The sequence below is a fragment of the Fistularia commersonii genome, chromosome 3 (genome assembly GCF_037954325.1).
Source record: "Fistularia commersonii isolate RoL2024-O1a breed Wild chromosome 3, RoL_Fcom_v1.0, whole genome shotgun sequence".
Classification (NCBI taxonomy): Eukaryota; Metazoa; Chordata; class Actinopteri; order Syngnathiformes; family Fistulariidae; genus Fistularia; species Fistularia commersonii.
In genome coordinates, this window is record NC_141286.1 from 17,721,597 (window position 1) to 17,845,373 (window position 123,777).

Genomic DNA, 123,777 nt, shown 5'->3' on the forward strand with positions numbered 1-123,777 from the left:
GTGTATTGAATTTAGAAAAGATTTCAAATTATTTTTACGTGATTTCCCCAGCTTGCACATCCACAAATAGTGAAGTAAAAAAAGAAATAAAGAAATAACTAATTCCACATGCAAACAGTTTCAGTTGAAATATTACATCAGATTTCACAAGTGAAGGATTTGAGCCAAGTGTCTTTAACACTGGCTGTTTGTGGTTGAGAGCTGCCAGAACACATCCCACTGTCTGCCAGGATTCACCTTCTAGGAACCAAGTCTCAAACAACAGGTTAAATAAGAGGAGAGTTCAGACAGTCGGCTAAGCCTGACAAAGCCAGGGAGTGAAAAGCAGCTTCTAGAAACCCATCCACTGTGGGATTATTAGTGCATTATTAGACTAAACAGAGGGCAACAATAGCAGCAAAGAAGCTCAAGGGGACGCTTGGCATTTAGCATGATCATATAACTTCTCTTTTATATAAAGGTTACAAAGTGTTGGAAGTCAAACATAGCATGGAGAGGAAAAAGCAGAGAAACATTACAAGAAATAAAGTTGAGCGATGGAGAATTACAGGATCAGAGGTTCATGGGAGGACTGGGGTCAAGTAAAGCTATTGCCCTCTAGGTATCTGAGCATTTATTCCTTGCAATAATTTCTTGATACATCTATGAATGTCATATATTTATTGATCCACAATTAATTTCATTAGAGGCTCATTTTTCACTGTTGTTTAAATAATATATTATCCTATTGGTGGTACAGTGGTTTCTTGCTTGGCAACAGCATTTCCCACCAATGATAAGAATGAGGACAATTTGTAACAAAATTACTTAATAGAAAAAATACCCAAGGAGTAATGATTGGAGTTCTCTAATTTCTCTGCAAATTGAGCAACTGTAACATTTCTTACCAACTCCATTCTCATTTTCCAATTATTGTTCAACAATATCATCACCACACGTATTAGTTGGTGAACAAAAAATAAACAAGTAAAGAACTATTCATGAAACTGGTATTACCTAACAAAGAAAACACAATTGCAGATATTTAGCTAATAAAACAGCATGAAGGATCTGATATTTGCATTGATTTTTCTTTAAATTCTGTAAATCAACCTAATGTCTTCTTAAATATTTTAGACATATGGGTTCCTGTTGCTTGTTGAGGGTCAGGCTGATGTAAAACAGACCCCTGCTCTGCCTGTTGGTGACATCTCAGTCCATGATGCTGTAAAGCAGCTTGTCCCTGCAATAAACACATGTTGCTCTGAATGATCCAATCCACTGCGGGCCAGCATTCCTGGGGGCCCCCTTTCTCTTTGACATAATTGCTGTTGCCTTGTGGGAGAGGAGCAAGTGCCAGGCTCGGCAAACAAAAGCAAATTAGTGGATGCACATCGCAGCTTGAGTGAACTATGGTTCAATCTATGGTTTCAATAGGCTTGAACAATAACCACTGGCTTGAAACCAGGCCTTATTATGAAAAAGGCCAGAAAATAAACCTTCATGAGTCATCTGTCTGTTTTTCTGTAAAACTGAGGCCCAAGGGCCTCCGACTATATTTTGACAGTGTTTTGGCTTGTTGCAAACCATTCACATACAGTCACTGCAGGTGATGAACAGTGGCTTTCCAATGAAAGACAATGGAGCCTTTCATTAAAGGGTGACATAACTGTGAGCACAGGAAGTAGAGTAGTGCCAAAAGTTCCAGAGTCTAGAAACAGCTCACCTAAATGCAGACATTTCCTGAAATTGACTGGGTCCATAGATACACTAAGACTGTGTGTGTGTGTGTGGGTGGGGGGGGGGGAGGAGGAGGCATGTGTGCATTTAAGTGTAAATATGTTTACAATGTGTACCATTTGAATGTACACGGTAAGTACTGGGGGGCTTATCAATATTAGAAATTGTGGATTATTCTAACATCAGATGTTAGGAATCATAATTTCATCTTTTCTCTGTACTCTGTACTTTTCTCTGTTAAATTCCGTATTCTTTCTCATTTTGTAGGAATAGTAAGGGAAGCTGATACCTCATAGTTTTAACTAGAATGTAATTGAGTTTGAAAAGCTACAGGAGAAAACATTTATTTGTGTATTCTCGTACTCCTGTCTGCCGTGATATCTGCCTAAAAATTATGAATAGACAATTTTAGAAGCAGAAAATTTGTTGGGCTGACTAAAATAGGATTTGGTTACTTGACTAAAAACATTACTAAAAATATACATTAAGGTATAGTATGACTGGAATTCTGTCATCAAAGTTTTAGAGGTAAACTTTTCTTCTTTTATAAAAAATAATGACATGATGGTTTTATATCAGAGCAGTTGAGAAGGAAACATTCACTTCTTAAACAAAATTTTGAAGACAATCAGTGTGACTGTTTTATCAGTTTTATCTCACATAAAGAGAAGTCAGTTTTTTGCTTCACCAAAGTCTCACCTGTATCCGTAGGAACTGTCTGAACATCACGTCTCTGAGATGAATCCAGATTATCCAGAGTCAGTCATAGAGCAGGATGAATGGGTTGGAGTGATGATGCCGGTGTCTTTCGAGCCACGATGCCATCCCTCCAGTAGCTCAACAACACACATTCACATCTCTCCAGGACTGAAACTAGTGAGAACTGATGTGGTTTCCTGCACTAACCAAGGGGTACTTTATTCTTTCTGTAATCTGATTATGGATAGTGGATTGAAAAGGTCAACGCCAGGAAAGGGCTAGAAAAGTCTAGAGGCGGATGGAGTCTTCTGTCTATTCAAGTACAAGTCAATCTCTTAATCCAGACAGAAAAAGAACTACAAGAAGCATGGTAAATTTTGGTAATCTGGATGATTTCTTGCCTGCAAAATCCTACTATTGTATTATTGTAGCTCTTAGATGATAACAAGGTCATGCAGGTGATTTATATTTAGCCTACCATTTAATATTTGATGAAATCACAGATAAAAAGCCTGAACTACTGTTGAATGCACAAAAATCTAACCTGGTTTACACTTTTTCAAAAAGAACATCAACCAGCACAAAATGTTAATATCACTACTAAAATTGGATATGTTGACAATCTTAATGATATCTATTGTGTCTTCGTAAATCTTGAATGAAACAAATGTGACACAGCATTGTTGACAATTATAATCCTTTTAAAATGTTCATATTCCTAATTTCCAGAACTTTATTGGTAAATAATGGGTAACTTCCTACAAATTACTTCCCAATCAGGTTGCCTTTTTTCCTTTTCATAAGATCACAAAATCCAGCCAACTTAGCCATTTTCCAATATTTTGAAAGCATTTAATAAAATCTAGTGGCACTGAGGAAAAGACAGGTACCAGAGTTGAGGTAGCAGAGATCACATTGTTATAGTTCGAATTTGACTTCTGGGTGAGTTCTGAGGTTACATTTCCTTATTTGACTTTCCTTTTTTTGGCCTTTTATATGTGACTGTTGCCCAAAATTAGACAAAAGACTGAAGCCTCTTGGATGGGAAACAAACAGCAAACAGTCTCCACGAAATTGAAGAAGTCAAATTAACAAGATATTTTTGATCAACATACTTAAAATGTTCTTAGTAAAATATCAAAGTTAGCGAGAGAGGAAAAAAACCCACTAAATTATAAGTCATAACTGTGAATTGTGCATGGGTCAGCCTCGTCCAGTAGTTTAGGGGAAAGCACGTTTACCTTTAGCACATTTGAGATGTATGTTTGTCATAGAAGGGTATATCCTTCTATAAAACCTTCAAACCTGTCTTGGAGTTGGGCACATTTACTAAGTTGATTGATTTTATTTTTTTTACCGCTTGAAGATTGAGCCTCGTTGTGCCTGTAGCTTCCATTCAGTAAATCACTTGACAGTCAGTTTATTTCTCTGACAAACTCTTAGTTCGGTGCCACACAAATTTCCTTCCGCCACAAGCGGTATCCTTTCCTTTAGTTCCGGACGAGCCAACATGGCGGCCGAGGGAGACGTCGATCTGGACTTGGAAGCCGACGAAAACTGCACTGGGAAACCGGCAGAAAAACCTCGGAAACATGACAGTGGAGCCGCAGATTTGGAGAGAGTCACAGATTATGCGGAGGAGAAAGAAATTTCCAGCTCCGATTTGGAAACGGTGAGAGATGCGGCTAACGTTAGCTCCAGAAACATGCGGCCGCTGCTGGTAGAACCTCAACCGGCGCTTCACTCACACCCAAAAGAGGGGTTTCTCTAAAATTTTAATTTTATAACATATCTGTTAGTTTTAAGTATCATTAATTATCATTTAAATACGCCCCATCGTTGCATTCTAAGTGACTTATACACAAGTTGGCGAACACTTCACATCCGTGAAGCAGCTAACCAGCTAAAACTCGTGAATATTTCAGATAACAAATTAATATAGGAAGAGTGAGGGTTTCTCTTAAATTTTAAATTCTAATATGCCTGTTAGTTTTAGGTATCATTAAGTATCATTTAAATATGCCCGTCGTTGCATTTTAAGTGACTTATAAACTAGTTGGCAAACACTTCACATCCATGAAGCGGCTTACCAGCTAAAACTAGTGAATATTTCAGATAACAAATTAATATAGGAAGAGATAGATGGAGTTATTTTCATTTGAAAGAGAAAGTAAATGGCAACAATAATACTACCTGAATAATTACCTGTGATTTCACAAGATATTACTTTATTCATTATCATTTTCAGTTAAAAACTGTTTTTTTATTTTTTCCGCATTACATCTCATTTGCTTTAAATTATTTTTTTTCCCCACTATAATACAATATTATGTTTGCAAAGTACCTCAACAAATGTATGTACGATTTCCTGAATTTTTAATTCCCAAGCATGGGTGTCTGACACCAAAATTTAGTGTCAGTCAAGTTTCTTTTCATATTTCAAGCCTTTTTATTCTTATCACAATTTATTCTTAATCATAACTTGAATCTGTTTTCAGGCCATGTCAGTGATTGGAGACAGAAGGTCACGGGAACAGAAAGCCAGACAAGAAAGGTAACATCGGTGGTTTACTTAGTTTGATCCCTATTGTATTTATGGTTAAAATCCACATTTCAAACATCAGTGAAAGCAGGTCTGGGTGAGTTCAAGTGAATATCTCCCCTGATTTATATGTTGCACTTACAGAGGATACATATATAACTTTTCCACTAAAAGAGCCAGAGAACTGATACTTGATGTTAATTGTCTTCTTTTTTGCTTCTTCAGAGAAAAAGAGTTGGCCAAAGTCACCATCAAGAAAGAGGATGTTGAGCTTATTGTAAGTTTTCTGGCCCTCTGTTTTGGGGGTTTCTGTCACAGGTAACGGTTGAATAGTTTTTGGTATGTATGTTTCGGTTGGGAGATCTGTTGAAGTGGGAAGAGATTTTTGTCTTTAAGGATATGATTTTGTTCATTTGGATGTGGTCACATAGTCAAATGTTTTCAAAAAAATTAAATTAGGCCACTCAATAAATTTATATGTATTAATAGTCATTTACTATCTGTATAATAATCATCTTATATAATATCATAATAGAAAATAATGATTTTTTTTAAATATCTCTATAATAAAAATCTTTTTTTAATTCTCTGTCAGAGATTTTTCTCCTGTTATTATTGTACAGACACAATTGTCCATTAGACCAGGCAAATTGCAAGTGGAATATTCGTGGAAAATTATCCCTAGACAAGTGACAGCCGTTAGAGGAAAACTACTGAGTGGTTTACATGATTTTAGTGATATACATTTTTATCAGTTTTCCCAACTAATCTTATAATGTGACCGTTTTGTGAACTGACCCCAACACTTGTGATGTTGTAGATGTCAGAGATGGAGATCTCAAGGATGGCTGCTGAGCGGAGTCTGAGGGAACACATGGGCAACGTGGTGGAAGCTCTGGTGACTCTGACCAACTGAACACACATTGGACTGCTTCTTTCTCTGCTCAGACTGGGGCTCATGAAGGCTCATGAAGACTCAAGTGGACTCAGTGGTTATAATATTGTGTCGTTATCTTAGAATTTTTTTATTTTAAATAAAAGTTACGATTTGGAAAGCCTAATCTTTATCCATGTCTACATGTCAATTTAATGAATGTTTATAGGCTGAAAGAGCACAACAAGAGAGAGCCCAGGTAGGGAATATGGAGATAACACAAAGAACCCAGGCAGGGGACCATAGAGAACAGAGGGAGGACATGCTTTATCTATGATGGGGTCAAATGCAGAGAAGGAATTTCCCTGTGAGGGATTAATAAAGTATAAAATTATAATTATAAGAATGCAATGAAAAGTGTTCTACCCAGAAGTGTTATTTGCTTTATTAATTCAAGGAGTGAGAGATACTCACCTTTTCCTATTTGATCAGTTATATCTAATTTGTACCTACTTGTGGCAGAAGTTCACGGACAGCCCTTTACATGACCAATTCACATCACTTATAAGTTTACAGAGACCCATCCATACTTAAAAATAGGGGAATAGACAAATTAACGGGATCTGGGGGATGACTGCTATGTGGCTATACCAATAGCATACATCAGTAGCTATGCGGCACAGGGTGTTTCAATCACTTATCACAAGAGAACCCCTGCTGAGATAGGCCCACCACAGGTTGATAAAGGCTGGGTGTGTCTCACAGTTAGCTATTTTCTAGTTACCCAGGTGGAATCACTCCTCTTCAGCCACAGCCAATGACTGGTCCTTTTGGTGGTTTTCGACATGTCTCAGATCAAGAATTGAGAGGCTTGTCCTCCACTTGTCCCGCTCCCGGTCAAATGCTCACCGGTGCTGGCATGCATCCGGGTTAGTGAGTGGTTGGCCATTGATACCCTCTTGCGCTCCACTTTCACGTGACATTATCTTATCTTATTGTTGGATCATTGAAAACAGAAACATTTCCCCAAAGGTTATGGTGTTCTTTTAAAGAAAATCTGGTTATGCAGTTCAAATGTACCACCACTGCTGATAACAGGTTCCAGGATTTATTCACTGTCGCTTTAGTTATTGCAAAAAAAAGCTTGTTCCCAATAACCCACCATGAGACATGTCTCACTGTGGGAACAGTCCACAGTGCGACAAATACAGGCTGCATGACTTGAATCATGTCTAATGATGAGGATGAACTTTGGAGGAAAAATATAAAAAATTATCAAACACTAAAATCAGTCATTTACTTGAATCTGGAAAGTATGGAAGCATATAATGATCATGATATTGAAAATGAAAAAGCATTTCTGCTAATGCATTTTAATATGAATAATGATCATTATATGCTTCCATCGCTAAGAATCCAGACTGCTTTAGTTCTTCCTCTTCTTGACAGTTGGCCGGTCAAACACATCTCTCACTCCTGCCGCTTTCTGTTTGAAAAACTTGCTGTTCTGGGCGCTTTCCTGAGCCCAGGCTGAATCAAAGGACGTAGTGTCCTGGTCAACCAGGTGAGTGTATTTGGTTCGTCCAGATCGTCCAAAGTTTTTGACCTGAGAGGAAGACAAACATGTTTCATACAAAATTGGTAAGATGTTTTCTGAAAAATTCCTTTGACCTCCTAAAAGGACCAATACTTTGCCAAGATAATCTGTGACTGTTCTGGACCTTTTTTTCATCTTGAAAAAGCTGAGTGCCATCATTCACTTTGCTTTTGCGACATTTTGTGGAACAAATGTGAACATAAGTGAAAATATAAAGAGAAACAGCTGACCTGCATGACTTTAGGTAGGATTGTTTTGTTGAAATGATCCTCCAGAGTCGGAGCACTGAAGTCTCTCTTGTACACATCCTCCTCCTCATCCTGGGTAAGGAATCATATCACCAGTTAGATTGGTGTGAAACAATGTCATGCGCCAACAATTCAATTATAACATTGAAAACCAAACTGATAAAAAAACCCTAAAACCATCAAAATGTAAGCAGAATCATTAATGAAATTTCAACAAATTCAAATACTACTGACACAGAAAAAGGGGATTTGATTAAGACCAGTTAATGTATGATCACTAACTAGAAAAGTTACTGTGGGGAGGAAAAAATTTAAGGAAAATCTGGCTTATCATGGGTCTGATCAAGGTGCAGCCATGTTGAGACTCACCATGAAGAAGGCTCCTCTGTGATAGTACTTCTGTAAGAACTTGTATTTGCCCTTTGTAGCTTTGTTGGTGATGACTTTGCCATTGTTGCGTAGCTCAGCCCGACGCTCCTCCTCTGTCAAAGTGCGGAATCTTTCGATATCTGCCTTCTCCCGCTCCATGCTGTGGAAAAACATCATTATCAATATCTCACAGGGGGCTAGTCTTTAAATGCCCTTCACCAGGATGAGCATCTAATTCTACAGCTATACCTTCTACCAGACATTTGGGTATTTCACTCACACTTCCCGAGTCTCTCTATCCCTCTTGATGCGTTTCAGCTCCCGGACTTTCCAGGCTTCGTATTCCTCTTCCTCATTCTCTCCATCAGTGTCCAGGGCTTCGAGGGCTGCCAGAGAGCGCCGGTTCTCCTCAAATTCCTTCTTAGCCTCCTCCTCCACAATCTTGAGGGTGTAGCGCCGTCGCTCTTCTTGTTGCCTTTTAGCCTCCAGCTCCAGTTCTTTCTGCTTCTGCTCCTCTGCTTCACGCTCTGCCACAGTCACTCTGTCCTTTCTGGGACATCCGACGAAAGAGAGGAAAAAAAAAAAAAAAAAAAAATCACTTTTCTGGACTTGCGAAGCATACAAAATACTATTGTGTTTAAATTGTAGAGTAACATAGCAGCTGTGTTTAGGGGTAAAAGAAGGTTATCTGACAAATGCAGGCCAATCCCATTGGCTTATAGGGGAAATATTACATTACCATAAGCATTCCTTGGTCTCTACAGCAGCACTTACTTGCGAATGAAAACTGGTTTCAGACGTGGCTCTGCTTCATCCTCACTGTCTGTGTATTCTTCATATTCAGACTCAGACTCTGACTCCTCCCCAGATTTTCCTTCCTCCTCTACCTCCATCACCTCCATGTCTTCATTCTTACGCTCTAGAGCCCGCTGTCGCATCATTGCTCGCCGCCTCTCGATTTCCTATCAAAAAGGCCGCATTAAAAAAATTCTTGATATAATTCAAAGCACAAAAGCTTAGTCCAAATAAACAGGTCAGCAGTTATTGTAATACAGGGTGCTGATGAATATCTCTAACAGCCAGCTGCACTGGATGTCAGTTAACCATCAGGAAGATGGTGGATGATGTTGGATATTACTTGGAAGTGTGTCAGGATAATACAAATTTTCACCATCAAAATATCATTGTGACAAATGTTAAATTGTCAAATATTAAATTGTGGACATTAACATTTTTGGGAATATTTTGGACTTTTTAATATATATGTCTATATGTGTGTATATGTGTGTGTGTGTGTGTTTGTCTATATTCATATATATTCAAGTCATAATCCAAAAGGTTAAGATTCAAATCAACTATGATTAAACATAATGTCAATATTAATCTATTAATTTACATAATCATTTATTTAATCATGCATAGGCCTTCAATATAATATAGGTATGAAATTGGAGTAAAATCAAGCTGAGAAGCAAACCTCATCATCAACTTCCTCTTCTTCTTCCTCTTCCTCTTCACTACTCTCCTCACGTTCAGGGTGCCACGTCCCTTCATCAGAGTCCTCGCTGCTCTCTGCTACAACTTCAGGCTCAGCAATCTGCCGGTGCCGTGCCAGCCTGAAGCATAGAAGTAGAAGTAAATCAGATGAAATTAACATTGTCATGTAACCACATTAAATATTCTGTTTACCTTTCCTCCACATCCTCAGAGACGCGGTTGAGCAAACGCTTAAGTCGTGGATCAGAGACTTCTTCTTCTTCCAGTTCCACCTCTGGCTCCATTTCCTTTCCCTTCTTCACAAACTGGAAATCCTCTTCTTCCTCATCAGACGACTCCATTGGAGCGTAGTCTGGACGTTTACCAGACACATATCTCTTCACCTTCACCTTCTCCATGGACAGCTCACCTGGCAAAAGCAGAGAGAATTAAATGTAACACAGTCATAGAATTTATTTCCACTCAAGGATTACAGTTCTTTAAATAAATTCTTTCTTATTATTGACATCAATATCCACATTAGAATTTAGCTGTCAAACATTGAGACTTGCTGCTTCTTTATGTCTAGAATGAATGTAAATTGAACAGTCACTTTTAGATCTAATGAAATGATTGAAATTGTATATTGATAGGGGATGGCCATCAATTACATTAACAGTGAGATCAAATGTTTGTTGCAGGACTTGATAATTTTTTTTTCTCAACTATCCACCTGACACTAGAAAGATATTTCCTAGTAAACACTGAAGGCTTCCACATGTATCCAGATGAATGTAATTTGAAAGCAATCCACTCAATGAGAAGAGCAGAGCAGATTTAAAGCAAGCGGTATTGAATTATCACAGACCACATTAGGTTTACAGTGCATACATCTGTGTCAATCCAGTAACTCAGGAATCAGATCAGTGTGACTTTATTTATGTTTGCAGTAAGAAAAGACTGAAGGTGCATCTTTAATTTTTTTCATTAATAATGTGCTATCTGTTTTCTGAGGAGAGCCTGATCCAGACAACTGCCACCTTAAGAAGGGGGAAAATACTCTTGAATAAAAACTAAAAAAACACCTTTCCTATGAACTTTCCCTCTTGAAAAAGGTACTGATGTCTGATTTACTTTTCCTGGAAAGCGCAATCTCTCACTTTGCTTCAAGACACTATTTTGAAAGGTAATAATGTACTTCACATAAACTAAATGCCCAGTAAATATAATATATATTGACACCATGAGCCTTGTGTTAGTTAGTTAGTCCTCTTGCAGGAAATGCGTAGAGCCAACCGTGGCTACCAGGTTTCTCCATTGGGGTCTGTCGTTGGCAAGTTGCCGTGCCTGTGGATGGCGTCTAATACATAAGCTTAACATCTATAACGTCACGATTGTTTAAAGGATGTCGTCGCTTGTCCGCCTCTTGTATAGCATTACATAAAATATTATACCTGAATTACTAAACCACAGGGTAAAATTAATATTCCTGTTACATTACTAAGAACTATCAAATAAGCCTTTGCTGTTAGAATTAGCTTGCCACTTTAGCCCGCTAATAGCTAACTTTATTTCACCTTTCTCATTCCGAATCGGCACAGCTCCAGCCGTGGATTGGATCGGAGGGAGCTTCGTGTTGAGGGCTTCGCGACTAGACATGATTGCCTGGTCGACTTCAACAAACCAATATCAATAAAAAGTCCAATTGCGCAGAAATGTGTCCGAGATCCCTTCTCAAACGGATGTTTTCAAGACGCAAGGGTTCGCTTTCTTTCTCTCACTTTTAGTGGACTGCCTACCGATTTATTTTGGATAGCGCCCTCTGTTGTATCGGAAGGTTAAAGCATGATGACGTTCAGACATGAATCTCAAGCTTGTTTATTTTTTGTAAAAGGACTCCAATCCTTTTAGCATTTTTTGGTCGAAACTTATCTTCTCATTTATTTATCGCAAATTATGTGATTTGTCTCAAAAACCATGTGAATAATATGAATTGATTTAAAAAGATTAATCTCTTATCTTAAAGCAAATAAAAATAACAGCAGTGAATTGTATCCTTTATTGCATATGGCACATAATTTAGTCTACATGTTTAAACTGTATTGTTAAGCAAACGTATTGATATTCCAACTGATTTAAATTTTCAATAGTAAAGTTTTCCAGACACCTCAACTTTAATGTAATACACCAATGACAAACTTGGATACTTTAAATCTAGCAGTTACTTATCTTCAGAAACTAATGTTCCATTAATTCTAGTCAGTGGGTCCCCAGTGCATGTATTTATTGAACCTTTTCAATGCACAGCCATTTAAACCCGGCGTCATTGATTCAACTTTTACGTAAATTTCCTTTGCATCCTCATCATTATTACATTAGCCTAATAACTTGGAGATTTTTAGTTTCCTTATTTTTAGTCATATCTTGCTGACTCTAAATCAGTTATGCTGCTTTTTGCGATCATTACAAATCAACTAAATTTTAAAATTTATAAAGATTCAAATGAATTTACAGATATCCCCAGTTACATGCAAATCTTTCCACTTTCTGTATATTCAAAGTTGTGCATGTTATGTATTCCTTTCTATAATATCTCTCTAAATATTGTAATATAAAAGAAATTAAAACTCTGGAAAAGGTGTTTATTAAACCAAGAGAAACTTCAAATTAACCACAATAGTGTACAGACTCCTTACAATTCATGTGTTTCACCTAATATGAAGGACCAGTATAGGACACATCATCACTACTGTTATCACCCTTTTCACCTTGTCTAGCAGTGGAGTTTATATAGAGAAAGCAGTAAATATAAAAATATATACATGTGAAAAAAACAGTGTGGTTGATTTGGATGGAACTGTGTAAATGCAACATATTTTACAGAAAGTGCAAGGTTCATAATACATTTGGTCTGAAATTTTCAGATCATATATAACTTCAGAAAGCTATGCTTTACGGTCATTAACTTATATCTTTAAATGTGTCTCTTGTTTATTAGTGTACATATCATTATAATAACACTAATTCATGCAGCCAAAATGCTTGTGTCACTTATGACACAATCACTGTTTCCTCTAGCCGACAGTGATAGACTTGACAAAGGCTGAAGACTGGACATCCCCTTGTAACTTCTTCAGTTTATCACAAAGTATAAATAGCAAAATCTTCATTTACCATTAAAAGCAGATAGCGTTAGAATATACTGTGTCTCTAATTTAGAATTCAGCAACATAATTTAGAGAACCACGATGTAACACCATCAGAGGTTGGTGGTGGTTGAATTCAGGACGCCTTGCTGGAACTTGGTGTCAAAGGTCTTTGACAGGTCTCGCTGTGGAAACAAGAACAAAGAACATAAAGTTGATACCTTTTTTTAATGTGGAAATGTTACAAAGGTAAGCAAACAATAAAGAGACCTTTAAAAAACACAAGCAATGTTATGCTGAAAGCTTTTAGTGGAAGTTAGTGAGAAATGGATAAAAGAGACAGTGATGAGGCATCAGAACTGTTATGAAATCAAGCCTTCTATGTAGAAGTACACTGTATACAAAGTCAACCTATTTGTTATATGGTATTGTTTCTCCTTTAGAATGTTTTCTTTTTGTCAAAAGTTATCACATGTGACATGTAAACATACCAAATTATGAAATAATATGAAAATCTGAAAGGAGTTTCGGTGGTCAGACATAAACTGACTGGGGTGCTTTTGGATTACAACTTCCCATCCCTGTGTCACTGAATGCATGACTCATATGTTAACACAATTATTCAACAATTAATGCTATGATTGTGGATGGAAAGTTGGCTTAATGTCACCAAAGGTGCAAAAATATTAAAAGTATAATGTTTGGTTAAGATTAAGAAGGTTGCCATATCCTATTTTTGATGGCAAATTATGTAATTTTTAAATCACTACTTTTAAATGCAGGCAGACATATACATACAAATATACAGCCTATATAGATATATATACACAGCCATATCACATTTTCAGCCATTCTTTCTTTAAGGGTAACTAAAAGCATGCAAAAGGCAAGCTTTAGGATATAAACAATCGTTACACAAAACTTTAAGAAATCAAAACACACTTTGACTGAACAAAATCTGCCTCCATCAAGTCCTTCAACATTGATTACATTTTGTTTTTTCAAATATTCATATATGCTTTAAGTTGTCACTGGAAAAAATCCTAAGCACAAAGCAAAGAAGTGAAGACAAAAGTGTCAATTACCACAAATTCTGAATATGTGCTGGCAACAGAAGTTATGCTGGTGTTACACTGCGGACTAGCAGGGGTCATCAACGCACCACTCAGAGGGGTTCCCTTCAGCTGGGCTTCATTCTCCTTATTACAGTCCTGCATTTTTGGATGGGGAGGCTTACCACTCCCTGGTGTCCTGCTTACTTGACCCTGGGGGAAAAGACCACATTACAAACAGGAAAGGAAATCTCAGGAATTAATCAATGAGAGAAAAGTCGCCTTAAATTCAATTGCTTGCCCTTATCCTATAGCCTTAATTTAACAAAATGAAGTTGAGGCTCTGAAAAATAAACAGCTTATAAAGTTTAAATAAATAACTCGTTTATAAAGGATTAAATATAGTTTTATCCACAAGGATCGATTGACAAAGAAGGACCTTGTCAAAATGTTTTTCTGGAACCACGTTTCAACGATTACTTTTACTTTTTCTTTTCGTAAGTGCAGATATCAAACCCACCTTGTTTACAGAGAGAGGTGGACGGGATACAGGAGAGCGACATACAGTTCCACCATAGACAGAGCGCATAGTGCTGTTAGATATAGCACTAGAAATACTTGAGGTGGCATTAAACTGACAGGAGAGACAGACAGATGGTTAGTGCAGTCAAAGAAGATGAGCACGAATGTTATCCATTTGTCTTTACCCATATAAATACAGATATATCCATCAGCTTATTTCGCATCCGATACTGGCTGTCATGCGTATATCTTCTTTTTGACTACCTGAGCAGGATTAGAAAATCTATGTCATTTTATTTGGAATTAAAATATAATGTCTTGATGATGTTAATCTGACTTTGGGTATGGCTGCTGACAGAAAGCTGACGGTTTCATGTTTTGATATGTATATGTAATGGTTATATTAATGTTAGCTAAGTTATTTAGATACAGCTTAATTTCGTGTTTTTTTGTTTCCAAGCTCTGGTATTGACTCAAAAAATCCACGCCATCGGTCAGGCTAAGTGTTTCAATTCATTACGTTAGGATATAACTACAGGTACATAAAATTGATATGACTTGATTTAAAATCTTTAAATTGGTAAAGTATAAACTCTGTTTTGCATGTATAGAATGGAATAGAATAGTCATGTAATCATACCACAGTGGGGATGTTTCAAAAATTATCACTGTCCCAACATTAAGGTTTTGGGAAAACAAAAATGCCAGGATAATTTTTATCATCTTGTCACATTAGTAATTTTCAGAGTTTCTGGGATATCACACATTATCATGTTTCTTCTTTCAGTTTAGTTTTCACTACAGTACATGATCACCAAACAACACATGGATGAATCTAAAGGCCAAGTTATCACTTTTGCTGTCAGAAATAATTAATGCTCAATAAATGAGGAATTTTATTTAAGTGACTTAACCCTTTGTTGCCATTTGCCTCTCTTGCAGTGTGCTTGCACACTTTAATCCCTGAGTGGTGCTACATCACTACTTCGTCAAAAATCTATCTGTTTGCACTAGGGAAATTCCAGAGAACAAACACTTAACACTTAGATGTTCATTTAGACATTTTATAAGTTGAAAAGTAGTACAAGTATTGGTGTTACCAGCTTCCGTGACTTATTGGGGGTATTACAGCCCAGGAGTCTGCGCTTGGTCGGGGTTTGTACTGACGTTCCATACAACATGTCCTCCTCCGTCTGTCTGTTCTTCTTCAGTTGCTTTAAAGCATTTTTTAAAGAACAGTTCAAACACAGTGCTTTATGAATGCCAAATAAAAGAAGGAATTGGCTTACCCTTTCTAGTTTTTCATTTTCTTTCTGTTGACGATACAGATTCCACTGTTCTATTACATATTCAAAAAACTTCTGTCCATTGACAAAAAACTCTCGACCTTGCTCACTTTCCCATACTTCAATTTGGGCCTTTAGTTTTTTTTCAAGCTGAAAAATATAAAGTTGAATATTCTCTTTAGCATGAAAATCTTAACATGTACATACTTCAGATATGTAAACTTTAAGGTTTACCTTTGGAAGACTTTTATGAAGATCAGTCCTCTGCTTCTCCTCTTTAAGAAGATTCCCGCCTCGATTTGTGAATCTGGTCGGATCTGTTGCCTTTTTCTGTAAAAGAAAATCCTACTGTAGTAAAAATGTAAGTGAAAACTTTTTATTTCAGGAAACCTGATCCTCCTTCTGAATGTCTCCACTATTTTTGGTCAATTCTTAACCTAAAATTTATGTTTGTCATTTTCTCCCTTGTTTATTCATTATCTCTGCTGCATATAATCTAAACAGGAGTGGGGTGGGCAGCATCCTATTCAAGTTGGAATATGGCAATGGCGTTGCTTGAACCTGAGCTGGTTGCCTGTCGATTATAAGGCTACATACAGAGACATACAACCATTAACATCTACAGACATTTTCGAGTTTTCCATTAACCTACGTCATGTTTTTGGACTGTGAGCGGAAACAGGAGAACCCAGGGAGGCAAGGGGAGAACATATAAAGTCCACAAAGAAAGGCCCCAGTTGGCCATCCAGTTTGAATCAGGAACCTTCTTGTAGTACGGCAAGGGAACTAAACACTTTCCAAACATGGCACCAGTTTTGAATTTTTTAATGTTAGTTTTCGTGTGATAATTTATTCCTTCTTTCAAAAGACGGGTTTATCATGTCAATTTAAATGACAGCAGAGGATTTCACACATTTCTTAGGCTATTCTCAACTTCCATATTGGAAAATTCTTTCACTGTAGTCCAACTTTCACAGGTAAGAAATTGCATGACAGATATACTCACATCCAGTTCTAGAAAGAGCCTCCAGCTTTCTTCCCACTGACGAACGCCATCAAAAAGGTCTTTGTGATCCTCATAATACTGCTTCAAGCGTTGGATTTCAGCGTCATGAAGACCCAACAGCTCCTCAGTAAAAGTCTCTATAATAAAAATGTTGCCTTAGCAGCGTTTTACAAAAAAAGGAAGAAATTCTGAAGCTAACCACAGATGCTGAATTTACCACTGAAATAAGGTGCAAATGCTTGTCGTTGGTCAGCACTAAAGAAGCACTTTTCCCATAACACAGCAATCTCAGAACGGATAGCATCTGTGACATTGCGGATGTTCAGCAGTTTAAGGTCCTCCAGGCGTTGGACCTCTGCTTGTAACTGAGGAGGAAGACTTAAGTGCTTACTGACATGCAAATCAACAAACCAACACATAGGCTGCAACAAATTTTGAAAAAAAAAAAAAAAAAAAAAAAACCCTTAATGTGTAAACCATCATAGCCTCTCACAGCTTCCAGGTTCCTCTTCCTTGATGAAACCATGTGTTCGTTGAAGGCCGTCCTCTCTTCCTGGGGTACCTGCAGTCGGTCCCAAAGCTGCTGAATCTTCTCACGATGATTCTCACACATGGCCTCATTCTTTGCTTTGTGTTCCTCCAGCTGTGGTGTGAAGGGAACACATAAACAGACCAAATTAGATATTAGTACGTAACGATGTACACAGCACAAATTTGTGTGTGACGTATTGATGGGGTGGGGGGATGTGATTACAAGTTTCTGAAATTAGATAAATCTATCACTGTAACACTAATCGACCCTTTAAGAAATGTTTTAATAACCTGGGTATGATGTTCAGGTTAGTTTCATTTTTAAGGGTTGTACTTGATGATGATTTTAAAGTGAAATTTGTAGTTTCAAAGTGACCTTTTGTTTTTTTAGCCAGTGTAAAATTATCAATTCACTAAGAGATTTAAAAGAAAATGAGTGAATTTTCAAAGCAAATTGGTAACGAGATTTCAAAAAGTATTGAATAGTTTTAAAGTTGAATTTCTCTACTATTAATAATTGTATTGTTGGGCTACCATTGAATTTCAGAGGATAATATAAATGGCTCCAACATGAAGCCTTGAAGGCCCCATACTAATTGATAGATTCCTAAAAAGACTCATCTTCCTAAAACATTCATGTTTTACTCTTGAGTTTCATAACTAACTCACCTGACAAAGAAGTAACTTGAGTGCTGTGATATTGTCTCTTGAAAGACAAAAAGAGTCTTCATCCTCACAAACAACATCTTTCTCAAAACTTGTGTCAGGGATGTGGTCCAGCTCCTGCATGTACAGGATGATCTGCTTTTTGAGATCGACAAACTCAGCATATCGCTTCACCTGAAACACAGGAAAGCAGGATGATAATTCAGCGATAAAGTCACTGGACCTTGGTAGGGAAGTGATGCAAACAGAAGCATTAGAATGAACAGTGAATAGTGTGGACTCTGTTCAGATTGATTAAGGTTTCACAGTGTGGATGGAAAAACAGACCCGAAACATCCAACGAGACAGCTTTAGATCCTTAAGGTAAAGGACTTAGATATTTTTTTGATGTTGTGGCAAGTCGTCTAATCTCACCATAGTAGAGAAGGTTTTTTTTGTTAATGAAACACTAAATTAAACAGCAAAACCATAGAAACTGCAACTTCAAGGGCATTAAAGTACAGCTGAAGTTTCTCAATGAAGGAATCAGTGTTTGGTAAAAAACATGTTCCAGACAAGTAGTCACTAGGTGCAAAGGCACGATAACAGAGTGTAACCTCTTCCACTTCCACATTTACTCACCTTCTCTGCATTCTGGTCAGCGATATGTTGTTGAAAGGCCTCCAGCTGCTCCAGTGAAGGCACTGAGTCTGGAGAGATGCCATATGGCAAGGAGCACAGGATGTCACTTAGATCTTTGTCTTGGTACAGCAGAGCCTTTAGCTGTTGCATCCGCTGAGTCTTCTCCATCATCAGAGCCTCCACCTGTGTGCGGATGTTCTTCTCTTGTTGCAGCATACTAATACCTGCCTCCTCCTACACAAACAAAAGATAAGTCACAACACTGTGGGGTTCCTTAAAACACTACCTGAACCATTTCTCACATCTATAAGCCATAAAATAAAAGAATTGCAATCGGACATTGATGCCATAACCTAGGATATAAATTGTTTTAGCGATAACTGAAAATTTAGTATGGATTTGGTTTATTGTGGATCTAGACGGAAACATAGAATAATTCAGATTTTTCCAAATGATTCATTTATTCAATGTCATGACAGTCTATGATCCACTACATGAAATTTGTTGCTGCCGAAAAAAAATGCTTAACGAAATAAAAATCATTCTCAAGGCAAAGCTGATCAACTAAAAATGCATTAGTTCTTGTTACCTCAAAAACAGGAAGCTGAAGGTCGAGGCAGAGTTTCTCCATTTCTGTTCGACATGTCTGGATGCTGCTCATGAGCCTCTTCTTCAGAGATTCTTCTTCTTTGATCATCATATCTAACAAGCCCTGGTAAAGAGAGAGGGTGAACAGGTTTATTTAGATGCACGAGTGAAAGTGAATTTCAGTGAATGAAACTTTAAAGTTTTACTAGTATCCCCAAAGTGATCCCAAAGACTAGATGCATAATTCAAGAGAATTGCACATATAGTACCATCTATCTAAATCTAATTTATATTTCATTATATTTCTTATTCTTTCTCCTTTCCACCATTGTCTATTACTGTTATGTTTTTACTTGAAACTCTGGCACAACAATTTCCTTCGGGATTAATAAAGTTGTTCTCATCTCATCTCAGCTACCTTTGTATCCTGGGGTAAGGAACCAGGTGATATGCTGATTAAATAGTGGTTATTATTTTAATCAATTGATCAATTGATTAGATTTGTTACTGACTCAAGTTTGGGGACACACTTTCATTGTCTACATCCAGAGACAGGTGCTCGTCTGGTAAAAATATCTGTTGTAAACTTTTAACTTTTTTTCTGCAAGTTTCTTATATATTTTGTGGTACACTGACAACATAGAAATTAAATCCCTAAGAAAATTAATAAGTATTGAGCTTGTGTCAAACAGTTGATTGTCACAATATTTCATCTTGACTTGTCAATTCAAGATGGTGGCAGTTTAAATGAGCACCGATTCAACAATGTAGCAGATTAGCATTTATTAGTATGTAAACAGTTGTCGTTTTTTCAATACCAAACAAGCACCCAGCAGGACACAAACATTTTTGTCTGCTGTCGTGTGACAAAATGTGTCATGAACCCGTTATGTGATTTACAGCTGATGGCACCTAAAAGCAAATCGTGTGCTTTTTAACTTGTGCTTTCAACAAATCAAAATGGAACTTTTTGATATGGGGACAGGGAAGTTATGTAAGTCATGATTCTGGCTTAAAGATCCCAAAGACAATGTGTCACTTCTCATAGAAGAATCTTCTTCAGTTTGAATCAGCTATGGCGAGTTTTAAGTATAGAAGCCCTACGAAGGGAGTTGACCCAAGGGACTCCTACACAGTGGTGTTGACTAAATGCTTAATTCCTTCTTTCTTCCTTTAAAAAGATAAGTCATGGCTGAACTGCACTTCGAGATAGTAGTTATCACAGTATATCTATGCAATGATATTTATCAAAGAAGAAAGTATCAGGATACCATCATATCATAACCTTGTCTGATTGTAAATTCTAGTCAGCTACACTGCCAGCAGAAGATGGCAAATAACAAAACAGTACTTGCAAACCTTGAATGCTTTGAAATTTTCACTTTATACCAACATTATTTTATAGTAAACGCATTTAGGGGAAATAGACAAAAATGTACACCCTTTATATTTTGTTTTTTTCTTACTGAGCATTTTTAAAAGGTGTATCATAGAACACATCATTTGCTGAGTGGCACTGTTTTAGGCAGAAAGCACCCCACGGTTTCAGTCGAAACTAACCCAAACCACTATCGATCTAAACTAAGGAGACGGGTTATGGGAACAAGATCGTGATATGATGTATGGGTGTGTGTCTGTACGAATACAGGACAACACTGGAAGCCTCACTTTTATGTGGTTTTTGACAACATTAGTCCGCTGTAGTCGCTGGTCCTCGGGAATCCCGATCTCCTCCCAGATATCCTTCAGGCGGCACAAGGCTTTATTTAGGCACGACACCGACTCCGCTGCGAGCACCTCGCTGTAAACATCGAGTCAGTGCGTTAATAACTGAAGAAAAAGAAGAAGAACTGGACGAAATCGCTTCAGAAAGCAGTAGCTAACGGATTATAGCGAAGACAAGCTTATTACGGTTAATCAAAATTGTGCATCTAGCTAGCTTGAAAGTTGTGCATCTGGGTTTAGTCCACTCCTGTGGACTAGAGCGAAGTATTCTTATACTAAATTTAACAAAAAAAAAGAACATACCTCTTTCTCATCGTTAAACTCTCTTGTTGTTGTTGTATTTTTTTGTTATAAACGAGTAATACAACCGATACTTGTCACGAATACAAGCCGCCGTGCACTAACTCCTCCGCGCAGCGCCCGTTTGGTCAGCGACAGTTCAAAATACGCTGGGAGCTGCGCTCTACTCTCTGATTGGCTGCTCCTTCGAGCGGCGCGTGCATCATGAAACCGTCGTCAACGATTGGACGTTGGTCTCAAGGGTCGACAGACAGGACAGACACACACAAACACACACGCACAAACAGGAGGCGCATCAGTTTCCATGAAGGGTGTGGTGAAGGGTGTGGTGACATTACGCAAAGCGACAAAGAGTGTCAACTTTGGTGCAAAATGCCTCGCAGCGAGGAATGCATGTGCACACATTCATTGCAAAGAAAAGGCGCTCGGTAACTGTGTTTAAAAAACAAACAAACATTTATTCACTTTGTACATCTTTACATTTGTCATTTTTTTTATCAGCCATTTACATATTCCGTATGAAGCACCGAAGGAGGAGAGATGTAAGGTCGTCATGCATGGTTGTCCAGCAAAGCCTCCAGAAGTCTGGAACTGTTAGTAATCGTTGTTGTAACCACGATAAATTTAAGCCCTGGAACGTAAAAGAGCGAATTTTAGTGGAAAGGCCTTTTGACATGATGTGACTCACAAGACAACTGAATTTTCATGCAATAAGACAAGCATACTTCGGGGTTTAATGAAATTATAATTTCCTATTTTGTGAATTTCTGTGGGTATAAGTTTGATATCAATACACAAAAGGGTTAAATGACTGCGCTAATGTAGATTTTGATGACAAATCGGAAGCATTTTACAAAATGTAGAGAAAACATAGCTTCCAACTTGTTAATTACTTAATCTTAAATGTGATAGTTTTTTATTTCTCATATGGTCCTACTACTTATAAGAACTTAACAGGAAATTATAAATCTTTAAAACTAAGAATGATACATTAATATAACATAAATCAATAACAAAACAATAAATATGCAGTTATTACTGATAGTTGCTTATTCAAATGACATGTGAAATGCGTTTGGAAATGAGGATTTACTACAATTGTGTCAAAAGTAGCTTATTTGATTTCCTAGGATGTAAGATGTAATATATTCACACCCTGGTATGCAATACAGTCTACCTTACTTCAACTCCCTTGCTACCTCTTTTATAATTTTAATGTTTTCCTGCTTTCATCCATTGAAATTACATCCACATTGCGCACTATACTGCTGGCAAATTTCAGTACATCATAATTAATGTGAATTCCCATGAAGAAGTTCACAAAATGCTTATTAAGTAATTGAAGGTCATTTTTAGCAGAATCACATCAAAAGTAAAGGCTGGAGGTATAAATCTGAGAGAAGAGATCATAGACTTAAGTATTCATTTAAGTAAAGTTTGCAAAAGCTCTCAGGTCACCTTTCTCTCTACCAAGGAACCGCAAAGCTGAAATCTCAGAGAATGTGCAGCCCCCAAGAAACATGACAAGGATGATGCGCTGGGCATCATTCTTTCCTCCATTACCACCTGATCAGAAACAGAAACATTTCATAGCTGATCTGTCAAATAATAATTTAATTAGGGAATCAACTTAGCAACTATACTGAATCAAACTGATCCAACCTGTAACAGCAAATTCATTCCCATTCAGCAGCTTGGTGATCTCCTCCAGGCCTGTCCAGCCATCACGCTCCAGTACCTTGAAGAAACAACATTTTCAGACGACAGAGGCATTCAGATCCTTTTGATTCAAAGATCAATTTACCTGCTCAATCAGTTTGCAGCTCAGAGGGACATAGGCACCACTGAAAATGTAAGCCATGTCTCGCGGCACACGGAGGTCATAGTCATCATCTGACTTGGGCACCTTTACAAATTAGATCAAACACACTTAGTGTTTTGGATCACAACCATTGAAAAAACAACAAATTAATATTAGAATCATTGAGAAAGGATTTTGGTGCATGCCATTGATGACCTACAAGGTTGAGTTTTTTGCTCAGGGCTCTGAAGTTGCTTTTCTTTGCCAAAGAGGAGAAAGCATCAGACAGTTTTCCTGTAAAACAATGGTACAAAAGAAATAACCACAAGCTGAAGAACATTCTGGCACCCTATAAAATGAAGTAGATCACTTGTCTTGTGGGTACATACCTGCAGTCTTATCGTTGACCAGTTTACCCACTTTGCTCTCCATGACAGTCAGTGTTTCACCCGGCTGCTGCTCCACCAGGAGCCCGAGCTGCCTTAGATTGGCAAATGTGACCAGGTGGTCTACACCGTAGCTCTGAAGAGGCCAAGCAAAAACAATTCAACCTGGGAGTCCAATTTAAATTAATGATAGGTCTAAAGCACAGTGTTAAATGAGGTTATTATTCAAGACAATGGACAAAATTACATATGTACAATGTCTGTTGGAAAAAGCTTCAGAATCCTTGCTAACATTCACTTGCAGTTGTATTTCTCTCAACTGGGGTGAATAAATTTTTTCTTTTTTAAGTTTAATTTTTAATTTGATGTTTACTTGAGTTTTTCAATGACTTGAGCCTTTGCTGTCTTCTAGGAGTTTACCTTCTAGTTACAGATGGAATGGCTGTTTACATTATCCCGATGCATCTTCAGGCATTTTTTTAAGTAAAGGCGGCATCTTGTCTCATATGGTATATATAATTTCTTGTACTTTATGAATATTGTGGTGAAGATTGTAGCTGTAGGGAGATTTACTGCCAATTCTTTCTTTTATTTCAAGAAAAAAAATTGAGGAGGAACAGACAGACATAACCACTCACCTGCAGATACTGGGCTTTTAATAAGCGGTAATCTTTAGGCAGAAGTCCTGCATCACAAAGCAACTGTTAAACAACCGTGAGAGAATGTTTGTCTTTGAAATAATGCAAAGAGACAACTCACCATTTTCTGTGATAGACAGAAGACAAAGTAGTCTCAGACTTTCTATCATGGAGACCTAATGATTAAAATTGGAAAAAGAACAGTTTACTTTTCAAGCATTTAATTGGCGCATCACCAGTACTAGTCTGCTGTAACTAACCCACCTGTCTGTTGATATGCTCCTCTATGTAGGAAATACATTCTCGGATTTCAAATCCTTCCAGTAGAGCTGTCAAAAACAAAAAACAAAACATAAAGACTTAAGTAACTAAATTCTAGCAATGAAGAAAGCACTTATGTGTGTCATTTTCAATTAAACATAGCAAAAAAAAAAGGTAAATTCCAATAAGCATTGGGCAATACATGATATATATTTGATATTGTCTTACGGTACAACTAAATTGTAGGGTGAAATTAGAATCAATAGCTGAATCATTATTTCATGATCTATTTGAAGAAACGGAGGCTTATAAAATGAAAACATTTTTGTTTTTGATTGAAGACAGAGAACTTTTTTCCCAATTTTTCTTGTTAGCATATCTTTTCCAAATTGTTGGGAAATAGCATTATGAAATTAGCGTTTGGCCACATTTATCCCCAAAACATCAACTAAAATGTGAGAAATTAAATGAAAATAAACAAGAAATTACCCTACAGATATGTGAAAAAATGTGCAAGAAAATTATCTACAATCATGGAAGAAATTCAACAACAGTACTTTCTATTTAGTAAGAAAAGAAAAAAACACACAAGTGAAATTTTGAATTCTATGGTGGGAGCATTAATGACTTCCAAAACCATACATAATACATAACCATACATAAACAACATAATGTGAAAAAAATGGTATGCTGAATATTGTGATAGTAATCCTTTTCATTGTCACTGGGCCTTTAGTCCATTGAACCATGCAACATAAACCTTACAGTGTTCTGTCTTCAGCAGCTCCTGGAAATCCTGCTTTGTTTTCTTCTTCATTATTGATTCACTCGCACCGATGTCTGAAAGAGGTCAACACAGAAATGTACTCAATGTGATGGAGCAATGGTAATACTTACAAAAGCAAACTCATTGTTAATGTTTCATTTAGTTTTATCTACTGTCTGAATCTCTATTCATATTCATTTAACTATTTCAATTTGGTTTGCCTATTTTCTGATTACAACTTATTAAATATGTTCCAAACTGCAGCCATTTTTATTATGTCTCTATTGTTTCCTAGCTTAATGCATTAACTGCACAGTAATTACTGGGAATGGGGATTTATATGTATGCGTCTGAGCAGTCAGATTTGTCGATGGATTGATGAAAGAAAGAATGGCTTCACAATCTAAACACTGATCAATCCAATTTGAGATTCATATAATTAAATATTTTATCACAAATGTATGTTATTTTAATCAAACATCTTGGACTACCGTATTGTTGTGTTAATTGCTCACTTGACATCCGGATAAACACTATAGTAGTGTGGCTATGCAGATACTGTTGTATGAACAGTGATTTAAACACTCACGAAGGCTAAGGAGCCGATGTTCCTGTTTCAACCCTTTAAGTTCATCAGATACGAATGCCTTCATCTGCTTTATGTCCATCCCCTGACGTTTCTGTGGGGAAAAATGCCACCACAAGAAAAATACATTTAATTTGCATCAATTACCAGTCTTATCAAGTGATGTGGCTGAAAACAAAAAAAAAAAACTCACATCATATGCCGTCTGAAGGTTTCTAGCTTTCTGACTGAGGAAGCTGAAGACGTTGGAGAAATGTTCATTTCTGATTTCACCAAAGACCTAACAGAAAAAAAAAACAGGATGATATTTGCCTTTTAACCGTCTAACTTACGAATACTCGCCAGATCTCATGGTTATCCCTACCTTATCCTGAGAGTTCAGCATGACCTTTAAACTTTTATCAGATGAGGTCACATCAGGCCCAAATTCCACACATCCTGCAGAAAAAAAAACAGGATGATGAGATAAAACACCGACACAGAAATGTGCAAAGAAACATTTATAACCAGAGAAATATTATACATCTCTTGAGGAAAAACCACATAGTCAGAGTGAAATCTGAGCGTTATCACTGAAACTTGCATTAGCTCAGGCTGATGATATATGTATTAAAATGATACCATGTAATTGAGTGAATGATGAAAATAAATGAAAAATATTAGAGCTGAATATTATGCACAGTATGCTTAATTCCTTCAAATAATAAACAGAAATAAGGGAGGCAAACCTTGAGACTGATTGACAACTGACAAGCCTTGGAATCAAACATTCATTCAGTCATTATCTGTACCACTCATCCTGAACTCAGGGTTGTCGTGGAGCTGGTGGAATTAGACATCCAGCAGGAATTAAACTTTTACTAATTTTGCATGAAAGACAATTTATTTGTGTTGTGTCAGAGATATTTTTTATACATAAGCAAATAATGTGATATAATTCAGTATCTAAATTTTCTTCTAATTATTCCGATATTGATTTTCTGTTACAGCCAGTTTTAAAGCAGAGTGATGTTGTCGTGAAAGACAATTTCAGGATTAGCTAATTATGTCTGAAAAGTTCCCCATGAGTTGCTGTGATACCCACCGCATTTGATTCTAAATATATCATCCACCAGTCCTTCATAAACCACCTGTGAGCACAAAGGAGTGACGAAGTCCACATCTGTAACAATGACAACCGTGTCGGATTAAACAGACACAACAATCAAACAATGATTTGAGGAAGAAAACACAGCTCCTCACCTCTGTCAATAAGGAATACATTTCCTATTTCAGCATCACGAGCCTTCTGGTCTCCTTCTTCTATCTGCTCCCTCCACGACTCATATGCCATCTGACACCACATTAACATATGCACAATTAATGGTTTTGTCCTTCACCATACTATCTATCAAAAAAAAATGCTCAAGAACTGGTTTAACAAAAAGATCGTGAAGTGTGTTATGTCGTACCTTTGAACACCGTCCAATCCCATAAACCTTTGAGAAAGGCCCGTAAATTGAGTGAAGGAGGTGTAGGGCACTGCCAGCTGTCCTCACCCAGCGCTGGTCCCCTGCCTGGAAAATACACCATTGTCAGTAAAAATTTGGTTAACGTATTATGTAACTCAATATTGTAATAATATTATGTTTATGATTTATGATAACATTGGTAACTCAGCGATTTTACATATTACTGTTCTCAACTAAATCATTGTACAGCATTTTCTAATCAAAAAACATGCCATTGACCCAACTGATATATTGATTACATTATGGATAATTAACTGTAGTCTAGGGAAATATAAATGCAAAGGCGGTTACAGATGTCATCCTTGGAACTGAACATTCCTGGTTTCTGCATTTGTTTTGGAATTGCTTTTGCAATTTATGTCCTTTAATTAAAAAAGGTTGGGTCAGGACCTGTATCTTACACTCCTACTGAAATTAACTTTTAGGTGATATATTTGCCAAATTAATACTTTGGTTGATTTGGTGTGTTGATATGAATAAGAGCACTGTTGATAAATATTGATACAGCTTTTGAACAAATGGCATCGAGCCACTTATTAGTTATTAATTATTAATTATGACAAGCGGTGTATTAATTATGTTTGACTTTTTCCATTGAGAGTAAACTGAATTTTCTGATATTTTTAACTGTTATAAATTAACTTCAACATGTGGCATTTCATGGTTGTGGTTTTAAGACTTATTCACCAGAAAGTTATCACGGAAGAATTCTGGGAGCTCCAGGCTAATGATGTCATCATCAAGTGGAAGGAGGTAAAAGGCCCACTCATCTGTCGTCACATCTGCGGTAATGTGAAAAAGGGTTTTGTGAAGAACTAATCATCCTGGAAATGTGAGAAATTATAAGGCTACTTACCACCAAAAATCCCCTGTTCCTCTAGCACAGTCTCACATGCATAGAACTATACATCAGAGCAGAGTCATCAGAACAACATTAACCCCGTAGTCCAAAGTTAATTCAAAGCGGGGTCATTTGATACCTTCTGGGGGGTGAATATTATCTTGTATCTTCTGAATTTCCCTGCTGCTTTGTCTGCATTGGCCACATCTGGAGTAAGAGACAATAAACCAGGAAAAACATCTGAATCACCTGAAGAAATCTAGGATTAACATTTAGAATTGCTTAAGAAGAAATGGTTGTACACAGATTCAGATTAGTGAAAATCAAATCCTGGAACTTTAACATCAAAACCATAATTTCTCCATACCCTGGAAAAGGTACAATGTTGTTTTTGGGAGTAAAAACAATACAGTGCGAAAAACACAAGACAACATTTTGAAATATCCTCTTTCTCTTTTCAAACACCTGTGATGTTTATTAGGATAAAAGTAGAGGTCCTTTTACTGAAATTAAAATACAAGTATTTATATGGCGACACAATTTTGTGCAATTAATTTGCATGTAAGTTCATTTAGAGATTTTATAGGTTTAAATTGTTTAATTGTTGGAAGGACACTTAGAATGTCATGCAAAAAAAAAAATCCTATCCCATGCTACTCACCACAAATCCATTTGACTGTCTGTATCCTCGGTCGGATAAGAAAGCAGAGCCTGAAGGAGAGAAGGCATATTGTTATTCACTTACATCTTATCTTGTGATAAATCAGGATTAGTGGTTTCTGCTTTCTTGGTTAAGAGTAGGGGTGAGTTTTGTGTTCGACACAAAACTGGTACTCACTGATCTGATGTGCTAATTATGGGTTTGTATTCCACTTTGTAGAGTTTGTCAACTTCATGTTGCTGTAAAAAAGAAAAAATACACTGATTAAATATTTTGGGGGGAAACAAACTGAAATTTGAATTTTAATGTCAGAATTCAGAGGTGGAATTTTAGGTCACCTTTAGTGTTGAGACATTAGCAATACGATCAAGCGGACTCATTAAATCTGCCTCAATGAAGAGATCTTTCTTCCCAGGAAGCTGCATATAAAATGGAAGAAAGCTTCAGTGGTCCCTAAGTGACTATAACAGACTACTAGATCAAAATTATGACCAGAACCAACATAACACGCCAACTAAGAGGAGACATCTATAAAACATGATGGGATTAGTGCGACAGATTGAACGTATTGTGGATTTTCACCTGTTCTAGCAGGTATATAAGCTGATCTCTTGCTAGCCTCTTGAGTATAGAGAAGTCAGGGAGCTCCGGTGAATCTTTCCTGCCTCTATGAGCCATACTGGAGTACACCTTGATCAAGATAGATGCACAATTGTAGAAATCCCAAAAGGGGGAGCAATGACGGAGACACTAGAACCGGGAAAACAAACATAAGTGCAGCGGTTACCGTAGAAGCTAGCTAACCCGGCTCTTAAGCAAAACTACACCCATCGTTTAACACGCATTATTGACAAAACTGGCATTAATATTGTAAAATTTATAAAACTGACAATAATAATAACAAATCAAAGTTGAATAGGTGTTAAAAGATCAACATTGATGCAATGAGTTAATTACCTGTTTCCGTGAAGAAACAAGAGGAACGGATACTTTATGGAATGCTTCCTTCCGGACCACGGAACAGACGGACTGCTACACTGCTACACGACGTCAAAATCACGACGCACAGATATTGTTGTTGCTCGGCAAGATTTTGGGGAATGAATTTGGAGGCTGTTTTATTGTTGGAGGCGGTTAATTTCGCCGCAGAGAAACATCGTATGCAGCGGCGTAAAGACCCCGAAAGAACACCATATATTAATCACCCCATTGGTATGTTCCACAGCACGGGTTTGGTTTGTTGCATTTAAAGGCTGGTCGCAAAGCTTAAATAATTCGAGTCATCATGTGAACGAGTCAAAGCAAAAAAGTAATTTTAAAATACTTTCTTCAAGCGCTTAACGCTCATTATCTATAGTCTTCTTCTTCTTCTTCTTCTTCTTCTTCTTCTTCTTCTTCTTCTTTAACCTTCTCCATCTGGCCCCATTCTCTGTATCCTCCTCTCTCACACACACTACCTTCATATCCTCTCACTGCGTCCATAAATCTTCTCTTTGGTCTTCCTCGATACCTGCTGCCAGCCAGCTCCAATTCCAGCATCTGTCTACCAATATATTTACTATTCCTGCTCTGTTACATGACTGAATCATCTCAGTCTGCTGTTCCTCTGATAGACTCATTCCTGATCCTATCCATCCTGGTCACTCCCAAAGAGAACATTAGCACCGTCATTTCTGCAACCTTTAGCTTTGCCTCCTGTCTTTTCGTCATTGGGACTGTGTCGAGGACATACAGCATCGCTGGTCTCACCACTGTCTTGTACACCTTTCCTTTCATTCTGGCTGATAGTCTACTATCACATACTACTAAGTACTTTTCTCCACCCATTCCAACCTGCTGGAACCTGCCTCTTTACCTCTTTTCCACACAGTCTGTTGCTCTGGACTGTTGACCCTAAATACTTGAAATCCTCCAACTTCTTAATCTCCACTCCCTGTATCCTCACTGTTCGACCTGGATTCCTCTCAGTCACACACATATACACACAACATACTTCTCTGCCACTCCAGATTTTTTCATACTGTACAAGAGGTCTTCTTTAACCTGCAGTAGCCCAGTTTCCATTGGTACCCTCTAGGTCATTGGTACCAGTGGCGGTCGTTATTAATCCTGGCCTTGGCCGATCCAGTATTAGATTATTAGGTTTGATTTGCATGTTTGTTTTTGGCAAAAATTTTACACTGGATGCCCTTCCTGACAGAACCCTCTGCATTTATCTGGGCTTGGGACCAGCTCAGGGAGACACTGGCCTGTGCCGCCCTGAGGCTGCATATCCTGTGTATTCATAAAATGTTAAATCACATGTCAAATTAAAATAGTGGTCAATATCATAGATTCTTGTGACACCAAGTTCAATATTAGTATGTGTCACAATGTCTGCTTGAGGCAATTGCTCTGCTTCAAGTCAAATGCTTGATTGTTTCTTTTTCTGCATAATGTTATATGATTTCCTTTAAATTAACCATTTAAAAAATGAACTTATTTTTCTAAACACAACAACCTACAAGCAATAGTTAACAAAACCCGTAATTACAATCACTAACTTAAAGATAAGATAAAATTATGCTCTGTGACATCCTTTATTCTCAACTGGTATATGCTGTTGTATATGCTGCCTTAGCAAGCAGCAACAACCCAGTGTTATCTTTTGAAGTGCTTGTGCTGTGTATCTTTTATAAAAATGTCCAAAGCAAAGTACACAAAATATATCTGTAGTGAAGAGAGAATATTGCTATTCTCTTCATTTGAATTCTTCAGCACTGTGATTTTAATATTTTGAAATGTCAACTATTGTACATTACACCAAAGTCAAAACATAATAATGCCAAGACAATATAACTTGCAAGCATTTTTTTCTGACACTTTTTTTTTTCGTTTTTTTTTTGTTTTGTTTTAAAGGTGTGGCAAGAATTCTGAGCCACGAAGGTGGCGTCACAGACATTGAAGCTTTACAAGTATGTTCTCAGCTCCTACGTTCCTGTCTCCTACATGTCATGCATTATCAAGCCTTTGTATTTTTCTCGTTTACTTATACAATCTTCTGCAGGCTGCTCTGCTTCATGACACAGTAGAGGACACTGACACAACCCCTGCTGAGCTAGAAGCAAAATTTGGACCAATTGTTGCTCGCATTGTTCAAGAGGTGACAGATGACAAAAGTCTTCCCAAACAGGAGCGGAAACGTCTGCAGGTGGAACATGCACCTCATTGTAGCCATCAGGCTAAGCTGGTCAAACTGGCTGACAAACTGTACAACCTAAGGGACCTCAACCGCAGCACGCCTGTTGGTCAGCATCTTTCTATCAGTTATTGTTCTCATCTTTTTCAAGCTGTGAAGTGATCTTTAATCCTTTGACTTTTTGTTATAATGTCATTAATAGTTTGATTCAATGTCTTGATATTTAAATGTCATAAAAATGCACAAACCATTTAGCTTTAATTTTTTTTTCTTAGGAACCAGTCAGACTGTGTGTGTGGAAATCTAACTCAAATATAGTATTACTAATAAGTAGTATTCAAGTGCTGGATACAAAACTTTCCTGTGGATGTTTTTTCCAGGGTGGACAGCTGAGCGGGTCCAGGAGTACTTTATGTGGGCTTGTAAGGTGGTGAAAGGCTTGAAAGGCACCAACGCTGCTCTGGAGGGGAAACTGGAGGACTTATTCCGACAGAGGGGGGTCCAACTCTGAGAAAAAAATGAGAAGAGACTGTTTAAGTTTCATGTGCATCAGATATATATTTTTGAACATCTAAATCTTTGAATAAATAAATAATTATTCATATAAATATGATTTATCTGAATTTACAGTTGTTGGTTTTTTTTTTATATTCAGTGTCCATATTCAACTAGAAATGCATACGGTACTCAACGAAAAACAAATTCAAAATGAATGAGAAGAGGAAGACATTATGGCCTACAAACCATAGTGTATACTTTCTGTGCCAAAAATATAAAGCAGGCCCAAACATCAGAAGAATATTTCAATGTTTGGGAAAATAACGTTGGACATAGAATTGGTAACTGTCAGTTACATTGACTGATGAATTTAACAAGTACAAGTTTTGGCAAGTATTGAGTACTATAATGCAAGTAAAAATCGCAAGTATGCATTTTTTTGAATTCATTACTTGAAATTTTAACTATTGGACATTACAACAGATAATTAATTTATCTCTTATTAAATTTGTCACTGTTTGACACCTTTGTGTCACCTGGAAATTTTCAGTATTTTGTTTCTTTTATCATGACTACAATGATTCTGTCATATTTTGAATATTATCAAAAAAATGGATAGTATAATTCTTTGATTCTTCTTCTTTGGAATTCTTAATAAATGAAAGAATGAATGTCAAACTAGACTGTTCTCAGTCCCCCAAATACCCAATTTTCAGGAGTTTTATAATCAAGGTGTAAATGTCCCATATTTGTTGTGGAATTTTATGGTTAGGCAAATGCTGCAGCTGTCAGTCCATGACAACATGGTGCCTGGTCTAGTTTCTAGCACAATAGCAGGCCAAGGGTCACCTGCCTGATAAAATTTTGTGTCAACAGCACTTCATCAACACTGCACTGAATAAAAAATAACCTGAATAAGTTCCCTATCCAGCATGTGAAAGGACTGTTCAGGGCTCACGTTCCATTGGACTCTGGCCAAATTTCTAGCTTGAACTGGTACTTGATTTTGTAATCTCATTTGTAATAATAGATCAGCTGTTGGCTGCAATCTATTTGGCCCAAAGACAAAAACATTCATCTCACTGTTTGAATTTGTGATGCTGTAGTTACAATTTCTACCTCTGATTCCTTTCACAACACAGCTTTCTGCCCCAAAACTCAACCTCTTTCCGATGCAGTAGTGTTTTTCTTCGCTGAACTGTATGTTTTTCAGTAAAAATGTGTGCCTGAAGGTATTGAAAATTTTTATTTTTGTGAGAAGGTAGGATTACCCGGATAAACTCTAAACACAGATAAATCACTGTTCCACATGATTACAAGTGGACTTTTTACAGGTTATGTTGATCAGGCACAACTGGCGTCCCTGCACTCACTACGACTATAGTTGCACAATACAAGCCAGTAGTCACTTGAGTGCAACCAATCTTTTCTGGAACATTCTAAAGAATATTTTCACCTAGTGTTACAAATCATTCACAGGCCTATAAACATGAAAGTTTCAATCTCTTGCAGGAGAATTGTAACTCTTTTTTGGAAAAGCTCAGATTTTCTTTTTTGCAATAAACAAAAAAAATGACTTTTTTTTTTTTTAAATACATATGTTCAGTTCTTTTTCCATAAAGGTCTTTGGTTCAAAATTATGAAAATATATGTATTCTCAATAAAACCATCCCCTATTGACAAATCTGCCTGTCAGCTGACACCTTCATTAGCCTGTTAAATAGATTCACTACAATGATGAGTGTTTGAGGCCACGAAGACCTTACTGTCAGTTGCCATAGCAACGCTGTTTCAGCTTAGTTACATGAACAAAATGACCAAAACAATTACTCGGGGGTGACAGATGGAAAGAAGTTCAAGGATATGGTCAAAGTAATGAATAAAACAATAAAGAATATTATGAAATTGGGTATTTTTCCAGCACCAGTCTTCAAAATATTTAGCTAAGTTTGGCTACATTTTTGTCACAATTAATGATATTTTTCTATTAATTTCCTATAAATTAATAGCTAATTTTGGGGTATTTGCTAATTTCAATTACTTCAGTACTATGGTACATTGCAGTATTGGCCATCACATTGAACAATGGGACCTAAAAATGTAAAATAATTTTCACACAAAATTAACTGAATATGGTAAATCAGCATAATCTAACATTTCAGCCTGTAAGGTCAGAATGACCTGTGCTTATGTTGCATAACTGCATTAGTCCTTTAAAATTTGTAGCAATACAGTCAGCAATTTTGAAATTGTCTTAGTTTGGATGTCTGATTATTCTATTGGCAACCTGGCATTCCTTTACAGTCTTGTCTTCATATTCGAAACTCAATCGTGTGAATCTGTTCATATCATTGGAAATAACTGCTGATCAACTCTAACGAGTTCAGTGACTGTTTTATCAACACAATCTTATAAAGATTGTGGGACTTGTTGGCCTAAAGATGTTTTCATGAGAAAATATCATGATTTCTTTTAGACTTTTTTTTTGCTATATGTTTTCTAGAATTACGACTCATCCAATCTTTATATCTTCATATGTATTTGTTTCATGTACATACAATACTTTTAACTTGCTGTGCGGTATCATATCTTTGTTGTACTAATTATCACAACAAAGAATGGGCCTTAAACAAATTAAATATTTTATTAGGGTATACTTTGATAATGATAGGGCTACAGTGTATTTGACTCTTCTACAATAACATGTTATCTTAGAAATTGATTAACACAATTTATATCATAATTTATTTTTTTCTTTCTCTCTGTGCGCCTGTATCCTCTGAAACATATTACCCAAAATCTCAAAAAAGAAAAGCACAAAGTATTATAGATGTTGCAAAGCTGAATTTACGTTGAAGGAGCCACACCGGAAGTGGTGTTTCAAGGGGACCGGGGCGCGGGCGGACGCAGGGAGACATGCTAACTTTGACAAGTGCTCCGGGCAATGAGGCTGCGGTGTCCGTCAGTCCAACTCGCGGAGCGGTCATCATATTGTAGCTATGACACTTTGACCAACTGGCAAATAGCCATTACACTTTTTCCAAAAAGAATTTTATAGTAACTGACCAACCGAGCCATGTCTGGAGCTTTAGCAAGGTTGCTTTTCTACCCGACTTTAGCCTACAATGTTATCATGGAGAAGGTGTCGTCGAGAAGATGGTTTGACCGAGTGGACGAGACCGTCCTCCTCGGAGCGCTGCCGTTCAGATCCATGACCAAGCAGGTCAGAGGGCCGAGCATTACAACTTCGCTCTGTCATTCCCGTTTTGTTGGTTTTTAAAGCGCAAAAAGATAACCTTCACATTTAAATGTCATCAACCAAATGAATATATCCTGATTGGCATGTGCGGTTGGTATGTATCCATGGAAATTAACAGAATAACTTAAGGAGGCCTTAACATTTCTAAAGCATCACTAGAATTAGCAAGAAATCAGTATGCTAATACAGAAGTGACCAGAAAAAAAGCATAGGAAAGGAGAAGGAAACTGTTCTTTTTATTGCATTTTTAAACTTTTGTGTTGTACAATTATATTTCAGTTCAGGTGGTATTACCGCAAACTCTAGAAAATAAACGGGTAAACAGTAAACTCTGTAAAGGTTGTGTTTTTGGTTGAAAATCAGAAGATGGTTACAGTAAGACGTAAAAATGAGAATATAAAGGGAAAGTGTATAATCTTGACAGTTATTTATCTACCAAGTAGTTTTTCTTATTATTAATGATGGTGGTTCAGAATAAACTCACAATATTAGCTCACTTATTTTACAATGTGAGTCAAACCTAGCAAACTGACTGGATTTGTGGAGGCCCAAGTTAACAACGACCGCCATTGGTACTGATGACCTAGAGGGTATTAGTGGAAATTGGGCTGCTGTGGGTCAAAGAAGGAGAAGAGGAAGGCGTGTTTGAAAACAGAGAGATAAGAGGAAAGGCAAGCATCTGGGACTGACAGCAGGGACTCTGAATATTGGGACAATAACAGGAAAAGGTAGAGTTGGTTGACATGATGCAGAGAAGGAAGGTGGGCATTCTGTGTGTCCAGGAGACCAGGTGGAAAGGTAGTAAGACTAGAAGCTTCAGGGCAGGCTTTAAGTTTTACCATCATGTACTGACAGGAGGAAAACTTGAGTAGAAGCTATCTTGAAAGAGGAGTTTGTTAGGAATGTTCTGGAGGTGAAAAGAGTGTCAGTTAGACTTATGAGTGTGAAACTGGAAATTGAAGGTGTGATGCTCAATGTTGTTAGTGGCTATGCCCTGCAGGTGGGATGAGTTACATGAGAATGGGAAGTTCTGGAATGAGTTAGATAAAGTGGAGGAAGGAATGAAGAAATGAAAGTTAGTCGCAGCAAGACAGGATATATATGTGTGAATGAGAGGAACCTGGATGGAACAGTGAGGTTACAGGGAGTGGAGATCAAGAAGTTGGAGGATTTCAAGACCTTAGGATCAATAATGGGTGAAATGGGTGGAGAAAAGTATCAGGGGTACTATGCAGTAGAAGACTATCAGCCAGAATGAAAGGAAAGGTGTACAAGACAGTTGTGAGGCCAGCGATGCTGTATGGCCTAGAAACAGTGACGAAAAGACAGGAGGCAGAGCTAGAGGTTGCAGAGATGAAAATGCTAATGTTCTCTTTGGGAGTGACGAGGATAAGGATAGGATCGGGAATGAGTCTGTCAGAGGAACAGCACGTTAGATGTTTTGGAGAGAAGTTCAGAGAAACCAGACTAAGATGGTCCGGTCATGTACAGAGGAGTGATAGTAAATATATTGGTAGACGGATGCTGGACTTGGAGCTGCCAGGCAGGAGGTCTTGAGGAAGACCAAAGAGAAGATTTATAGATGTAGTGAGAGAGGATATGAAGTTAATTGGTGTAAGAGAGAAAGATACAGAGAATAGAATAAAATGGAGAAAGTTGATTCACTGTGGCGACCCCTGAAGGGAAAAGCCAAAAGGAGAAGAAGCTCACTTCTTTTACTGGGCTGTTTCCCAAATATCTCCCTTTGATTATCAGTATAATTGAAAGTGTAGGTACATTTCAGGTGGCCCTTTCAGCAAAATAATTGGATGTTCAAAGATGTGCTGTTTAGTGTTTTTTTGTTTTGTTTTGATTTTGCTATGAGTGAGTGTTTTGCCATACATTTCTCTTTTGATTAACTGTAAATGGCTATATATGGAAACCTGATTGTTCCCTATTGTCTTGCAGCTAGTAGAAAAAGAAAACGTCAGAGGGATTATCACCATGAATGAGAAGTATGAGACGAAATATTTCTGCAACTCAGCTGAAGTGAGTTTGTCACCATATGTCTTTAATTTGGGTATCCTGGCTGTTTTGTTGCAGCAAAAATAAAAATATCAAGGAATTACAAGCCAGTTTTTAAGATATAAGTGTATCACAATATCTGTCAGATAGTCAAAAATGAATTATTGGACAAAAAAAATCATTTTGAGGAGCAGTTTAAGTTTTTGAAATTTGTGAAAAAACAGTTGTAATAAAACATTTTTTTTGTGCTGATTTTCCTGGTATTTCGTTTTATGCACTGATTATAACTAGATGCCTTTTAGAGAGTTACTGATGTAGAAATTTTTACCAATATCTGGTAATTTCTTGCAAAAAACTATGTTCAAATACTTGATCATTTTAGACATTGACCTGATGATTTGAGGAATATTTTGCTGATTATTTCGTAAATAATTTGTTACCTTTGTGTATGGTTCTTTGTTTTTATGTAATTATTTTGAGTGTGGTGAAATGGTGAAAGCGATATGTGTGATGGTGCTTGCAGGAATGGAGGGCTGCTGGGGTGGAGCAGCTGAGACTGAGCACCGTAGACCTCACTGGTGTTCCCAGTCTGGAGAACCTGCATCGAGGTGTCGAGTTTGCTCTGCAACACCGGGAGAAAGGAACAAGTGTTTACGTCCACTGCAAGGCTGGACGTTCCCGTAGTGCCACGCTGGTTGCTGCCTACCTCATACGGGTCAGTTCTCATCTGTTTGGAATTCAGCCGTGAGTTGATGATAGTCCTGTTTTACAATACCCTCTGTTCACAGTTGCACTGCTGCACAGCTGAAGAAGCCTGTCAGATACTAGCATCTGTCCGTCCACACATCCTGGTGCGCACTGCTCAGCTGGAGATGCTGAGGAAGTACCATCAGCAGGTGTGTGGATTGTCAAGTTAAGATGTGTTCCGCCAACTGCAACACTCAACATTGTTGGACTGCTACATATTACGCTGCACCCCCACCGAGGAAACAATGCCAGGTCTTTTGTCCTTTTATGTTTTTAAGTGTCTCTGGGTTTTATTCAGATTTGGCTTCCTTTTTTTTTAATCAATGGATGCATTAAAGGAAGCAGAGATTATGTGTTATTTTGAGTTATTCTTTAATTTTTTTGAAGATCTAGCTTGAAACATTTTCCTTAAAAAGTCTTGTTTGGAAGTTTGGAATTTAGAGAGATTTATCACCTGAGCATTTCTTAAATATCAAACAGTGCCTTCTTTGATCATATGAAAACATTCATTCATAAATTACCAGTGATGAACATAGTCAAAATTAAAAAAAAAAAATCAAACTATATTATCAGCTGTTTCACTTTAGACCCAATAGTGTTTCAGTGCTGACTTTTGCTCCTAAGGTTAGAAAAAAAATCAGCATTGAAACATTGACCGTAGGGAAAACATTTTATTTCAGTTTGTATGGTGGCTTTGAAAATACTGAATAAATATATGAAATAAAATATTTGAACACTGTCTTGTGTCAGCATTTCCTTTTGATTTTTACTGTCAAAGACATATATGAATCAGATAAAAAAGCAGTTTCATAGTATTTTACTAGATTTAGTCTCGTTCATTATCTTAAAATTGTAAAATGAATTATATATTACATACAAATTCCCTTACAGGGGACTAATCTCTAGTTCTTTAATAAACCATTTCCCAAGTCTATTTGCACAAACATCAAGCTGCAGATGTATAAATGAAAAATATAGTGCTTAACCCCTAGAATAGTAAAATATATTGTTTTCATATGACATGACTACCTAGTCTAGGTGTTCAGTCCTCCTCATTGAAATAGTTTAGCCAAAATTACCGATATTGCATGTTCTCCCCGTATCTGCATGGGTTTCCCCTGGGCCGTTGGTTTCAGTCCAAAAACAAAATAGGGAAATAATTGGGGAAATTACCCCAAATGAATGAGTGAGTGAATAGTTGTCTGTCTATATATGGCGCTGCGGTTGATTGGCGACCAGTCTAAGGTTTACCCCACCTCTGGCCTGATGACAGCTGGGATAGGCTCCAGCATCCCCTGCAACCCTGAGTGCAGGATAAGCGGAAGAAGATGGATGGATGGAATCAAAACAATAACATTGAATATAATAGTAATATCTTGCAAGGTTAAATAGCACAATTACTGCTGCATATATTGCACAAGTGACTTTTGTCTGTTTTGTGAATATTATATATTGTACATTTCTATACCATTAAGAATACTAAAATCACCGAGATTACCGGCAAGGTTTGAATCATTTCTTCCTCCACGTCGCTATGGGGCGACATACTGATAATCCATTCTTTTTTTGGCCACCGAAAGAAACGCCCACGGAGCAAACATGGCGGCGTCGTTGATGCGATTTGTCCGTGGAGGTCTGGGAAGAACTTTCAACAGTAAATCAACCGATAATCTTGTTGTGTTCATGCAGTATATCTGATGTGATGAGTATTTCAATATTGAATGTTTCTGCGCTTTACTGAAAATCAAATGACGCGATTTAAATGGTTAAACGTCTGAGGCTTGACCTTCGGGCTAGCTTAAGCCAGCAGCAGTAACCTGCACTGTGCGGGACAGCGTTGTGATGTTTTTATTTGGTGTTCGGAGACGCAAGTCATCTTTTTTTTTGTCACAATTGAAATCTAGAAAACGATGTTTTTACTTCGCTTAGACAAAGCCTACCGACAAAACGAAGCCATGCTAGTAGATAGCTTCATAAATGATCATAAAGATGAACACCTATCTCAAACGATACATGTCAGTTCTTTGACCAGAGGATTTACTGCAAAGGTGTTGGTTTTTATACCGCATTAGTGTAAATATTCACAAATATGTAACAGCGAGAACATCGTCCACATCTGTCTTACGTATGTATTGACACTCTTCTCTCACCTCGACAGTTGCAAGGACTTCATGCCTCCTTCAGCAGCAGAACAGGCTGCAGAGCTCCGGCACTGACACCAGTCGTGAGTTCACACACCTTCAGATGGATGTGGACTGTTAGATCTCTCGCTTTTATGCTTAAGTTGGAGTTAATAAATATAAATTTGGAAATGCAAACCATCTGTTTAAATTATGGCCCACTTGAAATGACTGTTAAACAGAATTGTTTCAGTGTGATTTAAATAGTAATGCATTAATGTAATTTGTTAGTGTGAGGTGTAACAGAAAAAAAGACCAAGTGGTGTCCACAGATATATATATACTGGTCCATTGAGGAAATGGGTAGTTTCTACACAAACACACACATTTAAAGCCGAAAGTCTCACCCCATACTGTTATTGAGCTTTACATCAAATATTTACATAATTTTTACATTGGTATATGATTATCAGAATAAAATTTCAATTTGTCTCATACATGGTACATTGAATTTAACTGAAGATGCCCCTGTGCTCTTTTGTTTGTAAGAGTAATGGCATGACAACTTTGTCTACATCAATTGTTCTAATTTCCCGTTAATGTTTTTAATATGAAACACATTTAACCATTTTAAATAATAACAAATAATATTGATATACATAACCTCATTGTTTTTCCTGCAGCCACTGTCCGGCCCAAGGATGCTGTCACTCACAATCAGTTGGCAGCGTTTGGGGAGTACGTGGCTGAGATGATGCCTAAATACATTCAGCAGGTTCAGGTCTGTTGATATTGACACTAAAATGGTGAAAGTGCTCAGAATGAAGGGTTCTTTACTGTCTTGCACCTACTGCTGTATAACATTTCAAATGTTCAATTTACGTCAGACCTTTAAAGCTGAATATGTGACTTTAGTTTCAAGTTATGGTGAAGGTTAGCTGCTGTCCTAAAATGACATGATAATCCCTGAATTACGCAACAATATTTGTAAAAAGCTCCTTTTACTGAGTTCCCCCTTTTCATTGAATGAACACTCTATTTCCAAAAGAGCCCCATAATGGACCAAATGCATCAAAATGTGTTATTGGTTGTAAGTAAATATTCATGTATTCAGAGTCATCAATTATTATTTTGGAAAATGTAATTGTTATGTCTGCAACTGTGGGCTCAGTCTACAAAGACTTCTACAGATCATGAGAAACATTTTATCACCCCCTTGCGGCATGACTGCGTTTCAAAATAACCTCTTGGGAAGAATCAGAATATGCACAGTAATCGTGTGTGTGTGTGTGTGTGTGTGTGTGTGTGTGTGTGTGTGTGTGTGTGTGTGTGTGTGTGTGTGTGTGTGTTTGTGTGTTTGTTTGTGTGTTTGTTTGTTTGTTTCTCTAGGTTACTTGTTTCAATGAGCTGGAGGTGATGATCCATCCTGATGGAGTGATCCCGGTGCTTACTTTCCTCAGAGATCACACCAATGCCCAGTTCAGGAACCTGATTGACCTGACTGCTGTTGATATCCCAACAAGGCAGAATCGTTTTGAGGTGCAATATCATAGTCTACTGATTGATTTTTAACAGGAATAGTTTGCGTATATATCAAAGAAACAACTTCTCTGCAGTGGGGCACCAATGTTATAGTAGGAGTATGTAAACAATTTAATTCCAATGTGGGAAGGTAACCAGGGAACCCGAAACATCTTTAGTTACACTGGATTAAATAGAGTAGTTGCTGAAGCTCCAAAGGGCCAAACATTGACCTAAAGGACGCGCCTCAAAGATGAGGGGCATTAATGATATTTGTAGGAGTTTCAGACGCTTCACTGTTGTGTCAGCTCATTAAATTTATTTTCACAAAATGAGGAGTTGTATAGTTTCAGTCATAGAATGAGTTGGGTGATTTTCAGGATTTAAATTAGGAGTTATCATCTTATCAGCCGCACATTAGTTTCTGCTGATATAAGGTAATAGCAGGAGCTAATCTTAATCAGTTAATTGTTTATAGATGTATTTGAATTTATCATAAAGGAAATGGTTGGTAAATACATTTGATTTGCTGATGTTTTTTTTTTCCTCTGAACACCTGCTCTAAATGCTCAGACCAAGTGTGCCGTCTATTAACGCAAATTAACAAATGAAAATGAATCAAAGTATATTAGTCAAAGATTAGCATCATATAAAAATGTTTTTGAATTGTGTTTTATTTGTGCCTGTGTGCGTTAATTTGATTTGCAGATCGTGTACAACCTTTTGTCTCTGCGCTACAACTCTCGTATCCGTGTCAAGACCTACACAGATGAGTTGACGCCAGTGGACTCTGCAGTTCCTGTCCACATGGCTGCTAACTGGTATGAGAGGGAGGTGAGTCACAAGAAGTATTGTCACTTGTGTGACTGTCTGGCTTGTCATCTAGTGGCAGTTAAACTCACATCCTATAACATCAGGACCTCTGGACTCCATCATCAGATATGCCACCTCTTAAGAAAAAGAAGCAATCATTACATCACTAAGACATCCATTGCAAAGATATTGGATAGATATGGAAGTAGTGCGGTATTGCTCTAATCGGTTGGTGTGTGGTCTTGGAATCATCTGATTTGACAAAACCATAGGTGGTTAACCTTGAGGTTGTACTAGTCTTAGTAGGTTTAAATTCTAGTGCTGATAAATTAAAAGCCATTTACTGGCTAGCGGGTGGGTGATCCCATTTTATTTTCCCACTGAGTTCAATATCGTCTTATTTTTATTGCTTTAAAGGTCTTGACTTAGGAATCTTTATGTTGGGGTAGACATTTCAATACACACTCATACTAGCAGCACAATATACATCTGTATCAGATAGCCATATTATTCATTTACTACTTTCTGGAGGTGCAGAAGCCTGTCCCAGCTGTCATACAGAGACAGGGACACAAAGAGAAGAAGTGCTAACCACTGTGCCATTGCGCAATATTTTTTCAGCTGTTGACACACATTAATCAGCTGAAAACATGGTAATAGCAATTACTGCAGTAATTGTCTATGCACTGAAGCTGTACATTTGTCAGTCATAATAGTGCGCATGCATCTCCATGGAAGTCCACAACCATTTTCCCAAAAGCATGCACAGTGGAGTGGTGGGTTCATTGGTAGACTAAGAGTCAAGTTTGCCTTTGTGTTTTTGTAAAGGTCTGGGATATGTTTGGAGTTTTCTTTACCAATCACCCGGACCTGAGGCGCATTCTGACTGACTATGGCTTCGAGGGTCACCCCTTCAGGAAGGACTTTCCCCTATCTGGTTATGTGGAGGTGAGTTCTAAAAATACCTTCCCACAATGCTAAAATATTAAAATGCTAAAATGTATAAGTAATCACTTGGCTTAAAATGAGGGAACATTTCCTTATGAAAGTGGTGAGATATTACTTGAAAAACAAGATAAAAGTTTAAGCCAGTGTCCAGGAACTTTAGACCTCCAACTCATGGAACCTTTGATTTAAGTTTAATTTATTTATCATAGATGTAGGGAAACTGAAATTAGTGGTCAGCTGAAAACAGTCGATCCATTCTAACACATTAATCATATTGATCCTGAGCTTATTCTGTCTAAGAATCAAAAGTTGTATTTCAAAAAGTTTGAATAAACTTATAATGTCTTGAGAAGATTTTATTTATATTTAGAAAGTTTCATTCATTGTCCGTCGTGCAGTGGTTCAAGAGGCTACCATAAAATTGGGTGAAGTAATTTGATTATATGTTCAACAAACTACCCTCTGCAGGTGCGTTATGATGATGAGGTGAAGCGTGTGGTCGCGGAGCCGGTAGAGCTGTCGCAGGAGTTTAGAAAGTTTGACCTCAACACACCTTGGGAAGTGTTTCCAGCCTATAGAGAACCCAAGGAGGCTGCTCCCAAACTGGAGGCTGGTGACCAGACACCAGAGAAGAAGTAATCCCCCCTGTGAATCTCCTCAGACACACAAAATATACATTCACTTACAAGACTGGTTCCTGTCTGTCCTGAGGTTCTAACCTCTTTGAGTAATCCACTTGAAATATTCATGTAAATAAAGATAAAAATAAAACAATCTTTAAATGATATTGTGGTGTGGGGAATTGTTTTTTTTAGGACAAATAGGAGAAAGTAAAGTGGATTCTAACTGCAACTTTGAAATGACAAGTTGTTTCCTCAAAAAAAGGCTCAAAGGGGAAAAACAATTCTTTACATGATGGAAAAAAATGTACCTTTTTCAAATCTCTTTGTGCCAACTAGACTTGTTCCAGTTTCAAAACGTTTTGCGCCTAATCAGAGGCTTCAGTTCTGATAGACAGTGCGAAGTTCCTGCTGTAGCAGGATATTTAAAGCTGGGGATGGGAACATTTAATTTTTTTGTCAGGGTCTGCCACTCCATCACCCACTCTTAAATATATGTGGGATTTTTTTCGTGATTTTTTTTATTTTTTTTTAAAGCAAATCATCAGGGACTATTCTTGCAAATTATGAGCTGAATATGAAATCTTTCTTTACTGACTAAATATGTGAGAATGGTTCCCATGCATGTAAGATGGCTGTATATAATTTTCTGATTCTGATTTTTATGACAAATAGTTTGCAGTAAGTATCTAAATATAGTAATTGAGACAATTTTCCCTTCAGGGATCGCAACATCAGATCATCTCCGTCCACCTAACCAAATTCTCTGCACTGTCTTTTCTCACACAAACTAACTTCAAGTCCTCTTTCACTACATCCATAAATGTCTTCAATCTTTCTCAGTGGCTGCCACATTAAATATTGTTGTAAATGACAATAGATAAGAATTAAAACCCCACTTACACCTTGAGCTAGAGACTATGGGGGGTTACAAATAGATTTACCAGCCCACTGGAGTAGACATCATTAAAGTAAATGAGAATGAATTAACATTTAATCAGTTCTAAGTCAAACAGTTTCCTCTCCCAGCATTACTAAATGATCTTACTTGATGGATTCAATACCAGTTCGAGGTGGACATTTCTCATTTTTATTATTTTGTCAAATATCACCGAAGCATTCAATTTACATGAATGAAATACAACATTTAAAATAACCATCATGAACCAGAATACTCAGGTAGGACATGGGTCAAACAATTATTTACTTTATAGTTTTCAAGCAAGATAGCCAGGGTGGTTTACGGTTAGGTTGTGCTTATCCCAAAATACTGCACATATTGTCATAGTACATGTTTACATATATTTACCCATGCCAGTATAGCAGAGCTGGGTAAATGGGAAATAATATCATGATACTCAATATTTCATTTAATATGTCACATTATCTGCTGGGTTCTCGAAAATCCTGCATTATACACACACCATAGAAACACTGACTGTCCCTCCATCATGATGAAAGGTATTTTAATTTTGATCATTAAAAAGCATATGAACTTTAGTAAGCACTTTTGAGACTAACACAGCAACATTTTTAATGATTTAAAATGCTGTTTGTTCTTCACTGGCTTATACGTTCCTTATGTGTGCTTGTTTTACTAACTGTACCAATTTCACAGTATATTTGCAACTGCTTTGATAATTCTTCACTAATTTTATTATTTTTTCATGATTTTTAAGAATGGTTGCCTATTTGAAGACTTTCTGCAACTGTAATCCTTGCACTCTCACCATTTTGAGTGCAGAGAAGTTAATTCAGTGAGGAGAAAAGTGGTCAGCAAAAAAAAAAAAAGAGTATCAGATCATGTAAATTGTAAATTATAAATCACAATATCAATATTCAAAAAATCCACAATACAACAGTTAGATGAAATTTCATATATTAGTTAATATTTCCCAGCTTTTCAATGAGGTATCTAAAACAGTTCTCTGTCATAAAGAAAGAAGCAAAGACCAGACACAGCCAACGTATGATGTTGTCAATTACTGTACAGATTACCACTTCTCAATAAGAACACAGTATCAGGTTTAGGCCCCTGAAGCGTTTGATGACGATCATGAGAATATTTCAAAATGCATTTTCAGTTACATGCATGCATCACACACATGCTTCTGTCAGATTATTTATAGTCACTGCACACACCATGGGGACACTCAGGATGTTTTCACAATTTGATAAGGAGGTGTTACCGAAGGTGACTTTCAAAGTGAAGCCATCAGAGGCGGACCTCAGTGATGCAGTTCACTGGCTGAGGCTGAAATTGAGACAGCACCAAGAATAAGACTGCAACAGATGAATATCTGAAATGAGGCACGCTCACAGCATGATTTCACTCTCCCAAATTGTTACTTTTTTAGTCATCGCTGGCAGCAGCCGTAAAAAGACTGTGACGGGGAGCAGCCTGGCAAGAGTGTGAAGCAGGGGACTCTCCATGTTATTAGTGCTGGGAAAAGGTGTGAGGCCTCTTTCCAGAGAGCTCACTGTCACACTTCACTGATTTCTGAGAGCGCACACGTGCACCGATTTAACCTCATGCTATCTGATTATCTTTAATATTTTGCTGCAGTAACCACGCATTCCTATATGTTGAGCTTTGTCATGAATCATAGTTGCTCTTTTATAGACGGTACTGATGCTGTTCACTTGCTTTATTGTATTTGTTCTATTTCTGGATTTAGATGGGCCCTTGTGTGTTTTTTTTTCTCACACATTCTGATATTTGTTGAAAACATCAAATTTTTCAATTCTCAGGTTATGTAGGTTCTTTATATCTGGGGCCATCCTTCTATAAATACCATTTAAGGGCATTGAAAGAGGGCTTTTTTGAAACACCTTCTAAAGCGTAAATTGAAAAGAAAATATATATGTATCTGTAAGTATATAAACACATTTTGTTTCGGTTATCCATAGCTCCACACCTCAGTTGGAGCCTCCCCAGTGTTACTGAATATAGAGAGAATGTGTTATCTATTTTTACACATTATGTTATTGTGGAGAGGATTTTATTGTTCTCTACAACAATCCATTCAGATAATATCCTTATGTGTGTGGCCAAGGCTTTGTATTGTTTCAGTAATTTCAAAAGGGCCTATATGTTACAGAAATGTGATAGCTATTATATTATTAATACTCATTATCTTTTCCAACAGGGTGTCTTAGAATTGGCGGAAAATAATACTGTGCAAGAGAAAATACATTTCCCTTTACTTCCAACTCATACAGGTGACTGGATGTATTTATCTGGAGTTACTTATATACTCTGACTCATGTTTCTTTGTTCAGTGCTAGACAATTTTTTTCTGTGTTCTCTCAGCTCTTGTCTTAGTCTTTTGATGAAAATAATAAATATTCATGCGCCTAAAAAAAACAAGAATGGATGAAACCAGAACAAAAGCAGGGTTTTGTCTTAAACTTAAGCTTTGTTATTCCTTAGATATAGTCTGTTTGCAATGGCCATTCAACTGTCTGAATGCTGAAAGGGGTGTATTGATCAAAGCACAACAGTAAAACTGCAAGTCAGTTCAACATTTCAGTGTTAGACTGTGCAAATTGTAAATGTGGTAAATACATGTAAATTAAAAGGACAGCATTCTCTATATTTTACTTCAAAATATTATTTTCTGATTGCACACTAGAATTACTCTGTATTTGTGTTGGCTTTCCCCTCATTAAAATATGCCTCAATGTCTTCACCAGCCTGATGCCAACCTTGTCAGATTTCCAGTTTCTGACTGCTACTGCAGCAGAAGAATTGTGTTTTGAAACATAAATTTGGATTAATGTGGCTTTATATGTAATTCTGAAGCCAAGATTACACAGACGACTGATTATTTTGTCCCACATAAAGACATATTTTAGAGCATTTTTAAGAAACACTATATTTCCATCCTAAATCTTCCTTTTTTTTCAACAGTGATGATAGACCAGAATGAAAACTCTTTATTGCTTTCTCTGTTATGAGCACATTATTTCGTAGAGTTTTAGCCTTTTTTTCTGTTGCAATTTTTTTTTCCTTCACTCATTACTGAAATTCTTTCAAGTTAATTTCCCTTCCTTTTCTGCAGTTTCCATGTTGGTTAATGGGGAAAGGAAAAAAAAATAATACCAAGTGTCTGTCAAATGTTCATCAGATGCACATAATTTCTTTTTTCTTCAGAAGTAGTTTCTTTGCAACAATTTTCAAATGTTAATTGGCACTTTGAGCCTAAAACCATGAAATAGATGGACATTTTTTGATGGACTTTATGAACTTCTCTATTTGTCCTGATCATCAAAAGAACCTGATTTTATTCATTTTCTGAATAAAATCAGATTCTTTGTTTTTTTGGGACACAATTTAGCTCCTTCTAACATTACTCATAAAAGATCTATTTTGACTTGACAAGGGGTGAACTGGGCAGGTTGAAGGACGAGCAATTTATATTGCATCTTCAATCTTCAAACATACGCTGCCTTGACGTTCAATCAAATTGACGCATCATTCCACATGATGCCTCCCCAGCAGGGAACGTAATTTCATGAAGTCAAGGTTCGTCACTATTTCAGTAGGATCGTTTTTCTCCCGGCTGAGTGGAATGAAAAAGACATGCATGTTATTATAGCTGGTAGAAGAAATTTCAATTTTCCCCACAGTGGTCACCAACTTAGGAAATGAATTAAATGCTGCTCAAATTAGATATCAAATTATAGTTCTGATGCCGCAGGCCAAGAAACAGTGAGTGCTTAGAGTGTACAGGATGGATGCATATGTTCCAGAATTGGTGATTCGTCCTGTTGTCCTCTGCCATTGCTCTGAACTCTCAAGAAACATTTTACAACACACTAATACAGTAAAAAAAAAAATCTAAACAATTCCCTACAGTTGTATTATATTCCTCATACATGTGAAGACATTAAGAGACTATGCAGACTTTTCACATAAAAGCAGGAACACCAGGAATTGGAAAACAAAAGCACTTCAAGGAATATTTTCCTTAAAAAGAAATCATTATCTCTTCTCTTTCATGTCAGAGAAAAGTAAAGAAGATTTGAGTTAATAAAACATATCTTACAGATTTAAAAGAGCAATTTTTGTGCTGCTTCATTTCAAATTCAAACAGTGATGGGACACAATGTTTAGGTCTAATGGCAGGCTAAATTTCCTCTCCCACAGGAACACCAGAAAATACTTGTGGCTTCTTGGTCCGCAGTGCAATCATGCAGTAATAAAAAGCTTGATCATGGCGCACTTACCGTAGACACAGTAAAGCTTAAAATGCGATGTCATTAATGTCAATGTCAGGAGTGTATGAGCGCCAACTCCTGGTGCAGTGAAGGGGTCATGCTTGCTTGAATGACAGTTCAGCTGAAACAGAGGTGAGAATCATGAGTGCATTTTCGATCCGTTCATTCGAGTTCCAATGTTTCAACAAGAGGAGTCCTGGAAAGCCATTGGCTGGAAATCAAGAGAGTTTCACTGACGTTCCGTATACAGTCCAAGGTCATTGCAAGGGAATTCATATGAAGAGGAAGCATTGATGACAACAAAGCAACATTCATTCTCCAGCCCGGATGAAGCCCTGGGAGTGCTGAGACAGTTTTTAGGGGACCACTAAAACTCCAACTAAAGCCTGACTCGTTTCTTTTTTAAGTACCGCAAATGCATTAACTGGACCTATTCGTAGTTACGTGGGATTTTAATTTAAATGGTTGCTTAACCTTTGACAGCCATCTAACCACAAGTAATCTCTAACCACTTAAAAAAGGAGGTAAAGATTTAAGAAAAAAAACACAAAAAACAAAACATAATTCACTGAGTATTATTATTTTCTAATAAAGTTCTTATTAAAGCACTACTTTATACATTTCTTGTAAATCTCTTTTGTTGATTTCAGGGGATTTTACTAAAATACAATAACAAGACAACATTTGAGACAGACAGTATGATAACTGTAAAATAAAGATAACTTAAAATTGCAACTTTATACAACGTAATAACTTTCAATTAGTATTTCTAAGGTTCAGATCCAGATTTTGTGTCCACAGGACAGTGGCAACTTGTGTCTGCTGGGATCCACAACAATGTTTGAAAAAGACCTGCCCCTTGCCTTATGCAGTCTCTTCCACTTTGTATGAATTCCATCTACAATACTCAGTCTCAGGTCTGGATGCTGCATTTAGGGCTTTTTATCAGCATATGATTGGCTGGTTGTAGCGGGGAAGTCTGGGTAAACCAGGAACCCTGTGAAAGTGATGTATTTTGCATGGTTGCTATAAGCCCCGAAGCCATCTCTCTGGTGGGAGTAAAGCCAGACTGTGTCTCCTGGCTTCAATGACAACATCAGGCTCTGACTCTGTAGAGCTTTCTCCCCCTGGCTGTCGTCATAGATCATCGCCTGCACTTCTAGGTGGTTCTTCATTAACTTAACGGACAATGTCTTCTGGGGCAGCTTGCCCACGTTGAAGGAAAAATAGTAGGCTCCGGGAACGCGGCAAGTGAACACACCCTGGGTGACATTGAAGTCATCTCCGATGTTGACGAAAGCAGTGTCAAAGCTGATCGGCTGGTGCTGTGGCAGGCCTACTTGGTTTACTCCGACAATGCTTTGGGTGCGTCCCACTGAGAAAGCAGATCGCTGGTCCTCCTCATCTTCCTGCAAAGCCTCCTGGTTTTGCTGTACCTTCTCGTCCACTGTGTCCCTCGAGCGAACCCTGGCATGCTCCCCGGCCTGGTTGCCATCCCACACGGGTATGTTTTCCTGCTGAGGGTGCTGGGAATCATAGGCAGGATGCTGTGGGTGTATCTGGTAGCTATAGATGTCCGGGTAGATAAGGTAACCGTTGAAGGTGGTGTAGTGTCCAGTGTTGCTGTACAGAGCATAGCGAGGGTCGCCATGAAGGCGGAGCCAGACGGTGTCACCGAACTCCAGTTGCAACATCACGCTCTGGCTCTGCACCTACGGTTTGGAGGAAGGGTAGCAGGGTCATATATATATTCGTATATTCATATATTCTGCTGTGTCAAGATATCTTGACACAGCAGAACAAAGAGCCCAATCTGATCATCTGCCTCACGTAGCTTTCTATACACGAGAAGTGGGTGTTCTCTCCTCATTGTAATGGAAAGTCTTTTTAATTTCAATACCATTCAATTCATCAATCTATTATTTTAGTTTTGATTGAAAAGAAACCCATGTTTTGAAAATTTATTCTTGCTGGAACTTTGAGGGTTGTGGAAAGAGTGGCAGACCCCGCACGGCTGAGTAATCCCCGAAAATTGCCTTTTTGGGATTTGTGACACAATATTTGGGAAAGCAAGGTAATTTATTTTGACTGATATGAGACTGAATTGACTTAAAGTCAAGTTTTAAAACCGAAAATTGCAGCAAAGTTCAGACATTATTTGATTTGGTAGGATTAAATAATCATCCTTTGATAGATTATGGTCCAAGGCACTTTTGCCAATTTGTGTTGCAGTGTATCTAAGTTGTGCAACTGTAAACATCCAGAAACATCCAGAATGCAGAAAAGTATGTGTGTAAACTCAGAGGGGTGACCTACCTTCCGCTCCTCTCCTGCATTCTCCTCGTAGACTATGGCCTGCACCTCATTTCTGTTCTTCATTAGCATCACGGACAGATCTTTGTGTGGGAACTTCCCCACGGTGAAAGAGAAGTAGTAGGCCCCGGGGATGCGACAACGAAACAGGCCAGCCTTGGGGTCAAAATCCCCTCCGATATTTACGTAGACCGTGTCAAATGTGACAGTCATCTTGGGCCCGCCTTCCATGCTGGTGGTGCGAGCAACCGAGAAAGCTGAGCGTAACTCCACATCATCCTGCAGTCGAGCCAAACCTAATGCGCTACTTGCAAGGCTCAGGCACAGCAGGCCAGTCAGCATGCCCGCTGGGAGCAGCATCGTATCTGTAATAAGATGGAGCAAAAGAAATTAGCCCTTATTCTGTCTGTAACTGGAGATTTCTTTTTTAGGCATCAGAACCTGTGAAATTAGGCTTCATTTTGGTACACCACACCTGCATATCCAAATAAAAAATGCACCTACATTACCAGTGAGATAGGTAGGAATCACAATAAGCCAGAAAATTTGTGCCAGAATATTTGAGGAATAAACACAGAGGGAGCTGACAGGTGTACAAACCTCTGAGTCCCTCATTCCCTTTCTCTGTAGTTCTAGCTCCACTGACATCTGGTCATTGGAAAATGTTTAAATCTTTTCAAAATTTGTCTATTTTCTCATTATTGCACATTTAGACAGATATAAACAGAATAAAAATATGACAAATCTGACTTCGTTATCATAAGCATCATATCATTTATAATTTTATTGGTATTACATTATTTCGTTAACACTTATATCAACCATTAGTATCACATCACCTTTAAAAGGTAGATAAAAAATTATTAAAAATCTGCAAGAAAATTAAAGGAATCCACCTTTACTGAATGATTTAAGAGGATTTAAAATTAGATTAAAAGGTTTTTAAAAAAGTCCTTTAATTGCAGGAGAAACAGTCTACTTTTGTGTATGGTTAGGACTTTAGATTGAACAAAAACATGTCACACATGAATCATTAAAGCAAGTTTTTTTTCTAGACCGTTGGTTCCTTCAATTATTCCAAGTGAGATCAAATTACTAAAACAAAATTTTAAATTTGCAGACACTCATTTAAAACACAATTAGCGGCAGCGTCATTAAAAAGCAACTTACTTTTAAACAAATAGAGACTCCTATTTCTCATCATATTTTTTACATGTCAATAATAATTTATCATTGTGGATCAAACATCACAAAGAGTTTTGTTCCTGACTGCAGCCTAAAGCTGTGCTTGATCAGTGTGATAATTGAGCTAAAACATCTGATAAACAAAAAAGTAGCAAACTTAAAAAAAATAATCAAAGAGTTTATTACAATTTATTTTCAGGATATGAAAAGGGACACAAATTATCCTTATATGCTCCCTTAAATCAGAGGTAACCTAGGTGATCACAGCACAGAGCGTACTGTTACAAGTATACAGCAAGGTGGTTTCAATAATACTTCTCAGCTCTACAAGAATAATGGGATCATTAGAGAAAAATGTGGATTGAAAGACAAAAACATTTTATGTGCAAATGTATGAATCACAAACACCCCCAAAATAGAGATACAATACTGATATAAAAAGAAGAAAACTTCCATCTGCTCATCACAGTGACTGTCTCTCTCTCTCCCTCTCTCGCTCTCTCTACGTGTCTGTGTGTTGAGTGTGACTAATTCAGGCAGATCCCTCTCTGTAGAAAATATATTAATTTGTCTTTTATTGGAGGAGACAAGCACACTCATTGTCTCATTGTCCTCCTCTAATGAACTAACAGGAAGCAGAAACACACAGGTGGAGCACTGACAGCACTTTCAAAGCTTCTCCAAACAAAAAGACAGAATGGATTATGAACAGAAAAAATAAATTGTTTGTGTTCTGAACACTGCACTTGATCATCCTACATCACAATAGAATAACCTTTGAACAAGATATTTTACAGAAAGTATGCAGAATATTCAAAGGAACTCAAAGTCTTAACTTACTTAACTGAGTATATAGTTTTATTCTAAAGGAGTGGACTGATTTAAACTGAAAATAACAAAAATCTAATTTCTCCAAATGCCAGTAGATATCTAATATTAAAGCAATCCTAAGAAAAGTTAAAAAAGACAATATCAGAGGAATGTAGAATTTCAACAACGTCCATCATTTTACGTTATAAAGACTTGTTATTGAACTCTTAAACAAGATTAATCTAATTTAGACAATGAGTCACATGGAAACTCAAAATTAAAGCCCAAGAAATTCATAGTGGTACTTGTCATAAATATCCTTTATAGGAAAACAGGAGTATGGTCTGCTGTTATATTATCAGCCCTTAGTATTGTTTCAGCTAAATATTCTGACGTCATGATTTTATTCATGTCCATGATGCTCAAAATTATGATACCAAATGCTTTTGATTCAGGGACTTTTGCATTGAATGGGTACAAACCAAATGTTTGTTGTCTTCTTTTTCGGAAAAATTACACAAATACAGCTAACTCTAGTTTTGTATGTTTTTATGGAGGTTTGCACACACCACTCCAGAACATTAAGGTGGAGGAAACTATTTTGTTTGTCCGATTGCCTCTTTTTATTTGAAAAAACTGATCAGACATGCTTTCAAAAACTGACTGCAACCTCAACGCACAAAAATTAAAGGGCAGATAAGATGCAATGAAATATACTAATGCACCCAGTATCCACTTTCTTACTTCCCTCAGTGCATGGATAATACATCCTCAAAATTATGGCTTCTGTTTAAAAACAAACCGCATGATTTTGATCTAAACTTAGGTTTTGGTCCAAGAGAAACACTTGCGTTTGAGTTAAATTCATTGGGTTCCAATTCAAAAGTCGTTCAGTATTTCCCATGAAAATAGGGAAAAATTTACACTTGAAATGCAAATGATAAAGTTGTTGAATTACCTGCGCGTCGCATAAAAACTTCAAGTAGTAGGTTGTTAAAGAACTGCTTTTATCCATTTTTCAAGATGAAAATATTCACCCAGGAGCCTTCTTCCATTTTACTGACTGCTGAAGAGTCCATTTGCATCAAAACTCTTTAGGTAACCCCATTATGCTAAGAACCGTCAACCCCCGATGGCATTTGACCCGGAAATTGATTGGAGTCGGTCACAGTCATGGATGAAATCAATGAAATCACATTGAAAGAGGAGATAATGGACTTTCAAACAAATAAATCCCTGATGTAACCAATGCATATTTTTTTCTAAACAAACGTGAAAATGTTTTGCAATTGGTTATGAAATTGAATACATGAAAAATTGATTTCAGCAGAATGGAAAATAAGTAACAAGACCCTTTTGGTGATCTCTGGTGATCTATCTTGATGGATAACGCGAGATAAGGTCTCTGTAAAGCCACTTGAATTCCGAACATAAAACAAAAGAAAAATACTAATTTGAGACAAAATTACTTATAGTTAGAGAAGACAATTATCATAATTAATACATGTGTGTACTGCAATTACCATGACTTATAATTACACTACCACACTAGATTATGGCATAACCCTCTTCATTCTTAAATAAATCCTCATCAAATCATAAAGTACATCAACTCATATGTTAAATCCTTTTTTATGTTGATGATTTTCATAAACAAATGTTATCGTTCCTCAAATTTGGCAGGGCGCTAAGGCCTGGGAGCTATTTAGTGGGAGAGTGAAGTGATCTTGTGTATTTGTCTACTTAATTGATCTTTTTGGGAACATTCTTATTAGAGCTGTCAATTGTTATTGAGACTCAGCGTCACATATTTATCATTGAGCAGGGAGAGAAATTCAACCAGTACCGGACACGAAAATGCCGCACCACTGGCTTTGCAAGGATCATAATTTTTTTGATGAGGCAACCATTTTTTTTTTTGTACTATTTGCACGAAATTTCACACAAAGTCAAAGAAAAAAAAAAAAAAAAGGTGATAATTCAGCAGTTAGGCTTGTTCACATAATAGTGACGTGCACTAAGAAATTGTGTTTGTTTGTCTGTGTAATGGCAGGAGTTTTAACTAGCCATGTTGACAGACTATACTCCTTGGAGAGAGAGAGATGCTTCAGGTTCAAACAGCGGAGAAAGAATAGATCAAACAGACCTCTTCCATAATGAGTACCCGTGGGAGCTAGGCAGAGTCGGGGAACAGAACAGAGCAGAATAAAAAACAGTTGGGCAAAATTAGTCCATGATAGTTGGGGAGAAAAAAAAAGTCACTTTGCATTGCATTTTAAAATCTGAATAATTAGCGACTTTCTTGAATCATATGCAGTTCCAAAGTTAAAAGGTAGTTCTATGTTACTATATAGTTTCAGATTTGTTGTATTTGAGTGTATTTTGATAGTGGAATGGCCTGTATTGGGATCACATCTTCATATGGAGCCTGAAATTCTGTAAATGGAGCATCTGATTGTGTGACTGGATTAACAACACAGTTTAAACAGTTGTTAAGGGGGATCTTGAAAAAATGTAACAAAAAGCAGAAAACAAACAGGCATCAAGACAATTCAGCAGACAGATTTTTCTACAACAAACATGAGTATACGTCAAGAATGTATAAGAAGAAGGTGGGTGGGTGGAGGGAAGGGCGGCAGTAATTTGTGGCAGTGTTAGATTTATGTCAGTATGAGAGCCTACGCATGCATGCAAATGACAAGATGTTAGAGAAGCTGTGAAGCAATGTTTGTGAATCACATTATGATGCCAACCGACCATTACAAGTGTGAACCCAATGCCGTCTCTGGACGTGCATCATGATAAGCATTTATCAGTGGGAATATTTAACTCCTATCCACAATGCACTTGAAGAGGAGAGCTGTCTTTGCAATGACTCCTGTAATATTTTGTAAGAGTCTAATGAAGAATTTCAATTTTCAAGTGTCTTGAACTGACAAAGTTGGGCTGGTGGAATTAGTCACAGTACAGATGTGCTGATAACATCAACACACATGGCCAGTTCCGATCAGATACATACCTTGACTTGCTAAGCAATACGATATTTTGAGTAGTTTGGACAGCCAATAGAACAATTCAGATTTCAATATTTTACCAGTGATATAGCTCTAGGAAAGTAAAAATGCTTCCATCCATTTATCATCTACCTTAGGGTCATGAGGGATGCAGGAGCCTATGCTACCTGTTGTTGGGCGAGAGGCAAGATAGGCCCTGGACTTGTCACCAGTCAAATATAGGGCGACAAAGAGAGACAAACAACCATCTCTCATTTGGAAACTCCCCACAGGTCATTAGAACTGAAGAAGCCTCTTGGATGAGGGGTGAAACAGCTTCAAGTGGAGAAATTCAAGTCAAGTTGCTACGACAAGAAGATAAAGGAGATGAGGCTGGATGGCCATTTGTAATTTGTATAGCTCAAGGTGGTCTGCTGTATATATAAGGAATTCAGTGTAAGGAGTCTGCAGCATCTTTTTGATGCTCAAGGGAAATATGATTTGTTGGGCAGGCAGTGATTCAAATGCAATCAAAAGTAAAACCCAGGGTCATCAATTACTCTGGGAATCACTATATTTGAGTCTTGCCTCAGCTGCTCAGTTGTGACAAACATCTTATGTAAAGTCCTAAAAAAATAACTGTCTTGTTTCATCACTTCTTATATTATTTCATGGTCCACATAGAAAATAGCATCTTACTCACCAAGAGGTCATAGTGAATTGACCCATAAAACAAAAATATACAGACTTTCAAGTAAATGTATTTACGTTTCGTGTCAGATCTCACTTCTGACCTCTCAGTAATGAAAGGCTTCTATTCATTTTGAATGTGAGACGCTTCTATTCATTTCAAATAGGGCCAAGCTTTTCTGTGTGGTGCCACCAACTGAACCACGTGAGGTACGCTGTGACACGAAGCCAAGGCTGAGAAGAACACCAGTTTTTGCAAGACTGATGCAACACCACTGACAAGTTGTCCAACTGAACTGCTTTACATTCTTACAGAAGAATCACAGCACAATGCTTTCCAATTGAAGAGTCAGATTGAACCAACAGGGGGCGGCATGGTGGTGCAGTGGTTAGCGTTTCGACCCCCCCAGCACAAAAATTGAGAAAATTGCCCCGAATTAGTGAGTTAACAGTGTATTGTCAATATATGAGCCCCTGCAATTGATTGACAACCAATCCCGTTTACTTAATAGAAGCCAGTGCTTGCTGATGCAATATCTGGATCTAAATTATCAATGTAAACAAAAAGATAAAGACATGCCATGTCATTGATTGTGCAAAGTTTAATTAATTATTGTAGAAAGATTGTAGAAATTATTATAGAAAGAGTTATTTTTTCCCAACTTAAAATGAGATTTTAATGATTAAAAGAAGTTCTCTGCAGTGTGTGTGAGTCATTGCCTGTTATGGTAGGAGACAATAAGGGAACAACAGAACATGCCCAGAAAAAAAAGACCCCACACAGCCTCCTTGGGAACATTATGAGTTTCCAAATGCTGTTCTGTCAGTCTTTGGATATTATAACCAGTATTCTGTGCTTTGCCGCTGCGTCGTCTTCATTACTTGCTTCACACACCTGCCGTCAATCACCTAGTTGCACTCACCTGAAGCCGCTCAGGACCACTGTAACACAAGCCTCACATTCATCCATTTGCAAGGTGGTCATCTTTCTCAGCACCATTCCTGTTATAGTTTTCTTCCCTGTGATATCAGACTTTCCAGCATTCATGGTACATCCAGCAATAATTTTAATCCTTTCTGTCCCTTACTCACCCTTTTTGTCTGCTCCTCTTATAAATTCAGTTGCTTGGACTTTTGGCTCGCTTGGTAATACACTCCTTACCTGTTTTAACTACACAAGTTGTCTATTCATATCTGCTTGCACTGTCAACCCATAAAAAAGTGAAAGAAAGATCCTGTGGTTGTCTTGCTGCAATTTGGTCTCAAAATCACATCCCGTTACATTTTTCGATCATTTCACTTTATAACCTTTCCATTTTTGTTTTGTTGCTGTTTCACTTCATCTGAAAGCACCACTCAAAAGTTGAAATGCCCACAGAAAGATGACGGTTCCTGAGCTGCCTTGTCAGAGTTGCTCTCCAGGACGCCGATACTGGCAGGGTCACCTGAGGCAAACTGATCTCCTGCTAGCAGTCGCTGTCTGCATGGACGAGTGACTCCAAACAGCTAAGCTGAGTGATGCCTGAAGAAACAGAGCATGACTGGCTGCAAGGGGCTGATGGGCTTTTGGGAATCCATATTTTTTCTTTTTTTCCCCCCTCAAGGTCATGAAAGAAATGCTGATGCACTCTCCCTTAGCTATATGTCAGGTTCTTTCATATGCAGGTCATTTCTTCTTCCACAGTAGATCCATCACTTCAATAAGCAATCACTTTCATCTTGTTATATCAGCACTTAATCTATAAAATACATCCTTAGTCATCAGGGTCTCCAAAGACTACATATGCAATTGCTTATTTATTTGTTATACCATTGGAAAACTGTCATTTGAACCGCCTTTGTTTACAAAAATGCAGCCTTTCAAGAATTTCTAAATAGGCCTCATCCTGTCAGTCATTTATGAACTTAAAAATGATGAAATTACCGATTTTTCACATGTACTAAAGCTGTATTACAATTTATAATTCGCAAGTGTCAATTAAATGCTATATAGCTCATTTGCACAGCATCATGAGCAGAGCATCCATGAACGCTCTGAACATAGCTAGGTTTATTATTTTACAAGGTTCATCTTAATTCAGGTCTTTAATCGCATTGCCATCAAATTAAGGACCACATCCCTGTATTAGCTGTGGTCCATCTGGCAGGTTGTGGCTCTTCCTGAGATCTGCTATATGTCTAAAAATAGAGATCTGGAGGCAGATCAATAACTGATGATTAAGGCAAGAAAAACAGGAGGAGGGAGAGGAAATGAAGGCAAGAAGAGATGACATGATGAAAAAGAAGACCACATTCTGATTTAATAATTAATTTGTATAATATCTCAGGCATACTTTTTTGGATTCCATATTGTCACATTATTCCAAAGGTGACCCAAAATTCTTCCAGTTTAAACATCAAAGGTCATCTGTCTTCATCCTATCATTGTTTTGGTTTTGCTGCACTGTCATATTGAGAATATTCAAAGAAGTCAATGAGACTGGAAGAACAGGACAGTGTCAGGTTGACTGTTCACTTTAATAAGAACAATAAGAACTTAATGTACTCAAACTCAAACTTAATGTAAAGTTTAGCCTCAAACCATTTACCAAATAGTGTAGTTTGCTTCAGTTGAGATTTAAATTGTTTTTGTGTATGTTAAATAAACAAAGGTCATTCAGGTCACTTTAGCTACATCAGATACCTTGCCTTAAGGAGAATCCCCCCAGGCTATACCCTATGTAGCGGTAGTACAGGAGCACTTGGCCAGTCCTTGTATCAGGCCTGAAGCTCCCTGAGAAAACTGCGGGCGAGAGGGGCCAGACAGGTCTGGAAGGGGAAATTAAATATGGGCTTTTTAGGAAAAGTAAAGACAGCATCTGATTTTCATATGCTGTGGCAAAACTCGAGTTTTAATTCCAACGACCCTAACTGCGCTATTAGTCTAACCCTGACTGTCTAATTTAATGAATTTACTCCTAGATACTTTTAATTTGTCTTTTCAACCTATAATCTTACAGGCTATGAATGTATTGTTAGCACATAGTTAAGCGTCATTATAGTTCAGGGTTGAATTATGTTTCAACAGCCTCTATAGCTGACAAGATGTTGGCGATAAAATGACACAGTCTCTTCCCAAGAGAATTCTGTGAGGATTAAACTGAGTTAAATACCTATTTAAGCAAAATCCCATGAGACCACATTATACAAAGCAGGGAATTAACATGCTTTGTGTAAATGAGATGTGGATATTGCGATATAGGATGAGGGAGTATTATTAAAAAATTAAATTACAACATGGGGCTATTTGTTGGAAAATACAAACAAAAATCTGTATGAGGAGTAGATCTGTGTGTTCCATAATTAAAGGCAGTTTTATTTTCTATGTCCCTGGACATGTCACACTCTCGCTTTCACTTTCACTTTCTCCAAACCCCCCACCTCTCAGTTACTCTTTAGCCCCCTCATTCGATCAAAGCTTCACAGAGAACCATTCTTCTATTGTGATGCCAAGCACAGCTGCCTGCTTTCACAGAGGCCAGTGTATCAAAAGAACAATTATTGTGCACTGTTCACGTGTTTACTTTTTCTGTATCTCCATTTAAATACTGCAATATATCACCTCAGCTATACACAAAGGAATATCATGATTTGATTGCCCTAATATTTTGTATCAAATTAAGGCACACCTTAAAAGGTGTAATTCTACCTTCTATAAGGTAGGTTGCATTCAGTCCTATCTTCTAACTATATTGATAATAATAATACTTTCTTTGTCTATAGGTGACAATGTAGCAGATGCTGCCAAATGTCACTAAACACTGTTTAGACGCTGGGCTGTTTCCCAGGCCTTTATACTTAGTTGTAACATACATTTGATGAATAACAGGGAAATGTAATGTTACATTTGCTTATGCTTTGGGCACTATTGTCTCTTGCATTTGTTAAAAAAATGATTGCAATATAAGTGAAATGTGAATTTTACATTGGAAACAATTCTGAATAGTTGGTGAATACACTTTCCGCCATCTTTATATTTTAGTGAGACTGATGTAAACTGATGCAAAGAGTTCTTCCTGGTGACCTTGGAAACTAAGAGGTTACAATAATGTGATACTAGGTGGTGGGAAAGACAGAGCTGATTCTGAATTAACAAATAAAATCTTGCCGCAGTCACATGTGTATTTATTTTTCGATATCCATAGCAGTGCCCAACGCTGCAATACAACGGCAAAACCTCATTCATAAAAATGGGATCTCTGATGTTTTTCCACACAATGCATATGCTGAAACAAAGCTGACTAAAATATGAAAACCAACCCATGTCAAAAGTGCACACAGATTTTGCATCTCACATCAGGAAAGTATTACTTTTATCATTTCATAATTATATTTCATTCACATAAGTAAATTCTTAACCAAAGTTGAAACTCTTCTTTGTTATTAAAAAAGGTATAATTATTTTATTTGACAGGAAAAAAAAAACTGTTGTGGCTACATTTAAACTGCATTCATCCACTTTGATACATATGTTAACCCCTCTTGTCATAGCATGAAACATGTGTTTCACTGTTAACCAAGAAAAGCAGCACATAGCTGGAAACCTATAATTTTCTAAAAGCAGGACACAGTCATTGTCCATGTAGAGTGCACGAAAGAATTAATTATGACAATCTCCTGTGAACATTTGTGAACAGGGAAATAGATGTCTTAAAGAAACATGCATGGAGATTAAGTCCAGTTTTACATGAAAGAATGACTAGCTGGTGTATCTTACAATTTTGGTCTAAAAATAGAATATGTATACAATGTCTACAATCTTAATGCAAAACCAATCAATTAAAATGGTTGAATGATAACTTCATGACTATCTTCTCCTTTTGGTTTTTCCCTTCAGGGGTCGCCACAGAGAATCAACCTTCTCCATCTAACCCTATTATCTGTGTCCTCTCTTGCACCAACTACCTTCATATCCTCTCTCACTATGTTCATAAATCGTCTCTTTGGTCATCCTTTAGACCTCCTGCCTGGCAGCTCCAATTCAAGCGTCCATCTACCAATACAGGTATATTCACTATCCCTCCTCCGTACATGACTGAAGCATCTTAGTCTGGCTTCTCTGACCTTCTCTCAAAAAAATATAACATGTGCTTTTCCTCTGATAGACTCATTCCTGATCCATCCCCAAAGAGAACCTCAACACCTTCATCTCTGCGACCTCTCGCTCTGCCTCCTGTCTTTTCGTCATTGTTACTGTTTCTATGCCATGCAGCATCGCTGATCTCACCACTGTCTTGCACAGCTTTCCATTCATTCTGGCTGATTGTCTTCTATCACATAGTACCCCTGACACTTTTTTCCACCCATTCCAACCTACTTGAACCTGTTTCTTTACCTCTTTTCAACACTCTCCGTTGCTCTGGACTGTTAACCCCAAGTACTTGAAACCTTCCAACTTCTTGATCTCCACTCTGCTGCAGCTAACTTTCATTCCTCTCCTTTCCAGATCATCCTGATGCAACCCTCTGCATTTATCTGGGCTTGGGACCGGCTCAGAGAGATACTGGCCTGTGCCCCCCTGAGGCTGCATTGAAAATTCATGACTATCAAGGAATAAAATCCAGACTCCTTATGTTTGTGTCTTCGTAGAAGATTTCACCTCAGTGTCCCTTTATTTAATAACACATCAATTCCATAATAAGGACAGAGATGCTTCTAAGAGATTTGCAATTAAATAATTAATACAATGTTAAAATGATAACTGACTTCCCCAACTGAGTCAACATCCAGACAGATGTATGAAAGTATGGAATTTAAAAAGTAAAGTAACACTAACATTGTTTTCTTTGTCTTAAAACTTGAGTCCTTCCAGAAGAGAACACAAAACATTTATACCAAAGTAGAGACAGAACTGAGACTTTATTAAGCATACATTTTTATTCCACACTGAGCAATCTACATCAAGATTGACATAAAAGTAGAAATTTTTCTAATATGCTATAAGACTTATGAAATTTACTAGGTTTCAAATTTCAATTTCAAGCACACCAATCAGTGGGAGCGCAATTAAAACTTCCAACTCAAAACATCTTATTGATTAAAAAAACTAAACAGTGACAAACAACCTAAACCCCTTGGCTCTTACTTTCTCTTCCTTCAGTTTTGATGAAAGAAACTGAGAATTTATTTCTGTCACGTACATTTGCCTGCACGTCATAGTACGATCACCCCTTCTGTTTTCCATGAGGGCTAGAGGATTTTGCCGACGCTCTGAAGCAGGCTGAGTTGTCCTCCATCCTGCTGGCAGAGCAAAATGAAAGCACAAGACTTCCTTGGGTGGTATAAAAGTTCACACCCCTAACTAGAAGTCAATATCAAACTGTGAATTTCAACTGTGGATGGACATCATAGTGCGCAGTCTAGTGTTATGACTGCTGCCCATTATCAGCAAAAGTAGTCCTTAGAGTCTTTAGTAGGCCAGACACAAAGGAATGAATGCAAACATTATTTGCTTTACCTTTGTTAGAATAAAATATCAATTTTTAAAGCAATATCTCTCGACTTAAGTATTCAACACTTGTAATCAGATGGACAGAGGCCAACATGTATCTTATGAGTTGTTTGCAGGGGATCACACAGGATCTGATTGAAATACCCTCTATGTTCTCAATAGCACGTAGATTATATATTTCTATTGGATGCATTTTTTGTTTTTAGAATAGGGTGCAATAACAGAGGATAAATATGGCAACTGATACGGTTTTGATGAAACAAGATGGGAAGAGCAAATATGTATATCATTGTTTTAATAGATACTACCAGTGTTTCTTTTATAATGAGCCCTGCTATTCATATGTTTGTATTGTAAATGGGGTAAATTTACATAGTGGTTTCTAGTCCATCAACCACTGAATGTGCTTTTGCAACACTGTCTCACACACATCAACATACTGTTGGCAGAAGGAATTATACAAGGTGCCAACTTTGTAAACAGATTATTCCACAATTGTACATTGATTAAGCTTTTATTGGTGGTTTAGCATCCAACTCAAAGACACTTCTGGAAAAAAAGTGTCTCAGGAGGGACCAGAAATAAAACAAGTAACCCTCAGTTACCCAGTATAAAACAACTGCTTTGGCACCACAATCATATAAATCCAAATCAATGGGACTCAATCCAAAGTGCATTCAACTTGTCATACAAATCTTTTTTCAAAATCCTTGTTGAAATTTTTTTTCAAAATGTTCTCCATAAAGCTAGTAGAACCAATGAAGGTCTTTTTTGCTGCTATTTATCAGTAAAGAATAAATATCTTTCTCATCGCTATTATAATATTGTTATACATTTTTAATGTAGCTATGTCTAACAAACACCAAATACAACCTCAAGGGGACACAAAGGCCAGTCCACCCTGAGCCGGTCCCAAAACAGAGGGTTGTATCAGGAAGGTCAGTGGAAATTGGGCTACTGTGGGTTGAAGAAGGGGGGGAAGAAGGTGTGTTCAGAAGAGGAAAAGCAAGAGTCTTGGACTGAGAGTAGGGACTTTGGATATTGGGACGATGAAGGGAAAAGGTAGAGAGTTGGTTGACATGATGCAGAGAAGGAAGGTGGATATACTATGTGTTCAGGAGACCAGGTGGAAAGGTAGTAAGGCCAGAAGTACTAATATGGTACTGATAGGAAGAGAAATGGAGTAGGGGTTATCTTGAAGGAGGGGTTTGTGAGGAATGTTCTGGAGGTGAAAAGAATGTCAGATAGACTTATGAGTCTAAAATTGGAAACTGAAGGTGTAGTGCTCAGTGCTGTTAGTGGCAAGTTGGATGTGAGCAAGAGGAGGACGAGAAGTTCTGGAATGAATTAGATGAGTGATAATTGGAGCAGACTTCACTGGACATGTTGGTGCGGGCAATGGAGGTGATAAAGAAGTGATGGGCAGTTTTGGTATCCAGGATAAGAACACAGAAGGACAGATGGTGATAGCCTTTGCAAAAAGGATTGAAATGGCTGTAGTGAATACTTTTTTTTCCAGAAAAGAGTAATTATAAAAGTGGCGGTAGGAATATGCAGGTTGACTACATCTCATATAGAAAAGGTAATCTGAAGGCGATCGGTGACTGCAGAGTAGAGGTAGGTGAGAGTGTAGCTGGAAAGCATAGGATGGTGGTTAGTAGGATGGATCTGGTGACAAGGAAGATCAAGAGGACAAAGGCAGGGCAGAGGACAAAGTGGCGGAAGCTGAAAAGGGAAGACTGTTGTATGTTTTTCAGGAAAGAGTTGAGAAATACTCAGGGTGGTCAGGCAGAGCTTCCAGATGATTGGACAACTACAGCTAATATGATCAGGGAGACAGGCAGGAGAGTACTTGGTGTGTCATCTGGAAGGGAAGTAGATGAGGAGGCTTGGTGGTGGAATGAGGAAGTGCAGGGGTGTACACAGAGAGAGCAGTTAGCAAAGAAGAAGTGGGACATTGAGGGGACTGAAGAGAACAGACAGGACTACAGGGAGATAGAGCATAAGTTAGAGAAAAGTGTCAGGGGTACTATGAGATAGAAGACTATCAGTCAAAATTAGATGTTATGTGTAAGAGAATGATGAGACCAGTGATAGCTTACAACAACATGGCATGGATCAACAAGGACATCAAAGGCCTTCTTAACAAGAAGATGAAAGCCTTCATGGCTCAGGATCACCAAACCCTCAGGGCCGTCCAGAGCTGAGGAGGAAACTGAAAAAAAAAACAAGGAGGTTTGGAGGGAGTTGAGGAAGATGACAGGCTGTGGGAAAAACCATGCCTGGAGCCAAAGGTGACCCTGATTTTGCTGGGGAGCTAAACCTTTTCTTCAATAGCTCACATGCCAGTGAGCTCTGGCCTCCCTTCCCCTCCTCCTCACCTCCTCACACCTCTCTATGCTCTGCCCCCCCAATCAACACTTTGCCCACCCCCCCATCCCCCTCCTCCTGCCCACCAGCAGCAGCTTCCAAGTACAGCCCCTGCTCAACCCGCCTCACCATCTCCTCAAACCCGAATGCAAACACAACCACGCTCCACTACACCATCCCATCCCTCCAAGCACAGACATGGTCACCACCTAACCCCCCTGCTGCCCACCGGGAGCTTCCATAGACAGCCCCCCAAGCCCCCTACTAAATTCATGGGAACATTAACATACACGTAACCGCTACTCACCCCCCTTACCCACCTACCTGCAGTCCCCTTGGTCAGTATCCTCCCACATCACTCCACTGAACGCTGACACAGAGACTCCCATCCAACCCCCCCAAACTATGGCCGCACCCTAACCTCTAGCCAGGTGCAGAAGGAAAGTCGGTGGGCCAGACAACATCAGCCTTAGGGTCCTCAAGGTGTGTGCTCTTCAACCTCTCTCTAAGGTTGCTGAAGGTGCCTGACCTCTGGAAGACCTGCATTGTCCCAGTACCCAAGAAGGGACATCCAAGTACTCTCAATGACTACAGGCCAGTGGCACTAACATCACATGTCATGAAGTCGTTTGAGAGGCTTGTACCTCAGCACCTGAAAGGCTGACTATCTGCGGTTTGTGTAGAGGCAACACATGGGTGTGGAGGATGCCATCATCTTCCTCACTCATAGGGCCCCATCCACCTTGAGGGTGGACTTCTTTGACTTCACAGTGTCCAACCCACTGTCCTCAAGGACAAGCTGCTGAGTATGCAACTTCACCCTAACTTCACTGCCTGGATCCTGGACTACCTCACAGGACAGCTGCAGTATGTTCGGGTGGCTGTGTTTCTAAGGGTGTGGTGTGCAGCACAGGAGTTCCCCAAGGTACTGTCCTGTTTCCATTCCCCTTCACCCACTTCAACTCTGACCCCCAGTACAACTTTGGTTCCTGCCACCTCTAGAAGTTCTCCGATGACTCTTCCATCCATTGTTGGATGCATCAACGATGACAGCGAGGAGGGGGTCTAATCGTGAGATTTGTTGAGTGGAGTAACCAGAACAACCTCCTACTCAACATCTCCAAGACTAAGGATGTGGTTCTGGATTTCCGGAAGTATCTGAGGAGACAGGTACCAATCACCATCCAGGGTGAAGAGGTGGAGATATTGGACTCCTTCAAGTACCTTGGAGTCCACAACAACAAACTGGACTGGTCACACACCACTGATGCACTCTACAGGAAGGGTCAGAGCCGGATGTTCCTCCTGAGGAAACTGAGGTCGTTTGACGCCTGTAGCGGGCTCCTTAAGACCTTCTACCGGTCTATTGTAGCCAGGGCACTCTTCTTCAGTATGGTGGGCTGGTGGGGCGGTGCCAGGACTTGTGAGGTCAATAGGCTCTATAAGATAGTGAGAAAAGCCCCCTCAGTAGTGGGACTGAACCTGGACCATCTTCAATAGGTGGCAGTAGGGAAGGTGACGGACAAACTGGGAGCTATCCTGGACAATCCTTCCCACTCCCTGCATGATGAGCTGTGGCTGATGTGCAGCTCCTTCAGTCAACAGTTCATCCCACCATGGTGCAGGATTGAATGCTTCAGACGCTCCTTTCTACCCTTAGCCATCCGACTGTACAATAGCAGCCTGGATGGCACACAAGTCTGGCCGCCCAGAGTACATCCGTGCTGCTTCCACAGTCTTTCATACTCTCACTACCTTACCCATTTACGTCATGCTCTAACTTTGCTGTCTTTCTTATCTTTGTTGGTCCCAGCCTGCACACATCCTGCCTATTTTGTTTATTGATTTTATTCATTGCTATTGTCACTCTATATATACTGTTGTTTAGTTCTGGTTGTATATTTGTCACCCTCACTGTTCCTTTATGTTGTCCATTATTATCCCTGATGATATCGTTGTTGCTGCTGCTGTCTGTTCGTGGATGTCTTGCTTTCTTCCGTATCTCTGTTTATATCTATATTCATATTTATTTTACTTTTTAATTTTTTTTTGACATCATAACCGTTACCCTGCTGTGACAAAGGAATTTCCCCGTTGGGGATCAATAAAGTTTATCTTATTTTATCTTATGGTTTGGAGACAGTGACAGAGATGAAAAGAATATATTGATAGTGAATATATTGGTAGACGGATGCTGAAATTGGAGCTGTCAGGCAGGAGGTCTAAAGAAAGACCAAAGAGAAGATTTATGGACGTAGTGAGAGAGGATATGAAGTTAGTTGGTGTGAGAGACGAGGATACAGAGAATAGGGTTAGATGGAGAAGTTTGATTCGCTGTGGCGACCCCTGAAGGGAAAAGCCGAAAGGAATAGAAAAGGATGTCTAATAAAGTACAGTTCTTAACAAAAGTTGCAGAGGGTGCTGGAATTATTAATAGCATCGAAAAGTATAAATTCACATGATGAATCAGCATTAATTAACTGAAAAAATAGGAAATGGAAGACTGTTAATTGTTCTTCTCTGCATAACTCCAATGATATCAATACAAATTTAAATTGAAATGTACGGCAGGGCATCAAGTCCAAAGCTTTATATTTCAGCTTGGAAACATTTTTTACAATCCACCACTGTATATTTTATGAGCTTGAGCAGTTCTACACTTAGTACATATAGATTGTAAGTGATAATATTTGCAGGTCATTTGTGATTTCTGGAGCTTATTGTTTTCCTTGTAGTAGATCTATTATGTATATTTTATTTGTATCTTCAAGGACAGGTAGATGGGAAAGCTATATTATTCTATGCCATGCATTTTAAATACAGGCATGTGTTTGTTCCAGTTGTCACTTACATTTATAGAAATGTATTAAAGCAGATCTTATGTAACAGCTCTCATTGAAACCTCATAATCTTCTTGTTATTTTTTCCTTTTTTAATATCTGCTGCAATTTCTGTATGTACAGTAGTCAAAATTCCAGTGTACAAACCCAATGTTGAGAGATTTGTTTGAATTCACCAATTTTTTCCACACCTCTTTTCTCAAGGTCTGCCAATGCCCTCCTTCCTCTTCTATGCCTTCTGTCTCCACAAGTCCAGTAGAGAAAAAAAAAAAGAAAAAGAGGGATGGCTAACAAGCACCCCTACCCCACATCAGCGTTACAAGCTGAGGATGGAGCAACCTGGTCACTTGGGACAGATATCAAAGAGTTGGGGGAGCTGTTATCTGGAGGTGCAGTGACAGACTCCTGCTGCTGCTACCCCTTTCATTAGTGCCTCCCTCTCCCACCCCCACTTCTCCTCAACACTTGTCACCAGACTGTCAGCTGCCTGCTCAACTGGAGACATGAGGACCAGCCTGGGGACCGGATGGATGGCAAAGAGGACCAGGACAAAAGAGAATAAAACACAAAGACTGAAAAATATTGAAACCTGTGCTAATTTCAAGGTGTAAGCCAGGTGAGGCGAGACAACAGAGATTCATTACTTAGAGCTCAAATCCGTCTCATAAACATCTTCCATTTCTTGCCACAGACTGAGTACAAAGAAAAACTGCAGCAGCGGGACTCTTCTCTTAATCCTGTCAACACACCCGATATGACCGCAGAAAAGCAGAAAAAGAGAGACAAAGGGAGAGGGAGGAAGAGCGACAGAAAGGGTGTCTTGCCAGGGAAACTCAGCAGGTTTTGATCCACCAGTGACATATGATACATGAGCCAGGCTGACAGGCTGCCTCTGCTCATTATGTGTGAGATTACCAGGACCAAATATACAAATGTCAGTCATAAGCAACGTGTCCGTGGGAATAAATCAGAGTGTATGACAACATACAGTTAGTTGTCTAGATCTGCATTTTCTTGGTTTTAATCTTTATCGAAAATAATTCTGGCAGGCAAAATTATCATGTTCCTGAGAATAGAATTATTTTCAGTGTCTATTAAAAGGTTTTGTAGACACTTGAATAATTCTATTCTATTGTTTTTCAACAATGTATACAGAAATGCATTCAAGGTGGAATAGACCGATACATTCTCTATATTGAAATTGTAATTCTTGTAATTGTACTCTTTATGTCCAATAACTATATGCCTGCTACACAATTTGCCTGCTAAACAAATAAGTGGTCTAAGTATAGATTTATATTACAGAAATCAGCCACCATTTTTTAGAATAGAACTTTATATATCCCAAAGGAAATTGTTAAGCCAGAAGGCTCCAAAATTATATTATAGTCACTCCTGGACATGATATTCATATTATGGTTGTATTGAACCAGCCTTCCTGATGAGCTGATTGAGTCTGTTAGCATCAGCCACCTTCAGTATAGAATATGACACCGGACACTGATTTTTTTAATTATTGACAGACAAACAAAAATAACAATTTTTGTTATAGTCCACAACAGCAAACATCTTAAATGTCACAATTACTTATAAATTACCACAGCCTTTTCAAACTGTTTGTTTTGATGATTTGCTGTGATATATTTTTGTCAGGGTGCACAACATGAAATAAAGATCTTCTTAAAAGGTATACACACACAGGTTCAATTACAAAACAAACAAGCAAACATACAAAAACCGTATCTGAAGCAGTGCCACAGGTATGATCTAATCCCTTACAGTGCTGTCACAAAATACAAAATCACAGGAAAAAAAAACCTTTGTGCCATTTTTGACTCCTCACTAAATATTGATAAACACAGCCAATTATGTTGTCAATGCTAGTCTTCAACACCAAAGATATATTGCAAAGTTAGTAAGATTCCTGTCAATCTCAAAACTTTCATTGATGCCTTTATTTCCCCTTGTCTTGACTGCAATACCCTTTGTATAGGAATCTGTCAGTCAACCATGTCTTGCCTGCAGCTGATTCAGCTGCTTGAATCCTCACTGTGACCGGGAGCCAGGCAATAACTGTATTATTGAGGTCTCACTTCACTGGTTGGTTACCTCTTATTTCAGTATACAGCCATCAAAATAACAACTGGTAATAGGCATGAAGACACAACGCGGAAAATAGTAGTCTCAACTCACACCTTCATGACGCTTTCTCCACATATTATCATAAATAAGTGTGTGTGTGTGTGTGTGTGTGTGTGTGTGGGAGTGGGGGGGCGTCGTTCAGATCAAATGAACACACAAACTACCATCTGCACATCTTTTAAAATGCTAAATGGTAACATGATGACTGCTTAAAAAGGTAACAGTTATAGTGCTGAATCTGTTTACTGACAGTTATGAAGGTTTACTTTGAATACATTTTTATACTCCTTGAAATATATCTTTTTGGACCTCCTCCTGTATCATTGTTACACTAGCTTGTTTTAAGGCTAAAATAAAACAAATGAGGTATTACTGATTTGCAAAGTGAGTGTTGACTTCTACTTTTGTAATCAGATATATCATTAAATTATTTCAGTACGGGTTTTTTTTCCTTTATCATTAAACCACCTTCTCTCTCAATTCACATTCTCAGTCTCAGCCTACTGCAGTAATCCTGGAAACCGAAGAAATAGAAGGCAAAAATAGAAATACACCGACGCATCATCTTGAACTACTGCACATGACGCATAACACCGTAGAAGATGTATTCACTGTGGGATTCGCTCTTGACTAGAAAGAGATTTAGTTTCCAGGTAGGATTTAGTTTTGGAAGTGAGGAGGACAGGATTTGGGATTTGGTTTGGAGGAATGAACTTCTATCCGCCTGTGATTTTTCAGATGTTGCAGGAGATGGATTTCCACAGCAACAGAGGGATTATCAGATGATGACACCCTGTATATCTCAGCAAGCCGGCTCTGCAGCAGTACTGTCATGTTTCTCAGCATGAGTTGTTTATTCCCTGACAGTGATCCAAATCTGAAAGATTTAGACGCTTAAAAATAGTTTTAAATCTGATTTTTATTAAGTATGCTATTTCTCCTTGATTACTTCAGCATTGCAGCAGCACATTTATGTGTAATTGGTCATTACGCTCATTCTGACATTTCTTTTCTTTTTCCTCTTGAGAAGCACAATGTAGTTTGTCTGTGGAGGTTCTGTCATCCAGGTCAAGGGGAATTCTTGTCGAAATCTTCTCTTCTTGACAACTGGACTTGAATCTCTTCACTTGAAGAGGTTTCACCCCTCAACTGAGAGGCTTCTTCAGTTCAATCTTAGGGCGACAAAAAGAGAAAAACAACCATCTCTCATTTGGAAACTACCCACAGGTCATTAGAACTGAAGAAGCCTCTCGGATGAGAGGTGAGACATCTTCAAGTGAAGAAATTCAAGTCCAGTTGCCAAGACAAGAAGATTTCAACAAGAATTCACAATGTAGTTTCAAGACTCAAATAAAGTGATTGGACTGGCAGCAAAGTGCCCTGAATTTCTTTTTAAGATAAGATAAACTTTATTGATCTCTATAGGAGAAATTCCGTTGTCATAGCAGCATAACAGTAAAAATGTCAAAAAAGGAAAATAAATGTGAAGTATAAAAAGAAAGGCTGAAGAAAGAAGATAGCAAGACATCCACGATGTGGATGTACAGCTGACATCGCACACAAGGAGTTCAGCGAACGGTCAGACAGTGAAATCCTTGGCTTGTAATCACTTTCAAATAAGAATATCAGAACATTCACAAGATTCAAGATTCACAGCCGAGAATTTGAAAATGTTTGGCTTGCATTAAAGCTGGTACACACAAAGAATGAACTTTCACATTAAAAATTCATAGAAAACTGTAAAAATTGTCATTGCTGGTCCATATGCCTCTGGGCACTTAAATGCTGACAGCCACACAGGGTAAAAGTTTTACAGGCGATTCAGATTAGAATGGTTTCTGTGTGTGGAGATTGTATTTAAGAAGCGAAAGTTGACGACACCAAAGCTCCTATAAGGTTATCTTTTCATTACACCACAGCGCAGACTGTATGAAAAACTAATTTGCTGCAACAAATTCACATTTCACACATTTCCTCTACAATATATATTTCTGATCCAGGTTCAGGGCCAGGGACCAGTCTTCAATTTTCTTTGCAGTGAAACTATATCATACAGCTCTCATTTGTGTTTCATCATATTTCCATGCATTGGTGGAATATGGTATTTCTATCCAAGTCATGTGCGTCAGGTGAATCAAGATTTAATTTTTACTTTAGAACCCCTTTTCATGTTCTTCCTTCAACTATAGCTGCTTCACCACTTGGGCTTAATTAAAATCTCTGAATAGTTTGCAATGTTGTTTGCTGCGATGTTGATTAGCCCTCACTAGTAGTTACAACTAGAAAGCTTCCTATAAGAATATATGTAGTCTGTATTGAATGGTCTCCTGGAGAACAGTACTTCGTTTGAGAATTATATCTTTCTGTTTCTCATGATTACTAAACGTCACATGGGCCAAAGACAAATGATTGTTATATAAACAATATTTCACAGTGTATTAAGCCAATTGTGAGCAAAAATTGCCACATAATGTCAATTTTTAAAAACACACAAAAGTTAAAGTGCGCATCTGGAGAGACAAGAATTCAGAGAGAATTCCAATTTTACTGCATTTTCACATGGCAGAGAAGTACAAATACGAATAAAAGTGTCACTGTCTGAAAAGATAATGAGCTGAATATTTGAGGTTCCACATCTACAAAAGCTTAAGAGCGCTATCCCCCACTCAGGCTTTGCCATTAAAACCATATTACCGTCAAGACACAAATAACAGCGTTCCATTGTGTTGGTCCAAAATTCAACTGCAATTAGTACAGCTGGTCTATCTGGGACCCGGGTGAGGCCTGAAACATCTGCAACTGTGTGTTTGCTTGTTCCACTATGTTTTCATGCCACATGGAGCGTTTGGTCCCCCACTAGGACAATGTTACCATGGCCATTTTTGCAGAAATTGGATGGGGAAAACTGAGGGTCTAAGGCTAAGCGGGGTTTTAAAACATATTTTATAATTATGATCATTTTTATGTGTGGATTTAGCTGATAGCTGATTTATTTCACACCAATAAGTATAAAATGAAGCCCATCCTGTCAATATGCTGCAAAAAAAGCAAACTGCATTAAATGTAGTATTCATATTAAATAGATGTGATTAGAGACATCCAGGCAATAGGGGGTTGGGGGTGGGGGGGTTGTTTAATCTACCCGCAAGGGTGTGACTTTGGTGTACTGAAAAATTCTGAACAAATAAACAAACTGGAGAAACAGATTTCAGGGTATTTTAAAATAATCTCAGACAAAAACATAATACATGAAAAATTGGGTCGCCAGTGTTTTTCACAACTGCTCTAAATGCAATAATTGCAGAACTACTCTCTCTCACTCACACACACACAGTCCAAGAAAATGTATGTGCCTTCCAGTGCAATGTTTATGCAGTGTCATTGTTTGCACAAAATTATATAATGTAGAAATGAACCATACCAGCATATCTGTGCGTGTGCGCCAAACAAAAACCTTTAGGATGTAGCAGATCAGGAGCTTCATTCACTCCAATAAAAGTAAAAACTGGCCCCGTGAGCTTCCTCAAGACATACAAACAACTCTATACACGTCCCTTTAAAAGGTGAGCTTTACACACCCACAGAGTCAGATGATAAATGCGGAGCCCGCAGCAGCTGTGTGTTACACAGATGGGGCTCTAGATACTGTAGCGACAGACAAAAGCAGCCCACCTCCTCAGCGTGGAGGCCCGTTTATGATAAGAGCGATCTCATCACCCCTGCCTTATTCACATCAGAGCCTCCCGTTGCCTTGGGGTTCTCCTGCATCTCTGCTCCAGGTCATGACAGACTGATGGAGCAGTGGACATCCCCGCTGCTCCCACTCTGGAGCACGGCAGGAAAAAAAAAAAAGAATGCATGTTGTTTTTTTTATCAGCATTGCGATCACATAGGATATGGATACAGTCTGGATGCACTACACATTCCTCCCCCTACCGAGGTATCGCCGTTTCAGAGGAGATAAATAATGCACGCTGCTCAAACGTGGCATGACTGCTGAACACACAGGCCCGCGCGCACGCACACACACACTCACGCACGCACACACACACGCACACCACGGTGCTTCCACTCAAGGAATCCATCCATAATTACAGCGACACTTGTGAAATGTGTTAAGGGGCTTCCCGCGGATCATGGCACTTGCGCCAGGAAACAACAGTGGAAAAAAAGAGATGTTCTCGACTCGTTGTCTTGGTTGCTTATGTGGACATTTTTTTACTCTCGATGCACACAAACACACACACACACGCGCACACACACACGCACACACACACACGTACACACACACTGCATCGGTATTTTACGCTGCATGCCAACCCCCCAACTTGAGCCAAGTTGAGCGCTTAGCTCCACACCTTGACTGTCAGAATCATGTCAAATGGAAAGAAAAAACATAAAAGCACTAAATAGAGATGAACAGGAAAATGTCTCACCTGTGTGTGTTAGTCCGGTATCTCCTGGCAGTGTGAGCCCGTGGAGCTGAAACTTCACTCTCGCCCGCGCTGTTTGGAAAAAGCTCCCCTTCCTCTCTCTCCCTCTTTTTCTCTTTCTCTCTCCACCCTCCCTCTTCCCTCAATCTGCTCTCACCCGCCTTGTTATTTCCTTGTCGCACATTGTCTTTTCCCCTTCATCTGCCTCTTCCCCCTCCTTCATTCAACCTGCGGCTCTTGGTTCTTGCCTCGGGATCGGTCAAACTCCCTCTCCCCTCCAAAGACAGGTGTTTTAAGGATTGTTGTGATGATAATGGGGAGGTGTGTTTTGTAGGAGCATTGCGCACCACTGCAGTCAAGCTGCCGGTGAGATGCACCCAGATAGGGCGCTTTGTTCGGCGAGGTTGCGATGCCGTATGGTGTGTGTGTGTGTGTTTGCGCAAACAGAAAACAGAACAGCAACTGCACAATAACAGCCATTGTGTTCCGTTATGTCGCCACAACGTTAGTAACTTATCCGCCCATTGTGGGGAGTCATTAGATCACCTCTGGGAGGGAAGACAGAGAGAGTACATGTAAAGCTCTCAAATTGAAATTCATCCCAGCCCTTCTGCCTTCATAATCTCATTCAGATTCCACGGTCTGCTGCTCGCTCACATTCAAATGAGCACTTGACTAAATCTCCCCGGTGTGTTTTTCCTTTTTTTTTTTTTTTTTTTTTTTTTTGACGGTCTCGGCCAGCGCCTGGCGGGCTGCCGAGCATCTTGGAAGCTTTGTCGTGAACTGGCAACGTTTTTTGTAGTTCCAGCCAACGCATGGAAATAGTTAGAAGAGTGGGCCGTGCGGCCGCGCAATGAGGCTAAACAAGTCTAATGGTGCGCTGGCAACATGCACCTGAGGAGGTGTGGAGTCATCGGAACTCAGTTCCTCATCACGGCTTATATTCCACATTATGCCACTTGAATTTCATTGTTTCCCATAAAGTCATTTGAAACTACAGAACAAATGGAATTTTCTTCACATGAAGTAAGTATATTGTGTGCGTTTTCTTTCCTCATCTCATCGACGGTGCTATAGTCAAAAGAAAGAGTCAGTGTGACTGTGATACACCGAACTGCAAAGTTAAAACACACACACAGTAATGCGCGTCATGCTATTGCAGAACATAATTTTAGAAATACAACGCGCTTGGAGGTGAAGAAATCAACAGTGGTTCTTATTAGCAATTCTACTGTTATTCACTTTGTATGACCTCAAAGGGAAACCTGACCAAGTGCATGTATTAAAATAGATTTTAAAAAGAGAGCTTGTTGTTAAACCAGCTGGATATTCAATTGTGCGCTGAACTTCAAAACAAGAAAAATATGTGAATACCAGAATTGATTGATTATTGTCAAATGATCACTTTATAGTAGTTTTACTATATTCTAGTCATTACCTTGAATGTTAAACTTTATCTAATAAGGAATGTCAAAATCTGGTTATACAAGGACTGAACTTGGTTACATTTCAGAAACAGCTGTCCATAAAGAACCCACTTATGGTTTTCAAATCCCATTTGAGTCACACTATATGTTACCTGCCAAAAGGCCACTAGGAGTACTACACAAGTTGAATTATTCAATTGAATGACTGAAGAAAGGAAGGAGGCTTATGTGCAGAAAAAAGTCTGTTTTATTCAGTTAGAATTCAGGTGAAATTGTGCCTTCACATGCTGATTTCTGATAAAAAAATGGAGATGACAAGAATGGACAATCTAACAAGAAAGAAAAATAAGTGAAACACCCCAAAGGAATACTACGTATTACACCTACAACACAACCACAAACAAGCCATCTATTTGGGAATTTACTCCACACAAAACATAGCCAGAAAACGATGTCAATTGGTATTCACTCCACACCCTCAGCAACCAACTCTCAAGGGCTGTTCACTACACAGAATAGACCGAACTAAATACAGAAATAAGAAGAGAATAAACACAATCATGACGTGTTTTCACAATATAGCTGGGGCCATCAGGCGCTCGCCTGATGGCCTACAGATTAACACATCATTAGGTTGAGTGTTTTAAGTGTTATAACCTCAAAATAATGGTGGGAAAAACACAATGGTTACACTAACTGTCTTGACGTCTGTAGTTTGCCTTAGCTTTCCGTCCAAGTCGGCGCAAAGAAATGGTTGGTAACCTCTGTAAAGTTCAGTCCGTCAGGAATGGTGTTCTAAAATGCTGTTTCCCCTCTGTTTCACGTCCAACTAAATTTGAGTCGCTAAAATCCAAGAAGATAACTCCGTCTTTTACTGTTTTGTCACCGTCGGAACAGGCGCTTGACTTTCGACGTTTGCCGCGTAAATGCAGTTTAAAAAAACCCAAAAGGAAACCTGTGCTATGAGCTTCCGGTGTTACGTCATGTCACATGACCATAAGGCTACCTAAAAATTAAAGGGCCAGCGTTTTCCGTCACGCACAGCTTGTGGGTTATAAACCGCATCCACACGACCTATATTAAAACCCTGAATCTAGCATCCAATCAGACATCTATAATTAAAAAAAATGTTTTACAACCTGTGAGTTGTGGGAACATGAATAGGAGATCTTTTGCACACTGGAGTAAAGGTAGCAAAAGGATCTCCTCAGTGTTTGACTGGATGTCTCTGGGTCAGCGGACCGGTGTATGAGTCATTGTCCAAAGCCCTGAATATAATGTAGTGTGTCACGAATGTTGGGGGTTTATGTTGATGCTTGTTTTCTGTGTGATTTGGGGGAATTTTGTGAGTGTGGTTTGGGGTGCAAGGAATTCTGTTTTTTTTAATGTAGAATTGAGCGGGAACAGTTAGTTGTATTGCAGGCTTGTGTGGTTTGTCTGTGGCCAACAGCAGCTATTGCTTATTAAATGGACGTTTTATCGTCAACCAGGTGTCTTCCCTGACTAAAACGTACAATAACCATTAACTTCCCAATATACTATAGATGTATTTAATTGCAGGGAAACTGGAGACACTGAGACAAAAAAATATAATTTTGAACAAGTAAGTAAACATGAAGCACAACCATTCACCCCCCCCCACACACATATACAAAAACACACTGATGAGAGGCAGAGAAGTAGTGTTTACTCACCTCTCAACTGATGCATCTGGGATGCGAGTATCTACAGTACAGATTGCCTCTTGAGAGACGCTAATGGAATCTATATTTGGTTTACTGACTCATGTTATGCTCTTGATAACTTTGGGGATCTTGATTATTAATTTTCAAAATGAACGATATATGAACGAGTCCAGCGGCACTGTCCCCGGTATCCACGCAATGCGGCAGAGGCACGTCAGCCAGGACAGCCCTACAGCATTCAGAGCCTTGAGGAACCCAGGACGAACCTCATCAATCCTTTGACCTGTTCTGCAATTTCCTTCGGGATTAATAAAGTTGTTCTCATTCTTATTCTTATTCTTATTCTTATCAAACCCCGGGGCCCTGCTACGTAAGACTTTTTTGACTGCTTCAGCAACTACAGCCTCAGAAATAGGTGTGTCCGCTCCAGCGTCCCCTGGCTCTGCTTTTCAACGGAATTGAGGAGGTCTCTGAAGTATTCCTATCCCCAATACACAACGTCTTGAGATGACACTAAGGTGAGGGGAAACTCTGATGAGGTCAGATGATGAGGTCAGTAGTGCCCTGCTCCCACTGTACACAGTGTTGGCGGAGCACTGCTTCCCCCTCCTGAGCTGTTGGATGGTGGACCAGAATCTCCTCAACACCCATCAGAATTTGTTCTTCATTGTCTCCCCGAACTCCTCCCACGCCTGAGCTTTTGGCAACCACCGAAGCCGCATGCTACTTGGACTGCCTGTACCTGTCAGTTGCCTCTGGAGACCCACAGGCCAGAAAGGCCCGATAGTACTCCTTCAGATTGTAGGGTTGCCGTCGCAACGGGCGCCGACTGCCTTACGGCTGCAGCTCCAATCTGCCGTCTCAACAATTGAAGCATGGAACATGGCCCATTTGGACTCAATGTCCCTCGCCTCCCTTGGGGATGGTTTTAGTTCTGCTGGAGGTGGGAGTTTAAACTCCTTCTGACACGGGACTCCGCTAGACGTTCCCAGCAGATCCTCACATTAGATTTGGGTCTGCCATGTCTGATCGGCATCCTCCCCCACCATCGGAGCCAGCTCCCCACCAGGCGGTGATTGGTTGAAAGCTTCACCCCTCTCTTCACCCGAGTATCATGGACATGGGGCCGCAAGTCCAACGATACGACCACAAGGTTGATCAAAGAAGGTGTGTTGGTGCCAAGGACAAATATGGACACCTTCATCCCTAAACATGGTGTTTATTATGGACAATCCGTGATGAGCACAGAATTCCAATAACAGAACACCGCTTGAGTTCAGATCAGGGTGGCTGTTCTTCCCAATCATGCCTTTCCAAGTTGCACTGTCGTTCCCCACGTGAGCGCTGCAGTGTAGTGAGGGAGTCCCTTCTCGTCCCAACGTGCGGGCACGAGATGGGGGCAATCAATATGCCCACACCTGCCCGGCGCCTCTCACCGGGGGCAACTTCAGAATAAAAAAAGAGTCCAGCCCCTCTCGAGAGTCCTGGCTCCAGACCCCACGCTGTGTGTTGAGGTGAGTCTGAACATATCTAGTCAGAATCTCTCAGCCTCACGCACCAGCTTGGGCTCCTTCCCCGCCAGAGAGGTGACATTCCATGTTACAAGAGACAGATTCTACAGCCGAGGATCAGACTGCCAAGGTCCCCCACTCTGGCTACTGCCCTGCTCACAATGCACCCGACCCCCCTGGGCCTTCCTGTGGGTGGTGAGCCCAGGGGAAGAGGGACCCATGTCGCTCCTTCTGGCTGTGCCTGGCCAAGCCTCATGGGTAAAGACCCGGCCAACATGCATCTGGAAATATTACCTCTATCTGTAAAATCTCTTGGATCCTTTAATCTGGAATATATCTGTAACATCAATATAGATACATAATTTGATTTCATACTTTTTGTGCAGAAAGCTTTTAGCATTGGGGCAAACTCTATTTAACAAAGGATACCCTTTCTTTTCATTGCCCTCTACAAAATCCTTTTTGGAGTTGCTACGTGACTAAAAATTAGGTCAAGAGCAGAAGCCTCCTCACATATTTCTTGGAAACTGACGTCTATGAGGGCATTGATGTCTATTTCCAGGCACCTTGTTTCACCATCTGCTACTGTCGGCAGGTGTCCTTTCATGACACTATCCTTGAGCTCTTATTCCGGGACCAGCATACCATACGATTCAGATATGGGCTGTAGAACAGTGGTCCCCAGCTTTTTTTTTTGTGGGGACACACACACACACACATAGATTGTTTATATAGCGACTATAATAATTAATGTGAATCCACCTTTTCCCCTTCGAAAAGAAACTTTCTGTCCGACTTTCCATTTTTTACTAATTTTACTAGCTTGTGGGTTACATTTTTGGCGCTCAAGTGACCAAGAGATTCCAATCACTTTCTAAAATAAAAGATTGTTCAAAATAAAGATTGTTCAGACTCAGATAATAGGTCCAACGGAAATAATTATTGGCTTGGTACCAATTGATCCACGGACCGATACCGGTCTGGGGGCTGGGGACCACTGCTGTAGAAGATGGAAAATAGGTATCAAACATTTTCTGTTTTCCTAACTACCTATTCTTTCTCCCAATCTCTACCTTGCAGCCTACATGCATATTCACTGACCTGGTCATCAATCCCGTTATTCCCTTGGGCTATGGCAGTTAACCTATAGCAATATAGATGTGCCAAGCAGAGGGCTGAATAGTGCTATTGCTTTGCTGTCTTTAATCTGTGTGCGAGCAGTTTTGCTATTGCCAGTGGGAGAATGTCAGAGTTGCCTTCACTGGCATTAATTAGCAAGAAAAGCATCAGCTGTGAATGCAACCACTTGTCCACAAACCTTTGAAATATCATCTCTTAAAATACCAGTTGAAGCGAAGAGAATGTGTAGAAACCTCAAGTCGAAGGTAAGGGGATAGTTAATAGTAAAAAAAGAATTTTAAAAATATCCTTACTTATAGAACGTGATGGTGTGGCACGACATACCGAAGCAGCGTTAACAACAGAACACCTCCCCATGTAGGAAATGAGGATACTGTGACGTCTGCAACTTTGAGGGTGTACCCCACTACATGCCAAGAGACATCTGGGATAGACCTCCACCCACCCTGTGACCCTAAGCGCAGGATAAGCTGTATAGATATGCAAATATCTATAATCCTATAGCCTCACCTCACCTCTTTAGGCACAACCTCTCACAAACTGGGGTCTGTGGCACATGCCCTTTTCTTTTTCTCTGCATTTCACCAATATAATTTTCAGTGACAGATTTTTTAAATACTCCATAAATAATGTGCAAATATCTTCCTGTTTGTGTTTGTGTGTGTCTGATACTGAGAGAGGAATGCTGCTGAGATACGAAACATTACCAGTAGTCGATATGCTTCCTGCCAATGAATAGGGAATAAGACACTGTTTTAAGCACTTACGATTCTGTCACTGTCTCACCAGCCATGAACTTCGCAACTGCCACTGGGTGGCATTTACTATAAATGGGGAGGTGGTTGTGAATTCAGCATTTACTTTCCTATCCTTTTATCTAAACCATCATGCACATTTTCACTATGAAAATATGTTTTTAAATGACTTTGGACTCCACAGCACAACCAGTGGTTTGTTTGTACAACAGATTGAATCCACTCAATCAAATATCCACATACACATGTCCAAACACTAATATCCACATTTTCTCTGGTCTGACAGTTATTATTTCATTTTTTCAATAATTTTGCCAGAAGTGACATTGAATGTTTGTTGCCTCATCTCCAATCAAATCAATGTGCTCTGTTTCAGTTACCTTTGCTTGAAGTAAATAACCCATCCTTGAGCTGCCACCTTATTGTGGTGGAGTGGTTTGCTATGTTGTTGGGGGGTTTATGCTCCTGAAAGAGTCACCCAAGACAAACAGGTTCCAGGTGAGGGACCAGACAAAGCACGGCTCAGAAGACCACCCTGGGTGAGTAAAGACTTTGGACACGGTTTTCCCTTGCCCAGATGCGTGTTGTCTCTTGTCACATGGAATGGAACCTCTCTGGCGGGCAAGGAGCTAGATATAGTTGGACTCACCTTGGCAAAAAGCATGGAGCCTGGAACCAGGCCTCTTGAGAGGGGCTGGACTCTCTTTTATGCCTGAACATGGTGTTTGTAATGGGTTTTTTTACTGGACGTCTGTGCTTACAGATTGTCCATAACAAACACCATGTTCCGACATAAAGGTGTCCATACGTGCACCAACACACCTTAGGCTGCAGTTTTTTGATAGACCTTGTGGTCATGCCTTCGGACTTGCAGCATGTCATGGACACCTGGGTGAAGAGAGGGGCGGAATTGTCAACCAATCACCACCTGGTGGTGAGCTGGCTCTGGTAGTGGGGGAGGGCGCCTGTCAGACCTGGCAGACCCAAATGTAATGTTAGGGTCTGCTGGAACATCTGGCAGGGTCCCCTGTCAAAAGGAGTTTCAACTCCCACCTCTAGCAGAACTACAACCACATCCAGAGGGAGGCGGGGAACATTGAGTTCAAATGGGCCATGTTACGGGCTTCCATTGTCGTGGGTGTAGAATGGAGCTGCGGCCGTAAGGCGGTCGGTGCCTGTGGGGCAGCAACCCTCAAACCCACTGGTGGACCCCTACGGTGAAGGAGGCTATCAAGCTGCAGTAGTCCTATTGAGCCTTTCTGGCCTGTGGGTCTCCAGAGGCAGGTGACAGGTACTGGCACGCCAAGTGGCATGCAGTTTGGGTAGACCATGGAGAACCATGATACTCAACTAGAAACAGGTGGGAAGGGGTCCTACCCCAAGTGGATGAGTTCAAGTATCTTGGGGTCTTGTTCATGAGTGAGGGAAGGATGGAGCGGGAGATCAACTGGCGGATCGGTGCAGCGTCTGCTGTGATGCTGACTCTGTATTGGTCTATTGTGGTGAAGAGGGAGCTAAGCCAGAAGGCAATTTCACAGTTGATGTACATTCCTACTCTCACCTATGGTCACAAGCTGTGGGTAGTGACTGAAAGACCGAGATTGCAGATACAAGCGGCCGAAATTAGTTTTCTCTGCTTCAGAGACAGGGTGAAAAGTTTGTCCATCCATGAGGATCTCAGAATAAAGTCGCTGCTTCTCCGCATAGAGAGCAGTCAGACGAGGTGCCTCGGGCGTCTGGTCAGGATGACTCCGGGACGTCTCCTGGGCGAGGTATTCTGGGCATGTCCATCTGGGAGGAGGCCACAAGGAAGACCTAGGAGCGACTATGTCTCTAGCCTGGCTTGGGAATGCCTTGGGATCCCCCCCAGAAGAGCCGGACCATATGGGAGGTGGAAGACTGGGCCTCTCCACACAGGCTGCGGTCCCAACGACCTGATATCGGATAAGCAAAGGAAGATGAATGGATAGATGAATGAAGTAAACAAAAACACACATGAAGACTGACCAAGTCCATATAAAGTATTCACAACAGTTGTGTGGGTCTAGGATTGGTGGCAGCATCACTCATGCTTCATACTACTGATTCTAAAGTGGGGAAGAAAATGTTACTTGAAATTTGTCAAATATCTTCAAATAGGGTAGGTCCCATTTCATAACCAATATAAGTTAGTTAAAAAGAGATGATTGTCACACTATCCTATCCAAACTGCATTATCTACAAATAAATTCTGGATCACTGAAGAGTGAAGCATTAACACCGATGTACATCCACATGTGTAGAACTTTTCAAATAAAATCTTTCTTTTATGGGAACAGCATATGTTTGGCCCTCTCGTAGACAACTCCAACATTCTTTTATTTTTCTTAACCTGCATAACTTTTTCCTTTTGCTCCAAGTTAACCTTTTACTGTTGGGTTCCTAGACATGGTCAGGGGACAGGGAAGACCCTCTCCAGGGCTGAAGATTCTATGTTCTCTGGGCTTAATCCCCTTTACTTCTGCCTCGGTGATGGTGGTGTTATAGTATGATTGCTCAATACACAATATATACATCAAGTTGATCATATTATATTGATCACATTGTGTTATGTTTGTAATTCTGTGATTCTGTTTCTCCTGAAATTTTTTAAGGATTCATTCTTGTTGTATAGGGTGTTCTTTTTCACAACTAAAAATCATGTGGTGCATTTTTCAGACAAAAATATACAGGTAATTATGTGCATTTACTTAACAAGTGTTAATTGGTTGAAAAAAGAACAACAAATAACTGCCAGCATATCCCAGTCTGATGATGGATAATGATTATTACAACTTTGGAATCACGGAATCTAATCAAATGATCATCAGGTTTTTTTCAATGTAGAAATTCGTTTACATAAATCCAGGCATAGTGACCAGTAATATGAAAATTTTAAAAGTGTCTTTGAGATAGATTATTCTCTCCTTTCTTTCTTTTTTCTGTTATAGTTTTGTTGTAGCTTCTAACCAAATGACATATAGTAATAAATCAGTTGCATCTTTAAAGATGAGCGAAAGAAAAGAACAAGCCTCAAAGACTTTAGATGAACTTTCTTATTAACATTAGAAAAGTAATTCAAATCTATTTTGTTTCAATTTGAAGCACCCAAAATTAAAAAAAAGTATTTCGGCAGCTTTGTGATCGTTAATAACATCAAGGGCTTTAGAAAGCGCTGCTTTAGGTTACTGAGGGCTCTGTCACTGTGGGCTGCCCTAGTTTCCTCATTAGGCCTCGTTTTGCTGAAAAGGCTGGCAAACTAAATATAGCTGCTTGGAGGGCTCAGTCACACAGTGGAGTGACTAAACCACTGCATATTGTTGATGATTACTTGTGATGATGAAGCTGTGATTAGTCAGGACCATGTTGTCCTCAACTCCAAATTCCTTGGAATGAATTTCCCTTTGATTTCCAGGCACATATCATTTCAATCCTCAGAAATCCCTTCACAAAAGAATGCATTCTAATACAAAAATACTGGTGATGAGTTAGTATGCAGGATATGGTATTGTGATGGCTTAAACTTAATTGGAAGAATCATATAGAAGCATGCTGCATGGCCTGGGGGAACCATCATGAGAAATTATCGCAATGTTCCTAAATTACACTGCCAGACAAAGAAGTGCCAGTTAATTTTTCTTGAAACCTTACCTTTCTTAATTTGATTTAAACTAGATGAAACAGCCAGTGTCAATTTCAACAGACACCAACATTAACGCCACCTTGGTCTAAAATAGACTAAAGGAGACCAGAGCAATTTTATATGATGAGTTTGTCTTGTAATCTATTCTAAGATGTTTTATGTTTAATTAAAATTCTGACCAAATATTGAATTCTCTGAAAGGCTTAATTAAATTGTTACTTATGTTTTATTGGCCACCAGACGCAAATAATACAAAGTCATCACTGTCCAGTAGTGGTCCACATATGCATGTGTATGATTATTTTTCATGATATGTGAATTCAGAAGCAATACTATGTAAGATATTGAAGATAATGGAGGGGGTGGAAGTCGTGGTGGTGATTTAAAGAAATAGAAGATTCACTGGAATTGCAAAAAGTTTATCATGATGGAATACAGATATCATTCCACTTTCTCCCTTCCAGTGGAGATATAAAAATTATATTTTAAAATTCTATATTAGTTGAAGTATTAGCATCTTAAACCAGCTTGTGCGATATTTTGAGTAATGCAAACAAGCAGATGAGGTAATGATACAAAGTAGATTAAGAATTCACCATGACCTGGATGACTAAGAACCTCTACAGATATAGATTAGGGTTGTTACAACACAACTTATCCTTAGCATTCCTTTCACCACCCACAACAGTCTGCATCTATACACCGTACAAATGTTTCCACTATCCATCCGCCCACCTCTTTCCATTATTTTTTTTTCACCCAGATGTTCGAGTGAGTGTGCGAATGGTTTTATATCTCTATATGTAGTGACATAGACAATGAATGAATGAACGAATCCTGCTGGTACAAATGACATTTAAAATAATTCAGTAGCCCAATAGACTATAATATGCCTATAGTCAGCAGCATGGGGTGGAAATGAATAAATATTATTTATGAAGAAATTGCATGATTTAATGTAGAATGTAGCTGTAGAAAAGGAACGGTTCAAGATGGCAAGGTCAATGACTAAGAAGTGATACACATGTTGATAACACCAATGGTTGTCGAGGATGCCATGGTCTCCATTGCCTGTTGCCCATATTTGGTGTGTCTCTATCAAATCTAAGCAAGATGAGCAGAAGACGTTAATTCTCCTCAACTAGCTACCATTGATAATTTTGTTGATTCATTATAATATAGTGTTTGCTTACCTACATATGCAAACAAGCATTCTCTATGTTCGATTCTAGAAAGACCGATTATGAGGATTCGGAGAGTACCCCACCCTTGTCTGTTGCTTTGGCGAGACCAGAGACAAGCTTTGCCATGACCAGATGTCTGCAATTGACAACAAAAGTATTTTGAAGCTGCTGTATGTTAGAAGAGGATAAACCCACATGTGTTGTCAACAAGCCTAAGCTCATGTTCCTCAGAAGAATATTGGAGAGAGAGCAAGAATCTCTAACAAAGTGTGGACTTGGTGTACTTAAAAGCACAATCAATTTTGTGAACAACATATGGTGACATTTTTTAATTAGGTAAGGGTTTATTATCATATGCATAGTAAGCAAAAATGTTTTCCTCTAGAATTAAATTCTTACTTTGCTGTTTGCAGTGAATTCCAGATAGTATGGCAAAGTGTCAGTAACATAGAAGGGATGTAGGTAATTTAAGTTAGGACATAAAACAATAAATAAATAAAAAAGCACAATTAAGAGCAGTGAAAAATACATTTTGCTATGGTCCAATTAGAGGGAATTGGCAGGAGTTGGCAGGTAAACAGTCAGTTAAGGTAGGCCATGAACATTCTGAGGTTGTTCATGGCTGTTTGACGAGTCTTACCACTTTTTTACAATTGCAACGACTATTGAATAATGGCAAATTAAAATGTCCAAATTGAGATGTAAACAGTCAAATACAGTATGAATTGGGTAAATTGAAGAAGTGTAAATTGAAACATAAACAGTTAAGTACAGCACTGGATGTGCAAATCTCATAGTATTTGGATGTAGTCACTACTTCAAGAGGAATGCTCTGACCTACTTAGATTTATTCTGTACAGTGTTTCCCCAAGGAAAAACTGGTAAGAATTGACCTTAAATGATGGCAGAAGCAATCCGTGGTATATTTCACTGTGAAGGCAGACTAAACATCATGCACTGTTTACATGGACACAAATAGTCTGCTTGATTCAAATCAACATCTGCACCAAGTACAGACACGCACACACACACACACACACACCTTTAAACAGAGATATCATTGTCAGTTTTAGCTAGAAATAGAAACTTGCAATGACTTGCAAACATTACATTACACAAACATTAAGATTACTCAACATGTCTATATTTAGTAAAATCACCTCCTTGTTAAAACTGAAATGCTGTCCCTATATTTTGTATTTATTATTTTTGTTGTAGCTAATGTCCAAAATTTGGCTTTGGAAATACATAACACACAGACCAAGTTTAAACACATTTAACTATGATTGATTGAAAAGTAAGAACCTTGCCACGCTACAGCATTGTCTCATAAGGCTAAAGTTCTAGAAATTTCCTCAACAACTTAAATCAAATTTAATTCTTATATCTAGTTTGACAATGAAAGCAAATTGGCTTTTGCCTCCATTGACATCTTATTAGATTTAACAGATATCATTCATTAGTAATACAGTAAGACTCCCAACAACACTCTTTGTCTTCCCCTTTTGGCTTTTCCCTTCAGGGGTCGCCACAGCGAATCAACTTTCTCCATCTAACCCTATTCTCTATATCCCCCTCTCCCACACCAACTACCCTCATATTCTCTCTCACTACGTCCATAAATCTTTTCTTTGGTCTTCCTCAAGACCGCCTGCCTGGCGGCTCCAATTCCAGCCACTGTCTAATGTCAAAATATCAAATATCAAAATATTCACAATCCCTCCTCTGTACATGATCGAACCATCTCTGTCTGGCTTCTCTGACCTTTTCTCCAAAAAATATAACATGTTGTTCCTCTGGATAGACTCATTCCTGATTGTATCCGTCCTGGTCACTCCCAAAGAGAACCTTAGCATCTTTATCTCTGCGACTCTAGTTCTGCCTCCTGTCTTTTTGTTATTGTTACTGTCTCTAGGCCATACAGCATCGCTGGTCTCACCACTGTCTTATACACCTTTCATTCTGGCTGATACTCTTCTATCGCATAGTACCCCTGACACACTTCTCCCCCCATTTCAACCTGCTTGAACCCATCTCCTCACCTCTTTTCCACACTCTCCACTGCACTGGACTGTTGACAATAAATGCTTGAAATCCTCCAGCTTCTTGATCTCTAATCCCTGTTGCGTCACTGCTCAAACCGGGTTTCTCTCATTCACACACATATACTCTGTCGTTCTGAGACTAACCTTCATTCCTCACCATTCCATAGCATACCTTCACTTATCTAGATTTTCCTGAACTTGTTCCCTGCTGTCACTACAGATCACAATGTCATCTGCAAACATCATGGTCACTGATTCCTGTCTAACCTCATCTGTTAGCCTGCTCATCATCACTGCAAACAGGAAGGGGCTCAGAGCTGATCCCTGTTGAAGTCCCACTCTCAACAACACTGTTGTGAATGAAACTGCAGTATCATCACAAGATATTGTGGTGTTTCAATAAATGGGGCACTGCCATACTATAATCCAATAACTATGTAATTTTTTCAAATTATGTTATTTTTGAATTATAAATAATGTTTTACTCGAAGACTTGCTGTTTTAACAAACCAGAGAAAAGTGGACAATCAATAATAAAATGTTCAATTTCTTTACATTTAACAAAGGCATCATTTGTGTTTTTGGTAACAGTTTCATTCAGCCATTGCCAAATCTTATCATGGCAGCTGGACTCAGCTTCCTTTGAAGATGTGTCACCTCTTGCACGAGTTCAGTTGACATGGTATACTGAGAAAGTTTGCAGACACATTGTTATTTAAGTTCCATTTATTTCCATTTATTTATTTATTTTTCATTCTTTGAAGGATGCCTAGTCCTGTTCACTCTGTCTGTCTCTGGCATCACAATAAAGATTTTCTTTTGGTTGGTAAAGGCCTGATTCAGTGTCTTGACTGCATATAATATATGCAGTCAAATCTAAATGTTTCCCTAAAAAAACAGGATAAATATGTCAGCCTTTAGAACCTTGCAGCTTGAATATTGAATAACCAAGATTGTGCTTTGAAGCATAGCCGAGGACATTTTTTATAAATCAGTGTTCACTGCTCCTGTTGCATGAAAGCAGTGAAGAGAACAGAAAAACAACTATGTACAATCAAAAGAGCAAAGAAAGAGCTCTTTCTGCCAGATTTTTTATGTTAATCGAAGAGACGTATACACTGAGAGTGAGTTTGCAAACTCTTCCAAGGTTACTTGTGTAAAGATGTATCCTCAGACTGACATGTGGTGGCTCAATGTTTTGTCAAGCAGCTATAATCCTGTTACTGTAAGTTGTGTTTGTGACATTTCTTCATTCCCAGCCTTGAAACCTGTGCTCTGTCCTTTTTTTTATTTTTTCAATGGAGTGTGTTTTTCTAGTTTTGTCACCTTCAAGGTGGGTAAAATGGCAGTTAGTCTGAGCACAAATAAGTAGCAACAAGGAGACTTACAAGGTGGTGAGGCAGGCAGGCAATCTCCTATTAAACACACACAGGTGGAAGTAATTTGTCTGTGCTCACAAGACCATCTCAAACTGTGTCTCTGCTCCAAGCTGCCCATTGCAGATGATTTAATTTGCCTCCATCAAAATGCAATTTCTCCTCTCTTGCACCCAAACAACCTCTCCTTGAACTTCCTTTCCTCCTCTTATCTTACCCTTTTCACACACTCAAGTTAGGTTCCATTAGCTTTCTGCCCTATTCTTCATCTTGTCTTTTTCCCCTTGTCTTTCTTCAACTCTTTGACTGTATTCCTTTTGGGCTGAATCCTGATATTTCCCCAGGCTTTCCTGACAGTTTATCTTGTGTTATTTCTACCTGAACGATAAGACTCTGGTGAAAGAAACAGGGGGCGATGGGGACTCATGACTGTACAAAACAAGTGGAAGTGGTATACTGGTTCATGGGCTGATGACTAGCCTCTCTCAGACAACAATGCAGCATTGAAATTATTCTCACAGCAAATGGAAGAAAATGCTAAGCTGCTGAGAGCGCTCACCGGCGCAACTAGTTTTAAACGGACACTAAAGCCAAATGCTGTCCCTAATTTTTCTTTGACAAACAAAGCTTTTACAAAGGTGCCAGGGAAATGGCTGAAGCCTGCTTGAAGAAACACCACAGGCAGGAGATGCCGGATGTTCTCTTGTGAGGATGTCAACAACCCATTATGGCAGAAGCATTTGATAATGAAAGAGCTGGTACCAGCACGATTATGGAAGGCTGAAGACAAGTCACCCGGTCAGTCAACACAGCAGTCTAGAGACCTACAACGAACAGCCCAGAACAATAAGTGGTGCTACGTACAATAGACACTCTCTCTGTTAGTATAGCAACCCACTTTCAGGGGACGCACCAGTGACTTTTGCAAACTTATGTGAACTTCGCTGATGTGTATAATTTTTTTCGTCAACAACCGTAACGTGTTTCTCGGGCCGAGCGATCGTAAAGCGGCAGCGAAGACACGCTAAGTGAGGCACGCAGTGATGGTGCCTCATGGTAGGGGGCACTGGTGATCCCAGAGAGCCTTTTTACTACTCGGCTAAAGAATAATAGAATTTGCAATAGCAAGCTAATGTAAACAGTTAGCAAGTGAAGTGCAGCCATTCAGTTATTTTTTCCTCTTTCTTGGCTCTATTTCCAAAATGGAGGATTACATAGCTAAACTGAAAGAATTTTCTGAACTGGACTTTCAGTCGAAGCAGATTATAAGTAAGGGAAGACCGAAGCCGGTACTAACGGATTAGCTTCAGACTAGGAGACGGAAGTCTTTTCAAACGGAGTGGTTCACACGAAAAGGCTGGCGCTGTGGTTGTCCAGTAAGAAAGCGCCTTTTCTGCTTTTCCTGCAGTCTTTTTTCAACTTCTGGCAATCAAACATGAGCAGTCGGCCACTCGCATTCAAAGTCAAATCGCGCTAAAAACATTCGAGATGTCCAGGATAGATTTGGCTTTAAATGAACAGCACAGACACAACATCAGCATCCACAATGCTAGGGTAAAGGAAAACCGCTCAGCGCTGCTCAGCGGCGCATGGACTTCATTTATAAGTAAAGGAAGAGATAATAACGTTTTTTTATGTGCTTTTTTTCTATGCTACAGTTTTTATATGTAAAGAATGCTGATATGATATTTTAAACTAAACACGTTAACTGCTGCCAATAAAATGGTGAATAAGCTACTCCGTAGGGTTCATATGTTTGTAAATCTGACTGATGACGTCAGTGCCTCATCAGCCATGAACCTCACCGCACGTCACTGCAGGTGTGAGTGTTATTGTTCAATAGAATTCCGAGATTGAGGGAGAATTAAAATTCTACACAGGGAAAAGTTAAAATTACAGGTGAAGCATATGCAGAGGTCACCTGCAGAACTGCCACCATTGTGCAAATTCTTTTTCTTTTTCCCTTCAGGAGTCGCCACAGCGAATCAACTTTCTCCATCTATCCCTATTCTCTATATCCTCCTCTCTCACACTAACTACATTCATTTTCTCTCTCACTACGTCCATAAATCTTCTCTTTGGTCTACAATGACAAGCTTCTTTACATCACTGTTCTTAAAACTAATTGTTTACACATTATTATATCTGACTTCAAATAGAAAATTAGGAATTTTCCAAATTCCACTACATAGCATGGTAATGCACCAGCCTGTCGGTATAAATGTTAATTGGAAAACGCCCATAGATTTAACAATGGAAATATTGATATGACAATAGATAAATCATGAACATATTAATTTAGCAGTATGTCAAGTGTGAGACAAAGTCTGGTAAAGACAGCAAAACAAGGTAATCAGAACAAATTTGAGAAAGAGATCTATAGATGTACTGATGAGACTGACAAGAAGTACTACAGTTCAAGAAGTCATGTGTTTCATTTTGCCAATATGATAGATCGAAGTAACTCAGCAGTAACCCCAGGGTATGACTACTTTCAACCTTTGTGAAATCTACCACAAAATTGCAGTGGGTAGATGTTGTAAAGCTTACAAACAGGATATAGGCTTGGACTGATCTGAAATTCTTTGAGAAGCAGCCCACTTTTTTTTTTCCACATCACAGTAACCTTGTAAGATCATCCATCTCTCTTTAAGAATCCACAGCATTAATTTGTATAAGATTATTATGAGCACCACCCACATATCATGCCCCAACATACACTAAGTATTTGGTATTTAATATACCAAGGTTTGTCTGTTTTATGATTAGAAGATAATTGTTTTCCTTTAATATGTACAATATTAGGAATATTGAATTCTTAATTGAAATGAAAAAAATATACTATTCTTAATGGCAAATATTTTGAAATCTTGCAACTGGACATTAAGGGGTTAGGGTCAAAACAGATACATTTCTTCTGTTATTTCCCAGTAACCCTCGTGACAGATTTCCACCCTAGTTGCCTTTGTTCTGCTTCATCACTTTCATGAGATCTGACAGGAGCATCTAAAGGTGGTGAGTCTGAGTTCCTGGCTAACCAGCAAATTGCCTGGTTAGCCATTATGACTTGGATGTAACTGTACTGATCTCCACACAATAACTTACTACCCACTACTCCTGCTCTTCAGTCATAATTAAAGAGAAAGTTATGGGGGTTCAAACTACCGCCTGTGGGCCAACTGTTGCCCGTGGCCCACTTAATTGGCCGGCAGCAAATTCTAAAAATACAATTAAATATGTCAAACACATGAAACTTGCTCTTGACTGCATTGCACTTCTTAGTTTCAACACTTGGTGGCGATACTGCATTAAACAAGGCAGTTGGCCACCAAGAGAATACAAATAAAAAATGCCAATGATGCCAAAAAAGGCTGAAACAAAGAAACGGAAAATCGCAAGTGAGTGCAGGAAATTTCAGATACGGTGGGGCAATGAATATGTCTTTACAGAAGTCAATGGGAAGTGTGTCTGTTTAATTTGCTGTTGCAGTAATTACTGTTGCAGTAATGAAAGACGACACTACAAAACAAGACATCTGACCTTCACTTCTTATGCTGGCGTTGAAAGAGAATATAAAGTTAAGAAAATGACAGCAGGCCTGCAAAGTCAACAACTCCACCGGAAACGGGTGGAATACCCAATCTGGGTCAGGAAAGAGGTTCTCCAAGCGGAGGAATTTAAGAGTCTTGGGGACTTGTGCATGAGTGAGGGAAGGATGGAGCAGATAGACAGGCAGATCAGTGTGGCATCTGAAGACTCTGTACTGGTCTGTCATGGTCAAGAGGGGAGCTGAGCAAACAGGCACTTCTGTAGCCCACATGCACAGGGTATCTGTAACACTGAACAGCAAGGCTTCACTGAAAAGCAATTTTGATTTAAGACAAAGGCCTCAAAAGGTTAACCGAATGTTAGGTAACCTATGATGAAAGAGGCTGTTCCACAGCAAATAGTCTGAGAAGCATGTAGTTTAAAGTTATTTATTCAATTTACAGAACAGAGAAATAAACACTTGTAAAACCAATCATGAAACTTTGAGGCTTCCTTCTAATAAACAATTTACTGCAATGGTAAAATTCTTAAGTGTTTTCGCTCAAATGCCTCCAAACTTTTTTTTTTTAAAATACACTTTTCCATTACTTCAAACAATCCAGATTAAAATAATCAAAGCTAAGTTTTTTTTTGCACACAAGTTAATCTATAGAACAAGCAGTTAAACACCAATTACTCATTTTGTTGTAACACCAAAAGTCTGCTGTTGGAATTAAGGATCTTCAGCCCAAAGGGTCAATCACATGTCTGTATTTGGGAAGAGAACAAAATTTTAGCCATGTTATCAGACCTTCGTTTTAGGGGGGAGAAAAACCACTTACTGCATTTGTAAAGCTTGTTGATACGGTTAATGTCATTTGCACTCATCTCTTCTGCAAACCCAAATTTAAGGTCTGGATCACTCTTTGCAACAAGTGTTGGCCTGCCATTTTTGGAGAAGGCCGTGCTGAAGAACAAAGCGAAAAGTTTAGACAACTTATTGCGCTGCACAAAAAGTACATTGCTAATGCTAGTTTGTGAGCGACGCAAGTTCTGCCAGTGCACTTTTCACTCACTTGCTATACTGCATGACAGATGTGAAGTCATAGGGAGTTTTCAAGTTGTTTGTCGCCTCCTTGTCAAAGTTATGAGCCATTCCTGAAAATAGGACGGTCAGAGTAAAATGCTCACTTAAAGTGTAGTAGTCAACTGAATATTCAAGGCATTCTATAGAATCCATCTGGAGCACATTTACAGTCTGGGTCATGTATTCAACTTTTGCCAGCTTACTATTCAATAAGTGCAGCTTGTGACCAGGATGGAATCAGGGATGTTGCCATTAGGGCTTCCTCTATGGTTAATCTAGTTCTGAAAGGCCATACAAGTGATTGGCTCTTTGCTCTTAAGAAGCAATTTACATCAAATCCTTCCAAATTGTCCTGTTTGCTTTTGTAAACCCTTTGCTAGCACAAACTTGTGCGATAACAGAATTCACACAACCTCACTGAGCCTTCCATGTTCTGTAGCATTGCATTAAAAAAAAAAGCTGTGATGTTTATTTGTGCACTGACCGTCCCTGATGTTTTCATACACCACTTCAATGTGATCATCTCGGTCAGAGCGACTTTGCTCATGATGGAAGCCTAGAGCATGGAGAATCTCATGCTGCACGATGCCCTTGTACAAACAGCCATTTTCCATCAGTGACAGTTGTTGTTTTCCAGACAAGCGGCCAATATATGACCAACACCTAAGAGACAATATCATTATTCTCAAAGAGGACTTAAATGTAGTGAAAGAACCATAGTCTCATCTTTGTGAGTGCACAGATTTGTTTCCCCTCCCTACCCATTTCCAGAGAAGATGTCCAGGTAATTTTTTGCCTTGCGCTTCTTGATAAAGCGAATGCAAGTGACCTTGTGGAAGCTTTTCAAGGCATTACGAATAAATTTACGATTTCTTTTGCCTGCATGGAAAGAACATGGTTGAGAATTGAGATCAGATATGAAAGAGTGGCTAAAGTCACATGTACCAAATTTGTGATCAGAGCAATCATTTAAAAGCTACAGAGGAATTTTAAATGCTATAAAAGTCCAAGCCATGGATAATACAGAGCTCTTAAACCAACTGGCATTGGTTGCTGTGTAAATCTCAGATTTACCAGAGTGGAATATGTAGCAAGCGAATAGCATGTGTTTAAGCAGAACAATTCTCGTTTCAAAAGAGCACAAGACTCGCGATACCATTAAACTCCAATTTCATTCTAGCTAAACTGGAAGGACAAAGGAAGCCAAATCAGTTTGAATCCTGCACACCTACTGTAATCCGTTTCAGACACAGCTCATGACCTGAGTACAAACAAAGTTTACACCCCATGCCTGAAGAGGGGGGGAGGAAAAAAAAAAAAAAAAAACTTACTGTATTTAGTGCTGATTTTGTAAGGCACCTTGACAAGCCGCTTCTTTTTAGGCCATTTGCAACCTTTGGCTGTACAGGGGTCTGCATTCCTGGCTAGAACTGGGGCAATGTCACCATGTACTAGATGTGTGTCTATAGAACACATTACACACACACGATATCTGTTCAGTGGATAATTACCAACCACACACACACACACCATTAAGTAAGTGTCAAGGCTTACATGCATTGGCATTTGCTTGTTCAATGATTTCAGAGACTGTCAGAGATGCATCTGAAAAATACATACTCAATAGTCATTCCAGTTACATGCGCTTACTCAAAGTAGAAAAGGGTATTGTATCTTCAGTGGTAGTTCTCCATATTCAACTTACCATTGCTGTCACCATCTGATGAGGCCTGAGTGTAACAAGAGAAAAGCCGATTGAGAAATACTTCCAACTATTGTATTGAAAGCTATAGTTATCACACCAGCAACAGGAAACCTGCTGGGATTCATCTCATATTCTTGAGAAAAGGAGACTTACAGGCAAGATTGCCATCAATGCAGAGATCAGGATGAGGAGAAGCCAGCTCATGGTGTTCCTGGCTTTCAAATCTGTAGCCATAACCAGGGATCTTTCAGTATTGAATACACTGATTTATACAAAACAGCGCTAATATTGCAAACTTTCCTTGAGTATGAGGATTAAGGCTCAGAAACAAGCACATCAGATAGATATCCAAGGATGGACAGACAGCAATGCCAGATTGAGATAGATTTGCACCATAGAGAGGACAGACTGAATGGAAGAAGTTAGAGTTGCTAGGCAGAAGACAACAGGGAAGACCAAAGAGGATTCACATGTGTAGAAACAGTAAAGGAGGACCCGAGGTCAGTTGGCATGATAGAGCAACATGGCCCTCTCGAGAAAACACTAACTAGAGGGAAGCTGAAAACCACAGTATAAACACCATTACCTTTCTTACAAACACAAATGGTTGAAATGCTTGTCACTTGCATAGAAGCAGGCCTAACAAGCTTTATAAGATGTTTTCTGACCTTGATCACCTGTTTCTCATTTGCTCGTCTCCCCCAATCATCACCACACCTGTTTATAGATCTGCTTAAGGCTCTGTGTCACAGCAATTGGTCCATCAACTCATTGTGGCTATTATACATAAAGATATGTACTTTTTGTTTGCTACTAAAAGAAATAGATAAAATGTATCAGTGCAAAATGTATGATTTTGTATGTTGAGCCATAATCCTTGATGGTACCCAGCTTTTAAAAATAATAATAATAATCCATTGGACCTATCAAAGGCTTTCAACACCGTCAACATGGAGCTCCTATTGAACATCGTCCTGAAATTTGGCCACGCAAGAAAATTTGTTACACTCCTTCAACAGTTCCACAATGGAATGATGGCACGTGCCACTATTGGAGGCCAGGAATCTGGACCTTTCAGGGTCTGTACTTGTCTGCATCAGGGATGTGTCCTTGCTCCACTACCCTTTATATATTGAATATTTGGATAGATTACAGTCTTCTTCTTCTTTCGGCTTTTCCCTTCAGGGGCCACCACAGCAAATCAACTTTTTCCATCTAACCCTATTCTCTATATACTCCTCTCCCACACCGACTACCTTCATATTCTCTCTCACTACATCCATAAATCTTCTCTTTGGTCTTCCTCAAGACCACTTGCCTGGCAGCTCCAATTCCAGCATCCGTCTACCAATATATTCACTATCCCTTCTCTGTACATGACCGAACCATCTCAGTCTGGCTTCTCTGACCTTCTCTCCAAAACATCTAACATGTGCTGTTCCTCTGATAGACTCATTCCTGATCCTATCCATCCTGGTCACTCCCAAAGAGAACCTCATCATCTTCATCTCTGCAACTTCTAGTTCTGCCTGCTGTCTTTCGGCCATTGTAACAGTTTCTAGGCCATACAGCATCGCTTGTCTCACCACTGTCTTGTACACCTTTCCTTTCATTCTGGCCGATAGTCTTCTATCACATAGTACCCCTGACACTTTTCTCCACCCACTCCAACCTGCTTGGACCCGTCTCTCCACCTTTTTTCCGCACTCTCCGTTGCTCTGGACTGTTGACCCCAAGTACCTGAAAACCTCCAGCTTCTTGATCTCCACTCCCTGTAGCCTCACCGTTTCACCCAAGTTCCTCTCATTCACACACATATATTCTGTCTTGCTGCAACTAACTTTCATTCCTCTCCTTTCCAGAGCATACCTCCACCTCTCTAGATTTTCCTCTACCGTTTTTCTGCTCTCACTACAGATCACAATGTCATGTGCAAACATCATGGTCCATGGGGATTCCTGTCTAACCTCATCTGTCAGCCTGTCTGTTAGAGAGTGATCCTAATTCGTGCTGGTCTAAGTTGAAGCCTGTAAAGAGGAGACCGAGGCTACTACAAGAAATAACACAGACAAGTGACTATTCTTTTGAGCTCTGCAGAGGGGGAGACTCAGCGCGCTCTTTGGAGGCAAGATCCAGAGAATCCCACCGAGTTCCTCCTTGCTCGGCCTTTTATTGTGTGAAAATGTATTGGTGTTGTTGACAAGATCATATACAGGGAGAGGGTAATTCCTGTTTACATTCAGGGGGGTAAGTTCCTTATCAGGGGGTAGGTTGCCATTTGCTTTGCAGTCATTTGGCAGACGCTTTCATCCGACGCGACATACAGTGGAGGTGCCGGGGATTGAACCCAGGACCTCATGCATGCGCTCTACCACTGAGCTGCAACACCTTTATGCTTACTTGAATATACAATCATGGGGGTAGGTTCCTGTTTGAGGACAAAGGCCATTTGTGCTCACACGTCTGGCTGTCTTCGTGTGAGTAGTCGAAATAACATAGCTATGAATATAGAGAGAAAACTCTAACAATTCCCTCCTGTTTATGAGACTACGAACGATGTTAAACACTTCAGCATCATCACGCCATGTTAGTACAAAGTTTAGAGATAACACTTCATACAACATCATCGTCATCTTCCACAGTCGAATTATTATAGTTATCTTTTTCTAAATCACTCATAGGCAGTTGCTCATATGTTTGTCCAGTGTAGTGAGTCCTTGGTTGGGTCTGCACTGCTATCATCGCCATCTGGACAAAGGCTACGGAAGCCATTGTAGCAATCATGCTTTTCAAACACGGAATAATGCACATAGTGAACAAACAAAACAGGATAAGAATCACAATTACAGGTGTAAGGCATTTCAAAATTATTTGCCACCAAGTTCCGTTTACAATCCATCCAAGAGGGTCAAACTGTGAAAATGACGTTAAGGTATCACTGTCTTCTTCACCCGCCAGCTGGTTCTTTAGTGTGGTCAATTTGTCCTGAATGGCAGTGAAATTGTCTCTCATGTCAGGGATGTATGTGCAACATTGCTGTCCTATTATCGCACATACACCACCTTCCTTGGCTAGGACTATGTCCAAGGCCATACGATTTTGCAGAAGCATTTCTTTCATAGCCATAATCTCCGGGTTTGTTCGTATCAGTCCATTCAGTTCTAGAACTGTTGACGTTAGGTTCTCTAAGGTTGCCCAGACCTCATTCATTCGATGTCCCAGGTAGGCTACACCATAGTTCGGGAACAATGTCATAAATATTCCTCTAGGGTCACTTATCAAGGCTCTTCGACTACGTTCATGTCCCGTAGGCCTAACGGGTTGTATGCTATGAGTCATGTTATGCTCTGGTATAAAAGTCATGGCACTTCCTAATTGGGCCAAATAGCATGTGCCACACCAGTGTTGTGGCAGATACAGAAACGCTCGTCTGCCACAAATCCATACGTGTGTTTTTGGGCATGGGTAACCGTATTTGTGTGGGAATGCAAAAATCCTCCATGGTGGTATGCCAAATTTGGTGAGGTTTGTTTCAAGACCTAATAATGGCTTGAGGGCAGTCAGATTCATGGCGCACACCCCCATTCCCTGTTTTCCAACCTCACATATACTGTTATTATAGTGGTAATAGGTTTTCCTAACTGGTCTATCTGTTTCCATATCCAGCACAGTATCACACTTTAGTTGGCCCAGATAGTGATCCTTCTTTCCACACTGCCGTTTCATGCAAAATGGCGGTGTCTTTTTCATTGTCATTAGAGTGAATCCCTCAATGACAGTTCTGTTAGTTACCAGAGAATGATTAGTTGGTAATCGCCAATTGGATGGATCATAAGGTAAAAAAGGGAGGACTGACGTATTTGTTATATTCTGAAAAATTCCAAATCTCTGACTCAGTCCTTGGGAATATACCCATATTATTGACAAGGTTTCACTTTCATTAATTGGATGAGGTTGTATAGTCGGGTTATGAGACACTGATATTGGCATTAGAGTGCAAGCATAACAATTAGTTTGGTCTCCTGCTGTTATATTTACCAATCGCCACCAGAGACTGTCATGGTGTGGAGCATGATCAATTTCATTTCTCTGCGATCTGTTCAATTTGTCGTTTACATACAACCAAACCCATAGCATTATTAACACAACTATTGTAGTTGTTACAGTACCCATCATTGTTCTCATGTCATAGTTTTTTATCATTTTGAGATAGGCCCTTCTTCTCTCTTCAGACTTGTCATAGTTTGTCTCTGCCTTCTCCTGCTGGGTTGGGTTGTTTTGTTTTGGTGGACTCATCCTGGATCCTTCCAACCTAAACGGCTAGGGATCTGGTGGTTTCTTCACTGACGCAGCCGATGCCTTGAGACGAGTAAGACTATCCTTCTTACTCCCCTTTGTAGTCAGCCTTCCCCACTAGCCAGTGTCAGTAGGATCGACAGGGAGTACCTTACAGTGAGATTGATGAATCCAAGTGGATCGTTCCGCAATTTTCACTGCGGTTGGTGTGGTTAGAAGTACTTGGAAAGGTCCTTCCCAGCGTGCTGAACTCCAACAGCTTCTCTTTATGACTTTCACAAAGATCCAATCACCAACTTGGACCTTCACCTGTGGAGCAGATTGAGATTTGGGCAGATCATTTGCGTCTGTTACATCCCGTTGTCTTAGTGTTTTTCTCATGTATTCCACTAAGGTTTCTTCTCCTGAATGGTTTACCATGTATTATTTCAAATGGTGTTAATCCATTTGTTGTGGGGACTATGTGCATGTACATTTTCACCATGTCTATGCACTCTAGCCATGTCTTTCCTGTATGTTCCATGCATTTTCTTAGTCTGGTTTTTACTGTTCTATTTGTTCTTTCCACTAGCCCTGCACTTTGTGGATGATAAGAACAATGTTTCTTAAAGTTAATGTCCAAGACTTGACCCATTTTATTTACAACTTCATTTACGAAATGTGGGCCATTGTCACTGTAGATTCTCTGTGGAATGCCATGGGTTGGCAGAATGTATTTACAAATGGCTTTAACTACAGCTTCTGCATCAGCTTTTGTAGTGGGTGCACTTTCCACCCATTTGCTGTAGCTGTCGATCATCACCAAACAATATCTATATTTTCCTGAAGAACTTAATTCAATAAAATCCATGTGCATCACTTCAAAAGGATATTGTGGGTCTGGAAACCTTCCTGTCCTTGGTCTTAAGTTTCCTTGAGCATTATGTTTAATGCATGTTATACATTGTGCACAAAAGTTTTTTAAATAGGAATTTAGGTTAATTGTATAGAAGTGTTGTGATATAAGTACCTCCATCCCTCCTGTTGACACATGGCAAGGCCCATGAGTCAAGAGCGCTGCTGCTTTAAATAATGATTTTGGTAGGATGGGTTTTTCATATATTAACAAAATTCCATTGGAGTCTGTTGCTCCTCTCTTGAGCCAGGATTGTCTTTCAGCGGTTGATGCATTGTTCTGGGCATCTTTTAGTATGTCATTGTCAATTAATGACGGTGTTGTAAGTGGTATGTCAGTGTGCATGTTGTATGTTTGTTTTGCCGCTTCTCTTGCCATTTTGTCGGCAAAGGCATTTCCCTTTGTAATACCATCTGTTCCTGATTGATGTGCTTTGCATTTTATTACTGCTAATTTTCGTGGGAGCAGAATAGCTTCCAGTAGTTCTGTTAAGAGTGTTGCGTGTGTCACTGATTTTCCTGTAGTTGTCACCATGCCTCGCTGTTGCCACATTTTTGCAAAGACGAAAAGTGTGGAATAGGCATATTGGCTATCAGTGTAGATTGTTACATCATTGCCTTCTGCTGCCTTGCAGGCTTTTGTTAATGCTATAATTTCTGCAGGCTGAGCTGATAGTGACGTTGGTAACGCCCTTGTGGCTATGACTCGGTTTGGGAGTTCTACTACAGCACAGCCTGTATGTGTGATTCCTTTGTCATCTTTAAAAGATGATCCGTCCATAAACCATACACGACCATTAGGTAGTGGTGTGTCTTGCAAATCTGGTCTCGGTAGAACAACTTGCGATGTTTCTGTTATGCAATCATGAGGTGTGCCATCTGTTGGCAGAGGTAAAAATGTAGCGGGATTGAGTTGTTTACATCGTTTGATGGTAAGATGTGGTTGACTTAGCAGCACCGCTGTGAAATGTAGTTGTCTGGCTGGAGAGAGAAATGACAATTTAGCTTGCAGTAGGAGAACATCTACTGCATGTGGCACTAATAGTTTTAGTGGATGAAATAGAACTACATCAGCCGAATTTTCTACAGCTAGAGCGGCTGCTGCTACTGCTTGCACACATGGTGGAAAAGCCTTAGCTACACTGTCCAACTGTTTTGAGTAGTAAGCTACTGGTCTAAACTTATCCCCACATTTCTGTAAGAGAACTGACGTCATGTGTGATTGTTTACAGTCCACAGTTTGGATAAATGGCTTATTGTAGTTTGGATGTGCCAGTACAGTTGCGCCACAAAGCTGTTGCTTGATTTTCACAAATGCTTCATTTGATTCTGGTGTCCAGGTGAGAACATCATTCATAGCTAATGGGTTGTCATATACCAGTTTCAAAAGCGGTGCAGTTATAATTGCAAATTCTGCTATGAATGCTCTACAGTAATTACACAAGCCAAAGAAAGACAGCATTTCTTTCTTTGTTCTTGGTTTAGGAGCTTTGTTCACAGCGTTTTTTCTTGCTTCAGTTATTTGCTTTCCTTTTTTGGATATGTTGTGACCCGAATAAGTTACTTGTTCTTGCACCATTTGTAATTTTTCCTTTTTTACTTTTAGACCGTGTTTATGTAGATGCATGAATAGTTGAACTGAATCAGTTCTACATGCATCCTCTGTGTCTGCCGCTAGTAATAGATCGTCTACATAACTTAACACTTGGCTACCATGCTTGGGCCTAAAATCAGTAATGACTTTTTGGATCTCCGCTGCGAAGATTGCTGGACTCTCTACGTACCCCTGTGGCAGTCGGGTGTATGTATATCTTTTTCTATCAAATGTGAAAGCAAACCAGAATTGGCTGTTTGGATGTACTGGTATGCTAAAGAATTCATCAATTACAGTGAAATAAGCTGCAGATGGTGTCAGGTTATTTAACAATGTGTGAGGATCAGGCACAACAGGAGCTCTAGCGATCACTGTTGAGTTCAGTGATCTGAGGTCTTGTATCATTCTCCAGTGGTCACCATCGGCCTTTTGTACTGGGAAAATTGGTGTATTCACTGGAGAGTCAGAACATGGTCTCAAAATTCCTGCATCCAATAAATCTTTGATTACTGGTTTTATTCCTTTGATAGCATCTGGTTTCAAAGGGTATTGTCTCACATTTGGCCTATAGTCTGTTTTCGGAACTATTACTACTGGTTCTGCTGTTTTCAAATTTCCTACATCTGTAGGATCGATAGTCCACAGGCCTTTTGGCAGTTTGTCGCGAAGTTCCTTTGTTACATTATCGATTAGGAACATCTCTTTATCGTTTTGTCATTCTTTTGCCAAGAAATGTTTGGCCGCACAGAGTATGCACTTCCAGTTTAACTGGACTTTGTACGTTCCCAACGAGTCACTTACGTGTGTCTGCCATTTTGGGCCTTGCACTATGTGCCAGTCTGTTATTTCTTCTGCTTGTTTCGCTTTTGCCGCAAAATCTTCCCACTGAGTTTCCATGACTTTAGTTAAGGACATATGTGGTGTCCCATTTGACACAGTGTACAGTTTCTGCTGTTCTTTTGGTAATCTTACGAGAAAGAACATATTTCCTTGTCTATCGGAGATAAGATGCGTCAATGTGATTTCTAGCGTAGTTTTGTCAAAAAACTGTTTGTCATAGTCGTCATCATCATTGTCGGTTGCCATGGTTACATGCAATCGATTGGGTGTTTCTGGACCCCATGGGAATCTTCTCACTTGCTGCACCACATTTTTTATTGCATCTATTGTTTCTTGTTCCTCAGTGCCCTCCATATCTAACGAGTAGCTGTGAAGAATTTTTTGGTTGATTGCCATTTGTTCAAATTGTGTTGGGGGCCGGGAAATACATGCTGTCATGCCTCCTTTTATTGGAACCACTGAGATTTACTAATTTTGCCATTGCGTCTCTTCCCAGAAGTGGGACAGGACACCTTGGATCAATGATTATTTGTACTTGGCATGATCGGCTTGTATTTGGGTGTCTTATATTAATATTTTCAGTGAGTTTTTGCATTTTGGTGTGTCCATGGGCACTTTGGACTCTAATTTTTGTGTTTGAATATTTTATTTTTGGAGGTGGTTTTATCAAAACTGTTTTGCATGCTCCTGTATCGCACAGGAATTCTGTTAAGATTCCATTAACTTCCAAATTCATGTAGGGTTTTCCTGGCAAATTATTCAGTAGTTCCCATGCACTTGCTATGTTTACAGTTTCTAGGTCTTCTTGTTCTTCTTCATCCTCATCTGAATGAGGTGAGGTGCGTGCACTTGGTAAGGGTGCACGCACCTCACTTCACCTATTTCTTCTGTAATTACCTCCTTGTCTGTTTTGCCAACACCGTCGTGACCAGTGGCCTGCTTTACCACAATGCCAACATGTGTCCTCTTTCTGTCTTTTTTGTTTTTTCTCACTTCCACTTGGATATTTAAATCTTCCTCTACTTCCTGTCTGGGGTCTTTGTTCTCTACGATTTCCTTGAAACATTACCAAATCTTCGTCATCATCATCTTCCATTACATAAACTGATGTTTCTTTTGTTGTTTGTCATTTCTCCGCATGTCTTGCATATGCCATAACACTTTCTACTGTTGCTGTTTCCCAATCAGACGTTTCTTTACCCGTGTACTTATTTTTGGATCAAATCCTCTCAGCAGACCAAGCTTCAGGTGTTGTTGGTAGGGAGAGTCATTCAGCTCATTGAATTCTAATCCGCTATGGTTTCTAAATTTTCCTTCATACCGGAAATGAAACTAACAGTTTCTCCTGTTTCTTGTTTGCATGCTGCTAACTGTGCATGGGATGCAGTGGTCACATGCAGTGGTCTTGCTCTGTTTAATACTGCTTGTACAGCAGCCAGATAATCTCCAGCCATAGGACCATCTGTTGGATGTCGAAAGATGTCTTGTTGGAGATTTCTTCCTGTGTAATCACCTCTACATCTTGCCCATTTTAATTGAAAAACAAGTTTGAATATTTGTTCTAACTCCAATCCATTCAATCTATATGATTCAGCTAACTGGAAAACTGCATCTTGGAATGGCCCCCAGCCATCTTCTGGTTTAGGCAGAGCTGCTGCAGCTTCTTTTGCCTCAGTATGTGACCATGGTCTGTACACATACATGTGGGGGTGATCCGCATCGTGCGGATTTGGAACTTGTATCATGGGATACATTCCAGCCTCATCTACATTATAGCTTTTGTTAAGGTTCTTTCTCCGTGTGTTGTGTGGATGTGTTGGTTTTTCATTTAATTGTTCTTGCTCATTTTTGTGTATGTCCTCATATGCTGGCAGCTTCTTAAGATCAGGGTATAATGGCTCTGGAACCCCTCCCACTGCACCATGGGGCATCTCCTGTGGTGGGGGTTGCTGCAGCACAGCTTTGACAACTGTTTCATTATCCTCCTGTACAAACAGTTTCTTTGCTCTGAGCTTTAATTTCTTTTTTCTTGTTTTGTATACTTTGTGTTCGTATAGTGGCTTGTTCTATCCAGTTTTCAACTTTTCTTACTTAATAAAGTTTTTTGTTGCTGTTTCTCGTTTTTTGCATTTTTCATATTCATCTATAAGTTTGTCTCATATTATTTTTAATGATGTCAATCTTAATTTTTCATCCCAATTGTATTTGTTTTTCCATTTTCTTACATATTTTACATTATCTGGATCCAATCAATGCATGTATTTCACATCCCCTTCCAGGTCTTGTTCATTTTTACTACTGGAAGAGTTTCCCATTTTACACTACAGGTTGTTGTGGTTAACGATCAGTCACAATGTTCAGAGATCGACTGTGTCAAGCCTCTACAGAACCTAGTATTCTGCGGACACAGCTGCCACTGCAAACCAACTCTCAATTTTAACCACAATCAAAAATAAAACTTACTTCAGAGACTGACTCTAATCAGTATAAAAATCTCTTTGAAGTAACAACACATGACTATGCAAATCTGGAAGTGCGTTATCACACATACTAATTTGAAACAGCTTACGCCATTTCTAGATTGAGTTTCCACTTCTGTAGCCCACATGCACAGGGTATCTGTAACACTGAACAGCAATTTTAATTAAAGACAAAGGCCTCAAAAGGTTAACCGAATGTTAGTTAACCTATGATGAAAAAGGCTGTTCCACAGCAAATAGTCTGAGAAGCATGTAGTTTAAAGTTATTTATTCAATTTACAGAACAGAGACATAAACACTTGTAAAACCAATCATGAAACTTTGAGGCTTCTTTCTAATAAACAATTTACTGCAATGGTAAAATTCTTAAGTGCTTTCGCTCAAATGGCTCCAAACTTTTTTTTTAAAATACACTTTTCCATTACTTCAAACAATCCAGATTAAAATAATCAAAGCTTAAAGTTTTTTTGCACACAAGTTAATCTATAGAACAAGCAGTTAAACACCAATTACTCATTTTGTTGTAACACCAAAAGTCTGCTGTTGGCATTAAGGATCTTCAGCCCAAAGGGTCAATCACATGTCTGTATTTGGGAAGAGAACAACATTTTAGCCATAGTTATCAGACCTTAGTTTTAGGGGGAGAAAAACCACTTACTGCATTTGTAAAGCTTGTTGATACGGTTAATGTCATTTGCACTCATCTCTTCTGCAAACCCAAATTTAAGGTCTGGATCACTCTTTGCAACAAGTGTTGGCTTGCCATTTTTGGAGAAGGCCGTGCTGAAGAACAAAGTGAAAAGTTTAGACAACTTATTGCGCTGCACAAAAAGTACATTGCTAATGCTAGTTTGTGAGCAACGCAAGTTCTGCCAGTGCACTTTTCACTCACTTGCTATACTGCATGACAGATGTGAAGTCATAGGGAGTTTTCAAGTTGTTTGTCGCCTCCTTGTCAAAGTTATGAGCCATTCCTGAAAATAGGACGGTCAGAGTAAAATGCTCACTTAAAGTGTAGTAGTCAACTGAATATTCAAGGCATTCTATAGAATCCATCTGGAGCACATTTACAGTCTGGGTCATGTATTCAACTTTTGCCAGCTTACTATTCAATAAGTGCAGCTTGTGACCAGGATGGAATCAGGGATGTTGCCATTAGGGCTTCCTCTATGGTTAATCTAGTTCTGAAAGGCCATACAAGTGATTGGCTCTTAGTTTTGAAGCAATTTACATCAAATCCTTCCAAATTGTCCTGTTTGCTTTTGTAAACCCTTTGCTAGCACAAACTTGTGCGATAACAGAATTCAAACAACCTCACTGAGCCTTCCATGGTCTGTAGCATTGCATTAAAAAAAAAAAGCTGTGATGTTTATTTGTGCACTGACCGTCCCTGATGTTTTCATACACCACTTCAATGTGATCATCTCGGTCAGAGCGACTTTGCTCATGATGGAAGCCTAGAGCATGGAGAATCTCATGCTGCACGATGCCCTTGTACAAACAGCCATTTTCCATCAGTGACAGTTGTTGTTTTCCAGACAAGCGGCCAATATATGACCAACACCTAAGAGACAATATCATTATTCTCAAAGAGGACTTAAATGTAGTGAAAGAACCATAGTCTCATCTTTGTGAGTGCACAGATTTGTTTGCCCTCCCTACCCATTTCCAGAGATGATGTCCAGGTAATTTTTTGCCTTGCGCTTCTTGATAAAGCGAATGCAAGTGACCTTGTGGAAGCTTTTCAAGGCATTACGAATAAATTTACGATTTCTTTTGCCTGCATGGAAAGAACATGGTTGAGAATTGAGATCAGATATGAAAGAGTGGCTAAAGTCACATGTACCAAATTTGTGATCAGAGCAATCATTTAAAAGCTACAGAGGAATTTTAAATGCTATAAAAGTCCAAGCCATGGATAATACAGAGCTCTTAAACCAACTGGCATTGGTTGCTGTGTAAATCTCAGATTTACCAGAGTGGAATATGTAGCAAGCGAATAGCATGTGTTTAAGCAGAACAATTCTCGTTTCAAAAGAGCACAAGACTCGCGATACCATTAAACTCCAATTTCATTCTAGCTAAACTAACTGGAAGGACAAAGGAAGCCAAGTCAGTTTGAATCCTGCACACCTACTGTAATCCGTTTCAGACACAGCTCATGACCTGAGTACAAACAAAGTTTACACCCCATGCCTGAAGAGGGGGGGAGGAGAGAAAAAAAAAAAAAAAAAAAAAAAAAAAAACTTACTGTATTTAGTGCTGATTTTGTAAGGCACCTTGACAAGCCGCTTCTTTTTAGGCCATTTGCAACCTTTGGCTGTACAGGGGTCTGCATTCCTGGCTAGAACTGGGGCAATGTCACCATGTACTAGATGTGTGTCTATAGAACACATTACACACACGATATCTGTTCAGTGGATAATCACCAACCACACACACACACACCATTAAGTAAGTGTCAAGGCTTACATGCATTGGCATTTGCTTGTTCAATGATTTCAGAGACTGTCAGAGATGCATCTGAAAAATACATACTCAATAGTCATTCCAGTTACATGCGCTTACTCAAAGTAGAAGAGGGTATTGTATCTTCAGTGGTAGTTCTCCATATTCAACTTACCATTGCTGTCACCATCTGATGAGGCCTGAGTGTAACAAGAGAAAAGCCGATTGAGAAATACTTCCAACTATTGTATTGAAAGCTATAGTTATCACACCAGCAACAGGAAACCTGCTGGGATTCATCTCATATTCTTGAGAAAAGGAGACTTACAGGCAAGATTGCCATCAATGCAGAGATCAGGATGAGGAGAAGCCAGCTCATGGTGTTCCTGGCTTTCAAATCTGTAGCCATAACCAGGGATCTTTCAGTATTGAATACACTGATTTATACAAAACAGCACTAATATTGCAAACTTTCCTTGAGTATGAGGATTAAGGCTCAGAAACAAGCACATCAGATAGATATCCAAGGATGGACAGACAGCAATGCCAGATTGAGATAGATTTGCACCATAGAGAGGACAGACTGAATGGAAGAAGTTAGAGTTGCTAGGCAGAAGACAACAGGGAAGACCAAAGAGGATTCACATGTGTAGAAACAGTAAAGGAGGACCCGAGGTCAATTGGCTTGATAGAGCAACATGGCCCTCTCGAGAAAACACTAACTAGAGGGAAGCTGAAAACCACAGTATAAACACCATTACCTTTCTTACAAACACAAATGGTTGAAATGCTTGTCACTTGCATAGAAGCAGGCCTAACAAGCTTTATAAGATGTTTTCTGACCTTGATCACCTGTTTCTCATTTGCTCGTCTCCCCCAATCATCACCACACCTGTTTATAGATCTGCTTAAGGCTCTGTGTCACAGCGATTGGTCCATCAACTCATTGTGGCTATTATACATAAAGATATGTACTTTTTGTTTGCTACTAAAAGAAATAGATAAAATGTATCAGTGCAAAATGTATGATTTTGTATGTTGAGCCATAATCCTTGATGGTACCCAGCTTTTAAAAATAATAATAATAATCCATTGGACCTATCAAAGGCTTTCAACACCGTCAACATGGAGCTCCTATTGAACATCGTCCTGAAATTTGGCCACGCAAGAAAATTTGTTACACTCCTTCAACAGTTCCACAATGGAATGATGGCACGTGCCACTATTGGAGGCCAGGAATCTGGACCTTTCAGGGTCTGTACTTGTCTGCATCAGGGATGTGTCCTTGCTCCTCTACCCTTTATATATTGAATATTTGGATAGATTACAGTCTTCTTCTTCTTTTGGCTTTTCCCTTCAGGGGCCACCACAGCAAATCAACTTTTTCCATCTAACCCTATTCTCTATATACTCCTCTCCCACACCGACTACCTTCATATTCTCTCTCACTACATCCATAAATCTTCTCTTTGGTCTTCCTCAAGACCACTTGCCTGGCAGCTCCAATTCCAGCATCCGTCTACCAATATATTCACTATCCCTTCTCTGTACATGACCGAACCATCTCAGTCTGGCTTCTCTGACCTTCTCTCCAAAACATCTAACATGTGCTGTTCCTCTGATAGACTCATTCCTGATCCTATCCATCCTGGTCACTCCCAAAGAGAACCTCATCATCTTCATCTCTGCAACTTCTAGTTCTGCCTGCTGTCTTTCGGCCATTGTAACAGTTTCTAGGCCATACAGCATCGCTTGTCTCACCACTGTCTTGTACACCTTTCCTTTCATTCTGGCCGATAGTCTTCTATCACATAGTACCCCTGACACTTTTCTCCACCCACTCCAACCTGCTTGGACCCGTCTCCCCACCTCTTTTCCGCACTCTCCGTTGCTCTGGACTGTTGACCCCAAGTACCTGAAAACCTCCAGCTTCTTGATCTCCACTCCCTGGTGCCTCACCGTTCCACCCAAGTTCCTCTCATTCACACACATATATTCTGTCTTGCTGCAACTAACTTTCATTCCTCTCCTTTCCAGAGCATACCTCCACCTCTCTAGATTTTCCTCTACCGTTTTTCTGCTCTCACTACAGATCACAATGTCATGTGCAAACATCATGGTCCATGGGGATTCCTGTCTAACCTCATCTGTCAGCCTGTCTGTTAGAGAGTGATCCTAATTCGTGCTGGTCTAAGTTGAAGCCTGTAAAGAGGAGACCGAGGCTACTACAAGAAATAACACAGACAAGTGACTATTCTTTTGAGCTCTGCAGAGGGGGAGACTCAGCGCGCTCTTTGGAGGCAAGATCCAGAGAATCCCACCGAGTTCCTCCTTGCTCGGCCTTTTATTGTGTGAAAATGTATTGGTGTTGTTGACAAGATCATATACAGGGAGAGGGTAATTCCTGTTTACATTCAGGGGGGTAAGTTCCTTATCAGGGGGTAGGTTGCCATTTGCTTTGCAGTCATTTGGCAGACGCTTTCATCCGACGCGACATACAGTGGAGGTGCCGGGGATTGAACCCAGGACCTCATGCATGCGCTCTACCACTGAGCTGCAACACCTTTATGCTTACTTGAATATACAATCATGGGGGTAGGTTCCTGTTTGAGGACAAAGGCCATTTGTGCTCACACGTCTGGCTGTCTTCGTGTGAGTAGTCGAAATAACATAGCTATGAATATAGAGAGAAAACTCTAACAATTCCCTCCTGTTTATGAGACTACGAACGATGTTAAACACTTCAGCATCATCACGCCATGTTAGTACAAAGTTTAGAGATAACACTTCATACAACATCATCGTCATCTTCCACAGTCGAATTATTATAGTTATCTTTTTCTAAATCACTCATAGGCAGTTGCTCATATGTTTGTCCAGTGTAGTGAGTCCTTGGTTGGGTCTGCACTGCTATCATCGCCATCTGGACAAAGGCTACGGAAGCCATTTTAGCAATCATGCTTTTCAAACACGGAATAATGCACATAGTGAACAAACAAAACAGGATAAGAATCACAATTACAGGTGTAAGGCATTTTAAAATTATTTGCCACCAAGTTCCGTTTACAATCCATCCAAGAGGGTCAAACTGTGAAAATGACGTTAAGGTATCACTGTCTTCTTCACCCGCCAGCTGGTTCTTTAGTGTGGTCAATTTGTCCTGAATGGCAGTGAAATTGTCTCTCATGTCAGGGATGTATGTGCAACATTGCTGTCCTATTATCGCACATACACCACCTTCCTTGGCTAGGACTATGTCCAAGGCCATACGATTTTGCAGAAGCATTTCTTTCATAGCCATAATCTCCGGGTTTGTTCGTATCAGTCCATTCAGTTCTAGAACTGTTGACGTTAGGTTCTCTAAGGTTGCCCAGACCTCATTCATTCGATGTCCCAGGTAGGCTACACCATAGTTCGGGAACAATGTCATAAATATTCCTCTAGGGTCACTTATCAAGGCTCTTCGACTACGTTCATGTCCCGTAGGCCTAACGGGTTGTATGCTATGAGTCATGTTATGCTCTGGTATAAAAGTCATGGCACTTCCTAATTGGGCCAAATAGCATGTGCCACACCAGTGTTGTGGCAGATACAGAAACGCTCGCCTGCCACAAATCCATACGTGTGTTTTTGGGCATGGGTAACTGTATTTGTGTGGGAATGCAAAAATCCTCCATGGTGGTATGCCAAATTTGGTGAGGTTTGTTTCAATACCTAATAATGGCTTGAGGGCAGTCAGATTCATGGCGCACACCCCCATTCCCCATTTTCCAACCTCACATATACTGTTATTATAGTAGTAATAGGTTTTCCTAACTGGTCTATCTGTTTCCATATCCAGCACAGTATCACACTTTAGTAGGCCCAGATAGTGATCCTTCTTTCCACACTGCCGTTTCATGCAAAATGGCGGTGTCTTTTTCATTGTCATTAGAGTGAATCCCTCAATGACAGTTCTGTTAGTTACCATAGAATGATTAGTTGGTAATTGCCAATTGGATGGATCATAAGGTAAAAAAGGGAGGACTGAGGTATTTGTTATATTCTGAAAAATTCCAAATCTCTGACTCAGTCCTTGGGAATATACCCATATTATTGACAAGGTTTCACTGTCATTAATTGGATGAGGTTGTATAGTCGGGTTATGAGACACTGATATTGGCATTACAGTGCAAGCATAACAATTAGTTTGGTCTCCTGCTGTTATATTTACCAATCGCCACCAGAGACTGTCATGGTGTGGAGCATGATCAATTTCATTTCTCTGCGATCTGTTCAATTTGTCATTTACATACAACCAAACCCATAGCATTATTAACCCAACTATTGTAGTTGTTACAGTACCCATCATTGTTCTCATGTCATAGTTTTTTTTATCATTTTGAGATAGGCCCTTCTTCTCTCTTCAGACTTGTCATAGTTTGTCTCTGCCTTCTCCTGCTGGGTTGGGTTGTTTTGTTTTGGTGGGCTCATCCTGGATCCTTCCAACCTAAACGGCTAGGGATCTGGTGGTTTCTTCACTGACGCAGCCGATGCCTTGAGACGAGTAAGACTATCCTTCTTACTCCCCTTTGTAGTCAGCCTTCCCCACTAGCCAGTGTCAGTAGGATCGACAGGGAGTACCTTACAGTGAGATTGATGAATCCAAGTGGATCGTTCCGCAATTTTCACTGCGGTTGGTGTGGTTAGAAGTACTTGGAAAGGTCCTTCCCAGCGTGCTGAACTCCAACAGCTTCTCTTTATGACTTTCACAAAGATCCAATCACCAACTTGGACCTTCACCTGTGGAGCAGATTGAGATTTGGGCAGATCATTTGCGTCTGTTACATCTCGTTGTCTTAGTGTTTTTCTCATGTATTCCACTAAGGTTTCTTCTGTGTGGGCCTTCTCTAGGCCTGGATGTGTCATTGGTAACCTGAATGGTCTACCATGTATTATTTCAAATGGTGTTAATCCATTTGTTGTGGGGACTATTTGCATGTACATTTTCACCATGTCTATGCACTCTAGCCATGTCTTTCCTGTATGTTCCATGCATTTTCTTAGTCTGGTTTTTACTGTTCTATTTGTTCTTTCCACTAGCCCTGCACTTTGTGGATGATAAGAACAATGTTTCTTAAAGTTAATGTCCAAGACTTGACCCATTTTATTTACAACTTCATTTACGAAATGTGGGCCATTGTCACTGTAGATTCTCTGTGGAATGCCATGGGTTGGCAGAATGTATTTACAAATGGCTTTAACTACAGCTTCTGCATCAGCTTTTGTAGTGGGTGCAATTTCCACCCATTTGCTGTAGCTGTGAAATAAGCTGCAGATGGTGTCAGGTTATTTAACAATGTGTGAGGATCAGGCACAACAGGAGCTCTAGCGATCACTGTTGAGTTCAGTGATCTGAGGTCTTGTATCATTCTCCAGTGGTCACCATCGGCCTTTTGTACTGGGAAAATTGGTGTATTCACTGGAGAGTCAGAACATAGTCTCAAAATTCCTGCATCCAATAAATCTTTGATTACTGGTTTTATTCCTTTGATAGCATCTGGTTTCAAAGGGTATTGTCTCACATTTGGCCTATAGTCTGTTTTCGGAACTATTACTACTGGTTCTGCTGTTTTCAAATTCCCTACATCTGTAGGACCGATAGTCCACAGGCCTTTTGGCAGTTTGTCGAGAAGTTCCTTTGTTACATTATCGATTAGGAACATCTCTTTATCGTTTTGTCATTCTTTTGCCAAGAAATGTTTGGCCGCATAGAGTATGCACTTCCAGTTTAACTGGACTTTGTACGTTCCCAACGAGTCACTTACGTGTGTCTGCCATTTTGGGCCTTGCACTATGTGCCAGTCTGTTATTTCTTCTGCTTGTTTCGCTTTTGCCGCAAAATCTTCCCACTGAGTTTCCATGACTTTAGTTAAGGACATATGTGGTGTCCCATTTGACACAGTGTACAGTTTCTGCTGTTCTTTTGGTAATCTTACGAGAAAGAACATATTTCCTTGTCTATCGGAGATAAGATGCGTCAATGTGATTTCTAGCGTAGTTTTGTCAAAAAACTGTTTGTCATAGTCGTCATCATCATTGTCGGTTGCCATGGTTACATGCAATCGATTGGGTGTTTCTGGACCCCATGGGAATCTTCTCACTTGCTGCACCACATTTTTTATTGCATCTATTGTTTCTTGTTCCTCAGTGCCCTCCATATCTAACGACTAGCTGTGAAGAATTTTTTGGTTGATTGCCATTTGTTCAAATTGTGTTGGGGGCCGGGAAATACATGCTGTCATGCCTCCTTTTATTGGAACCACTGAGATTCCTAATTTTGCCATTGCGTCTCTTCCCAGAAGTGGGACAGGACACCTTGGATCAATGATTATTTGTACTTGGCATGATCGGCTTGTATTTGGGTGTCTTATATTAATATTTTCAGTGAGTTTTTGCATTTTGGTGTGTCCATGGGCACTTTGGACTCTAATTTTTGTGTTTGAATATTTTATTTTTGGAGGTGGTTTTATCAAAACTGTTTTGCATGCTCCTGTATCGCACAGGAATTCTGTTAAGATTCCATTAACTTCCAAATTCATGTAGGGTTTTCCTGGCAAATTATTCAGTAGTTCCCATGCACTTGCTATGTTTACAGTTTCTAGGTCTTCTTGTTCTTCTTCATCCTCATCTGAATGAGGTGAGGTGCGTGCACTTGGTAAGGGTGCACGCACCTCACTTCACCTATTTCTTCTGTAATTACCTCCTTGTCTGTTTTGCCAACACCGTCGTGACCAGTGGCCTGTTTTACCACAATGCCAGCATGTGTCCTCTTTCTGTCTATTTTGTTTTTTCTCACTTCCACTTGGATATTTAAATCTTCCTCTACTTCCTGTCTGGGGTCTTTGCTCTCTACGATTTCCTTGAAACATTACCAAATCTTCGTCATCATCATCTTCCATTACATAAACTGATGTTTCTTTTGTTGTTTGTAATTTCTCCGCATGTCTTGCATATGCCATAACACTTTCTACTGTTGCTGTTTCCCAATCAGACGTTTCTTTACCCATGTACTTATTTTTGGATCAAATCCTCTCAGCAGACCAAGCTTCAGGTGTTGTTGGTAGGGAGAGTCATTCAGCTCATTGAATTCTAATCTGCTATGGTTTCTAAATTTTCCTTCATACCGGAAATGAAACTGTAACAGTTTCTCCTGTTTCTTGTTTGCATGCTGCTAACTGTGCATGGGATGCAGTGGTCACATGCAGTGGTCTTGCTCTGTTTAATACTGCTTGTACAGCAGCCAGATAATCTCCAGCCATAGGACCGTCTGTTGGATGTCGAAAGATGTCTTGTTGGAGATTTCTTCCTGTGTAATCACCTCTACATCTTGCCCATTTTAATTGAAAAACAAGTTTGAATATTTGTTCTAACTCCAATCCATTCAATCTATATGATTCAGCTAACTGGAAAACTGCATCTTGGAATGGCCCCCAGCCATCTTCTGGTTTAGGCAGAGCTGCTGCAGCTTCTTTTGCCTCAGTATGTGACCATGGTCTGTACACATACATGTGGGGGTGATCCGCATCGTGCGGATTTGGAACTTGTATCATGGGATACATTCCAGCCTCATCTACATTATAGCTTTTGTTAAGGTTCTTTCTCTGTGTGTTGTGTGGATGTGTTGGTTTTTCATTTAATTGTTCTTGCTCATTTTTGTGTATGTCCTCATATGCTGGCAGCTTCTTAAGATCAGGGTATAGTGGCTCTGGAACCCCTCCCACTGCACCATGGGGCATCTCCTGTGGTGGGGGTTGCTGCAGCACAGCTTTGACAACTGTTTCATTATCCTCCTGTACATACAGTTTCTTTGCTCTGATCTTTAATTTCTTTTTTCTTGTTTTGTATACTTTGTGTTCGTATAGTGGCTTGTTCTATCCAGTTTTCAACTTTTCTTACTTAATAAAGTTTTTTGTTGCTGTTTCTCGTTTTTTGCATTTTTCATATTCATCTATAAGTTTGTCTCATATTATTTTTAATGATGTCAATCTTAATTTTTCATCCCAATTGTATTTGTTTTTCCATTTTCTTACATATTTTACATTATCTGGATCCAATCAATGCATGTATTTCACATCCCCTTCCAGGTCTTGTTCATTTTTACTACTGGAAGAGTTTCCCATTTTACACTACAGGTTGTTGTGGTTAACGATCAGTCACAATGTTCAGAGATCGACTGTGTCAAGCCTCTACAGAACCTAGTATTCTGCGGACACAGCTGTCACTGCAAACCAACTCTCAATTTTAACCACAACCAAAAATAAAACTTTCAGAGACTGACTCTAATCAGTATAAAAATCTCTTTGAAGTAACAACACATGACTATGCAAATCTGGAAGCGCGTTATCACACATACTAATTTGAAACAGGAGCTTACGCCATTTCTAGATTGAGTTTCCACTTCTGTAGCCCACATGCACAGGGTATCTAACACTGAACAGCAATTTTAATTAAAGACAAAGGCCTCAAAAGGTTAACCGAATGTTAGTTAACCTATGATGAAAAAGGCTGTTCCACAGCAAATAGTCTGAGAAGCATGTAGTTTAAAGTTATTTATTCAATTTACAGAACAGAGACATAAACACTTGTAAAACCAATCATGAAACTTTGAGGCTTCCTTCTAATAAACAATTTACTGCAATGGTAAAATTCTTAAGTGTTTTCGCTCAAATGGCTCCAAACTTTTTTTTTTTTAAAATACACTTTTCCATTACTTCAAACAATCCAGATTAAAATAATCAACGCTTAAAGGTTTTTTGCACACAAGTTAATCTATAGAACAAGCAGTTAAACACCAATTACTCATTTTGTTTTAACACCAAAAGTCTGCTGTTGGAATTAAGGATCTTCAGCCCAAAGGGTCAATCACATGTCTGTATTTGGGAAGAGAACAACATTTTAGCCATAGTTATCAGACCTTAGTTTTAGGGGGAGAAAAACCACTTACTGCATTTGTAAAGCTTGTTTATACGGTTAATGTCATTTGCACTCATCTCTTCTGCAAACCCAAATTTAAGGTCTGGATCACTCTTTGCAACAAGTGTTGGCTTGCCATTTTTGGAGAAGGCCGTGCTGAAGAACAAAGCGAAAAGTTTAGACAACTTATTGCGCTGCACAAAAAGTACATTGCTAATGCTAGTTTGTGAGCGACAAGTTCTGCCAGTGCACTTTTCACTCACTTGCTATACTGCATGACAGACGTGAAGTCATAGGGAGTTTTCAAGTTGTTTGTCGCCTCCTTGTCAAAGTTATGAGCCATTCCTGAAAATAGGACGGTCAGAGTAAAATGCTCACTTAAAGTGTAGTAGTCAACTGAATATTCAAGGCATTCTATAGAATCCATCTGGAGCACACTTACAGTCTGGGTCATGTATTCAACTTTTGCCAGCTTACTATTCAATAAGTGCAGCTTGTGACCAGGATGGAATCAGGGATGTTGCCATTAGGGCTTCCTCTATGGTTAATCTAGTTCTGAAAGGCCATACAAGTGATTGGCTCTTTGTTCTTAAGAAGCAATTTACATCAAGTCCTTCCAAATTGTCCTGTTTGCTTTTGTAAACCCTTTGCTAGCACAAACTTGTGCGATAACAGAATTCAAACAACCTCACTGAGCCTTCCATGGTCTGTAGCATTGCATTAAAAAAAAAAAAGCTGTGATGTTTATTTGTGCACTGACCGTCCCTGATGTTTTCATACACCACTTCAATGTGATCATCTCGGTCAGAGCGACTTTGCTCATGATGGAAGCCTAGAGCATGGAGAATCTCATGCTGCACGATGCCCTTGTGCAAACAGCCATTTTCCATCAGTGACAGTTGTTGTTTTCCAGACAAGCGGCCAATATATGACCAACACCTAAGAGACAATATCATTATTCTCGAGGACTTAAATGTAGTGAAAGAACCAGAGTAACAATAGTCTCATCTTTGTGAGTGCACAGATTTGTTTGCCCTCCCTACCCATTTCCAGAGATGATGTCCAGGTAATTTTTTGCCTTGCGCTTCTTGATAAAGCGAATGCAAGTGACCTTGTGGAAGCTTTTCAAGGCATTACGAATAAATTTACGATTTCTTTTGCCTGCATGGAAAGAACATGGTTGAGAATTGAGATCAGATATGAAAGAGTGGCTAAAGTCACATGTACCAAATTTGTGATCAGAGCAATCATTTAAAAGCTACAGAGGAATTTTAAATGCTATAAAAGTCCAAGCCATGGATAATACAGAGCTCTTAAACCAACTGGCATTGGTTGCTGTGTAAATCTCAGATTTACCAGAGTGGAATATGTAGCAAGCGAATAGCATGTGTTTAAGCAGAACAATTCTCGTTTCAAAAGAGCACAAGACTCGCGATACCATTAAACTCCAATTTCATTCTAGCTAAACTAACTGGAAGGACAAAGGAAGCCAAATCAGTTTGAATCCTGCACACCTACTGTAATCCGTTTCAGACACAGCTCATGACCTGAGTACAAACAAAGTTTACACCCCATGCCTGAAGAGGGGGGGGGAGGAAAAAAAAAACTTACTGTATTTAGTGCTGATTTTGTAAGGCACCTTGACAAGCCGCTTCTTTTTAGGCCATTTGCAACCTTTGGCTGTACAGGGGTCTGCATTCCTGGCTAGAACTGGGGCAATGTCACCATGTACTAGATGTGTGTCTATAGAACACATTACACACACGATATCTGTTCAGTGGATAATTACCAACCACACACACACACACACCATTAAGTAAGTGTCAAGGCTTACATGCATTGGCATTTGCTTGTTCAATGATTTCAGAGACTGTCAGAGATGCATCTGAAAAATACATACTCAATAGTCATTCCAGTTACATGCGCTTACTCAAAGTAGAAGAGGGTATTGTATCTTCAGTGGTAGTTCTCCATATTCAACTTACCATTGCTGTCACCATCTGATGAGGCCTGAGTGTAACAAGAGAAAAGACGATTGAGAAATACTTCCAACTATTGTATTGAAAGCTATAGTTATCACACCAGCAACAGGAAACCTGCTGGGATTCATCTCATATTCTTGAGAAAAGGAGACTTACAGGCAAGATTACCATCAATGCAGAGATCAGGATGAGGAGAAGCCAGCTCATGGTGTTCCTGGCTTTCAAATCTGTAGCCATAACCAGGGATCTTTCAGTATTGAATACACTGATTTATACAAAACAGCGCTAATATTGCAAACTTTCCTTGAGTATGAGGATTAAGGCTCAGAAACAAGCACATCAGATAGATATCCAAGGATGGACAGACAGCAATGCCAGATTGAGATAGATTTGCACCATAGAGAGGACAGACTGAATGGAAGAAGTTAGAGTTGCTAGGCAGAAGACAACAGGGAAGACCAAAGAGGATTCACATGTGTAGAAACAGTAAAGGAGGACCCGAGGTCAATTGGCATGATAGAGCAACATGGCCCTCTCGAGAAAACACTAACTAGAGGGAAGCTGAAAACCACAGTATAAACACCATTACCTTTCTTACAAACACAAATGGTTGAAATGCTTGTCACTTGCATAGAAGCAGGCCTAACAAGCTTTATAAGATGTTTTCTGACCTTGATCACCTGTTTCTCATTTGCTCGTCTCCCCCAATCATCACCACACCTGTTTATAGATCTGCTTAAGGCTCTGTGTCACAGCGATTGGTCCATCAACTCATTGTGGCTATTATACATAAAGATATGTACTTTTTGTTTGCTACTAAAAGAAATAGATAAAATGTATCAGTGCAAAATGTATGATTTTGTATGTTGAGCCATAATCCTTGATGGTACCCAGCTTTTAAAAATAATAATAATAATCCATTGGACCTATCAAAGGCTTTCAACACCGTCAACATGGAGCTCCTATTGAACATCGTCCTGAAATTTGGCCACGCAAGAAAATTTGTTACACTCCTTCAACAGTTCCACAATGGAATGATGGCACGTGCCACTATTGGAGGCCAGGAATCTGGACCTTTCAGGGTCTGTACTTGTCTGCATCAGGGATGTGTCCTTGCTCCACTACCCTTTATATATTGAATATTTGGATAGATTACAGTCTTCTTCTTCTTTTGGCTTTTCCCTTCAGGGGCCACCACAGCAAATCAACTTTCTCCATCTAACCCTATTCTCTATATACTCCTCTCCCACACCGACTACCTTCATATTCTCTCTCACTACATCCATAAATCTTCTCTTTGGTCTTCCTCGAGACCACTTGCCTGGCAGCTCCAATTCCAGCATCCGTCTACCAATATATTCACTATCCCTTCTCTGTACATGACCGAACCATCTCAGTCTGGCTTCTCTGACCTTCTCTCCAAAACATCTAACATGTGCTGTTCCTCTGATAGACTCATTCCTGATCCTATCCATCCTGGTCACTCCCAAAGAGAACCTCATCATCTTCATCTCTGCAACTTCTAGTTCTGCCTGCTGTCTTTCGGCCATTGTAACAGTTTCTAGGCCATACAGCATCGCTTGTCTCACCACTGTCTTGTACACCTTTCCTTTCATTCTGGCCGATAGTCTTCTATCACATAGTACCCCTGACACTTTTCTCCACCCACTCCAACCTGCTTGGACCCGTCTCTCCACCTCTTTTCCGCACTCTCCGTTGCTCTGGACTGTTGACCCCAAGTACCTGAAAACCTCCAGCTTCTTGATCTCCACTCCCTGTAGCCTCACCGTTCCACCCAAGTTCCTCTCATTCACACACATATATTCTGTCTTGCTGCAACTAACTTTCATTCCTCTCCTTTCCAGAGCATACCTCCACCTCTCTAGATTTTCCTCTACCGTTTTTCTGCTCTCACTACAGATCACAATGTCATGTGCAAACATCATGGTCCATGGGGTTTCCTGTCTAACCTTATCTGTCAGCCTGTCCATCACCATTGCGAACAAGAAGGGACTCAGAGCTGATCCCTGATGGAGTCCAACCTCCACCTTGAACTTCTCTGTTACAATGTAGGGGTAACAGAGACCAATGTCTTACAGCCAGCATACACGTCCTGCACCAGTTTAACATATTTCTCTGCCACTCCAGACTTCCTCATACAATACCAGAGCTCCTCTCTTGGCAAAAATATGCTTTTTCTAGGTCTACAAAAACACAATGCAGCTACCTCTGGCCTTCTCTGTACTTTTCTATTAGCATTCTCAATGCAAATACTGCATCTGTAGTACTCTTCCTAGGCATGAAGCAATACTGCTGTTCACACATCCTGACTTCTGCTCTCAGTCTAGCTTCCACTATTCTTTCTCAGTACTTCATTGTATGGCTCATCAACTTTATCCCTCTAAAGTTGCCGCAATTCTGCACATCCCCTCTACTCTTGAAAATAGGCATCATCACACTTTGTCTCCATTCTTCAGGCATCTGAACATTCTAGTGAGAGCTGGAGATCGTGGCCTGATGAAGCCAACAGAACCACATTATCTGCAAAAAGCAGAGACTCGATCCTGCGGCCACCCAACAGGATCCCCTCGACGACCTGGTTGTGAATCAGCTGGTGCTCGTCCCCTGCCAGAGAGGAGACATTCCATGTGCCAAGAGCCAACTACTGCAGCCAAGGATCGGACCACCAAGGTTTCCCCGCTCTGGCTACCGCCCGGCTCACACTGCTCCAGACCCCCTTGGCCCTTCCTGTGGGTGGTGAGCCCAGGAGAAGAGGGACCCATGTTGTTCCTTCAAGCTGTGCACGGCTGAGCCCCATGAGTAAAGACACAGCCACTAGGCACTCGCTGCTGAGCCCTGTCCCCGGGCCTGGAGGACCTTGGTTGTCTTATCCTTGGCCAGTGACCAAGGGAAAACTGGGTCCGATGATTTTCTTCTTTATGGAGGTCTTCTAAGCAACACTTTGTCTGGTCTCTCACTGGGGACGTGTTGGGTGGCCCTTCTAGGGGGACAAAGCCCCGACAACATAGCTCCCAGGATCACTGGGGACATGCAAACCCCTCCACCACAGTAAGCTAGCAGCTGACAGAGGGGTCATTATATCATTATCATATCATTATCATTAGCTGCATTACCATCGCTTTTATTATTAACTATCAATTGGGTAACCCTCATCAACTTAAGACAGTAGTCTCACACTCGTGGCCTGTGGGCCGATTGCGGCCCATGGGCTGATAGTTTGTTGCCCCTGCCTCAATATGAAAAGTTTAATGTTAGTGCGGCCTGCAAGTTTGATACGTATAGCAACCTTACAGTGTAAAGTGCCATAAAGGCGGGGGCAACAAACTAATGTTTTGTGGGCCGCAGTTGGCCCGCGGGCCGCAAGGTTGGGCCCCCTTATTTAAAGCGACTAAGTAATAAAAAAGGACTACCTATAGAGGGTGCAATATACGCTTAGTTCATGGGAGCTCCCCTCAAATTAGAATCTCCCTCTTTCCCTCCAATAATTTCCTATGAAAACATGCATAGAAAGACGCTCCTGGATTTCAAAATCCAACTGGAAAGTCTCA

The 123,777-nt window shown here is 39.4% G+C and overlaps 10 protein-coding genes across 13 annotated transcripts; 4 read left to right on the plus strand and 6 right to left on the minus strand.

Annotated features, from left to right (window-relative positions):
* Nucleotides 1-3,885: 3,885 nt before the first annotated feature.
* On the plus strand, nt 3,886-6,021 carry hypk (huntingtin interacting protein K). The gene is made up of 4 exons (XM_086143934.1): nt 3,886-4,090; nt 4,917-4,972; nt 5,186-5,237; nt 5,781-6,021. Exons 1-4 carry the CDS (start codon nt 3,929-3,931, stop codon nt 5,874-5,876), a joined length of 366 nt encoding a protein of 121 aa, XP_086000060.1. The 5' UTR covers nt 3,886-3,928; the 3' UTR covers nt 5,877-6,021.
* Nucleotides 6,022-6,258: 237 nt separating this feature from the next.
* mfap1 (microfibril associated protein 1) lies at nt 6,259-11,290 on the minus strand. The gene is made up of 8 exons (XM_086143933.1): nt 11,102-11,290; nt 9,738-9,954; nt 9,526-9,664; nt 8,823-9,010; nt 8,329-8,598; nt 8,049-8,208; nt 7,662-7,751; nt 6,259-7,440 (listed from the first exon to the last, which is right to left on the minus strand). Exons 1-8 carry the CDS (start codon nt 11,181-11,183, stop codon nt 7,261-7,263), a joined length of 1,326 nt encoding a protein of 441 aa, XP_086000059.1. The 5' UTR covers nt 11,184-11,290; the 3' UTR covers nt 6,259-7,260.
* An 869-nt stretch (nt 11,291-12,159) lies between these two features.
* prc1b (protein regulator of cytokinesis 1b) lies at nt 12,160-21,082 on the minus strand. Of its 2 annotated transcripts, none has more exons than XM_086139733.1 (14): nt 20,971-21,082; nt 20,611-20,743; nt 18,944-19,066; nt 18,355-18,588; nt 17,737-17,907; nt 17,030-17,179; nt 16,754-16,901; nt 16,537-16,673; nt 15,765-15,860; nt 15,534-15,680; nt 15,345-15,458; nt 14,243-14,356; nt 13,833-13,935; nt 12,160-12,855 (listed from the first exon to the last, which is right to left on the minus strand). In XM_086139733.1, the coding sequence occupies exons 1-14, from the start codon at nt 20,979-20,981 to the stop codon at nt 12,833-12,835; spliced, it is 1,704 nt and encodes a 567-aa protein (XP_085995859.1). In that variant the 5' UTR covers nt 20,982-21,082; the 3' UTR covers nt 12,160-12,832. The 2 variants fall into 2 exon arrangements, with proteins under 2 accessions (XP_085995859.1, XP_085995851.1); XM_086139725.1 differs by having other exon boundaries at nt 13,756-13,935.
* A 322-nt stretch (nt 21,083-21,404) lies between these two features.
* On the minus strand, nt 21,405-29,480 carry vps33b (VPS33B late endosome and lysosome associated). 2 transcript variants are annotated; one of them, XM_086143935.1, is made up of 24 exons: nt 29,376-29,480; nt 29,001-29,108; nt 28,757-28,837; nt 28,596-28,657; nt 28,419-28,468; nt 27,897-27,964; nt 27,773-27,818; nt 27,604-27,698; nt 26,857-26,961; nt 26,648-26,738; nt 26,490-26,567; nt 25,770-25,843; nt 25,599-25,685; nt 25,409-25,499; nt 24,819-24,893; nt 24,057-24,121; nt 23,914-23,968; nt 23,793-23,839; nt 23,158-23,290; nt 22,989-23,062; nt 22,772-22,873; nt 22,630-22,705; nt 22,426-22,533; nt 21,405-21,598 (listed from the first exon to the last, which is right to left on the minus strand). In XM_086143935.1, the coding sequence occupies exons 2-24, from the start codon at nt 29,094-29,096 to the stop codon at nt 21,519-21,521; spliced, it is 1,839 nt and encodes a 612-aa protein (XP_086000061.1). In that variant the 5' UTR covers nt 29,097-29,108; nt 29,376-29,480; the 3' UTR covers nt 21,405-21,518. The 2 variants fall into 2 exon arrangements, with proteins under 2 accessions (XP_086000061.1, XP_086000062.1); XM_086143936.1 differs by having other exon boundaries at nt 29,001-29,168; nt 29,376-29,424.
* On the plus strand, nt 29,444-32,252 carry hddc3 (HD domain containing 3). Its single transcript, XM_086143937.1, has 4 exons — nt 29,444-29,630; nt 31,317-31,372; nt 31,465-31,705; nt 31,977-32,252. Exons 1-4 carry the CDS (start codon nt 29,519-29,521, stop codon nt 32,105-32,107), a joined length of 540 nt encoding a protein of 179 aa, XP_086000063.1. The 5' UTR covers nt 29,444-29,518; the 3' UTR covers nt 32,108-32,252.
* Nucleotides 32,253-34,966: 2,714 nt separating this feature from the next.
* ptpmt1 (protein tyrosine phosphatase mitochondrial 1) lies at nt 34,967-38,842 on the plus strand. The gene is made up of 4 exons (XM_086139746.1): nt 34,967-35,317; nt 37,301-37,381; nt 37,881-38,072; nt 38,146-38,842. The coding sequence occupies exons 1-4, from the start codon at nt 35,171-35,173 to the stop codon at nt 38,272-38,274; spliced, it is 549 nt and encodes a 182-aa protein (XP_085995872.1). The 5' UTR covers nt 34,967-35,170; the 3' UTR covers nt 38,275-38,842.
* Nucleotides 38,843-39,683: 841 nt separating this feature from the next.
* ndufs3 (NADH:ubiquinone oxidoreductase core subunit S3) lies at nt 39,684-44,291 on the plus strand. Of its 2 annotated transcripts, none has more exons than XM_086143939.1 (7): nt 39,684-39,758; nt 40,263-40,328; nt 40,908-41,005; nt 41,614-41,763; nt 42,454-42,579; nt 43,387-43,506; nt 43,975-44,291. In XM_086143939.1, exons 1-7 carry the CDS (start codon nt 39,704-39,706, stop codon nt 44,143-44,145), a joined length of 786 nt encoding a protein of 261 aa, XP_086000065.1. In that variant the 5' UTR covers nt 39,684-39,703; the 3' UTR covers nt 44,146-44,291. The 2 variants fall into 2 exon arrangements, with proteins under 2 accessions (XP_086000065.1, XP_086000066.1); XM_086143940.1 differs by having other exon boundaries at nt 39,684-39,737.
* A 4,147-nt stretch (nt 44,292-48,438) lies between these two features.
* On the minus strand, nt 48,439-75,750 carry c1qtnf4 (C1q and TNF related 4). Its single transcript, XM_086143938.1, has 3 exons — nt 75,619-75,750; nt 51,666-52,027; nt 48,439-51,061 (listed from the first exon to the last, which is right to left on the minus strand). The coding sequence occupies exons 2-3, from the start codon at nt 52,020-52,022 to the stop codon at nt 50,282-50,284; spliced, it is 1,137 nt and encodes a 378-aa protein (XP_086000064.1). The 5' UTR covers nt 52,023-52,027; nt 75,619-75,750; the 3' UTR covers nt 48,439-50,281.
* Nucleotides 75,751-83,966: 8,216 nt separating this feature from the next.
* On the minus strand, nt 83,967-96,953 carry LOC147235736 (hatching enzyme 1.2-like). The gene is made up of 10 exons (XM_086140319.1): nt 96,873-96,953; nt 96,720-96,744; nt 96,569-96,619; nt 96,346-96,477; nt 95,776-95,893; nt 95,499-95,677; nt 95,004-95,085; nt 94,770-94,894; nt 93,940-94,206; nt 83,967-84,067 (listed from the first exon to the last, which is right to left on the minus strand). Exons 1-10 carry the CDS (start codon nt 96,951-96,953, stop codon nt 83,967-83,969), a joined length of 1,161 nt encoding a protein of 386 aa, XP_085996445.1.
* Nucleotides 96,954-105,138: 8,185 nt separating this feature from the next.
* LOC147235737 (hatching enzyme 1.2-like) lies at nt 105,139-109,680 on the minus strand. The gene is made up of 11 exons (XM_086140332.1): nt 109,600-109,680; nt 109,447-109,471; nt 109,296-109,346; nt 109,075-109,206; nt 108,486-108,603; nt 108,209-108,387; nt 107,716-107,797; nt 107,482-107,606; nt 105,943-106,032; nt 105,544-105,656; nt 105,139-105,399 (listed from the first exon to the last, which is right to left on the minus strand). Exons 1-11 carry the CDS (start codon nt 109,678-109,680, stop codon nt 105,139-105,141), a joined length of 1,257 nt encoding a protein of 418 aa, XP_085996458.1.
* Nucleotides 109,681-123,777: the final 14,097 nt, after the last annotated feature.

Excerpts from the sequence above, each read along its gene's own strand:
- hypk (XM_086143934.1), top strand. The coding sequence starts at position 3,929 with ATGGCGGCCGAGGGAGACGTCGATCTGGACTTGGAAGCCGACGAAAAC. Across the intron at positions 4,091-4,916 it reads CCAGCTCCGATTTGGAAACG|GCCATGTCAGTGATTGGAGA; the intron begins GTGAGAGATGCG and ends ATCTGTTTTCAG. Across the intron at positions 5,238-5,780 it reads AAGAGGATGTTGAGCTTATT|ATGTCAGAGATGGAGATCTC; the intron begins GTAAGTTTTCTG and ends GTGATGTTGTAG.
- mfap1 (XM_086143933.1), bottom strand. The coding sequence starts at position 11,183 with ATGTCTAGTCGCGAAGCCCTCAACACGAAGCTCCCTCCGATCCAATCC. Across the intron at positions 9,955-11,101 it reads GCCGATTCGGAATGAGAAAG|GTGAGCTGTCCATGGAGAAG; the intron begins GTGAAATAAAGT and ends TGCTTTTGCCAG. Across the intron at positions 8,599-8,822 it reads AAACCAGTTTTCATTCGCAA|AAAGGACAGAGTGACTGTGG; the intron begins GTAAGTGCTGCT and ends CGGATGTCCCAG.
- prc1b (XM_086139725.1), bottom strand. Across the intron at positions 16,902-17,029 it reads GGAAGAGGAACCTGGAAGCT|TTACAAGCAGAGGTCCAACG; the intron begins GTGAGAGGCTAT and ends CTTCCTCCTCAG. Across the intron at positions 15,459-15,533 it reads AAAATGAAAAACTAGAAAGG|CAACTGAAGAAGAACAGACA; the intron begins GTAAGCCAATTC and ends AATGCTTTAAAG.
- vps33b (XM_086143935.1), bottom strand. The coding sequence starts at position 29,096 with ATGGCTCATAGAGGCAGGAAAGATTCACCGGAGCTCCCTGACTTCTCT. Across the intron at positions 27,965-28,418 it reads GACAGTCAAATGGATTTGTG|ATGTGGCCAATGCAGACAAA; the intron begins GTGAGTAGCATG and ends CTCTTACTCCAG. Across the intron at positions 24,122-24,818 it reads GCTGCTGAAGACAGAACACT|CTCTACTGGAAGGATTTGAA; the intron begins GTAAGGTTTATG and ends TGTTTTTGACAG.
- hddc3 (XM_086143937.1), top strand. The coding sequence starts at position 29,519 with ATGAATTTGGAGGCTGTTTTATTGTTGGAGGCGGTTAATTTCGCCGCA. Across the intron at positions 31,373-31,464 it reads CAGACATTGAAGCTTTACAA|GCTGCTCTGCTTCATGACAC; the intron begins GTATGTTCTCAG and ends AATCTTCTGCAG. Across the intron at positions 31,706-31,976 it reads CAACCGCAGCACGCCTGTTG|GGTGGACAGCTGAGCGGGTC; the intron begins GTCAGCATCTTT and ends TGTTTTTTCCAG.
- ptpmt1 (XM_086139746.1), top strand. The coding sequence starts at position 35,171 with ATGTCTGGAGCTTTAGCAAGGTTGCTTTTCTACCCGACTTTAGCCTAC. Across the intron at positions 35,318-37,300 it reads TCAGATCCATGACCAAGCAG|CTAGTAGAAAAAGAAAACGT; the intron begins GTCAGAGGGCCG and ends ATTGTCTTGCAG. Across the intron at positions 37,382-37,880 it reads ATTTCTGCAACTCAGCTGAA|GAATGGAGGGCTGCTGGGGT; the intron begins GTGAGTTTGTCA and ends TGGTGCTTGCAG.
- ndufs3 (XM_086143939.1), top strand. The coding sequence starts at position 39,704 with ATGGCGGCGTCGTTGATGCGATTTGTCCGTGGAGGTCTGGGAAGAACT. Across the intron at positions 41,006-41,613 it reads AATACATTCAGCAGGTTCAG|GTTACTTGTTTCAATGAGCT; the intron begins GTCTGTTGATAT and ends TTGTTTCTCTAG. Across the intron at positions 41,764-42,453 it reads CAAGGCAGAATCGTTTTGAG|ATCGTGTACAACCTTTTGTC; the intron begins GTGCAATATCAT and ends TTTGATTTGCAG.
- c1qtnf4 (XM_086143938.1), bottom strand. The coding sequence starts at position 52,022 with ATGCTGCTCCCAGCGGGCATGCTGACTGGCCTGCTGTGCCTGAGCCTT. Across the intron at positions 51,062-51,665 it reads ATGCAGGAGAGGAGCGGAAG|GTGCAGAGCCAGAGCGTGAT; the intron begins GTAGGTCACCCC and ends TCCAAACCGTAG.
- LOC147235736 (XM_086140319.1), bottom strand. The coding sequence starts at position 96,953 with ATGGCTACAGATTTGAAAGCCAGGAACACCATGAGCTGGCTTCTCCTC. Across the intron at positions 96,478-96,568 it reads ACAAGCAAATGCCAATGCAT|ACACACATCTAGTACATGGT; the intron begins GTAAGCCTTGAC and ends TGTGTTCTATAG. Across the intron at positions 84,068-93,939 it reads CGCCAGCATAAGAAGTGAAG|GTCGTTGGGACCGCAGCCTG; the intron begins GTCAGATGTCTT and ends ATCCGATATCAG.
- LOC147235737 (XM_086140332.1), bottom strand. The coding sequence starts at position 109,680 with ATGGCTACAGATTTGAAAGCCAGGAACACCATGAGCTGGCTTCTCCTC. Across the intron at positions 107,607-107,715 it reads TCTGTCATGCAGTATAGCAA|CACGGCCTTCTCCAAAAATG; the intron begins GTGAGTGAAAAG and ends TTTGTTCTTCAG. Across the intron at positions 106,033-107,481 it reads CAACAAGCTTTACAAATGCA|ACCATGGTCACATACTGAGG; the intron begins GTAAGTGGTTTT and ends GTATGTGTACAG.